General features: G+C 42.6%; 5 protein-coding genes across 9 annotated transcripts in view; 3 read left to right on the top strand and 2 right to left on the bottom strand.

Moving 5' to 3' along the window:
• Positions 1-7,680: 7,680 nt before the first annotated feature.
• Positions 7,681-10,394, top strand: sco2 (synthesis of cytochrome C oxidase 2). 2 transcript variants are annotated; one of them, XM_043713891.2, is made up of 2 exons: positions 7,681-7,820; positions 7,911-10,394. In XM_043713891.2, the coding sequence occupies exons 1-2, from the start codon at positions 7,693-7,695 to the stop codon at positions 9,118-9,120; spliced, it is 1,338 nt and encodes a 445-aa protein (XP_043569826.2). In that variant the 5' UTR covers positions 7,681-7,692; the 3' UTR covers positions 9,121-10,394. The 2 variants fall into 2 exon arrangements, with proteins under 2 accessions (XP_043569826.2, XP_087855602.1); XM_087999476.1 differs by having other exon boundaries at positions 7,699-7,840.
• A 10,207-nt stretch (positions 10,395-20,601) lies between these two features.
• Positions 20,602-54,937, bottom strand: ncaph2 (non-SMC condensin II complex, subunit H2). 2 transcript variants are annotated; one of them, XM_043713889.2, is made up of 21 exons: positions 54,694-54,937; positions 50,312-50,488; positions 48,901-49,002; positions 48,449-48,504; positions 46,902-46,980; positions 46,338-46,409; positions 45,205-45,284; positions 43,980-44,134; positions 40,012-40,098; positions 38,004-38,095; positions 37,821-37,892; positions 35,711-35,777; positions 34,498-34,602; positions 34,221-34,274; positions 33,020-33,090; positions 30,980-31,097; positions 27,377-27,445; positions 27,162-27,217; positions 25,944-26,045; positions 22,692-22,841; positions 20,602-21,706 (listed from the first exon to the last, which is right to left on the bottom strand). In XM_043713889.2, exons 2-21 carry the CDS (start codon positions 50,417-50,419, stop codon positions 21,566-21,568), a joined length of 1,836 nt encoding a protein of 611 aa, XP_043569824.2. In that variant the 5' UTR covers positions 50,420-50,488; positions 54,694-54,937; the 3' UTR covers positions 20,602-21,565. The 2 variants fall into 2 exon arrangements, with proteins under 2 accessions (XP_043569824.2, XP_043569822.2); XM_043713887.2 differs by having other exon boundaries at positions 54,659-54,937.
• A 316-nt stretch (positions 54,938-55,253) lies between these two features.
• Positions 55,254-87,463, top strand: lmf2a (lipase maturation factor 2a). The gene is made up of 14 exons (XM_043713886.2): positions 55,254-55,362; positions 65,002-65,255; positions 69,283-69,311; positions 69,489-69,685; positions 72,232-72,410; positions 73,190-73,328; positions 73,533-73,673; positions 75,796-75,901; positions 76,633-76,729; positions 79,069-79,251; positions 79,626-79,794; positions 80,070-80,181; positions 81,155-81,260; positions 84,706-87,463. Exons 1-14 carry the CDS (start codon positions 55,269-55,271, stop codon positions 85,033-85,035), a joined length of 2,136 nt encoding a protein of 711 aa, XP_043569821.2. The 5' UTR covers positions 55,254-55,268; the 3' UTR covers positions 85,036-87,463.
• Positions 87,464-87,864: 401 nt separating this feature from the next.
• On the bottom strand, positions 87,865-102,645 carry miox (myo-inositol oxygenase). Of its 2 annotated transcripts, none has more exons than XM_087999477.1 (10): positions 102,613-102,645; positions 100,686-100,778; positions 98,981-99,061; positions 96,705-96,867; positions 95,872-95,939; positions 94,988-95,097; positions 91,198-91,265; positions 89,053-89,102; positions 88,530-88,642; positions 87,865-88,003 (listed from the first exon to the last, which is right to left on the bottom strand). In XM_087999477.1, exons 1-10 carry the CDS (start codon positions 102,628-102,630, stop codon positions 87,895-87,897), a joined length of 873 nt encoding a protein of 290 aa, XP_087855603.1. In that variant the 5' UTR covers positions 102,631-102,645; the 3' UTR covers positions 87,865-87,894. The 2 variants fall into 2 exon arrangements, with proteins under 2 accessions (XP_087855603.1, XP_043569827.2); XM_043713892.2 differs by lacking the exon at positions 102,613-102,645 and adding an exon at positions 102,074-102,112.
• A 39,268-nt stretch (positions 102,646-141,913) lies between these two features.
• The window catches only part of sbf1 (SET binding factor 1), a 200,780-nt gene continuing 198,514 nt past the window's right edge, over positions 141,914-144,179 (top strand). For both annotated transcript variants that reach the window (XM_087999478.1, XM_087999479.1), the window contains exon 1: positions 141,914-142,033. In XM_087999478.1, coding sequence (XP_087855604.1) covers positions 141,979-142,033 — 55 coding nt within the window. In that variant the 5' untranslated portion in view covers positions 141,914-141,978. The remainder of the gene's footprint in view (positions 142,034-144,179) is intronic.

The following is a 144,179-nucleotide window of genomic DNA, read 5'->3' on the forward strand; positions in this document are numbered from 1 at the left end:
CACGCTCAAGACCCAATTGACTAAGCTGATGTTAGAAACTAAGTTACCCTGGCCAAAGTGCCTGCCCATTGCCCTATTGAGGATACGTACGGCACCTCGCCGAGATGTCGGGGTTTCCCCCTATGAAATGCTGTTCGGATTACCGTATTGGAGTAAGGTTGATGGATGTCCCACTCTACAAGGGGGGGATGTATTTATCCGAACCTATTTACTGGCCTTATCCCGTTCTTTTGCAGAACTCCGGAGGAAAGGTCTCCTGGCTCAGACTCCGCCGCTCGACTTCCTCCTGCATAAGGTGGAGCCCGGAGATTGGATACTTGTTAAGACCTGGAAGGCCGAAAAGCTCCAGCCGCGGTGGGAAGGACCGTTCCTGGTTCTGTTAACAACTGAAGCAGCTGTTCGGACGAAAGAAAAAGGGTGGGTCCACGCATCAAGGATAAAGGGGCCTGTTCCGCCTGAAGAAGAAAGCACCTGGACATGCGAGCAAGGGGACAAGCCGTTGTCGGTAAAACTGAAAAGACAGCAATAATGAACTCTACTTGGACTGTATTGGTGGGGATATTGATCAGTTTACTCCTGTATGTGGGGGAGGGTGAGGGGAGATGTGACAAATGTCGAACTACAGTAAGACTTGGGATTCGAATCTATTCGGGATCGTTTGTGTCCCATTCCTATGTGGACGATAGGTGTTACGATGTGAGTGCATGCCATGAATGTTGGGAGGATGGGAGACCCTATTATCAGGTATATAATAAAGGATACGGTGGCAAAATCCATGGATGCCCTATAAATGACCGCTGGGTGTGTATTAGCAAAACTGGGAGGTGGGACCTATCCTCCGTGTTGCTCAGGGAGCAGGTTGACAGAGTCAAGGAGACCAAGATACAGATCACTGATCGGGGGTTGGGGAAAGAGCAAGACCGTCAGGGAACGGTCGTGCTCCCTAAAGTGCCATCTGTATACTCAGAGGTAGAAGGAAAGATTGAACTCCCTGATGTTACACAAAACCTGTTTATTGATCTCACCTCTAGAATAGCCACTGTTTTAAATGTTAGCAATTGCTGGGTCTGTGGGGGGCCGCATATGTCGGAACAATGGCCGTGGACTGGTCAAAGCTTAGACATAGGGGAATTGCTGCAAACCACTTGGACTCATGACAACGACAGAAAAAGCCAGGGGTGGAGACTGACAAACAGCCCTGAGGGCCAGTTCTGTATTGAAGGCAAGGGGACCGTGAAGGTAGGGATTAGCCCCGTCAGAATATTTTGGATGCAACCGCGCGAGTATGGTGGCCTGAGAATATTGCGTGGTACATTGCAAACCGAGATCATCAAAATTGTATTCGGTTACGTTCTGATTCCTCCTCTTACGAGCTAAGTGCTGACCCTTCCGATGGCATGAAAAGAGTGTGGAGCGGTGGTTGTCAGGGGAATCAATGCTGGAATAATCCTGTCCAGACTCTGCCACGGGGCCAACAATCCGAATACTGGAATTGCAGTGGTCCTGGTCCTTATGAGGGCGTCCCTGGGGTAAAGGAGTTGTGGGATGACGTTGTGAGGCAGGGAGGGCCTGCTCCAGATGGCCTATTTTGGATATGCGGTAATCAGGCATACTCCAAACTGCCCATGGGATGGGCTGGGGTATGCTTCCTGGGTCTAATACGACCTGCGTTCTTCCTATTACCCCGGGAGGAAGGCGATGATTTGGGAGTTAAACTCTTTGACTCCCTGCGTAGGTCGCCAAGGGATATCCAAGTCGGTGATTGGGGGGATGAGTGGCCACCGGCCCGGATTATTGAATACTATGGGCCGGCTACGTGGGCACAGGACGGATCATGGGGATATCGTACTCCTATCTATATGTTAAATCGAATTATCAGGCTCCAAGCAGTCGTAGAGGTCATTACTAACCGGACTGCCCTGGCCCTAGAGTTGTTGGCTAAGCAGCAGGATCAGATGAGGGTTGCTATATATCAAAACCGACTTGCCTTGGATTATCTGTTGGCCTCGGAGGGGGGTGTGTGCGGGAAATTTAACCTGACAAACTGCTGTCTAGAAATTGACGATAATGGTAAAGCGGTTTTGAAAATTTCCGATGAAATTCGGAAATTGGCCCATGTGCCAGTACAATCTTGGCGTCCTCTTACTGGCATCGGATGGTGGGATGGTCTCCTAGGTGGTAGCTGGTGGCGCACGGCGTTGCTGGTGGTTGGGGGAGGCATGATTCTTCTTCTCGTAACACCCTGCCTAACTCCCTGTATTCAGTTTTTAATTCAGAAAAATATTTCCCGACTCCAGGCAGTGGTGGTTCCACAACATGGGACGCGGGAACTTAAAGTGATGTTGCTGCGAAAGACCAAGGATTTCCCGGGCCCTTGAGGGAGGGGGGGCTTATCTTGGTCAGGCACATCTTAAAGAAAGAAAAGGGTGGAATTGTGAGAGGTAATTTCGGTTTAAACTTTAAGATGTGCCTGGACCACAGACTGATCTATAATAAAAGACAAAACTTTTGCTTCTTTTCTAGAACATTTTATATACTCAAAAGTAGAATAGTTTAAATTGTGCAGAATGCTGACAATTTGTGAGCAGAGTAAAAAACAAACAGGCCCTTGATTGATGAAACCATTAACACAAGCAGGGAAGGATGAGTCCTTGACTGATAAGACTTTGTGATAAGGGTGCAAATTGGAGAATAATGACAGTTTAAGAATGTGAACCTCATGGCTCGTTAGAGCCAGGGAGGGGAGGGTCTGGAGACATTTGTTGCAGACTTTGTGATAAGGGTGCAAATCGAAGAATAATGATGTTTTTAAGAATGTGAACCTCATGGCTTGTTAGAGCCAAGGAGGGGAGGGACTTGTACTGTATATAATGGGAGACTTTGTAAGCCTCAGCGCGCCTTTTTTCAAGGGTGCCCAACTCTGCAGACTTGTTAATAAAACTTTGTTCTCCTGAATTTGTCTAGAGCGATTATTGAGAAGCGATTTTCGTTTCTAACAAAAAGTGTCCTCAATTTATCGATCACGTTGCAGCGAAATTACATTAACAAAATGTGTGTTATCGCAGACAGGCACAAAACAAAACTGGGTATTATGGGTGAAGGGAAATATTGGGAAAGCAATTCAATTGTTTCCTGTTATCTGAGGTGATCCTTTTGACTGGTCAGGATACGCTATTCCTCATCTTCCTTCTCCAAGTACTTCCACTTGCTTACAAGTGGAACAGGCTCATACATGTTAAGTTTGGTCATAAGCCACAACTTACAGCAACTTAAGGCAAAATAAATTGCCTTTCTTCGGGTTTGAGGTGTTTTTATTGCAGAAAGAAGCATAGCTCCATCCTTTCTGGAAGTTTCTATCCAAACTTTCATACCGACAAGATAGTCAGGTAACCTGGGAGTCTATCATACAGTTGTTGTCAGGCAGAAGTCCTACATCATTAATAATTGATCACCACTCCCCAGACCAATCAGCTACCTTGTCCATTTGAACACACCCCTTGGCTCTAGCTAGTCTAAAACTAGATCTTCCTCCATTGCTTGAATAAATAGCAATGTAAACAAGACTTACAATGAGTGCCAGGTAAGTTGCTTTCAAAAAGTGCAGAAATTTTAAAATAGCCCCTCCCCATTTCAATCATAAATATAAATACAGAAACATTTTTTAAAATGGTCTTCACTAGCAACAGCCTTTTTGGATTATTAAGCTGAAGTTTGTCACAGATCCAAGAAAGCAGTTGCACCCAGCTTGCCAGAAATCCTGCGAGTTGGAAAAAACACCATTAAAAGAATTGAATTGAATTTATTGTCACGTGTACCGAGGCACAGTGAAAAGTTTTGTCTTGTGAGCAATACAGACAGATCACATTGTTAAATAGCAGAGATAAATACATAATAAGTAAACAGTGTCAAAAACAAAAACACAGGTACAGGCGAATGTTAAGAGTTTGTGAGTCCATTCAGTATTCTAACAACAGTAGGGTAGAAACTGTTACGAAGCTGGCTGGTGGATGTGTTCAGGCTTCTGTACCTTCTCCCCGATGGTAGAGGTTGTAAAAAAACATTACCAGGATGGGATGGATCTTTGAGAATGCTAGCGGCATTTCCTTGACAGCGGGCCTGGTAGATGGGTTCTGTAGATGGAAGATTGGCCTTTGTAATTGTCCAGTCCGAGTTCACCACTCTCTGTAACCATCTCCAATCTTGAATGGTGCAGTTGCCATACCAGGTAGTGATATATCCAGGCAGAATGCTCTCAATGGCACACCTATAAAAGTTGGCAAGGATATTCGCCATCGTGCCAAATTTCCTCAGCTTCCTGAGGAAGAAATGTTGTTGGGCGTTTGTAACCAGTGCGTCCACATGAACAGTCCAAGATAGCTTGTTGTGGATGACCAATCCCAGGAGCTTGACACTCTCCACTTGTTCCACCTTTGTGCTGTTAATGTGTAGGGGGGCCTGAGTAACATCCTGCCAAACGTCAATAATGAGTTCCTTAGTTTTGCTGGCATTGAGAGCTAGGTTGTTCTCAGTGCACCATTTTTCCAGGTCTTCCACCTCCTGTCTGTAGTCTGTTTCTTTGCCATCTGAGATTCGACAGACTGTGGTGGTGTCATCAGCGAACTTGTAAATGGCACTTGTCTCGTATTTGGCGATGCAGTCATGGGTATACAGTGAGTACAGTAGGGGGTTGAGGATGCACCCCTGGGGGGGGGTCCAGTGTTAAGAACTTCTAACTTAAGTAAAGACCTAGGTTCAAGTGACTGGCTGCAGAATTAAGGATCTTCTATCAATTTGCAGTCGACAACAATGTAATATCATCTCACTAAGCCAAAGGAACTGTGAGAAAATCACCTCATTCCATTCTTGTAGTTTAGACACTTGATCCACAGAATTTGTTTCTTGTTACTCATTGATTTTTCCATCCATGATACTTCTTCAGAACTGTTTATCTTGTCCATCTTGTTTGTGATTGAATGTATATGTGTCTGGGTTTAAAGAGGATATTGTTTAAGTGTATGTTATAATAGTTAATAATTTGTATTGTCACTTGTTACAAGATAAAGTTGCTTAAAATACAAGGTTTTTTTGCTGATTGATGAAATCTGGAATTAATTTCCTTTTGTTCTAAATAGCAATCAAAGTCTTAGAGATTCAACATGTCATTTGTACATTCTTAACAGCTTGTGGAATAGTGGAGCCTGATACCAGTGTGCTCCTTCTATTAGGATCGTGAGACTAGGTTCATATGTATAAATTAGGGGGCATATGTGCATAAGAGCAAGCATGTGGAAAATGAAATGGACACAGGATCAAATAGATGTTCTGTTCCCAAGTGACATAGCGGATAGTAAGAATTTTTCCAAGCTAGAGTGACAGAATAGACAAGTCCTCCTCGATTTAATTTGGAATAATACAGAGCATCCCAGTTTAGCCAGGAAGACATGTTTGGCATTTTTATCCAACCAGAAGGTTGCCAAGACTTTACAGCTAATTGCCCCTTCTGGGGGAGTTATCACTGATATACCTGTAACAAATGAAATTTTAAGGAGGTCAAGTAAATCGAAGTGATAGTCCCGAGGTGATAATGCATTTCACTCCTTTTGGATCCAATTAATTGGAAAAACCCATTGGTGGACACAGTAGGTTAACTGTCCAAGGAAATTGCAGACTGCTCCACCACCTTCTGCCTGAATTGTTAATGGATTCTGGACTAGTGGTGCTGGAAGAGCACAGCATTTCAGGCAGCATCCGAGGAGCAGTAAAATCGACGTTTCGGGCAAAAGCCCTTCATCAGGAATACATATAAGAACAGTTCCAAGAAGAGGTCTTCTGTTCACTGGGTGGCCAAAGCTTAGGAGTGTGGAAATGAACTGTAGCCACAAATTGAACAGCAGCCCCTTCAAACAATAGAAGGGCTGCAAACTCTATATTGCTGTGTAACATGAGCCCTAAAGATTTTAACAATCCTGGGGTATAGGATCTTTGGTTCTTTAGATTTTGAGGACTGAGGCATCAGTGCTTAGGGGTTTAGAGATTAGGTTTTTTGAGGTTTATGCAGTCAAAGAGTTGAAATTTTAAGATTCAGATTCCTGGGGTTTCAAGGTTTTCAGTCTCTTGGGTTTGGGTGTTGGAAAAACTCAAGATGGGCACTCGATTGGAATGGTTAACTATATTTTCCCTCCACAGATAGAGCTGCTGAGTTCCTGCAGTACTTTCTGTGTTTGATTTGAATTTCAGCAGTTTCTCTGCATTTATGTTTTGAATTTCTGTGTTTACTGTAACATTACATTGGTGTACCCCTCTCCCTCTCCCTCTCTGTGGGGTTTCCCGATCTCACCTCTCCCCTTCATCCGGGTCCTCACCTCTGGCGCCACGCATGCGCGGGTAGTAAAGCCCGATGGGATCTGTAGTTCCTTGGAGCCGCGGAAGGAGAGGTACCCGGGAAAATGGCGGCGGGGATCGGGGAGGGATGAGGGAATATGGAGATAGGGGAATGTGGGTGGGGTGATATGGGGAATGGGGTAAAATGGGCTGGGAGAATATGGGGATGGGGTAATAAGGGGTGGGGAGTTACAGGGTAATGGGATTTGGAGATGGGGTCATGGGGGGTGGGGGTATGAAGATGGGGTCATAGGGGGTGAGGGGTATGGGGATGGGGTAATATGGGGGTGGGGGATATAGGGATGGGGTCGTAAGGGGTGGGGGATATAGGGATGGGGTTGTAGGGGGTATGGGGTCATAGGGGGTGGGGATATGGGGATGGGGCAATGTGGGGTGGGGGATATGGGGATGGGGCAATGTGGGGTGGGGGATATGGGGATGGGGCAATGTGGGGTGGGGGATATGGGGATGGGGCAATGTGGGGTGGGGGATATGGGGATGGAGTAATAGAGGGTGGGGGATATGGGGATGGGGCAATGTGGGGTGGGGGATATGGGGATGGGGCAATGTGGGGTGGGGGATATGGGGATGGAGTAATAGAGGGTGGGGGATTTGGAGATGGGGTAATAGGGAGTTGGGGATTTGGAGATGGGGTAATAAGGCGTGTGGGATATGGAGATGGGGTAATAGGAGTGGGGGATATGGAGATGGGGGTAATGAGGCGGTGGATATGGAGATGGAGATAATGGGGTGGGGGATATGGAGATGGAGTAATAGAGGGTGGGGGGTATGGGGATGGGGTCATAGAGAGTGGGGGGATATGGGTATGGGGCCATAGGGGGTGGGGGATATGGAGATGGGGTAATGGGGTGGGGGATATGGAGATGGGGTAATAGGGGTGGGGGATATGGAGATGGGGGTAATGAGGCAGTGGATATGGAGATGGGGTGGGGGATATGGAGATGGGGTAATAGGGGTGGGGGATATGGAGATGGGGGTAATGAGGCGGTGGATATGGAGATAATGGGATAGGGGATATGGAGATGGACTAATAGGGGGCAGCGAGATATGGGGGTGGGGGTTATGGAGAGGGGGGTAATGGGGAAGGTGAGGTTGTAGTAATGGGGGTAATGGGGAGGGGGTATATGGACATGAGGGGAAAGAAGAAGGGGAAGTTGGAGTGAGGGTTAGGGAGGAGGAGGAGACGAGAGGATGGAAGACAGGAGGAGGAAGTGGATATTAGAGGAGTAGGTTGCAGAGTGGATGGGGGTGTGAGTGAAGGGTACAGAATAGGGAACGGGGAGGGATGAGATGCGAAGGGGTGCAGAAAATGGAGGGGAGCGGGGAATTGAGATGGGAAAGAGTCTTGGTATCATGGAGCCCCTCAATCAGCTGCCTGGGCAGGGCAGGGGCTACCAGGAGGTGAACCAGCCTGGAATGTGGGTGTTTTTCTCTCAAGGTGGGATCAGTAGGGGGGAAAGGGGGAATGGTGTGTTTTGATTGGTCTGAGCTCTTTTCTTTCATTACAGGTTTGCTGCGATGATCGTGAGGGGCCACAATTCATGCTGGCAACGCCTGCGGGTCAGTGTCAGTTTCTTGAGGTCTGGGAGTCCAGATGTGGGCAGAAGTGGTGGATTGGCCCTGAGACATGCTAGGTGCCTGAGTAATGGACACTCAGGTATGAAAACTCTCAGGATCGCAGGAAGAAGGGGCTGGCATTTACAGTCTACATCTATAATCACTGATTGCAACCAAAAGATAAACCATTGGGGCTCTAACCAGTCGTATTGTTTCTACACCAATGAAATGGGATTGATTATTGAAACATTAGCTATTCCATCATCTCAGATCAGTGGAACTGATCCAAATTATCCATTGGCAAGTTTGCAAGTCAATCCACAATTAACAATCTGTAAAGCATCAAGTCAGCCCATGAGAAAGAAGCCACATTTCCAAACTCAGGGAAGGCTATTGATGGCTCACAATTTGCCTGGCCTTTCCTCTCTACCACTTGTGCACATTAGCCTTGGCTGCCCAACCTTCCTGCCCCACAGATTATTTTCACAGTCTGCCTCAGACAGAAGCTCAAGGAGCCCTCAGATCAGTCTGTGGTCCAAATTCATGATGACATGCTTCTTTGGGTCTGCAGTAATGGGATTCTGGTACTATGTCTACTTGGAAAAGAAGCAGCAGGAAAAGGTGAAACGACAGGAGCAGCTAAAGAAATTAGCTCTGGGTCAAGGTGACTTCAATTTGCTGGATCACACTGGAAAATCTAGAACCAAGAAGGACTTCTTTGGCAAGTGGGTTCTCCTTTACTTTGGGTTCACCCACTGCCCTGACATCTGCCCTGATGAGCTGGACAAGATGTCCAGTGTTGTGCAGATTTTAGACAAGGACAGAGCACTACCTCCAGTCCAACCCATCTTTATCACAGTGGATCCAGAGAGAGACGGAGTGGAGGAAATGGCAAAGTATATCAAGGATTTCCATTCTCGCATGATCGGGTTGACTGGGACCCCAGAGAAGATCAAGGATTTGGGAAAGGCATTCCGAGTATACTACAGTGCTGGCCCCAAGGATGAAGACAATGACTACATTGTCGATCATACCATCATAATTTACCTTCTAAATCCAGATGGGCTTTTAACAGATTACTACAATCGGAGCAAAAATGACCAGGAAATTGCTGAGAGTATCCACAGCCACATGAAAAACTATGTTGATCTCTTCAGTTGATGAATGGAGATTCTTAGAGAAAGTTTGTGCTGGCGTCAGTTGTAGGCATGGAATTTGTTAAAGTATGTTCACCAGCCTCACCGTGACAGACATATATTTAGCCCTTTGACGCTATCCATGCTCACAACTGTTCAAATCATGCTCACAAATCAATAGAATGGGACAGTTAGCAGCAACCTTTAAGTTTAATTCGGACGTGGAGGTGCCAGTGTTGGATAAGGTCAGAAGTCACACGATACCATATTATAGTCCAATAGGTTTATTTGAAATCACAGCTTTCAGAGCACTGCTCCTTAGTCAGGTGAAGTAAGGAAAAGCACACAGGCACAGAATTTATAAGCAGAGATCAAATGGTGTGCATGGAGTGATGACAGGCTGAATAAGTCTCTACAGCTGATTGAAAGTGTCAGACAGTGTGAGTAAAGTGTCAACTGAATAGCAAGTGAAGGGATGACCTAGAATCTGATTAACTGATGCAGAGATAATTACAAAAAATTAAAAATAAGCTGGTACTGGAGACAAACCAAACGACTGGAATAGCATAATAGGTATAAGTTGCATGTCAGAGATCTAAGCAAAGTAACAAGTATTCCAAAACTATTCAGTCTGTCAACTTGTGATTTCAAATACACCTGTTGGACTATAACCTGATGTCGTGTGACTTCTAAAGTTTAATTAGCTGGTGGGATTGTAAATCTTGTGCATGATGATGAATTATCCTTTATTTAATGCTTGTTGAAAATCTGGATGTCCACCTACAATTCAGTACAGGATCCATTCAGTAATCAGAGGTGTGAATTGCTGTTGCACACTTGCATAAGTGAGTGTCTGTATATGCATGTCCGGGGATGGTGATGGTGATTGTATACCCCTTTAATAAATTCCACTGTAACTGTTTGGAATGGCGCTGTGCTGAATCCTAATTTTAATATGCCAACATACTCATTAACTTCCAAAACAATTCAAGAAGAAAGATATTCATTTATATTGTACCTTTGATTGCCTCGGGTCAGCCCGAAGCAGGGGGTACATTTAAATGTTCCACGTCGAAAAGGCAGCAGCCAATTTATTCATATTAAGCTCCTACAAAGTGATTTGATTATGTCCAGATAATGCTTTTTAATCATATTGATGGAGTGATGAATATTGATCAGGGAGAGATTGCTTTTCAATGAAATTGTTCACATGAGGTGGCTTCTGCAAAAGATAGCACTTCTAACAGTGCACATTTCCTCAGTACTACATCAATAATAAATGGATCACAGCTCCTCTCATGAATGGACTTTTAAAAACAGAGTCTGTATTTTGTCAATATTTTCAACTGAATCAAACCTTCATTATAGATGTTATTGCCTGTGTTGCAGCTATTTACAACAGGATCAGCATGGACAGCAGCAAGGTGGGAGATCTCAATTCAGTCAGAACAGTCTAAACAACAGTTAAAGCAATTCTTCTGTTATTCTGACAAGTTATTTCAATGTAATTCTGAATGTATTAAATCCACCATTGACAATGTCGACTTGATCAGCTAGTATATGACGCATTTATGAAATGACCGTTTTCATCCTTAGAAAATTGAGAACAGATATGAAGTAAAATGATGAATTATGTAGCAGTTCGAGGAGTAAGGCAAAATATGGCATTAGCAATGCCAGACTGCAGCAGAGATTTATCCTCAGCAAGAAGGTAAAGAACAAAGGACAAGGCGTAATCGAAAGGTGCTGTGATCTAAAGTATTCCAATATATTCCTGTAATTTTACTCAATTGTAGGGCACCTTTTCATAACTTATTTTCATTTAGAATTTTCAGCTATCAAAATAAATTTCATTAAATTGGAAGTGAGAGGAGGACACCATCCAGTGTGTGTGAAATACAACCTGGCTTCTCTGTCTAAAATTTTCAAATAGTTGTTTGATTGAAGTATTATATTTAATTCTAGGCAGCCCATTTTAGATAATTTTTTAGATTTTAAAGGCAAGGGGTATGGGGAGAAAATGGCACTATGGCATTGAGATAGAGGATGAGTTGTAATCATTTTGAGAGTGGAATAGGCTCAAAAGACTGAATGGCCTACTGCTCCGAGTTTCTGTTTAGGAAAGATCTGAAGACCTTTGGGAGGGTTTGAAATATTTTACGAGAGTTGTACATAAGGAGGAGCTAGAGAAAATGGAATTGTTCTTGTTAGTGTGGAGACAGTTAACACTAAGGAACCAAGAGAAAATAAAAAGTACAGAGGAGTTCTTTAAAGTAATTCAGGCTGGAGGAATGAGAAGATTAACAAGTAATAAAAATTGGGAACACTAAGTGTATGAATAGTAGTCAAAGGAAGGGCAAGCAATTCAGCCGCAAAAAAGATGATCTGTGAAGGCAAAGGCTACTGCTGAGATATATTTCAATAGGCAGAATGACAAGTAGCAATATGACCAAAATGGGGGTTATAGAACAGAGACCTTGAGGGTGTATTCAACACAAATGTTTGAAGGCAGCAGGACTACTTGAGAGCATATGGAATTCTTAGCTTTATGTTTAGGACTGGAGTACAATGGCATGGAAGATATGATATATCCTCTTTGAAACATCAGTTAGTCCTCAGCTGGAGTTTGTGGTTAATGCAATTTGTAAAGGATATTTAAGGCTTTGAAGAAGGTTCAATAAGAATAGTATGAAGATGAAGAACCTCGGTTGTATGTTGAAAGAGTGGAGAAGCTAGCTTAAAGAGATTTATCAATATTATTCATTGTTGTAAATGGCTTTGATAGTGAATAAAATGAAACCATCTGATAGCAGAACTGTCAATAACTAGAAGCATGGTCTGAAGGTAGTTGACTAAACAATAAGAGGCCATGACTTTATTTTCAGAGATTCAGTTATAATCGGGAAAGCACTGCCTGAAAGAATTACATAAGCAAATTCAAGATTAAATATTGCCTAGATACAAGATCAGTCACTCACTGCTAGAATTCAGTTCTTTTATCCATAGTTGCACCACGGCTATAATGAGATCATCAGCCAAAGAATCCTGGCAGCATCTAAACTGAACAACAAAAAAATGTAATTGGTGACCTCCAGCAATGTTTTCACTGGGGTAGTAAAAATCAAGTCTTGCTGTTCCTGAAGTCATCTCCAACATTAAAGGTTTTATGGAAGTCTGCACAATTTTCCAATTTTATTGATTTTCAAACCTAAGTTTCTGTACTTAATTACTATTTATTACAAGTGAATAGACAACTTCCCTCTGAAATGGTCTAGTTCGACACTCATTAGTATCAAACTGAGAATAAATCTCAAAGGATTGACTCTGGAAAGATCAGCTGGCACCAATCTGCATACTGGAAACAACAGTAACAAACTCAACTCTGTTAAACCTGAGAAGTCCTCCTCCGAGTGCCAAAATTGGGAGAGCTATCTCATAGACCTTTCAAGCAATAGTCTGACACAGATATATACACAAAATTGTACCCCTTACGTTTCACACTATGCTACCATCACCTCAGTCCAACTGGCAGGAGAGACCCAGCTGAGATGGCAGCACAGTGATGAGGTTAGGGAAGAGTTGCCCTGGAAGCTTTCAACATTAACTCTAGACTCCCATGATGTTTCATGGCATCAGGTCAAATATGGAGAAGGAACATTTCAGCTGATTACCATCTACCATGCACCTTAGCTGATGAATTCATACTCGATATTGAATGCCACTTGGAGACAGCACTCTGGTAATGGGAACTTGAATGTCCATCACCAAGCTTGGAACCAGTAGTGCCACTACTGACCAGTCTGGTCAATTCCTAAATGACATAGCTGCTGGAGTGGGCATGGAGTAGATAGTAAGGGATCCAACAAGAGGAAAAAACATATGGCATCATCTCATTAACCTGCCCAATGCTGATGCTTCCAGGTGTAAGTGTTAACAGGAGCCTCAGTAAAACTGGAGTCAATAGGAATCAGGAGAAGAGTTCTGCTGGTGAGTATCATACTTGGTACTATGGAAAATAATTGTGGTTGCTTGAGTTCACTCATCTCAGCTGCAGGACATGTCTGCAGGAGTTCTTTAGGCAAGTGTCCTAGGCCCAAACATCTGCAACTGCTTCATCAATGACCCACTCTTTTTTAAAAAGGTCAGAAGAGAGAGGATGATTGCACAAAGCTGAATTGAATTGAATTTATTGTCATGCGTACTGAGGCACAGTGAAAGGCTTTGTCTTGCAAGCAGTACAGGCAGATCACATAGTTAAGTAGCATAGATAGTAAATAATAGGTAAACAGCAGCAAAAATAAAAGGTACAGGCGAATGTTAAGAGTTTGTGAGTCCATTCAGTATTCTAACAACAGTAGGGTAGAAGCTGTTGTGAAACCGGCTGGTGGATGTGTTCAGGCTTCTGTACCCTCTCCCCATTGGTAGAGGTTGTAGAAAAACATTGCCAGGGTGAGTTGGATCTTTAAGAATGCTGGTGGCTTTTCCTTGACAGCAGGCTTGGTAGATAGATTCTGTAGATGGAAGGTTGGCTTTTGTGATCGTCTGGGCAAAGTTCACCATTTTCTATAACCATCTCAGATCTTGAATGGTACAGTTGCCATACCAGGTAGTGATACATCCAGACAGAATGCTCTCAATGGCGCACCTATAAAAGTTGGCAAGGGTATTCACCGTCATGCCAAATTTCCTCAGCTGCCTGAGGAAGAAGAGATATTATTTGGCATTTGTAACCAGTGTGTCCACATGACGAGTCTAAGATAGCTTGTTGTGGATGACCACTCCCGGGAGCTTGACACTCTCCACTTGTTTCACCTTTGTGCTGTTAATGGGGGGGGGGGGGGGGGGCATGAGTAACATGCTGCCGAAAGTCAATAATGAGTTCCTTGGTTTTGCCGGCATTCAGAGCTAGGTTGTTCTCAGTGCACCATTTTTCCAGGTCTTCCACCTCCCGTCTGTAGTCTGTTTCATTGCCATCTAAGATTCGACCGACTATGGTGGTGTCATCAACGAACTTGTAAATGGTATTTGGTGACGCAGTCATGGGTATACTGTGAGTACAGTAGGGGGCTGAGTACACATCCCTGGGGGCTGCAGTGTGGAGTGTTAGGATGAAATATTGTCTCCAATCTTCACTGATTGTGGCCTGTGGGTCAGGAACCTGACCATCAAATTGCAGAGTGGGGCTTAGTTCGAGATCACTAAGTTTAGTAATCAGTCTCGAGGGGATAATAGTGTTGAAGGCTGAACTGTAGTCAATGAGTAAGATTCTTACATAGCTGTTCTTGGTGTCATGATGTTCTAGGGAAGAGTGAAGGGCAAGTGATATTGCATCTGACGTGGATCTGTTGGTCCAATAGGCAAATTGGAGTGGGTCAAGAGTAGTAGGGAGCCTGGAGTTGATTAATGCCATGACCACCAAAGGTAGGGCCACTGGGCAGTAGCCATTGAGACATGCTGCATGAGCCTTCTTTGGCACAGAGATGATGTTGGCCCTCTTGAAAAAGGGAGGGACAGTGGCCTGCTGCAGGGACAGGTTGAAGTTGTCTGAAAAGACCTCTGCCATTTGATCTGTGCAAACTCTCAGTGCCAGTGCACAGCTTGGTACACTGTCTGGTTCCATTGCTTTCCTTGGATTCACATGAAAGAAAACTGATCTGACCTCTGGTACAGTGACTGTTGGGATAGATTCGTAAGGACTTGTCAGAATAGGTGTTACCTCTCCGCCAAATTTCTGCTCAAAGCGAACATAGAGGCATTGAGATAATCTGAGAGGGATGTCATCATCTGCTATCTTGCACTGTCTCTTTTTAGAACCTGTGATGTCATTCAGTCCTTACTATAGTCACCAGGTGTGTCTGGGTCTCTAGTTTGGATCAGTATTGGTCCTTGGCTGTCTTAATGACTGCAAAAGTCATAGTTGGATTCCTTATATTTGAGAGGGTTTTCTGATCTGAAGGCCTCACGCTTGGTTTTTAGCAGGTTCTGTACATCCTAATTCATTCAGGGTTTCCTGTTGGGGAACTCCCGGATTGACTTCCCCAGTATGCAGTTCAGCAGTATTTGTGACTCCACAAACACTGAAACAGTCCATGTCCAAATGCAACCAGACCAGGATAAAATCCATGTTTGAGCTGACAACTGCCAAATTACATTCTCGGCAGACAAGCGCCTGGCAATGACCATCTTCAACAGATACTACCAGACCTGCTGCATTTCTTCACCATTTTCTGTTAGCACTTAAAACTTTCAACCTTCTTTTCAAACTACTTCATAGCACTGCCCATGGAAGTCTTGTAGCTCAGAAGGTAGAACATAGAACAATACAGCACAGAACAGGCCCTTCGGCCCACGATGTTGTGCCGAACATTTGTCCTAGCTTAAGCACCAATTCATGTACCTATCCAATTGCCGCTTAAAGGTCACCAAAGATTCTGATTCTACCACTCCCACAGGCAGCGCATTCCATGGCCCCACCACTCTCTGGGTAAAAAACCCACCCCTGACATCTCCCCTATACCTTCCACCCTTCACCTTAAATTTATGTCCCCTTGTAACACTCTGTTGCACCCGGGGAAAAAGTTTCTGACTGTCTACTCTATCTATTCCTCTGATCATCTTATAAACCTCTGTCAAGTCACCCCTCATCCTTCGCCGTTCCAACGAGAAAAGGCCTAGCACTCTCAACCTATCCTCGTACGACCTATTCTCCATTCCAGGCAACATCCTGGTAAATCTTCTCTGCACCCTCTCCAAAGCTTCCACATCTTTCCTAAAGTGAGGCGACCAGAACTGCACACAGTACTCCAAATGTGGCCTAACCAAAGTCCTATACAGTTGCAACATCACTTCACGACTCTTGAATTCAATCCCTCTGCTAATGAACGCTAATACACCGTAGGCCTTCTTACAAGCTCTATCCACCTGAGTGGCAACTTTCAAAGACCTATGAACATAGACCCCAAGATCCCTCTGTTCCTCCACCTCACTAAGAACCCTACCGTTAACCCTGTGTTCCGCATTCTTATTTGTCTTTCCAAAATGGACAACCTCACACTTGGCAGGGTTGAACTCCATCTGCCACTCCTCAGCCCAGCTCTGCATCATATCTAAGTCTCTTTGCAGCCGACAACAGCCCTCCTCACTATCTACAACTCCACCAATCTTCGTATCATCTGCAAATTTACTGACCCACCCTTCGACTCCCTCATCCAAGTCATTAATAAAAATTACAAACAGCAGAGGACCCAGAACTGATCCCTGCGGAACTCCACTTGTAACTGGACTCCAGGCTGAATATTTACCATCTACCACCACTCTCTGACTTCGATCGGTTAGCCAGTTTTCTATCCAATTGGCCAAATTTCCCCCTATCCCATGCCTCCTGACTTTCCGCATAAGCCTACCATAGGGAACCTTATCAAATGCCTTACTAAAATCCATGTATACTACATCCACTGCTCTACCCTCATCCACATGCTTGGTCACCTCCTCAAAGAATTCAATAAGACTTGTAAGGCAAGACCTACCCTTCACAAATCCGTGCTGGCTGTCCCTAATCAAGCAGTGTCTTTCCAGATACTCATAAATCCTATCCCTCAGTACCCTTTCCATTACTTTGCCTACCACCGAAGTAAGACTAACTGGCCTGTAATTCCCGGGGTTATCCCTATTCCCTTTTTTGAACAGGGGCACAACATTCGCCACTCTCCAGTCCCCTGGTACCACCCCCGTTGACAGTGAAGACGAAAAGATCATTGCCAACGGTACTGCAATTTCCTCTCTTGCTTCCCACATAATCCTAGGATATATCCCATCAGGCCCGGGGGACTTGTCTATCCTCAAGTTGTTCAAAATGTCCAACACATCTTCCTTCCTAACAAGTATCTCCTCTAGCTTACCAGTCCGTTTCACACTCTCCTCTTCAACAATACGGTCCCTCTCGTTCGTAAATACTGAAGAAAAGTACTCATTCAAGACCTCTCCTATCTCTTCCGACTCAATACACAGTCTCCCACTACTGTCCTTGATCGGATCTACCCTCGTTCTCGTCATTCTCATGTTTCTCACATACACATAAAATGCCTTTGGGTTATCCTTGATCCTATCCGCCAAAGATTTTTCATGCCCTCTCTTAGCTCTCCTAATCCCTTTCTTCAGGTCCCTTCTGGCTATCCTGTATCCCTCCACTGCTCTGCCTGAACCCGGTTTCCTCAACCTTATGTAAGCCTCCTTCTTCCTCTTTACAAGACATTCAACCTCCCTCGTCAACCAAGGTTCCCTCACACGACCATTTCTTTCCTGCCTGACAGGTACATACATATCAAGGACACGTCGTATCTGTTCCTTGAAAAAGTTCCACATTTCCACGACATCCTTCCCTGACAGCCTATGCTCCCAACTTATGCTCCTCAGGTCCTGTCTTACAGCATCGTAATTACCCTTCCCCCAATTGTAAAGCCTACCCTGTTGCACGCACCCATCTCTCTCCATAACCAAGGTGAAAGTCACAGAATTGTGGTCACCATCACCAAAATGTTCACCCACTAACAAGTCCATCACTTGTCCCGGTTCATTACCGAGTACCAAATCCAATATGGCCTCCCCTCTGGTGGGACAATCTACATACTGAGTTAGAAAAGCTTCCTGGACACACCGCCCCATCCAATCTACTTGATCTAAAGAGCTTCCAATCAATATTTGGGAAGTTGAAATCGCCCATGACTACTACCCTGTGGCTTCTGCACCTTTCCAAAATCTGTTTCCCAATCTGTTTCTCTACATCTCTGCTGCTATTGGGGGGCCTATAGTAAACACCCAACAAGGTGACTGCACCTTTCCTATTTCTGACTTCAGCCCATACTGCGTCCAAAGGCAGATCCCCCTCGAACTGCCTTTCTGCAGCCGTTATACCATTTCTAATTAGCAACGCCACCCCCCCTCCTTTTTTTACCACCCTCCCTAATCTTACTGAAACATCTGTAACCAGGAACCTCCAACAACCATTCCTGTCCCTCTACTATCCACGTTTCCGTGATGGCCACAACATCGTAGTCCCAGGTACTGATCCACGTCTTAAGTTCACCCACCTTATTTCTGATACTCCTTGCGTTGAAGTATACGCACTTGAACCCATCTCTGTGTCCGCAAGTATTCCCTGTCTGTGCTACCTTCTTCACAGCCTCCCTACATTCTTGGACATCCTGACAAACAACTAGCCTACTTGCTGGACTACAAGTCCGGATCCCATCCCCCTGCCAAATTAGTTTAAACCCCCCCCACCCCCCCGAAGAGTGCTAGCAAACCTACCCCCCAGGATATTGGTGCCCTTCTGGTTCAGGTGCAACCCGTCCTGCTTGTACAGGTCCCACCTTCCCCAGAATGCAGTCCAATTGTCCAAATACCTGAAGCCCTCCCTCCTACACCATCCTTGCAGCCATGTGTTCAACTGCACTCTCTCCCTATTCCTTGCCTCACTGTCACGTGGCACCGGCAACAACCCAGAGATGACGACTCTGTCTGTCCTAGCTTTTAGCTTCCAGCCTAACTCCCTGAGCTCTTGAATGACCTCCCCACCCCTCTTCCTACCTATGTTGGTGGTGCCAACGTGCTAGCCTGCTTCTGAGCCAGAAGCTCCAGAATCAAGTTACACTTCAGAACGTATGAACTATGGAATGATTGCTTCTGACACGATCCAACACTTATCCAAGGGGAAAATGTACATGAAGATACATATCAAACAACCAATAGCATTCCATATCTCTAAATCTCCTTCAACCCAATTACTCGCAATCTTTTGCTCTTGCTCTGCAGTGACGATTTCATTAGTAACATTAAGCAGTGAAATTGTATTTCATTTGAGTAGTGCAAGTTAGTGACACAATGTGAAAGGAAAGCATTAATTCAGTTTCCCTGGAAGTAAAGGCAGAGGGCTAAAGGTTCACTTGCGCTGCACTGGGTCAGAAGGGAAATTACACACCTTTGAGATTTTCTGCTGTGTATCCCAATTTATTATATAACATTTCCAGTTTTACCCTCACCACATTCTAAAAGGTAAAACTTCCAGCTGTTGTATTCTCGATTGCTAGGAATCGCAGGGCTCCCCCCTCAGAGGCCCAATACAAAACTAACAACTAATAGGATAATATTCTAGCTCCTTTATTTATAAAGGGTGGGAGACAAACAAAACAGGTAACTACATGGCTGTTAGCTCATTGTCTTTTTTTGGGAAAATATTAGAGTATTATAAAAGATGCAGCAGCAGATCATTTAGAAGTGTACAATATGGTCAAGCACAGTAAACATGGTTTTGTGAAGGGAAATCATACCTGACAAATTTACTAGAATTCTTGAGGTGGCAACAAGCAAGATAAAAGAAAAGCAGTGGATGTAATACATTTGGAATATTAGGTGTTAAGGTACCACACATTAGTCTACTTAATAAGGTGCTGAAAATAGTATATTAACATGGATAGAGGTTTAGCTAAATAAAAGAAGAAGTGTGTGTGTGTTGGGATATGGGTGACATTTTCAGTCTGGCAACATGTAATTAGTGGTGTGCCACAGGAATCAGTGATGAGGCCATGATTATTTACAAAATACATTAATTACTTGTATGAGGAAACTGAATGTGTAATAGCCAAGCTTGCAGATTGACACAAAAGGGGGAAGACAAGTGGTGAGGATGACAGTGTGCAGAAGGATATGAACAGATTAAGTGAATGGGCAAAAGCCTGGCAGATGGAATACAATGTGGAGCTATGTAAGTTTGTGCATTTTGACAGGAAGAATAGGTAAACTGAATTTTATTTAAATGGAAAAAGACTGCAGAAGGCCAAAGAACATAAGAATTTAGGAGTCCTTGACCATGAATCACAAATAGCCAGCATCCATAATCAGCAGGTAATACAAAAGTCAAATAGAATGTTGGCCTTAATTTCAAAGGGAATGGAATATAAAAATAGGGAAGTTTTGCTAAAACTGTACAAAGCAGTATAGTATTCCAGCTATGGAATGATTAAAGTTTTGGGCCCCTTATCTCAGGAAGGATATACTGGCATTGGAGACAGTCCAATGAAGATTCACTAGGCTGATATCAAGTATGGTGGGATTGTTTTATGAGAAGAGGTTGAGTAGGTTGGGCCTGTGCACATTGGGGTTTAGAAGAATGATAGTCTACCTTATTAATACATACAAGATTCCTGGGGAGCTTAACAGGGTAGATGCAAAAAAGGTTATTTCCACTGTGGGACAGTCTAGGACCAGAGAGCGTAATTGTAGAATAAGGGGTCATACATTTAAGAAAATGATGAGGAGAAATTTCTTCACTCAAAAGGCTCTGCTTCTGTGTAAATCTTTATCACAGAGGTGTGTTTTGAGGCTGAGTCATTAAGAATATTCAAGGCTGAGATAGATTCTTTATCCATAAGGGAATCAAAGTTATGGGGAAAAGGCAGGAGAATGGAGATGAAGGTTATCAGATCGGCCATGAAAGAATGACAGAGCAAACTCGAAGGGGCAAAAAGTCCACTTCTATGTTTAATGGTATGCAATATCAAATGGGCAAATCATTCCCATTTTCACAGATCTTCCAATCCCAAATCGATGAAAACGTTTTAAACAGTGTGACTGAGTTCCAAGTTTACTGCAGTACTTCTACAAAATTTAAATTTGTACATTTTTTTAAATTCCACTTAGTACAGATTTGTGATAACCTGCTCCTGATAGCACACACTATTATTCCTCAGAACACAGCATAATTTATTACCATCCAATTGAATTCCAATTCAGGCACATTTCTGGATTCTCACTTTCCCGTTCAGGAAGGTGGGACCAGGGAGGAGGAATGTTTTTTTAAAAATTGGATTTTTAAAAAATACAAAATCAAAGTTTTCTTTTTCTTAAAGCCATGTGAGCTGGTGTGAGGGAAATATTGCACAAGAACCTCACCCAAACATAAATGGACAAGCCCTAACTTTACAAATGTCACACCTGCCACCAGGTTTGATAGAGCACTTAATTGAAGAGATTTTCTACTTTGCAAATCTGGATAAGCCTTTCAACAAGCATTGAAAATGATAGCTAGCTCATTGTGAATATATTTCCTTCTATCAGAAAGTCATGAGTTTGTATAAAAATACTGCACAGGATGCAGCCAGTAAATTGCACCTCATGCTGTGACACAAGGCACATTATATAATCAAAACAGCCTAGGATAGTAGCTGTACAGAACACAGCAAATATAGAAGTATAAATAGAGAATGATCACAATCCAGGAATTGTTTTGGTCAGGGTTTAGGCAAGTGGTGCATTCCACTGAAACATGAAGAACATACGTCCAGTGTTCCAGATGCTTGCTGTCATACAGCAAGGAATGTGGATACAGTTCCTCCAAATGTGCCATAAACAATGGATGTAATGTCAAACTTGCAGCATGAGGACTATACAAGTTGAGTGAAGGTCTGTGAATTTTCTCATTTATTTGAAATAGATGGAGCCATGTATGTCCGGAAACGTTCGTGAGCTCTTAGTTTGGTCAAAAGGGTGAGTTCCATCGTGTCGACTGATTCAAACAGCCCTTCTTTCTGCCATATGTCCACCGTGTAGTCATTGGCCTGCAAAGGAGAGGTAACAGATCTCACTATGAGAAACTGAAGGACAGTAAATATTCACAGTACTGGAGCTAAGCTTGGCATTACTCTAACAGGCATTCAGAATCCACACTAAAGTAAATCTGGCCCAATGGAAGGACAGTGAAGAAACTGTGCTCAAAACAATAGGACAGAATAGTCCACTCTAGGTACAGTGGCAGAAGTTACCACAGGAGGGGGTAAGAACTTAGCAAGTCAAATTAGAGGAAACAAGTAAATCCAAAGGAACTAAAGAAAACAAAAATCTTAGCAGTGGCATACCCAGGGGCCTTATGTATACATCCCACAGTAGTAATGAGATAATTGTCTATTGTCTAAGAGTCAAGTAAAACCCATTTGAGATCTCAAGTTTAAAGTTCTCATCCTCCAACAATACAGTACTTCTTTAGCGGGATTCCTCCATGAGTGCAACACTCCAGTAATACCCCTCTAATAGTATAGCACCCATTTGGTGTTGCTTCTCTGACAGCACTCCCATAGTACCACCCCTCCAAAAGGTGCTGCAGCCTTTCAGTGTCAATGTAGCTGGTGTTTGACAGCTCTCAACTAGGTGCTTAAACCTTCAGTCTTCAAACTCAGAGGCAGGAATGTAATCATTGAGCCAAGCTGGCATTGAAACTAAGCCTTAAATGAAATCACTAAAAAAAAACCACAGCTTCTGTGGAGTAACAACATCGGATCATTCATTCGTACTACTCACCTGAAATATCACTCATGGAAAATTCTCCATTTCTAACCATTGTTAAGTCGCCACATATTTCTCAGTCTTTGTTCACCGAATAACCTTCAATCACATCTCTGAATCGTATTTGCCTAGTTTATAGCAAAGTTCTGTCCTCACTTTTCTTGCACTCAGCTTTCTTTCAATTACTACATGTTGCTTTGTTGGTGGGTGCTTGAATCTCCTGACTTTTATCTGCTCCCACTACCCCGTGAAGAACACACTCACCAGTTGCAGTGTGGCCAGCATATATCGACACACCTCAAAAGCCTCCTTCCCAGCCACAATGCTTGCAAATGAACGCCTCTGTCTGATACAGTCAAATGCATCCATAATTCTAACTCCATAATCGTGGATGTCAAAAACAGCTCGCTCATCCTGCAGGAGATAGAAACATTGCAAATAGTCAGAATGCGACAAGGAAGGAGTTACAGAATAGAACCATTTGAACTATCCTGTATGTCCCAATCTTTTGAAAAGATCTGTTCAGTTAGACCCATTCCTATGCAAATTATTCAATTTGTTTTTGAAAATTACTATTGAATTTGCTTGCACCACCATTTAGGCTCTGCATGCCTGGTTGCAATAATTTGCTGCGTGAAACCAATTTTCCTCACCTGCCATCCAGTGTTTTGACAATTATCTTGTCTGTGTTTTCTACTTATATAGAATATACAGCATAGAAACAAGGTATTCAAGCTAAAAAGTTGATACTGACATTTATGCTTTTATTGTAAGCCACTCCCATCCTTACCTAGCACATTTTGCACAGTCCTTTATTTCCCTCCCTCTCTAACACTTATCTAGCCCCCGATGTGTATCTATACTCTTCACCTTAATTACAACTTGCAGCAGGAAGTTCTGTATTTGTTTTAACCACTGTCTGATGAAAGAATGGTTTCTGAATTTGCTATTACATTTTTCTCAGTAACGATCTTATAGTGATCTGGTTTTGCTCTTGTGCAAAAGAAAGCATTCTCCTGTGTTTATCTGGTAAAACCTTTTACAATTTTAAAGGTTTCTGATAAGTTATCCCTCAGCCACCTAGTTTCAAGAGTAAAGAGACTCCAGTTGTTCAAACCATGAGAATGTTATTGTTGGTGAATCAGCTTTGTTGCAATGGTAACAATGTAGGAAATCCAGCACCAACTAGCATCCCACCAGGGAACTACGGTTGCTCCAAATTGGTGTGAATAGCTAAACTGTGAATGGAGGATTCAATGCGGTATTCCAGCAAAATTGGCCACTCATTATAGAATCACAGAATCCCTACAGTGTGGATGCAGGCCATTCAGCCTGTCAATTCCACACCAACCCTCCGAAAAGCATCCCACACAAACCCATTTGCCCACTAACCTTATTCTTTGCAATCCTGCATTTCCCACAACTAATCCACCGAACCTCCACATTTCTGAACACCATGGCAATTTAGCCTGCCAGTTCACTTAATCTGCACATCTTTGACTGAGAGATGAAACCCACCCAGACATGGGGAGAACATGCAAACTCCACACAGACAGTGGCCCAAGGGTGGAATCGAACCAGGGTCGCCCCTGGCACTGAGGTAGCAGTGCTAACCACTGATTCACCATGCCATTACTTTTTTAAAAATTATTTCAAGGAATTTGTGCAACCTCAGCAAATTCACTGTTTGTTGATCAGCTTAAATGCCTTTGTGAAGGTGGTAATAAGCCACATTCTTGAATTGTATAATGTCTATGTGTTGCTGGTTCACCTACAGTGCAATTAGGGAGGTATAACTAAAAATGATAAATGCTGACATTTTAATTTACTTTTTTGTTAATAGCCAAACAAAGTCTACATAAATTTGCTTGGGCCTAACAAAGTGGTGATAACACTGCAGGGGTAACAGAATGGGTCAAAACTTTAATCAACAAAGATTTTTGAATGGAAGAGCAAGCTCCAGGCACCAAATGGCCTCTTCTTGTATCTAATTCTATGATCCTGTGATTTTGGAGCGAGCATGCACTTTCCCTAACCTTGGGCTTAGGAAGGTGTCAATGAAATAATGATTACCTGCGCACAGAAAAATAATTTTCCTACTCCCAGCTATGAAATATTTTACAGCTCCACCTGGAACACTCCAATGGCTGGGTTAGGAAACCGACTCCGAAGAAATTGTTTAACTGCACAGTATGTGAAGATTGTTGCAACAACTCAGGAGCTACCAGACGAAAGGAATGGAAGTGAACTTGAGGTTTGCAAGTTGAAAAACAAGTTGGAATTAACAGCAATACAGAAATTGAAATTGGAACAATTGAGGGCTAGGGTGGAATAAAATGCAACAAGAATTATCCACCCTGTGGATATGATAAAAGACGTAACTAAAGAATCTTTTAAATCCATACTGATAATGTGGTACATTGTAGCTTACAGCATAATGGGCACAGACACAATAAATAGTTATAATTACTAAATTAAATTTAGACTAGCTATGTCTGTTTTTGTAAATTCTGTATTAATTGGATATAAACTCCAATCAAAACAAAATTGATTCAGTGTTGGCTCATGGTAATACCTTTCTCAACTATTATGGTCACTTCTGCCTAGATATTCCTGAACGTTTACTTACCTGCTCTGCTTTATACCATTTTAGTAGATGTAGTAGTGAATTCTGCTTTGTTGCCCGCTTGCATACTGGATTAGAAAAGGAGTCTGGAACTCATCGTAGGAACTCCATTCCGCTTTACCCATCTCTTCTTGCCATATCAATTCACGGTAATAGAACTTTTCCAATTTTTAAATTCATTTCCTAAATTTGTTTGCATGCTTCTTCCTTTGGTTTAATTTCACTTTTGGATGGCTTGTAGATTACTCAAGTGCGTTTGATGCTTTTATGTTTATTTCTGTGAATTCTATTCCTGTCTTACGAATAACTGCATGACCCTTTGTACTGCTGCAGTTATTTCTAACAAAGACAGCTATTCCACTCTCCTTTTCCTCTTTTTTACAAAATGTCATCTCTGCAAGTTTAATTCCCAGTAATTCCTATTAAATCTGGTTCCTCATTGTCTCCAGGTTTTCCCATTTTATTAAGGACACTGTGTATTGTATAGATAGTTAAATTCATTTTTAATAGCAGTTATTTTCCACCTTATATTTTATTTGTTCTATAACTCCTTATTCCCTTATCATTTATGCCCTTTTGATTCATATGCCTTATTACCTCCTTTACTGACTCTGTTACATTAAAGATGGTTTCATATCCTGGGCATACATACCCTTCTCTGGAAATGTTAGTTACTGACCATTCAGCCAGCCCTTCAAAGAATAGCTACTATGCAAGAGGACCAAGATTTCAATCAAAGAAAATCTAAAATAAAAGCTGTAAATGCTGGAAAGACACATTAGTAGGAGACCGAGGTAGGATCATGATTTGTCAAATGCAAAGTAATTTGCTATAATCACCACAGCCCCCAAGATTGCACTGAGCCTAATGTGGCGAGCACAATCACTTACCTGTTCTTCCAGTCTTGGGCCAATTTTCTCCTCCCAGTCCCTTACACGAAGAGAGAGAGCTGTTTCCTGGGCATACTTCTGGGAATTAGCGATAAACAGGTCCTAGAACACAGGAATGTGTAAATCTAGAACAGCCCACTCCAACAATGCACTAGGAATTGCCATGAATTCAGGATCAGAGATGAATGCAAGTCCCACATACAATTATCTTTCATGTGTAGAGCATGCATTTAAATTGGAACATTAAAAAAATCAGCCTGTACTCCAAATTACATAGTACTCCCCATAGCCAGGGTATAGTTTGGAGTATATTACCCCTTGATTTCCAATAACACGGTTCTTTCTTTACACATTAAAAATGAGCAGTATACACCTCAACAACACTATTCCTGTAAGGCTAAATAAGGGGGCTACTACCAATTACTTCACCACTTCGCAGTAAAACTTGTTATATTTAAATACCAGACTTGTCACTGATGCTCTCATCCCAAGAATGGATCATGGAAAGTTTGGGTATTGGCTCTATTATGAACCTACTCAATCACAGAATTGTTACGACACTGAAGGCCATTGGGCCCATCATGCCCGCACCTGTTCTATTAAAGAGTGTCCTGCCTTTCCCCATATGCCTGCACACTATTTATGTTGAAATAATCAACGTCTTCTTGAATGCCTCAACTGAACCTGCCTCTACCAAACTTCTAGACTGGTAATTCCATATCCTAACTAATTGCCGAGTTAAAAAAAACATTTTCTCACATCGCTCTTGCTTCATTTATACATCACTTTAAATCTAGGCTCTCATATTCTTATTTTCTTTTAGGAGTGGGAGCAGCTTCTCCCTATCTAATCTCTCCAGCCAGCTTGATTTTGAAAAGCTCTATCAAGTCTCCTCTCAGCTTTCTTCTCTCAAAAAGCAATAATCCCAACTTCTTCAATCTATCTTCATTAAAGTTTCTCATTCCTGGAACAGTTTGCTAACCATTGCTTGCTGAAAATTTTAGTACTTTGAGAAAATCAAGTCCCTTAGAAAAACTAATCAAGGCGCCCTGGTTTAGAACTGTTGGTTACATCAATACATAATCAAATAACACTGTTCTCTAAACTGATTTCAACTGCAGCAGAGATTTTAATTATAGCTGAATATTAAACTTTTTCCTGTACAGTGACTGAATAATGAATACTAAAATATATTTAGTTTGCAGAAATTTTACATACCACATTCCTTCTGACAAGCTCCTCATAACTCACAGATCCCGTTTCTCCAAAAGGTTCTGCAATTACAGACGATAACTTTAATTACTGACAGCAAAACAACCAGAAATGATTGGTGTGTCACAGGAGTATTTACCCAGAGTTACAGGGGAGAGCGGAGAGTTAAACCAATGTTACACGGAACAGGTTTTATCCAAAATGAGAGGAAGGGGTATTACCCAGATTTGGGGGGTTGTGGTTGTCCTGAGCTGCATCAGCTTCTTGATCCAAATTAATGTCATAATCATCTAAGATAAAAGAAACACAGATTGAAAGTTGCAGCTTTCCAACTGCTCACAGTAGTTTGCTTAGCAATGCTAAACTAATATGTCAAACAGCAGGCAAACTCAACTTTCATGCACAATTGGCTCATGACCCAAGCTGGATCTCACTGAGTCATTGCCAATCCCCGATTATCCTTGAGAAAGATAGAGTGAGCTATCTTTTTGAACCACTGCAGTCCATCTGGTGCAGGTACATTCACAATGCTATAAAGGAAGAGTTATGTGAGAAGGAGAAATGGATCAAATCACTTTTACCTATCCATCATTGCTCCTACGTTGCCAGGGCAAATAGTCTGTGACCAGAAACAGATGTATTGTTCTCTTTCTCCACTCTCCCTTGCCTAATCTGCCGCATTCCAAATAAGATGATAAATCATCATAATCCAGGAAGAATTTCTGGTGTATCAGTATCTGGATATTTCAGTGATAGAAATCACTTCTGAATTATTTAGATCTGGGCACTTCTACGATAGACTAGACTTGACCAGTGAGAGTAGCTTCGCCACTCCATATCTAAAAGGAATACTGTGAACAGTTTGGTCCCCTTATCAAAGGAAAAGATATACCGACAACAGAGAAATTGAAGGTTCATTAGATTGTTCCCATGTATGAACAGATTTTATAAGGAGAGGTTAAAGTAGGTTGGGCATGTACTCAGGAGTTTAGATGTACGAGAGCTGATCATTTTGAAAGGCGCAGGATTCTTTGGGAGTTTGACAGGGTAGGTGCGTAGAGGTTATCTCCAACATTCCCACTAAGTTGCACTGTTCATGCACACAGCCACTCCAGTGTTCCACACCTAGGTGATCAGTGTGCCAATGTAGCTTGCAGCACTTGCTTCCGATTCTGGTTGTCTCCCCTTGTGGGAATGTCCAGGACCAGTGGACATGATCTCCGAATAAGGGTTACCTATTTAAGACAAAGATGAGAAGGAATTTCTCTCAAAAGGTAGTGAATTTGTGAAATTCTTTTCCACAGAGAGCTCTTAAGGTGAGATCATTAAGTATATTCAAGGCTGAAAGAGAGTTTTACTCAGTAAGGAAATTAAGCATTATAGGGAAAGTCAGGAAAGCAGAGTTGAGGATTATCAGATCAGCCATGATCTGTCAATGGCAGCGCAGACTCAATGGGCTGAATGGCCTACTTCTGCTCTCGCATTTTATGGTCTTCTAGAAAATGTCTTGTCTGTTTCAAGTCTGGCGTGCTGATCACTTAGTTCTCAGAGATGCTGCAATAGAAGTTGTGGCCAATTATAGCATTAATTCATTAATGTTTAACATTTTTCACCTTTTTTGTACCATCCATAATTAAAAAAGAATACCATTAATTCTAAACCCGGGCATTACCTCCCACTAACCAACAGTAATTGGAGATTGTTTGTGATCTTTACTTTCTTCCCACACTGCAATTAAATTGTATTTGAAATTCTAGAAAGTCACAGATTTCCATCCAACTGCTGGCAGATTTGTTGAAGTTGCGGTTCTGCTGCCTTTTTGAGGCAGATTGTGGGAGGAAATTAATCCCACCTCCTACACAAATAAATTATGCAAATAAGACAAATGGTGAATACCTAAATATGAAACAATTGCTCCAAAACTACATGAGTGGGCTTCATGTCACTCTGCAGAATATTAAAATGTAATTCTGCAGTTAGAGGATTATCTGTACAGTAATGAGGCTGAATAGGTCCAGCAGATATTGTTCTGGGCACCATCCCACAGATCCCAGTCAGGCTTTCATTTCACACACACTACTGATTTTGATTTCGTTTTTTCTGTCTCATACACACCCATCACAGCAACATGCAAGTAATAAAGGAACAATGCTGGAGGGCTAGATGGCCAACTGTGGTCCTATTTCTTTTGGACTAAGTACAGAAATCAATTCATTGCCGAAATGTCCTCAGCGACAGCATTCTCTGATTATTTATGTTTGTGGCTGTAAAGGTAGCAGCTGTAGCACATTCAATATCTCCACATCACACCTAAAACATGCACATAGACCATTGTTTGTATAACCCCTTCAACCACAATAAGCACTGAGAGCAGAGTATATTGCCTCTTTATTCCAGATAACAGTCACCTCATGATCTGGAAGGGAGTATATTAATCCTTTTGGGATGAGTACTTGTGTAAACTAGATTGAGAGGTGACATGTTTGCTGCCAGGATTCTTAAGTATCACTAACTGGTTTGACCACAGTGATAGAGGATCTGGCCTGAGCTAGATTCCAAACTAATCTGTGTAAATAATATTTCAGGAATCAACTTGTTAATACATAGCACAAGCTGTCTTGAAAGATGATGGGAATCAGGTGACACTGATCATTCAAATTCAAAATTAGATTTTAGAAATAACATTGCATAGTACAGTATGAATGATTTCAGGTATACAAGTGATTGCTCAAACTTGGGAGTAACAGGAGACTTCTGATTCCCATAACTGTTCAGTGCTAGGTTTCTCATTCATGCCTGAGTCTGTCGTGGATGTGTGTTGATTAGTGCAATTAGTCAACAACTCCATTATTGTCAAATCTTGCAAATACTAGGTCATTAAACCAACCAGACAGACATTTTCATCTAGAAATTCTGATATTCACATTTACACACTGATCTTGTTACCCTGGAAATAAGGAGGTGACAACGGTCACTGGGGAAAGCGATACTGAAATTTGGTCATTTCAGCAAATTGAGATAATGTTTAAAAAAAAAACAAATGGCACAGCTAGACTCATGGGCCAGGCAAACACAGTTTTATAAAATGTCCGAAATGCATTTTGGAAACTCCAAAAAAAAAAATGCCTTAAATAATGAGATTTCAAAACTAGTAAAGTTATGGGCCTCAAAAAAGCAAGAAAATACTGTTAAATCTGTACACCTTGGTGAGGGCATAATTCAAATTCTGGCACTTCATTACCAAGAGAATGTAAAAGCAATGAGAATTGTGCAAACTAAATTATTTGCGGAATACAGCGATGAGACCAAGAAAATGACTACCACAGGTCAAAATATTAAAAGTGAAACTGGGTAAGCACAGGGTAATAGAGGATATGCTGATGGTGTTAGAAGGAGAAGGATGGGAGGAGGCATATTTAAGTCAAACACCTGTGTTGATATATTGTGCTAAAGTGCACATTTCTGTGCTGTACATACTAAGAAAAAGACTCAATGCTACTGAATTGAGAGTCAAGTTAGGGCTCTCCTCACTCGTGTTGAGAAAGTTAACAGAGGTCATTAAGACTGCAATGCAGGCCTATGGAAGACAATCATGCGAGGGAACAAATGAAAAACAAAAAAATAACACTATAAAACACAAATCCAAGAAAACAGAAATATAAGAAAAAGAATCCAACACCAGAATATACAAATGGTGTAAATAAAGGAAGGGAAGGTTGCCCATCCTACAGCAGTCCCTGCAGTTGGTTCAGTACAGAAATTATTTCTATCTTTGCAACATAATTAAGGTCCCAGAATGGGAGAAATCCCTTCTCTTTCATTACCTTCCACTCCGTCGTTATCCAGATGGTCTTCAGCTTGTTCTTGTAAGTCATTTAATTCTTCTTCCATGTTTCCTGCTTCTACATCTAACTCCTCTATTACCCTCCCACGCAGAGCAATCTGCAGAGGAAAGACTTGATTAGCATAATCATATACACAAACAGTAGGAGTTCTAACACAAACCAGAATACATCAACGAGCACAGCACCTGAATCACACTCCATTTTCATCAGCTTCCCGTCAGATCAGTGACTCAAGGGTGAGATTAATCTCTGCCACATATTACAGCATCTTCATACTGTATGCGCACCCTATGACAGTGACATGCACCTTCAACACACACTGCACAACGTACACCAACACATATGCATGCTCACCTACACATCAACAGCCCCAATCAATGCCCGAACACATGCACACAAAATTGGAACCTGTCACCTCTTCCACAATACGGCAAGAATTAATTACTCCAGTTACAAGTGGAGTTCCGCAGGGATCAGTTCTGGGTCCTCTGCTGTTCGTAATTTTTATTAATGACTTGGATGAGGGAGTCGAAGGGTGGGTCAGTAAATTTGCAGATGATACGAAGATTAGTGGAGTTGTGGATAGTGAGGAGGGCTCTTGTCGGCTGCAAAGGGACTTGGATATGATGCAGAGCTGGGCTGAGGAGTGGCAGATGGAGTTCAACCCTGCCAAGTGTGAGGTTGTCCATTTTGGAAAGACAAATAAGAATGCGGAATACAGGGTTAACGGTAGGGTTCTTAGTGAGGTGGAGGAACAGAGGGATCTTGGGGTCTATGTTCATAGGTCTTTGAAAGTTGCCACTCAGGTGGATAGAGCTTGTAAGAAGGCCTACGGTGTATTAACGTTCATTAGCAGAGGGATTGAATTCAAGAGTCGTGAAGTGATGTTGCAACTGTATAGGACTTTGGTTAGGCCACATTTGGAGTACTGTGTGCAGTTCTGGTCGCCTCACTTTAGGAAAGATGTGGAAGCTTTGGAGAGGGTGCAGAGAAGATTTACCAGGATGTTGCCTGGAATGGAGAATAGGTCGTACGAGGATAGGTTGAGAGTGCTAGGCCTTTTCTCGTTGGAACGGCGAAGGATGAGGGGTGACTTGACAGAGGTTTATAAGATGATCAGAGGAATAGATAGAGTAGACAGTCAGAAACTTTTTCCCCGGGTGCAACAGAGCGTTACAAGGGGACATAAATTTAAGGTGAAGGGTGGAAGGTATAGGGGGGATGTCAGGGGTAGGTTCTTTACCCAGAGAGTGGTGGGGGCATGGAATGCGCTGCCTGTGGGAGTGGTGGAGTCAGAATCTTTGGTGACCTTTAAGCGGCAATTGGATAGGTACATGGATGGGTGCTTAAGCTAGGACAAATGTTCAGCACAACATCGTGGGCTGAAGGGCCTGTTCTGTGCTGTATTGTTCTATGTTCTATTCTGCATGACCCACTTAAAACAGAATTAAAATATAGCTGCTCCAAGCTCTCCAATTGCAGTTTTCCACTTTTATCCCAAATCTCTCCCTTCTAATTCCATCCCAATTCCCCAATAAATAGAATATGTATGTATAATTACATCCAACATTGTCCTCAAACGGCCCTTTTGGCAAATCATTCAGCATGATAATCTTCGTGAAAACCTAACTTCCTCCTTCCTTCTCTTTGTAGCATCTTTAATTTGCGTCCCTAGTTACGGATTCACTGATCTGAGGACAATGATCTTTCACAAATGTACTATTACCAGAAGTGTTCATCAGGTATTGATCAGGAACAGGAAACCTTGGTTGATTTTTCACTTTCTCAAAGCAGTGTCAGACAGCAGTGCCCTGACTGCCACACAAGAACAAATAGTTCAGCACAGACCTGGCTGTGTTGCTCACTTCCTTACTGATCCAGTCAAAACTCTTGCTGTTAATATTCCTCAACTAGTTCAAATGAATTTTTTGCATAAAATGTACCGAAAGACTTTATGAGAGTTTCCCACCATCCACAGGTATTTTTCTCCCTAACTTATGTTTCTCGCCAAACACTTACCATCATTTGCTGATGTTTCCTTTGAGCTTGGAGTCTGTCTTTCATGTATTGCCAGTACAGAACCTCCAAATCTGCAAAGGAAAGAGATCATTTTACAAATTTAAAAAAAAGCTCAAAGCTCCACCCTCACAAGAAACAGTTTTTACTTGATGAGGTCTCTCCCCACTATCAGCCACCCCATTTACAGAGGCTTACTCTGCAGAGAGCCCACCAGTATTGAGCCTATGCACAAGAGGTGTGTATTCTGCCAGTGCCATTCAGCTTCTGACCTCATTAAAGCCTTGGTCCAAAGATGGAAAAGAAAAACTGAACTGTGGTGAGGTGAGGGTGACTGCCCTTTTCATTGAGGCTGCATCTGACAGCATGTGGCATCATTGAGCCCTAGTAAAACTGGAGTCAATGGGAATCAGTGGTAAAAAAAAAAGAACACATATACAACTATTCACTCTCTCCACCACCAATGATCAGTAGCAGCAGAGTGTGCTATTTACAAGATGCACTGCAGCAATTCATCAAGGATCCTTAAGCAACACCTCCTAAACATACGATCATCTAGAAGGACAACGGGCAATAAAGGCTGGCCCAGCCAGCGATACTCACAACCTATGATGAAAAATATATTTCAAAACCGTGCACATGCTTTCTTCCATTCTCAGCTATCCAGTCAAAGGCAGAGAGTCACATGCAATGGCTCATCAGCCCACTCTCAAAATTACATTCAAAATCTCCGAGGATCTATATTTGTCCCTCTTGTATTTACTATCTTATCCAATCCCCAGTGACACAATTTAAAAACACATTCTAAGGCTCCTCACGTAGCTGACAATAATCAATTGTACCATCTCTCTAAAACCCTCCATTGTCACTGATTTGGCATGCTGCTCATCCAATACCCAAGTCACAATCAGCAGAAATTTTCTCCATTATTATCTCTAGTTCTTCTTTGGTCAGTGTCTGATACATAACCAAATAGTTATCCCATGGAAGTACACATTACTGGTGGTTGCTGAAGGAATGGGTAACTGAAAAGACAATAGTTGCCTCAGTGAAAGAGCAGGGCTCCATCAAGATATGGGCGGTAAGCTCCATAAAACCAACTCACTCCAGGTCTTATATTCAGTAAGTTCAGAGGAAATGTTCTAAATTTACCCACTGATGTACGAATCGAAGCTGATCCCAGACACCCAGCTCTGCCGCTCACCTGCAAACGTTGGGCCTCTTTTCCGATTTTTTGTCTCACTCCATCCACCGTAATCTGGACAGAAGAGAAAAGCAAATGAGAGGTTAAAATAGACAGAAGTGTAGAGAAGATTGTAATGTACAATTACAGTAGCAATGAATCTCATAGTATATATCATATCAATAGTGAACTACACAGTACATTAATTCACCTGGGACTGGCAATGTTAGTGTTACCCACAGCACAAACTTCATAGATTCGGCCAACACAGGGATGAAAAAGGGCAATGGTTACTCACATATCTCAGAGAACCATTTCCCAAAATCTTTCTGTTTTACAAAGGTTTTCCGTTTTCGTTTGCCTCCAGTGATATCAACACGCGCTGGGATAATAAAATGTATTCCTGAAAAATACAAAATCACAGCATCAGGTCTAGGATGTGAATAGGTAACAACAGAAACAACACCCATTACATGTTGCAACCAGACATTCACTTATTCCATAGTTCAACAGCTTGTCAGCTGATCAGTGCGCCATTGTGTTGTGCAGGCAAGGACAGGAGGTCAGAAACCATGAGTCTGGTACGATCATTGGCTTTTACTCAAAATGGGTCAGCAGCAGGGGACAGGCATGAAATTTCAGTTAGGAACCAGAGGACATTCAGCTCTTTAGATTTGCTGCACCATTCAAATTGGACCACAGCTGATCTGCATGCCAAATTCATTCACCTACCTCTGCTCTTGACCCCAGTTTGACTAACATCTGTTAATCTAGGTTAGGAAGAACCAATCAGCTCCCAATACCAACAAAAGCTCCAGATTTCTACTAGTAATTATTTTAAAATCCCAACATCACTCTTGAAAGGTCGAGCTCTAAATTGCAGACTGTGATCAGCTTCCAATCACTGTCCTGCTGCAAGGTGCCTATGCTATGGCAGACTCAGCTGTACTATCCTTCATGGTTCAATAGAGGTCATCATTCTCAACCCAAGCTCAATGATGAAAACTGGCCAAGTGAGATAGCAGCACGTAACAGGGGGATGAAGTGAAATGTTCTTCATTCTCTCCCCCAATCTAATTATGCCCATCTTCCTCAAACTGTTCAACCTCTGGCACCAGCCGCTGCATTTGCACAACAGAGTTATATTTCAAAACTTAATTCCCAAAACATGCTGCCTTAAGATCATTCTGCTCACGTGAGCAGCAGTTGATGTTTACCACAAAAGGAGTTGAGGCGGGCTATCAAACACACTGCTAAAATTGTCATCATCATCATGATCGTTGTGTTCCTTAAAGTAGATGTCAGCAGGTGGTGTTTCGGAAACAGTGAAAGGTAGAAAATAAATAATGACTCAACTATCATTCAACAATACCATGCCCAACTTGCCCCTTGATAATCCCATTAATATTCCTTGTTGAATCTAAGAAATGTTGCTGGAGTTTAAATCTCTATGCGAGGTTCATTCCTCTTGGCAGAACTAGAGATAGAAGCTGATACATTCACCAGGGTACCTTTCTTGAATGGCTTGTCTTGAGCAGCTTCAAAAGGATCCAGGCTCCTCCAAGGGTTGAGCACTTCCTACAGTGCAAACAGCCAACATTCATTAAAAGAATTAACTTGCATTTATATAGTGACTTTCACAACTTAATGTATAGTTCATATGCAGCATTTAGTAGGGTTGGCAGCTATTTGCAGACAGCAAGATCTAGAAATAGCAATGAGATGTGTGACCAGATTAATTGGTTTTGATGTTGGTTGAAGAATATAGACATCATATCTGACAGCACAACATACCCTCAGCCAGTACAGCACTCCATGAACACTGGCTCTTTATCAATGTCACAGCCTTTCAGCAATACCCTGGAATGTCAGTCTGAATTATAAGTTAAGTTTATGTCCACCAAATTCTCCTTCCTCTATTCTCTGAAAATCTAATGCTCAGGCTAACCCCTTCTAAACTGTCTTAATCTGTCAATCTACGAAATGTCCAGGGCCCTACCATTAGATTTATCTTCACCATTTGTATCATACTTTCTTCCAGAATGTCTCATCACTCTGAATATAGACAGGGTCAATATGATGGGGCAGCAGCTGCTAAAGAAAGTAGTGATGAATTCTTAAAAACTTTACACCTTTGCTGCAAATAAGCTAACAATGAAATCAAGTTCTGACAGAGAATCTTGTCATTTCAGGACAGGTGAGTAACAAGATACGACTTCCTGCTTCCCCACTGTCTCCAAAACAGACACAGGAACATAAAGAGAAATCATGAATAGAGACATTTGGTGTGTTGTGCTCAAACTTTTAAAGATGGTAGGACAGATTAACAAAGCACTTATTAAAAGGTAACAGTAAAATTGCCATATTGACAGGACCATAGGGCTATTCTCTCATCACAGAGAGACCACTGGTGGTGGTTCAACATGACAGTCACTAAAGTCAGGTGAGGGGTGAGGTTAAGGTGGCAAGACTTTCATGGTGACCTCAATCATTGCAGAATTGAACTTGCACTGTTTGTGTCACTCTGCACCACAAACCAATGGTCCAGCCAACTGAGTTAACACACAAAAGTGAGGGAAGAGTGATCTAATTTCAAGTCAGGATGGTGCATTACTTAGAGAGGAACATGAAGTTGGCAGTTTTCACATTTCTGCTGCTTTTGTCCTTTTAGGTGGTAAAGGTCACAGATTTTTCAGGTGCTTTAAGTCGGTCTTGGCGAGTTGTTGCAGTACATCTTTTAGCTGATGCAAGCGAGGGGACAACTGTTGGCATAGGGATTGAATGTTAAACGTGTTGGATGGGGTGCTAGTCAAGCATCTGCCTTGTCCTGGACGGTGTCAAGTTTCTTCAATACTTTTGGACATTGATGTCGTGTCTACATTCTGTGCTATCCTCAGTGCTTCTTGCAGGTGCTATTCAACATGAAGGAGTACTGATTTGCCAATTATGACTCGTAGGGTCATGGATCTTTCTCCCAACCTTGTTACCAGTCATGGGCAAGCAAAAAAAAAAAATCAAGATATAGAATAGAATTCCATTATCTGAATGTTGGTAATTCTGCTGAACGACTCAGGTTCTCTTTAGCCATTTCTTTAGCCATGTTTGACCCAAAGCCATGAGATTCCAAGAAGGTGGAAGTCAATGAGCAGCCTTTGAGCCACTCCCTGCCAGTACGAAAGGTATCTAGGACATGTTGCTTAACTCTCAATTTTGGCAAAAGTTCCCAGATGTTATTGAGGAGGGTTTGCAGGTTTGACGGGACTGAGCATGGAGTCATGATGTTCTAATCCAACACTCAGGCTGATGTCAGATGATCTGCATGCTTTTATCCTTTCAGTTTTTTAAGTAGTGGTTTGACACAATGACATGGCTTGCTCGGCCATTCCAGAATACCTAAAGTTTTCATTTAAACAACAACAGATGAAATTAATGGAATTCAAATTCCATTCTCATCTCCAGATAAGACGTAGCCAGATGATTGGCATATTAATCCAATGATATAGACACTGTGTTACTGTACCCAATGAGAAGATATAAATTTTCTGCTGTGATTTCAGACTTTCTGTAATTTTGTTTGAAATGAAACAAAGGAAAACTGATTTTAGGATTTGTTGTCACTACCTTTGTGTGCATTTTGCCAGGCACTGCTGGATCCCTCTTACGCAGGACGTAACCCTGATTTCCAGCCTCAGCCTGCAGGAACATGAAGTGGCCAAATTACATTGACACAAAGAGCTGATAGAGTTTAGTATCACTACACACACACTTACCAATGTTCAGATTCCCATTGTAAACAGCACTCACCGTCTGTTTTGTAATGTGCTCCTGAACCAAATCACCCTCTGCGTAAAGTGGAACAAAACTGCCATCAGCATCACCAACGTCATCATCGATTCCTGTGGGACCCAAGACAAGATCACACGTTGAAGGCATTTAGTTCAGATTATTCTCTCCACCTCTCTATGTTAACAACTAAAACATAAAAAGATTTAGGACTGGGGGGCAGTCAGGGATTACCAATATATTGTATTCCACTTATTTATTAAAAATAACAGCAGTCTTTCCAAACTTAAGCACAGTCCTACCCACTGCCTTACCCATGTCTTGATACAACCCTTTGCCCCAGATACATCCCAATTGTCTTTACCCAACCACTAAACCTACTCCAAACCTTGGTTCACTTGCCAATAGTTTTCAACACTGATCAACCTGACAGCTCTGAGCAAATACAGTGAATCCATGGAACAATAAAGATCAGTAATTGGGAGGGTTTTATATTGCAAGTATCCTTGCTGAGGTTCTGCATTATGTGCCTGAGCACTGTTGCAAAATCCCAAATGTGATTCCTGGCCTGGCCAGGCTGAGCTGTCTGAGGTCAGGCTGCTACAACCAGTCTTAGTGATCTTAAGCTCAATAAGAAGAGCAATGATTGGCAATATGTTCAGCACTGTCCACTTCTGCACTGTCTGTGTATCAATACCTGTTGTACACAGTACAAAGTTCATTCCTGATATCAAGGCAAACAGTTTCTGATACTCAGTAAACAATTACTTGAAAATGTTGCCAGCTTTCAAAATCTGAATTAGAGATAGGCGTTCCAAAGAGGAAGGAAGACAATTGGATGTAACGGAAAAAAGCAGGTTATGCTTAGGCACCCTAGGGATTTGCGTGAATTCAGATAAGAATGCTTACATTCTGCTTATTTAATCAGCAACTTGGCTAGCAACTTTAAATGTAGCCGCACATTGGAAGAGTTAGTTTGCTTGTTTCTCTATATTAGGAGATAAAATCTATTTCCAGTTGTTGACTACAATGGGGAGGCAATGGCTTGGCATAGTTGTAGCATCACTGCTAGCAATCCAATGATAGCTGGTGTAATTTGAATTCAATTAGATCTGGAATACAAAGTTGGACTCAGCAGTATTGCTATGAAACTACCAACGACTGTCATAAAAATCCATCCAGTTCAGGGATCTTTTAGAAGGAGATCTGCCATCTTTACCTGCGACACAAGTTTCCAGATCCACAGCAATATGATTGACTATTAATTGCCCTCTGTAATAGCCTAGCAATTCACTAGATTCAAAGGCAATTAGAAATGTGCAACAAGTACTGGCCTTTCTAGTGACACAAAATGAATAAAACAGAAACAAAAAAAAAATTGGAAGTGGTGCTTTCAAGAACAATGTGCAAGTTGATTGAAGCAAGGAGTGATGGGGGCTTATTAGACAGTCAGCTGGTGAATCATGGTGAGATATCTCATCTACAAGACCCTGTTAGATTGAACAGCCTTCTGCAGCAGGTATTTCATTTTGGGTTAGCTGTGATTAAAAGTGAATAGTATTGATCTTACCCAAAACTGTACTGCTGAGAAAACAGGCAATGTGTTACTATGCCCATTCTGATGCCAGAAGAACTTTCAGTATCCCTTAGCTTGGACAATGTAGAATTATTCAAGTATCTTGCTTGTAAATCACTGAGCTCTGGAATGTTAAGCTGGGATAAAACAAATCTCAGCTGTCAGTCTTCCTTCCTCATGCAAGGGACCAGCAGGTGGCTGGCACCTACAGAACAGTAGGAGACACCACTTTTCAGGTCACACAACTGACAATCTGAATTAGTGTGAAAGAAACCACTGAGATTTCTGCAACACATACCTGATGAAATGCACCACTTGTTTATTTTGCATGAAGTAGTGCGAAATACCAGATTGGTCCGTAAATCCCATGTGGCGCTAAAATATACCGAGCAAAAGAGGCAAAGCAGCAACCCTCAAAAAGGAATGGTTTCCTCTCCAGAGTAGGAGACTTACCCCCTTCTTCCAAGAAGTTCAATACTGGAACTGGAGTTTGACTGTCACTGTTATCCATGCCTATGTCCTTTTGAACATTCTGCAAGTCTGTAAATGATGTGACACACAGTGTAATATCATATTTCTGCTGTGTAACCTGCCTGCGCCTACATCACATGCTTCACCCAGCCTTCTGTGCACACAGCAAGCACTAGCAGCAATCTTTGAAGTAAATAATTATAAGGAGGGCAGATTTCTTTGAAGAATAATATAGCACCAGTAACTATTCAGCCTATCATGTCTGTGCTGGCTCTTTGAAAGATATTTATACTTTAGTCCCACACCACTGTTTTTAACCTTGGCCCTGCAATTTCTTTTCCTCTTTAAATTATTAACTCAATCCCCATATGAAAACTATTGAATTTACTTCCATTACACTTGTAGGTGGTGAATTCTCAATCATAACATAATGTAATGAAAATCTTCTGATGTCTTCTTATTTTTACCAACTTGTGCTCTCTAGTTACTCACTCTGTTGCTAATGAAAACAATTGCTACTGCCACCATCTAAAGCTTTCATAATTTTGAATAACTCTGTTAAATCTCTTAACCTCTCTGCGCTGAGAACAACTAAAGTTGTCCAGTCTCACCACATCAATGATGCCCCTCAACCCTGGAACCATTCTAACAAATTTCTGCACTGTGTAATCCCACTCAATCCATATTCTGCCAAATAAAACTTCTATTTTTGTAACCCCTTTAAAATGGAAACCATCACATATTTCACAAGAAAATTACCAAAATTTGATACAGATTTTTAAGGGGTTAGGACAGATGAACTAAAGCTTGGTCAAATATGGAAACTTTAGTACAGGAAAGAGAAATAAAGAGGTTTAAAGGAGAAAATTCCAATATTTAGGACCTCGACAGTTAAAAGTACTGCCGCAATGATGAAGTGATTTAAATTTGAGACATGCCAGATACCAGAATTAAAGGTGCTGATATCTCAAGAGTTGGGTTGGAGGAAACTACAGAGATAGAGGGGCAAGATCATATAGGGTCTGAAAGCATGGAGAAGAATGTTAAGATTGAGGCTTTACCAGACAGCAAGCGAGTGTAGGTCAGTGAGCAAATGGCTGATTGGTGAAAAGGACCAGATGCAAGTCAAGATACAAAAATCAGAGTTGTGGATGACAAGATTAAAAAAATGTCAAAAATAACAGCTCATCCAGAAGTACACTGGAATACTAAATTTAGAAATAACATAGACCTGATGAGGGTTTCAGCAGTTAAGCCTAGACAGAGCCAGAATTGTGTGATGTAACAAAAGTATGCATACAGTTTATCTGAAACAAAATTACAAGCATATGATCTGGTTCAACATCAGACAGTTGTCCAACAGCAGAATGAAAGTGGTAGTCAAGAAAGAAGAGACAATGACTATTCCCCCCCCCCCCCTCCGCCCAATATTTCGCTGGAGAAAATATCTGCTCATCATGCAAAAAGGACTGTTTTAAAATAAATGATTTGAGCAAGGAATTGCTGCACTTTCAAAAAGCAAGTTAATGAAAGTTATTGCAGGTCATTTTTATATTGCTGTTTTGTTCAAGCAGTGGAAGAGGCTGAGTATAGACAGGATGGTGCCAGGGCTGTGCATAAATTGAGGTTCAGGTGGCAACAGCTTGCTGAGCAGTTTCCAAAGTTCTGGTTGACAAAAGCCACCAGCCTCTCAATAATCATCTGATTCACTCCTGGGCAGCTAAACTGTTTGTGAGTGTGCATGATACTGGCAGAAGCCTTTAGATTGCTCCAGGAGCAGATTGTTAGTCTGTCTCTCTTGTAAATTACCTAAAGCCTTTACCTCTCCAGCTGGTGTAAGCTGTAGCCTTTAATAAATAGGCAAGAGTTTTGCAGTTAATATAGCCACTGCCAGTGCCTCCTGCAATAAGTGAAAAGCTGGAGAAGAGAAATTGAATAACAGAAAATCAAAGTTAAAAATAATGCAACACTAGGTCATAGTCCAACAGGTTTACTTGGAAGCAGTAGCTTTTGGAGCACCGCTCCTTCATCAAGTGGTTGTGGGGGTTAAAATCATGCTCAGAGAATTTACAGCCAAAGGAATCCAGTGTCATGGAGATGTGATACTTTGATTTAACTACAAGTGTTTACTGTAAGCAAAATGATCTCAGTAAAGGTATATTGGGGCCATCAAACTGCTTCCCAGCTTTATTCCCCTCCATCCATAGCAACAATGTTATTTTGTCTGTGTGCATGTGTGTGCAGGGGATGTTTATAATAGGGTTAGAGTTTTATCTTGTAGTGGTGTATGTTGATAGTTGTTTACCTGTGGTTAGAATCTATGATCTATAATAAATAGTACTTCTTGTTAACAACCGAAAACTGGTACATGTTTTTCTGCTAGCCTGGATGCATGGGACAGGTAAATAGGGGATTTTGCATACTTTGAATTTTTTTTTAATTTTACAATGACTCTGGAAATGGCAGCACTTGATTTCCAGTGTGCTACCCAGTGAGGTATGACATGCATGATTGTATGTTGGAGAAGCAATCTGAAAAACCAGGACAGTGGAAAGAAAAAAGAGGTGATGGCGAGATGGAGCCAAGTATAATTGGCATACACATGAAACTTGACTGTGTTTTTGAATGATTTCACTGACGGCAGTTTTTTTCTCCTACTCTCTTGTGGCAGGTGGACATCGCTGGCTAGCCCACCCCTAATTGCCCTTGAGAAGTTGGTGATGAGCTGCTGTCTTGAACCACTGCAGTCCAATTGCTGTAGGTAGACTCAATGCATTTGTAATAGAATTCCATGATTTTGACCAAGCAACAGTGAAAAAATGTGATATATGTCCAAGTTAGGATGGTGTGTCATATGGAGGGGAACTTGCAGGTGGTGATGTTCCTATATATGTGCCATCCTTGTCCTTCTAGGTTTAAGTGGTCATGGGTTTGGAGGGAGTTGTCTCGATCTTAGGCTATGGACTAAATAAAGAAAGGGGTCAAGTACAGCAGTGAGAAGAAGGTGGAGTGTTGTGCCAAATTCTAAGTTTATGATCTCCCCCAACACTCCCAACTTGTTGAAGTTGATCCCACGCTTGATTATACCATCACTCTCTTACAGAGGGAGAAAGTCATAAACAGTTGTATTAATAATGCTAGACAAGTTCCATCTTAAATGGTGTTTGACTGAGGGTACCAACACACAGGTTGGATCTTCAGAGGGTTAGAACGGTCAAAGGGTGATCACAGGTCTCCAGAATTTTAAACTTAAGAAAATCAAGGTGATTTAGTTACAACAGTGGAGCTATTAAACGATCTAGTTGAAGTTTTTTTTTATTATCACAGAACCATTAATGCTTACCAGGACAGAAGGCCAAATGGCTCATTTTGCTTGTTGTGGATCTCTAGCGGATAAACTTTGAGCTAATGGCAGGGTCCTATTCACTTCCCCAAAGCCCTCGTTGCTTCTTAATATAATACTAATGCTACTTCTTGCAGTCACTTCATAATTCTGTATTAGCCCTTAAATAAACCCACAGCCTCACTCTTTCCTTGTGTTAATCCCAAACCAATCCCATTGCTCCACTCTTTCCAGAGCTGTGAAATTTCCTGTTTTAAGTATTATTCCACTTTTTTTTGAAAAGACAAAATGGTTTCCATTAAACAAATACCCATGGCAAATCTTTTTGTGCTCCAGTGTTCAGCATGGTGCAAAGTTCAAATTACAGGTGTCATGGTATATAATGGAGAGAATCATTGGGTCTAAGGACAATACATAACACTTAACACGTGAGTCAGCAACAAGCCTGACATAAAAGGAACGTAGGTCAGAGTGGTGGCATAAAAGGAACAACAGCTATCCAATCAGACAATCAAGCTGCAAGATATAGAACACATTCAAACCTCATTCTCAGCAAGAGTTGCAATGAAATAATGAGCAAACTATTCATTAGCACACACTTAATTACCATTCCTATTGTATTTCGTGTTGCCTTGCTGTTGCCTGTGCAGATAGCTCATCGGTGACACACTGGCCAACTCTAACATGAATGCACCTGTGGCATGAGGGGTACAAGTATTCATTCGGAAATCCTTGCGGCTGCCAAGGATCTCTCCTCTCCGGCTACAGTGAAATGAAAAACCAAATTAGGTTAGTAACTGAGGACAGAACACTTGCATTTTCTTCTAACTGGTGTCTCCTCCCTTGCCCAAGCCCCTGCCATGATCCAGTTTGCATGAAATAGAAGAAATAGACCATTCATCCTCTCAAACCTACTCTGCCATTCAATAAGATAATGGTTGATCTGTTTGCGTATTTTGAAATCCACATTCACATCCACCACCAATGTCTCTCTACTTCTGGAATGGAGAGAAAGGCAAGACAATATCAACACCAAAACCAAATAGGAAGATACCTAATCCAAAACCTCATCCTAGTCCAAGCATCACCCAACATCATTTGTATTTGTACAGTTCACCAGGTCGGTTTATTATGCTTACTGCTTTTCATTAACTTGAATAGACAACAAAGTTTATCATTGAAGGTAACCTGCAATCTTCCTACTCCACATTACTCAGTGTTGCACTAGTTAACTTATAACTAGTTAACATCTGCCTCCAAATTCTGGGATATAGCCTCAGACCTTCTTGATAATTATATGGTGTTGATAATTATAGCTCACCTGGCTATGAAACATTCAACATGAACACATCCCAAATCTGGGAAAGCTGCTGTTCTCAAAGAAGTGAAACATTTCAGTGTTGGAAAATGAAGCAAGATTCAAGCTGGGACTCAATGTCAGGATCAAATATCCCCTTGAGATAGAATGCAAAGAAAAGCTCTCTATGCAATCCTGCCAAACATTTCCTGGACAGTTTTAGCATGTGTCAGATATAAAACAAGTCTCAAGTAACTAACTCCAGACTCAGAAGCATATCTGTACTTTGAACTGTGACACCTCCATTTCTCCCGCCAAGTTAGTATTGAGTAACAGAGCATTACTCAATTTGAGTCCTTCACAGCAACCTGAATAAATTTGACTGAAGTTTTCAAAAACCAAGTTGCTGGCAGCTAACAGCCTTTCAAATTAGTTTGTTGGCGCACATTGACTGGGTCTTCCACTCTCTGTATTGCACCCACTGACGAGGTGCCTGCCTTTCTTTTCTGTGTGCGTGATACAGCAAATTCCATACCTCAAGAGAGGGTTGTTCTTTTTCTCAATTTCTTCTAGCGGTACCAGTGCCATCGGTGTTAATGGGATGATGTTCACAACCTGTAGCATAAAGGTAAATCCGCAAGGGCAGTCAGTCAGATTAGTTATAGAGTCATAGTTAGCTTCTAAAACTCATTCTTCCAATTTAGCTTCCTGCCACTTCAGTCCAATGCGACCTCAATGTATTCCCCCACTTTCAATACAGCTCCGCTCCTCTGAAATACCCAAATACCATCTCTGCCATCACCACTTCCCAGCCTCCATTACTCATTGCAGCTCTTTACTTGATCACTTTTTGAAGACTCCCTGCTACACTTTGCCGATTCCTAGCTATCCCATATTGCCTTGGCCTGGCCTCAAGTCTTTGGCTTATTGTCATCATCACTTTCTATCTCATGCAAATTATCCAGCAATCTATGGATCCAGATATCAACTTCCTTTTGAATTTTAATTCCAAATCTCTTTGGTCCAAACACAACACTATCAAAATCTTTAATTTCTGTGATGATGCCTGATGTTGAATTCCAGCCTTTACTCAGCGTTAAGATTGCAGTGAGCAGCACTGCGGACAGAATGATAACCGATTATGTTAACCGGAGTACCACATTGCATTGTTGAAAATCTAAGGAATCACAAATAAAGACACAAATACGAAACAGGAGCAGAAGTAGACCATTCTGCCATTGAGCCTGCTCCACCATTCAATAAGATCATGAATTATCTATATGTATTTTCAATTCCACATGCCTATCAATCCTCTATAACCCTTAAGTCCCCTTCCTCACAAGAATCTATCCAACTTGATGTTAAAAATATTCAATGACTCCATTTTCTGAGGTGGGGCGGGGGGTTGCTTCATCTGTAAGAACACTTCTTTTAAAACAGTGTCATCCAGCTCACAAGATAAAAACATTCTTTCCACATCCAACTTGTCAAGTCCAATCAGAATCTTATACACTTCAATCAGGTTACCCCAGTGGAACCATACCCAGCTTGTCCAACCTATTTCTCATAAAACAACATATATCAATCTCGTAAACTTCCTCTAAATTGTCTCCAACATATTTACATCCTTCCTCAAATAAGGAGATCAGAACTGCACACAATACGTACATTTGAACTGTGACCCTCCTGCAAATCAATGTTGGTTTTTGATGGACACTCAATATCATCAAGAGACAAAAACTGAAAAGCAAGAATTACAGCAGTTAGTGATATCTAACATGGAAATTAAGAAAATTCAAACATTGTTTATACAGCAAATAACATACACCAGAGCAATGACTGTTATCATGTTGGAATGGGAAAGTACATCAGGCATGAACATATATGTCACAGAGCTATATGATCCTTGAAACAGGGCTCAACATAACTCCCAGGGATATGTATATAGTATCGGACTTAAACAACTTCAGGAATTTACTATTTGCTTATTTTGACCATACAAAGTAATTAATTCCTTTCAGTTTCAGGTTCAATTTAACATCATTTATCCCTGGTCCCCCTGCACCAATGTTTTGATCTTATGGAACAGCTTGCCAACATAACAGTCACAGCATATGGATCTACTCAACAGTTGGCAATATGCAAATACAAAACTTATTATTTTGTTCAATCGTTCATATCTAAGAAATTTCAGTGTTAATGAATAATAAGTCCTGAGTCAATGTTCCTTACTTCCCAATCCTTGTCATTGGCCAAAGACACATCATTATCTGTACCATCCGCAGCAATGGATGTAGCTTTTTGATTCCGTCTATAACAACAAACATAAAAAGGACTTTTACAACCATTTTGACAAAAGTACCATAAAAGCAGTTTTACTTGGAGAAAGTTGACAAATCTACTCCTCTGTCTAATGATAACACAAATTGTTACTTGTTGTTACAGTCTTTTAGTAACACAGACTATTACTTAGTGCCATCGCCATAGATTCCTAATAATGTGGAAGCAGACCATTTGGCCCAGCCAGTCCACACTGAACCATCAAAGGGCATCCCACCCAAATCCATTCCCTACCCTATTCCTGCAATTCATTTGGCTAATCCACTTAGCCTGCACATCCCTGGACACTAAGAGCAATTTACCACAGCCAATTCACCTTACTTGCACATCTGTAGGAGGAAACCAGAGCACCCGGAGGAAACCTATGCCAACATGGGGAGACCACACAGACAGTTATCCAAGCCTACAATCAAACCTGGCTCTCTGGTGCTGTGAGGCAGCAGTACTAACCAGTGAGCCACCCCAAAGCACAGACTGTTACTGGTTGCTACAGTTCCACAGAGGTACTGATGTAATACACATTATAGCACACAATCTATTTAACGTGTGCAGTACTTCAGTTAGTGTGAAATGATTTTATTATGAATTTTAACATTTCTGTAATAATTTAGTACATCACTGGGTGCGATGCTCCTGCAGTAACTTACTGCTTAGCTGGATAATCCTGCAACAAAACGGAGGATGGCATCTGTATAATTAGCTTGTTTATTATCAAGCAATATTCCACTAGGTGTAATACTTTAGAATGATAGAATCCCTACAGTGTGGAAACAGACCATTTGGTCCATCAAGTCCACACAGATCCTCTGAAGAGTATCCCACCCAAACCCATTCCCCTATCCTAGTAATCTACATTTCCCCTAACTACTGCCCCTAATCTACACATCCCTGAACACTATGGGGAATTTAGCATGGCAAATTCACCTAACCTGCACATCTCTGGACTGTGGGAGGAAACCGCAGACACGGGGAGAATGTGCAAACTCTACACAGACAGTCGACCGAGGCTAGAATCGAATCCGGGTCCCTGATGTTGTGAGGCAGCAATGCTAACCACCAAGCTACCATGCTGCCCCACACGGGCAAGTAGCATAATCTTGTTGTATACATTATATAATAGACCATGCAATACTGAGTGTAGTAATCTTATATATACAGGGTACTTGGCATAAAGTTTCTAAAGGCATTCAGCACAGTCAGTGTTTGCTTAGTTATTACAAGGATTCTTTACAAAAACAGAAATTGCAGGCAAAATTCTACAGGTCTGGCAGCACCTATGAAGAAAAGCAGAGTTAACGTTTCAGGTTAGTGACCCTTCTTCAGAACCCAAAATCTTAACTCTGCTTTATTTCCACAGATGCTACCAAATCTACTGAGTTTTCCAGCCATTTCTGTTTTTGTTTCCGATTCACAGTTTGTTGTTTTGTTTTATTCTTTACTTCTTGTTGGAGATCAGGTCCAGCGCCTGGAACACCAGAGAATGCAGATATTCCACCTGTGTAGAAAGGAAAAATATCCTCAGACTATTCAATCTCATCAATTCCACAAGTCAGTTGGCAGCAGTCTGGAAAATTCCTGAGCTGTTATCAGACAAACATCCACATACAACCAGGTCTGATATCTTTCCAAACTCTGCAGTAACTACATACATTTTGAAAGATTTTCTTTTCCTCTTGAGCACATTTCATCATCTTAGTGGAATAATTAAGGATCAAAAACGAGCAGTGATCAGCTTCCAGGCTTTTCACCTCAAACCAAATTTCTACCAATCACCCTGTCCCAATTATCCCCCAGACCCATTTGCCCTTTTTCTCTACCAGGCCCAGCCACGTGTACACTCAGCCCACACCAGACCTTCATCCCATTCAGCAGAGGATGGCAAAAAACAGACCTTCCTGCTGTAAATACATGCCGAGCCTTGGATCAAAAGTGCAGCTTCTGCAAAGTTCATTGTTGTCTTCCCATCATCGAAGGAAATGCAGATCTGGTCCAACTGGAAAAGACAGACAGAGATATTTTCTAATCAACTTGGTCAAATATGCTGCGTGTGGCCGAAGCTTGGGTCTTCTGGACCAGGGGTATGGACCCTGCCGATATATTACAAGAGCCCCGCCGAGAGAAAGAGATTGTCGCAAAGGTTTCACAATGTAACTGCAGCCAAAAGGATAGAAAGTTGATTGACAAAAAGGGAACAGGAATCAGTTAACTGAACAAAACTCAAAAGTTGGAACTTTGTTTATCCCTAGAGCCTGCTCTATCAAACAAAAGTTGGAAGTGGGATACTCCAGGGGTCTATTCCAGATAAAGATGTTTAAATTATTAGAACGTAGATAAATGCAGCAAAAATTAACAGCTAAGAAGTTGGCTGATCACTAACTGAAATTGCCAGGAGTTCAAAACAAGATTTGCAACAAAATAAATAAAATAAAATCATTGTTTACATATTTCAAACATCTTTTAATTAAATAAATTGACTGTACACCTTTTGAGTAACATTTCTACAGACACCAATGACACTTTCCCTCCAGAGTTATTTGTTGAAGAATATGTCAAATAGTTTTACAGACATAAACTCTGGGAGGTAAAGTGTATTTTGAATCCACAAGTCTGTGATAAAAATGCCTCATCACTTAAGAGGTAAAATAATTAAGAATGGGAACATTTTGAAATGTTGGATTTGCGATTTTATATCTGTGATGAATAATGTTCATAAATCGCTATCATTCCTTAACACTCCACAGAATACAGGCTCAGTTTATTTAATCTCTTCTCAGTGGACAATCCCTCCAATTTAAGAATTAGTGGTGAAGCTTTGCTGCATTTCCTTTATGGCAAGTACATCCTTGTTTGGGTCCGGAGACCAAAACTGTACACAATACTCCAAGTGTGGTCTCACCAAGGTGCTACATAATTTCAATAAGACATGTACTTCTATACTTAGATTATTTTGAAGTAAAGGTCAACATACCATTTACCTTAATTGCTTATTGTACATGCATGCTAATTTGAACAAGAGTACATAACTTGAGGTCCAACACTTCCTAACCTCCCATTGTTCAAGAATTACTTTATTTTTATTCTTCCCAGAGACAATCTCAGATTTGCCCACATTGCATACCATCTGCCATACTTTTGCCCGGTCATTTCACTTTTTTCCAATTCCCTAATTAAGCATCTTTGCTTCCCCCTTACAACCACAGGTTTTTTGGGTCAAACCAGAAAGAATTAGTGAGAGGGAGATAAGCAAAGAGAAATTAATCATGTCACAAGAGACCAAATAATTTAGCATACAAAGTTGTCACCTCTTCTAGATATTCCCCCAGCTGAGATGCCACATCAATCTCCCAGTTCTTTGTCAACTCTCTAATGGGCTGAAGGAGATGTGTGAATCGTGACTCAACATCCTCCATCTTTGACCAAGCACAGAACCCTTGAGGCAAGGAGTTAAAACAGAAGTACTCAGCAGATCAGGCAGTCATCTGTGGGAGAGAAACAGTTAATATTTCAGGTCAATTATATTTCATCATCAGAACACTAGAAATATGGAGAATCTGCAATAGTGTCACAGGATTGGGGGATACAGCTATTTGAACGTAACAATTCATTTTACAGAAGAATCTCCATCTATATAAAATAGCAATTTCCTTTTCGTTTGTCACTTTCCTGACAAAATGAAAAAGATAAAACTTTCAGTGTATGAGAAAAGCAACTAACAGGACTGGTAATATCAAATATTAAAATGTAATGAAAAAGATTTGCTACAGGAGTATAGGTAGGTAGGTACCTGACTGGAAGGTGCTTAGAAAAGCACAAACTATAAACCATATAGAATTACAACACAAACAGGTCCATCTAATCCAGTTAATTCTATTGGCGTTTATCCTCTACACAAATAGTACTTTAATCCAAATCATGATTTCATAAGAAAACTCTGAAATCCAGGGATGCTTCATAAGCAATTCCTACTTCTTTCCTAGGTGAATCATGAAGGTGGAACTTCCAGATAGTTGGTGGTAGTCGGTCAGTATCCAAGTTCAGGTTGCCAGTACGTGTAGAGTCAAAACTCTGCCACGGTTTAGAGTCAGGGCACTTGGTCCCAATTTCCATTATTGACTCCTGGAGGTTTGCTATAAGCTGAATGTGACATCCTTTCCCAAACATCACTGGGTAAGTGTGTCTCAGCAAGTATCAAGGATGGATGTTACTGGACTCACCTTCAGGATCTTCAGGGCACAGGTTCAGAGATAAGATCACAAACTACAAGCAAAATGACAAGTCACAATCTCTCATTTTCTAGACTTCAGCATCGTTGCCTATTCCTGCTCATTTTTTATCATGTTCTTATGGATGAACTGATATTATTCATTCAGACTTTTGAATGGACCTTTCATATATTAAAGGTGATCTTTCTCTACAGCTTTTCTGTTAGCCACCAGGATACACGAACACCAGCTAGCCACAAAAAGACACGATCCTCTCTCTCTCTCTCTCTCTCTCTCGTAGCCCTACACACAGATGAAAAAAGCCACCATTTCGACTGGGACAACACATCTATCCTGGGACAGGCTAAGCAAAGGCATGCCAGAGAATTCCTAGAGGCCTGGCACTCCAACCACAACGCCATAAATAAACACATAGATCTAGATGCCATCTATCAACCCCACAGAAAACGAACAAGAAATGACATCACCACAAACCCCAGACATCCAGGAGAAAGATATAAATAGAAAGCAGGAGACAACAGCTTCGCTTCACTTGGAGGTCGCCACTGATGATGTTACCTAACCAGGTAATGAAATGTCTGGATATCAAACCTACATCTCAGCGAGCAAACCTACACCTTAAAGCTTTTCTGTAGCTGTAACACTATATTATGCATTCTGTTCTATTACCTTGAGGTACTTATATAAGGTACGATTTGCCTGTGTAGTACATAAAACAATATTTTTCACTGTATCCAAGTACATGACTATAATAAATCAAATCAAACCCCAGGACATCAGCAATAGACAGTAAACAATCTGCTTGCAAAAACCTTCAAATGAACTTTTCAAAACATCTCCTATTTGAGGTAAGATGTTTGTTTAAAAACAATACATAATCAAAGCATAATGGAACAAGCCAAGAAACTACTAATCATCAAACCTAGAAATCGTTACTGCAGCAAGAGAAGTGAACAAATGTGCCAGGAGAGAAGAGACATCATTGAGAAAGAAAGGTTAAAAATAAGGTTATTTCAAACATTTAAAACAGATCTCACACTGTTTCATCTAGCCAATACTACCCCAGGTAGAGATCCTAACAGAAGAAATGCAAAGAATACATAGGGAATATGCAATTCAGTTCCTTCCCCTTTCATGGAGTACATTAATCAGTAATTTGTTGCCACTGCCAATGCATTTATGGTTTATATAGCATACAAAAAGACTATTGGGAAGCTTTTAAACACTTAAATTCTCATTATTGAAGTTAAAGTCTGTCATCCAAGTACATTATTCAGACACCAATAATACAATAACAATGAAGGTTATACGATAGAATTAAATAACCTGGTTTCTGGCAAGATTTCAGTCCTCCTGACTGTTCTGAATTCTGACCTTGAAGAGCTGTTCCACAGACATTCAAATTAAGAGCAGTGGGCCATTCAACACCCCTTGCAGCTGCTCCTATCTACACTTACACCGTTTGACTAATGGAGTCATACTGTTCTGAAACAGACTCTTCGGTCCAACTTGTCCATGCCATCTTGACATCCTAATCTGACCAAGTCCCATTTGACAACACTTGGCCCATATCCCTCTAAACTGTTCCTAGTCATGCACCCACCCAGATGCCTTTTAAATGTTGTAATTGAACCCATCTCCACCACTTTCTCTGGCAGCTCATCCCATACACGCTCGTTGCAAAATGGTCACCCCTCAGGTCCTTTTTTAAATCTTTCCCCTCTCACCTTAAACTGATGCCCTCTAGTTTTGGACTGCCCCATCCTAGGGAAAAGACTTTAGTTATTTACCTAACCACACCCCTCTTGATTTATAAACCTGAAAGAGACCACACCTCAGCATCCAACACTCCAACCTATTCAGAATCTCACTACAAGGCCCAAAAGCCCAACAACGTCTCTTCTTCCTCAGACGGCTGAGGAAATTTGGCATGACAGCAAATACCCTAGCCAACTTTTATAAGTCCGCCATCGAGAGCATTCTGTCTGGATGTACACTATCTGGTATGGCAACTGTATCATTCAAGATCGGAGACGGTTACAGAGAGTGGTGAACTCAGCCCAGACAATCACAAAGACCAATGTCCCATCTATAGAATCCATCTACCAGGCCCGCCATCAAGGAAATGCTACCAGCAGTGTCAAAGATCGATTCCTGGCAATGCTTTTCTACAACCTCTACCATCGGGGAGAAGGTACAGAAGCCTGAACATACGCACCAGAGCCGGTTTCGTAACAGTTTCTACCCTACTGTTGTTAGAATACTGAATGGACTCACAAACTCTTAACATTCACCTGTACCTGTGTTTTTGTTTTGCCACTGTTACCTAGTTAAGTAGCATAGATAAGTAAATATGTGATCTGCCTGTATTGCTAGCAAGGCAAAGCTTTTCACTGTGCCTCGGTATACGTGACAATAAATTTAATTCAATGTCATCACACAAATTCTCAAGTTCAACAAGTTACTTGTAAAACTTTACTTTTTTGGGCAGTCAAGAATATATTTAACACAGCCTTAAAAATCTCCAATAACCATACCTCCACTGCTTTCACAAATTAATGACCTGCTCAGGAAAAATATTTCCTCAATTTTCATTTTAAATGAGAAATCTTTTACTTTTGTTTCCACACTGTAAGTAATCTAATCTAAGTTGTGTTCCCTAGTCAGAGTCTCTCTCATCCTTTCATCATTCAGAATTTTACAAATTTTAACAAAGATCCCCTCTCATTCTTCTAAACTCCAAAGTACATAAGCCCCACCCCATACTTTCCTCATTTCAGGAATTAATTGAGTGAACCTTCGCTACTCTTTCATTATTTCTTCAGGTGACCAAACTGTACACAACACTTGGTCTCACCAAGGGCTATACAACTTTAATGAAATTTCCCGATATGTACGTACCACGCACTTTGCAATAAATGACAGTAGAAAAAAGTGAGGACGGCAGATGCTGGAGATCAGAGCTGAAAAATGTGTTGCTGGAAAAGCGCAGCAGGTCAGTCAGCATCCAAGGAGCAGGAGAATCGACGTTTCGGGCATAAGCCCTTCTTCAGGAATTCCTGAAATGTCGATTCTCCTGCTCCTTGGATGCTGCCTGACCTGCTGCGCTTTTCCAGCAACACATTTTTCAATAAATGACTGTATTCTATTCTGACATATCGCACACTTTTTATTTTTCCTCTTATATTGCATTATTAAAGACAAATTGGCTCTGACTGTTGCCACCATAAAGTAAACCAGTAACTGCAGTAAACACGAATAGTTCAATCAGACACTGTAGGGAATAAAGTAGTAAGTGACTGAACCAGAACAAAAGAGACTAAAAGGAACATCAATACAATCACAGAAATCTGAAGAAATTAAATTATAATTAACAGAAAAAAATGCGGAGGAGATTCGAACTGACACTGACAAGCTCAGACTCACCTCCCACCGAAGAACGTTCCACTCTCCTAAAATACCAGTATTGTGAATCCTGTTGTCTGAATATTCCTCTCTTTGATAATCTTATTTTTCTTTTTTTGAGGCTCGCGCCATTTTTTATTTTACCCGCGCAGGTTCAAACCCATGGTGGCGCATGCGCGGCACGAACCCAACTACCCGTCTATGGGTGAGGAAAGAAAAACAAAGTATGAAAGAATTTCCTTCGAAATAAAACCTGACAGATAAACCTTTAATATGGGATTAAATATTTGTTTAAACTGACACTTTGTTTTGGTAGATTATTTTTTAAAATGGTAACGGATGATCTCCCCTCCCGATTTGATGGTACAAGCTGCAAATGCAGAAGGACGGCGACGATTTAGAGCAATCCATTGCGAGAACAGGGAAGATAAAGTTTTTAAAAGTTCTTAAAGTCAAAAAAGCTGAAGACCGTGGCTAGTCTGGTTATTTGTTTAAAATAGTTGTCACTATATTAACTCGTGGCCCAGCCTGGGCTATATTGCGCGTTATTATAATGGAAGGGATATGGATTGAACCTAATGATTCCCCCCGCAGTGTTGACTGTGGTTGTGTCCAGGCCTGCAGCTTCAGGATGGGGGAGATCGGGTTGGCGCGGGGAGCCTTCCTCTGGGGCATGGTGGCTATTTACTTGTGTGCATTCACCTCACTTTATGTACAAATCCCAGGTAACAGTGGTGACCCGTCATTCTGTGGGTTTTAAAAGGTCTGTCTCGGTGAAGGGTGTACTTTGTTGGCGGGTGGATGGGTGGGTGGGTGAAGGAGCCTCGTGGAGAAGGCAGAGGTGTGGTTAGTGGAAGGAAACCGAGTGAAGTGCAATAAATGGTTTAGCTCCGAAACAACATCAAGAATGTGGCGATGTTGGCTGTGAGATTGGAAAGCGTTGGTGCCGTCAAGTTGACCGGGTAGTCCCCTGTGTTTATGAGCTGGTACAGTTTAGACTTTGGTCTGGTGGTTCATAGCAAACACTGCAGATACTGAACATCTAAAACAAACACAGAATGCTGGAGAAACTCGGGTCTGGTAGCATATGTGAGGAGAGGAATAGAGATAACGTTTCGAGTCCGGTGTGACTATTCTTCAGGCTCTTATGGCTACGTTGGTGCGAACCTCCAAATGTGCAGTATGTACACAGGGAATAATGTTTTGGAAATGACAGTTGCAGTGAATTCAACTGAAGCCATTCCATTATGTGCACTATTCGTTACAGAGGTCCAAAAAGGACCATCTTCTCCAGGGCAACCAGGAATGGGCAATAAAGGCTAGTAAAACCAGCATCCCATGAATGTTTGTCTTAAGTAAGAAGCCCACTGCCCATTTTCTTCCCATGTCCATGAACCTCATGAGTGCACTCTCCACCACCTTCCCCCTTATTCTTCCATTCCATCTCTTTTCAAGAGAAGCCCAAGCTTTCAAAATAAAAACAAACTGCTCAAGAAGTGTTGAAAGGGTTCAGAAAAGATTTACAAGGATGTTGCCAGGGTTTGAGCAAGAGGGAGAGGCTGGGTCTACTTTCCCTGGAGTGTCAGAGGCTGAGGGTTGACCTTATAGAGGTTTATAAAATCATGAGGGGCATGGATAGAATGCATACCCAAGGTATTTTCCCCAGACTGGATAAGTTCAAAATTATTTAGCACAGGTTTAAGGTGAGGGGGGAAAGATTTAAAAGGGTCCAAAAGGACAACTTTTTCTTGCAGAGGGTGGTGAGTATATGAAATGAGCTGCCAGAGGAAGTGCTGGAAACTGGTACAATTACAACATTTAAAAGGTATCTAGTACATGGACAAGAAGGGTTTAGAGGGATACAGGCCAAATGCTGGCAAATGGCACTCAATTAATTTAGGCTATCTGGTCAGCATAGATGAGTTGGACTGAAGTGTCTGTTTCCATGCTGTACATCTCTATGACTCGAAGAAAACCAGATCTGGCAGTATCCATAGAGAGAGAAGAGTGTACTGTCTACAAATGATGTCAGACATGCTGATTTTCTTCAGCACTTTCAACTTCTATTTCCAATCTCTGACAGCTGTAAGATTTTTGTGTGTGAAACCTTACCCCAACATCATTTCTATCTCTAATTTTTAACTGGTGTGCTTAAGAATTTGAAGTTTTCATTTGATTGCGTAGTTTTCCTGAATCAGCTGCCAGTGGGAACAATGGATCAGCAGTCAGAATGTTGTACTTCTCATCAGTTGCAAGGTTAAGATTCTGAATCATAGCATCCTTTGGACTCCATTCTGATCAGACAGTAGCTGTAATTGGGAGAGATCAGTATGGGTCTGTGATTAGGCTGTCAGCTAGGGCTTTGTCCCGCTCCTATCGACAAGATATCCCAAAGCACTTTCAAAATATAACCATTGTAGTAAAGGAAACACGTCAGCCAATTAACAAGCAGCCAGATCTGAAAAGCAGTGATTTTCTGTACTCATGTTGTCCTTTGCCTTTTCTTGGAATTTTTTTTTGTCACTGGCCAATTGTAGGGATGATAAAGGCTATTAATAGGGACGTAGAATGCAAGAGCGCAAAGATTATATTGAAACAAGTCAGAATGTGAAATCCATATCTGTGGAGAGAGAAACATTTGGAGTCCAATATGATTCATGGATTAGAAAGTATTAACTCTGTTTCTTCAGCCCTTTTGTTTTTGTTTCAGATTTCCAGCATCAATATTTTACTCTTACTTGAGATTATATTGAACTTGCATAAGGCACTAGTTTGGCCTCAGTTGGATTACTGTGACAATTTTCTGGTGTCGCGGTTTAGGAAGAATGGGTTGGTTTGCTTAGTTGGCTGGATGGCTGGCTTACAATGCAGTGTGACCCCACCAGTGTGGATTCATTTGCGTACAAGCAAGGTTACTGTGAAGGTACCAGCTTCTCAACCTCTCCCTTTGCCTGAGACATGTTGATCTTCAGGTTAAATTCACGACCAGTCATGTCTCTCTCATGAGAGAACAGTCGTATGGTCCTCTAAGACAATGGTGATTTTACTTTTGAGGGAGGATGTGAAGGCATTGGAGACACTGAGCCTTAGGAGGTTGATTCCACTGCAATTATGTTTAGTTATGAAGACAGCTTGAAGAAGTTAGGACTGCTTCCTTTGGAGAAGGGAAGGATAAGAGGAGATCTGATAAAGGTATTCAAAATCGCGAGGTATCTGAACAGAATTGATAGGAAGAAACTGTTTCTCCTTTTGAAATGATAAAGAAAAAGAGGGCACGGATTGAAGTAATTGTTAAACAAGAAAAATATGGGGAACAGCATTTGCAAACAGCAAGTTGTAAGGGTCTGCAAAGGACTGCCAGGAGAGTGGTGGAGACTGTTTCAATCAAGATATTCAAGAATTAAGTTTTATTATTTTGGAAGGGAATGATGTACAGGGTTACACAGAGTACACTGGAAAATGTCACGAGGTGAAATGCTTGTTGGAAATACATGCACATACACTGACATTCTTCTGTGATCTTATCCTAAGGCCAATTTTATTAAAGTTATTAGCTTCACTGAATTTTTTGAGGCAGTATTACAATTTATTAATTTTGGGGAAGCTTTTGACAAGTTTCTAATGCAAAGTGGCCATAAAAGTAAAAGCCATAAGATGCGATTTGGCAAAAGACTGGAAACAACTATTCAAGGATAAATCAGTCTTAGAACAGTGAGAAATATACATGGAGGATTTGGCACAAATACACTCCGGTAGAGATTACATTAGATTAGATTACTTAGAGTGTGGAAACCGACCCCCCGAAGAGCAACCCCACCAGACCCATTCCCCTACATTTACCCCTTCACCTAACACTACGAGCAATTTAGCACGGCCAATTCACCTAACCTGCACATCATGCTGTAAGGTTGAGTGAAATAGGGGTTGATGGGAAGGGTGAGAGCAGTAACAAATTAAAAATACTATGCATGAATGCACGAAGCATTAGATATAAGATGGATGAGCTTGAGGCTCTTTTGGAAATTGGCAGATACGATATTGTGGGGATAACTGAGACGTGGCTTCAAGTGGACAGGGCCTGGGAAATGAATATTCAAGGCTACACGTGCTATCGTAAGGGCAGACTGACGGGCAGAGGGGGTGGGGTGGCCTTGTTGGTAAGGGAGGATATTCAGTCCCTTGCGCGGGGGGACCTAGAGTCAGGGGATGTAGAGTCAGTGTGGATAGAGCTGCGAAATACTATGGTAAAAAGAGCCTCTTGGGAGTCATCTACAGGCCCCCAAACAATAGTCTGGATGTCGGATGTAAGTTGAATCAGGAGCTGAAATTGGCCTGTCGCAAAGATGTTACTACAGTTATGGGGGATTTTAACATGCAGGTAGACTGGGAGAATCAGGATGGTATTGGACCTCAAGAAAGAGACTTTGTGGAGTGCCTCAGAGATGGATTCTTAGAGCAACTGGTGCTGGAGCTGACCAGGGAGAAGGCAATTCTGGATCTGGTATTGTGTAACGAACCAGAATTGGTCAGAGACCTCGAAGTGAAGGAGCCATTGGGAAGTAGTGACCGTAATACATTAAGCTTCAATCTGCAATTTGAGAGGGAGAGGGTACAGTCGGAAGTAACAGTACTTCTGTTCAATAAAGGGAACTATGGAGCTATGAGGGAGGAGCTGGCCAAAGTTCAATGGTGCAATACCTTAGCAGGGATGACCATGGAGGAACAATGTTGGATATTTCTGAGTATAATGCAGAAGTTGCAGGATCAGTTCATTCCTAAAAGGAAGAAAGATCCCAGGAGGAGGCATGGGCGGCCGTGGCTGACGAGGGAAGTTAAGAAACATATAAAGTTAAAAGAGAAAAAGTATAACATAGCAAAGATAAGTGGGAAAATGGAGGACTGGGAAGCTTTTAAAGAGCAACAGAGGATTACAAAGAAGGAAATACGCAGAGGAAAAATGAGGTACGAAGGTAAACTGGCCAATAATATAAAGGAGGATAGTAAAAGCTTTTTTAGGTATGTGCAAGGCAAAAAAATGGTTAGGACTAAAATTGGGCCCTTGAAGACAGAAACAGGGGAATATATTACGGGGAACAAAGAAATGGCAGAAGAATTAAATGGGTACTTCAGATCTGTGTTCACTGGAGAAGACTCAAGCAATCTCCCTGAGGTAGCAGTGGCTGCAGGACCTGAACTTAAGGGAATTTATATTTGCCAGGATTTGGTGTTGGAGAGACTGTTAGGTCTGAAGGTTGATAAGTCTCCGGGGCCTGATGGTCTACATCCCAGGGTACTGAAGGAGGTGGCTCGGGAAATCGTGGATGCGTTGGTGATTATTTTCCAGAGTTCGATAGATTCAGGGTCGGTTCCTGAGGATTGGAGGGTGGCTAATGTTATACCACTTTTCAAGAAAGGTGGGAGAGAGAAAGCAGGAAATTATAGACCAGTTAGTCTGACCTCAGTGGTGGGAAAGATGCTGGAGTCTATTATAAAGGATGAAATTACAGCATATCTGGATAGTAGTAACAGGATAGGACAGAGTCAGCATGGATTTATGAAGGGGAAATCATGCTTGACTAATCTTGAAGTTTTTGAGGATGTAACTCTGAAGATGGACGAGGGAGATCCAGTAGATGTAGTGTACCTGGACTTTCAGAAAGCTTTTGATAAAGTCCCACACAGGAGGTTAGTGAGTAAAATTAGGGCGCATGGTACTAGATTGGATTGAAAATTGGTTGGCTGATAGGAAACAAAGGGTAGTGATAAACGGCTCCATTTCGGAATGGTAGGCAGTGACCAGTGGGGTACCGTAGGGATCCGTGCTGGGACCACAGCTTTTTACAATATATGTTAATGATATAGAAGATGGTATTATTAATAACATTAGCAAATTTGCTGATGATACAAAGCTGGGTGGCAGGGTGAAATGTGATGAGGATGTTAGGAGATTACAGGGTGACCTGGACAAGTTAGGTGAGTGGGCAGATGCATGGCAGATGCAGTTTAATGTGGATAAATGTATGGTTATCCACTTTGGTGGCAAGAACAGGAAGGCAGATTACTACCTCAAGGGAATCAATTTAGGTAAAGGGGCAATACAGAGAGATCTGGGTGTTCTTGTACACCAGTCAATGAAGGCAAGCATGCAGGTACAGCAGGAAGTGAAGAAGGCTAATAGCATGCTGGCCTTCATAACAAGAGGGATTGAGTATAGAAGCAAAGAGGTTCTTCTGCAGCTGTACAGGGCCCTGGTGAGACCACACCTGGAGTACTGTGTGCAGTTCTGGTCTCCAAATTTGAGGAAAGACATTCTGGCTATTGAGAGAGTGCAGTGTAGGTTCACGAGGTCAATTCCTGGAATGGCGGGATTACCTTACACTGAAAGACTGAAGCGACTGGGCTTGTATACCTTTGAGTTTAGAAGACTGAGAGGGGATCTGATTGAGACATATAAGATTATTAAAGGATTGGACACTGTGGCAGCAGGAAACATGTTTCCACTGATGGGTGAGTGCCGAACCCGAGGACACAGCTTAAAAATACGGGGTAGACCATTTAGGACAGAGATGAGGAGAAACGTCTTCATCCAGAGAGTGGTGGCTGTGTGGAATGCTCTGCCCCAGAGGGCAGTGGAGGCCCAGTCTCTGGATTCATTTAAGAAAGAGTTGGATAGAGCTCTCAAAGATAGTGGAATCAAGGGTTATGGAGATAAGGCAGGAAGAGGAATTAGGAATGATCAGCCATGTGGGCGGCACGGTGGCCCAGTGGTTAGCACTGCTGCCTCACAGCGCCTGTAGACCCGGGTTCAATTCCCGACTCAGGCGACTGACTGTGTGGAGTTTGCACATTCTCCCCGTGTCTGCGTGGGTTTCCTCCGGGTGCTCCGGTTTCCTCCCACAGTCCAAAGATGTGCGGGTTAGGTGAATTGGCCATGCTAAATTGCCCGTAGTGTTAGGTTAAAGGGGTGGATGTAGGGGTGTGGGTGGGTTGCGCTTCGGCGGGTCGGTGTGGACTTGTTGGGCCGAAGGGCCTGTTTCCACACTGTAAGTAATCTAATCTAATCTAATCATATTGAATGGCGGTGCAGGCTAGAAGGGCTGAATGGCCTACTCCTGCACCTATTGTCTATTATCTTTGGACTGTGGGAGGGAAACCGGAGCACCCGGAGGAAACCCACGCAGACACTGGGAGAATGTGCAAACTCCACACAGACAATTGCCCGGGGCTGGAATTGAATCCGGGTCTCTGGCGCTGTGAGGCAGCAGTGCTAACCACTGTGCCACCGTGCCAATCAGAGGTAGAATTCACAAGTACAGGCTGTCCTAAATGACAAACAGCATGCAAGGCAGAAATCGTGCAGAAAAGAAAGCTTATGTTAAACGGAGAGCCCAAGAACACAGTAACTGGGAGAATTGTTGCAAGGTCAGAGGCAAACCTAGACAGGACATTTGAAAAGCAAACAGAAGGAACTTTAACGGCTAGTTTGTCAATATATAAAGTATTGCTGAAAAAAAACAATTTTTGGTCAGAAAGATAGCCAAAAGAGTAGGGCCGTTTAGAGACTAAAAAGGTGTAAAATGTGTAGAGGCTGAAGTCAAGGGCATGGTTCTTAATTAATAATTTGCATTCGCCTCCACAAAAAGGGAAGTGATTGAGTAGTTACAGAATATAAAATATTGAATAGAATAAACATAGAGAGGAAATATCAAGAGGTGTGTAATCTTTGAAAGTCAGTAAATCACTGAGCCTAAATTAGGTACATTTAGGCTGTTCAGAGAAGCAATTGAAAAAGTTATGGTGGATCTCGCCATAATAATTCTAATCTCTGGTTATAAACATAGGAGTGCCAAGGTTCCACCATTGTTTAAAAAGGGAGAAAAGAATTGATCAAGTCCTTATAGGCAGGTCATCCTAAACTCAGTGCTGGGTAATTTATTAGGGAAATCTCTGAGGCACAATATAAATTGTCATTTAAAAGACACATTTATTTAAGTCAGTCAGCAGAGATGTGTTGAGGAAATGATAAATCTATCTAACTTTACTGAATTTTCTTTTGAGGAAGTGGCACAACTGATTAATTTTGGGAAGGTTTTTGACAATGCAAAGTGGCCACAAAAGTGAAAACCATGAGATTCAAATAAAAAGTTGGATCCAAAATTAACTTAGGGCAGAAAACAAAGGATGATTATCCATGTTGTTTTTGTAACTGGAAGTCCTTTTCCAACTGTGTCCGACAGGGTTTATTGTTGTTACTTGTCTTTTGTGTTAAAAATCACTGATTTAGAGTAAAAAATTTACATTGATACAAAGACTGATCATGTTGTTAGTAGTCAAGTCGAAAGCTGTGGATTGCAGAAACATATTGATGAACTGATCAGGTGGGTAGAAAAGTGGAAAGTGGAATTCGTGTGGACAGGTGAGAGGTAAGCATTTGGAGAAGCCTAACAAGGCAAGGAAATACAAGTAAATGGCCAGAAATGTTGAGGAATGGAAGAGAAGAGGCAGAACTGGACAAGCTGAAATTGGAAGCAAAATTGATAAATGTTTCCAATTCCAGACAAAAGAGGGAAGCAGCACCACGAATACATTTGTGACTCCTTTGTTCCCTCCTTGATATCGCAGTTTCCATCTTCAAGATAGGTTGGCCATCAATATCCATTACAAACCCACCGAACCCCACATTTTTCTTGACTATATATCCTCACCCCTGTTTCCTGTAAGGACTTCATTCCATTCTCCAAGTTGTCCATCACATTTGTTCTGTGATGCCACCTTTCACAGGGTGGACCTCAAATGTTCACCTTTTTCCTTAACTAAATATTCACTACTACTATTCCTTAGTCATGTCCAACCCATTTCCAACACTTCTGCCGTCACCCCATCTCTTCCCTCCCACAGCTACAATAGTGTCCCTCTGGTCCTTAGATTCCACTCCACCAGCTCCACATCAGAAGGATCATAAGCCACCATTTCCACCTCCACCAGGCACATCGTCTCCATCACTCTCATCAGCATTCCACAGGAACCATTCCCTCAAGGGCAACCTGGTTCAATTCCTCCCACTCCCCACACCCTCTCCCCATACAATCACAGAAGGTGCAACACTTTTCTGTTTACCTCGCTATCCAAGACCCCAGACACCGGCCAATATGAGCAATGATTTACCTGCACTGCACTCAATCTAATCTACTGTATTTGCCGCTTGCATAGCAGTCTCGTCTATATTAGGGAGAGGAGAAACAGACCAGATGACCACTTTGCAAAACATCTGTATCTGTCTGTAAAAATCATCCTGAACTTTTCAGTTTCTTGCCACTACAACATACCACAATGTTCCCTGGCCAATATTTCTGTCTCAGGCCTGCTGTAGTGCTCCAGTATTGCTCAATGCAATTTGTAGGAGCAACATTTTCCATTTGTGGACGTAACAGCCATCAGGACTCAATATCAAGTTTAATAATTTCAGAGCATGAACAACATGGGCGGCAAGGTGGCACAGTGGTTAGCACTGCTGCCTCACAGCACCAGAGACCTGGGTTCAATTCCCGCCTCAGGTGACACACTGTGTGGAGTTTGCACATTCTCCCCGTGTCTGCGTGAGTTTCCTCCGGGTGTTCCAGTTTCCAAAGATGTGCAGGTCAGGTGAATTGGCCGCGCTAAATTGCCCGTAATCTTAGTGAAGGGGTAAATGTAGGGGAATGGGTCTGGGTGGGTTGCGTTTCGGCGGGTCTGTGTAGACTTGTTGGACCGAAGGGCCTGTTTCCACACTGTAAGTAATCTAATCTAGCATCTTACTTGTCTATTACCTACACCCAACCCAGATTCTGTCATGAAATTAGTTGCTTCCAGCACAGCCAATCCATTTTTTACTACTTACAGCCCCCATTACCATGTATCTAGCTTGCCTTCCTCAGCTTACTTTATCTGCCTATCTTTTTTTTGTTTCATCTCTCTGGACTCTGTCTCCACTTATCTGCTCACCACCTCCACCATTAGCCATGCTTTCATCAGCATAAATACCAACTTTTTCAGAGCTGCTAGCAGTTGTGAAGAAGAGTCACTGGACTCAAAATGTTAACTCTTGTTTTCTCTCCACAGATGCTACCAGACCTGCTGAGTTTCTCAGAGAATGACTGTTTTAGTTTCTTTTTCAGGTCTCCAGCATTCACAGCTCTTTATTTTACTTTCATAAGTTAAAGTGGCTTGAAACAAAAAAATGCTGAGGGGCGATTTAATTGAGAATTGAGATTAGACCAGATAATACTCTGGCTCACACAATTGTGATGGACTGAATGGGCTCCTATGGTGCAAGCCATGCTTGTTTCTATTATTAATAATATTGTGACCTTTTGTTTTTCTGACAGGACTCTATGGAAAGGAAGGAATTCTACCAGTCCGCAGGATGCTGCCCTTCACTGGAAAGCCACTGGTCGAGCAGCTGACAGATTCTCCAACATTACTGTGGTTGTGCCCCTGGCTTGGGCTTGACACTGAACAAGGCATGGAGTTCATTTGCTTACTGGGGGTCAGCCTGTCCGTCATCGCTCTGGTGGCAAAACCTTTCCGAGACTGCTTCGTCTTTGCATGCCTCTGGATCCTCTACTTATCTGTTTACCAGGTGGGTGTCCATATCGAAACATAGAAGATAGGCATAACGTGGAGGTGCCTGTGTTGGACTGGGATGGACGAGGTCCGAAATCAGATGACAGCAGGTTATAATCCAATAGATTTATTTGAGATCACCAGCTTTCAGAGCATTGACACTTTGTCAGGTGAAGTCACTTCTGGCATAGAAAATAAGAACAGGAGTAGGCCACTTAGCCGTTTTGAACTAGCCTTACATTCAATATGATCATGGCTAATCATCCTACTCAGTGGTCTTTTTATGTTTTTGTCCCATACAATTTGATCCCATTAGCCCTAAGAACAATATCTATCTCCTTGAAAACATTCAGTGTTTGGCCTTAACTGCTTTCTGTGGCAGAGTTCCAAATAGTCACCACTCTGAATGAAGAACTTTCTCCTCACCTCAGTCCTAATGGCCTATTCCATATCCTTAGACTGTAACCCCTGGTTCTGGAATCACTAATCATTGGGAATATCCTTCCTGTGTTTACCCTGTGTAGTCCTGATAGAATTTTATTGGTTTCTGAGTTCTTCCTCATTCTTTTTAATGTCAGTGACTATAGTCCTAACTGATCAGGGCTATCTTCATACGTTAGTCCTACCATCCCAGGAATCAATCTGGTAAACCTTTGTTGCACTCCCTCCTTAGCTAGAACATCCTGAAGGATAAGGAGACCAAAACAGCACACAATATCTCAGGTGTGGTCCCACCAATGCACTGTATAATTGTAGCACAACATTCATGCTCCGGTACTCTAATCCCTTGGCTATGAAAGCCAACAAACCATTTTACACGACCTACTGCACCTCCATGCTTACTTTCAGTGACTGGTACACAAGGGCTCCCAGGTTTTACTGCAACTTAACTTTTCACAGTCTATCAGCTAATCGCCCTCTAATTTTTGCTAATAAGGTGGATAACTGCATTGTATACTTCATCTACCATACCCCACTCACTCAAACTGTCCAAAGCACACCAAAGCATTTCTACATTCTCCTTACATTTCACCCACCAAATTTTGTCATCTCCAAACTTGGAGATATTACATTTATACAATGAATAGATAGGGTCCAAACATTGATCCCTGCAGTACCCGATTAGTCACTCACTGGCCGTCACTCATAGAAAATGACCCTTTTATTCCTCCTGTTTCCTGTCTGCCAGCCAGTCCTCTATTGAGTCAGCACTCTAGCCCCATTCCTAAGTGTTTTGATTTTACATGCTTAAGTAGGACCTTATTAAATACCTTCTGAAACTCCAGTCGACCGCATCCACTGGTTTCCCTTATCAACTCTCAAAGAATTCATCACAAAAGAATTCTAGTAGATTTGTCAAATTGAATTTTCCTTGCTTATATCCATTTCAACTCTGTCCAATCCTGTCATTTTGTTTCCAAATGTTCTGCAATTAAATCTTTTTAAATGGACTGTAGCATTTTCCCTACTACTGATGCCAGACTGACTGTTCTATAATTCCCTGTCTTCTCTCTACCTGCTTTTTTTAAATCGTGGGATTACATTAGATACTCTCCAATCTATAGGAACTGTTCCAGAGTCTAGCATCTTGAAAGGTGACCATCAATGCATCCACTATTTGTAGGGCCAAATCCTTAAGTACGCTAGAGTGAAGGTTGTCAGGCTCTGGGGCTTTATTGACCTTTAATCCCATCAATGACCCCCATACATTCCTTCAGTTCCTTTCTCTCATTAGACCATGTGTTCCCAATATTTTTGAAACATTATTTGTATCCTCCTTTGTGAAGATGGAACTAAAATATGTACTTAATTGGTTTGTTATCTCTTTGTTTTCCATTATAATTTCCCCTGTTTCTGATTGTAAAGGACTTAACATTTGCCTTTGTTAATCTTTTTCTCTTTACTAACCTATAGAAGCTTTTACAATTAGTTTGTAAATTCCCTGCAAATTTACTCCCATACTCCACTTTTCCTCCTTTGCTGAAATCTAAACTGCTCCTGATCTTCAGGTCTGTTGCTCTTTTTGGCCAATTTCTAAGCCCCTTCTTTGGATCGAATGCTCTTCTTGATTTCCCTTCTTAGCCATGACAGCGCCATTTTTCTTGTTTTGTTTTTGTGCCAGATAAGAAAGTGGAATTGTTGCAGTTCCTTCATGTATTTTTTAAATGTTTGCCCTTGCCTATGCATTGCCATCCCTTTAAGTAATGCTCCTCAATTTATCATAGCTGGCTTGCGCCTTGTACCAAGGTAGTTGTCTCTATTTAGATTCAGGGCCCGAGGCTCAGAATCAAATATGTCACTCTCCATCTTAATGAAGAATTCCATCATATTATGAGCACTCTTTTCCAAAGGAGTGCCTATTATTCCTTTTTTCATGACAAAATACCCAGTCTAGCATGGTCTGGCTTCCAGTTAGTTCCTCAATGTATATATCCAGAAAACCATCTTGTGCAGACTCCAGGAAGTCCTCTTCTCTGATATAGTTACTTATTTGACTTGCCCAATCTACATGCAGATTAAAGTTGCTCATAATTACAGCAGTATCTTTATTGCTTGTGTCTCTAATTTCATGTTTAATGCTTTCCCCCAACGTTACTGCAAAAGTATTGGGATCTATATACAAACCACTATTGTTTCTGTCTCATAATACTTCTAAGCTCCACCCATACAGATCCCACTGCACCAGAGGTAATATCCTTCCTATTGCATTAATATACTCTGTAACTAGTCATGCTACCCCACCACCTTTCCTCCTTCCTCTAAAAATGGAATGCCCCTGGATATTCAGTTCCCATCCCTGGTCACCCTGCAGCCAAGTCTCCCTAAATCCACAATAACGTATCCATTTATATCTGTTTGCTTAACTAATCCATCCACTTGAGCTTGAATGCTCTACGCATTAAGACACAAGTCCTTAAATCTTGTTTTCTTAACATGTTTATTCCTGTTTACATTATTTAGCATAGTGGCTTGAATCCTCAACCTATCACTTTTCCTGTTTCTGATTCTGTCGTTTGCTTTTACACTTGTTTCCCTCTCTTCAGTTAGCCTGTATAGGTTCCCATTTGAGTTTAAACCCTCCCCAACCAAGTTAACAAATATACCCCAAGGTCATCAGTTCCAGTCCTGCCAGGTGCAACTCATCCAGCTTGTTCTGGTCCCATGTTTGACAGAACCAGTTCCAATACTATAGGAATCTGAACCCCTTCCACTTGCACCATCATTCCAGTCATATATTCATCTCATATATCCTGCTATTGCTACTCCGAGTTATACATTGCTGTGGTAGCTTTCCTAAGATCACTAATTTTGAGGTTCAACTTTTTAACTTCCCATTCCTTATATTCTACTTTTAGGACCTCATCCCCTTTCTTAGATAAGTTGTTTGTACTGATGTATACCGTTACCACTGGTTACTCATCTTCTCACTGCAGAATGGCCTGTAGCCACTCCAAGAAAACCTTGTTCTTAGCACTCAGTGGGGCAACATGCTGTTCTGGAATCTTGTTTGCGACCACAAAGACATTTATCCCTTTGCAACTGAATTCCCTATTACAATAGCCTTCTCGCACTTATTCCTCCTCTCCCCGCAGTAGAGTCAACTGTGGCACAACAGATTTGGTGGGAGCATGTATGTGTCATGTATATTGGCATTATGTATTTTTCCCATCCACATCTGTATGCTTGTCCCATGCTAGTTAACATGTGTTTTGTCAACTCCAGGGATGGACATGGAACAGGTTAGGTTTGCATCATATTAGAAGTTAGGGTATATCAAGTAGCTTGGATCAGGAACCAATGGTTTTTGAGACTTTAAGACTAAATTCCAAAGTGAGGTGACAGCAAAACCTAGAGCAACAAATTCTGGTAAGAGAGATTTCAGAAACTGTGTGCAGCAAAAGCTGATCCTAAGGGATAAGGTTTGGAAGGTTGAATTGTGGGGATGGGTTCCAGGCCTGAGCTTTTAACAGGGGAGGGGGAAGAGGTTCAGTGAGGGTGCAATCGCTGGGTAAGTGTTAATGATTCATCTCTTATTTCTCCAGGTTGGACAAGTTTTCCTCTACTTTCAGTGGTGAGTCCATCTCCTCTAATACCTTCTCCCAAAATGTGTGCAAGTGTATTGATGAGAGGCAATATGTCAGGAGGGAGCAGTGTGTAAAGGTGTGAACAGTATGCAAGGGCTAAGCAGTGGACAGTGTGTAAAGAGGTAAATTGTATATAGTAACTAGTACCTCGTTGATTTTTGTAGGGATAGTTTGCTACTGGAGTCTGGATTCCTGGCAATCATGGTGGCACCACTACACTTAAAGAAATGGCGTGCAGCCCCTATGCGGCACCATGATGGTGTCATGTTCTGGCTGGTGCGGTGGCTTTTTTTCAGGCTCATGTTTGCATCAGGCGTGGTGAAACTGACCAGTCGATGCCCCACATGGTGGGGTCTAACAGGTGAGTAAATGTTACTGCAGTTAGATGTCCACCAGTACCACCCCAACTAAATGTACCACTGGGTGACTGCCACTCCCAACCTTAATTCAATATTATTTGTTACAAAAAAAAGGTTATCCTGTTCACGTTTACACACATATTCGGAATAGTGTTTCCTTTGCCTCCCATCAGCTGGAGACAATCAAGGTTCAGGAGAACATTGACATGTTTTACACGTGATTATATTTGAATGATATAATTATGGAATCAATCTTAAGGGGCAGATACACAAAGCACATAACCAAGAGGGCAGCATTTGGGTTTTGTTGGTTCTCATGCCTTCTTGAATTATAACTGGGACAGGGGTCAGAGGTGAACTGTTGGTATTGCTATTCAGTTATAAAGCAACACAGTGTCTGAAGTGAAGCGGCAAAATAATTACCTATTCTGTGGACTTTTCTGTGAGGTGAGGTTGCCCAGCTAATGGACAAGGTAAAAACAATGACTGCAGATGCTGGAAACCAGATTCTGGATTAGTGGTGCTGGAAGAGCACAGCAGTTCAGGCAGCATCCAAGGAGCTTCGAAATCGAAGTTTCGGGCAAAAGCCCTTCATCAGGAATAAAAGCAGAGAGCCTGAAGCATGGAGAGATAAGCTAGAGGAGGGTGGGGGTGGGGAGAAGGTAGCATAGAGTACAATAGGTGAGTGGGGGAGGGGATGAAGGTGATAGGTCAGGGAGGAGAGGGTGGAGTGGATAGGTGGAAAAGGAGATAGGCAGGTAGGACAAGTCCGGACAAGTCATGGGGACAGTGCTGAGCTGGAAGTTTGGAACTAGGGTGAGTGGGGGAAGGAGAAATGAGGAAGCTGTTGAAGTCCACATTGATGCCCTGGGGTTGAAGTGTTCTGAGGCGGAGATGAGGCGTTCTTCCTCCAGGCATCTGGTGGTGAGGGAGCGGCAGTGAAGGAGGCCCAGGACCTCCGTGTCCTCGGCAGAGTGGGAGGGGTAGTTGAAATGTTGGGCCACGGGGCAGTGTGGTTGATTGGTGCGGGTGTCCCGGAGATGTTCCCTAAAGCGCTCTGCTAGGAGGCACGCAGTCTCCCCAATGTAGAGGAGACCGCATCGGGAGTAACGGATACAATAAATGATATTAGTGGATGTGCAGGTAAAACTTTGATGGATGTGGAAGGCTCCTTTAGGGCCTTGGTTAGAGGTGAGGGAGGAGGTGTGGGCGCAGGTTTTACAGTTCCTGCGGTGGCAGGGGAAGGTGCCAGGATCGGAGGGTGGGTTGTAGGGGGGCGTGGACCTGACCAGGTAGTCACGGAGGGAACGGTCTTTGCGGAATGCAGAAAGGGATGGGGAGGGAAATATATCCCTGGTGGTGGGCTCTTTTTGGAGGTGGCGGAAATTTCGGCAGATGATTTGGTTTATGCGAAGGTTGGTAGAGTGGAAGATGAGCACCAGGGGCGTTCTGTCCTTGTTACGGTTGGAGGGGTGGGGTCTGAGGGCGGAGGTGCGGGATGTGGGCGAGATGCGTTGGAGGGCATCTTTAACCACATGGGAAGGGAAATTGCGGTCTCTAAAGAAGGAGGCCATCTGGTGTGTTCTGTGGTGGAACTGGTCCTCCTGGGAGCAGATACGGCGGAGGCGGAGGAATTGGGAATACGGGATGGTATTTTTGCAAGAGGTAGGGTGGGAAGAGGTGTAATCCAGGTAGCTGTGGGAATCGGTGGGTTTGTAAAAAATGTCAGTGTCAAGTCAGTCGTCATTAATTGAGATGGAGAGGTCCAGGAAGGGGAGGGAGGTGTCAGAGATGGTCCAGGTAAATTTTAGGTCAGGGTGGAATGTGTTGGTGAAGTTGATGAGTTGCTCAACCTCCTCGCGGGAGCACGAGGTGGCGCCAATGCAGTCATCAATGTAGCGGAGGAAGAGGTGGGGAGTGGTGCAGGTGTAGTTACGGAAGATCAACTGTTCTACGTAGCCAACAAAGAGACAGGCATAGCTGGGGCCCATACGTGTGCCCATGGCTACCCCTTTGGTCTGGAGGAAGAAGGAGAAATTGTTAAGTTAGCTTATAAAAGTACAGATATTCTTGGGCAATGTTTTTGCCATTTGTAATATTTAGCATTTTGAGAAGCTGTAGAGATTGGATAAGTATTTTTTCGAAACCTGGGTGTTCTTCAGTCCTGTATTTTGTGCAAAATAAAATGTTTCTTGGTTTTCATACAACCTTTCTCATAGCAATCTGCAGTTGATCCTCAAGGAGATTGGAGATATGCCTGTACAATCCATTCATGGGGATTTCATTCTTTTATCATGGCACTAATACTAGGCACAAACTATGAGCTCCTGATTTTGGGTATGGTACCCACACCTGGATGCTGATAGTGAACCAGGACAATGTCAATTGCAAACACTACAAAGTATACAACTGTGCGCTGAAATTAATAAACCACGCTGGAAATCTTTGGCAGGTCTTGAAGCATCTGTGAAGAGAGGAAGACAGTAAGTGTTTCAGGTGTGATGTTTAATCAGAATTCATTCAATTTATGTTCCTGATCTCCTTGCAGCTCTGACATACCACTATGAGACTCAGTGCATCCCCACCTCTCTTGCCTGGTTTGCACATCAACTGCCATCTTGGTTTCACAAGCTCAGCGTGGTCATTGTGTTTGTGCTGGAGATTGTGGTTCCTGTGTTGTTCTTTGCTCCAATCCGTCACCTCAGGATATTTGCATTCTACACCCAGGTAAGCCCAGATTCTGCAGATATCAAAAGGACTGATCAGTCAGACCAAAAATGGAAGCCCCGGCGCTGAAATACTGCTTGCCCTTTACAGAAAGACTGGAATGTTTATTTTTTCAATTTTATTTCTTATTTTTCTAATTGATACTATGAATGATGGTAAGATATTGCAACTTATTTTTCTTTATTTCTCTATCTTGTATTGAAAGTTTGTACTGAGGTACTTTGTACTTAAGATGGCGCCATGTGGGGCGATAGTGTAAATCCTTCACTGTGCTCCAGTACTTGAGTACGTGTGATAATAAACCAAATTCTGATACATGACTGAAGTATCAGACAGTCAAAAGATGGTGTGGCCAAAATTGGGAAATGTCACAAAGAGTTGTTCAAATCTGAGAGTCCTGGTTATGCTCGCACTTGGGACAGGACAAGAGTGTACAGTTCATGGCTTTAGATTTTTCCAGTGGCTGTTTGAGGTCCAAGTTCTGTCCAAACTTGAATAGCGGAAGGATGTTCTTGGAATTAAACAGAACACCTAATGCTTTTGTTATCCGGGCTGTGGGGAGCATGCTATTCACTGACTTCTCAACTGAAAAAGTGGTGAAGATTGCAAAAGAAGTTTAGAGGGTAGGGATGGGTTTGGAATAAGCTGGAAGGTGACATTTTCTGGTCTGAATCATACTTGCAGTCTCCCATGTCACTGTGCAAAAGATGTTGGTGTCCTGCTTGTGCTCCCAGCCTCCATTTGCGTTTCTCACTGATGGATTTTTTTTGTATCTGCAGATTTTGCTCCAGGTATTAATTATCGTCACCGGTAACTATAATTTCTTCAATCTACTTTCCATTGTTTTGGCGCTGTCACTACTGGACGATCAGCATATACACTATTGGATCAGGAGAGGCAAGAAACAAAACCCTCAGAGTGAGTATCAGGCAGGAGAGAGGAAGGCCAATGGGAGGTACACTGTGGTAGATGACGTATCCACACTGGGTATTTATGACTGATGTCATACCCATGGTGAGTCCCTGCGGCATGCCTGGGCTCACCATCCCGTGATATGTGTCCAGGGAGAAAGTAATTGGATTCTGACATTTGAACTGTGATTGTTGCTTCTTTTCCCTATAGGATTGGGTTGGTTACGGACACTACAGTATTTAGTCATTGGCCTCACTGAGCTGGCGGTTTACGTAACATTGATTTATGGAACGATTCACTACTTTGGACTAAGTCTCCACTGGGAGAAAAGGATAATAGAATCCAAAACAGGTATAAGCAACACAAACTTCAGGTTCTTTGCCCATCTCAGTGTCAACCCGCATCATAACCAACCAGCAGATGTTGTTGCACTTCAGACATCATTCTCCATGATTCTCGTTACTTAAGATTCCTTACATTTACAAATTTTAATTGTGTTCGTCTCTTCTACAGATATATTTGTGCACCCTTCATATGAGTACTGGAAAATGGTACAGTGAAATAAAATAATAAATAGAAATAGTTAAAAGATAGCGAAAGGAAGGGTGAGCGTTGAACCAGCCAAGAGAGGAAATTCTCTTGTAGGGTTGGAGGGCATAACTGAGAAACAAAATGTTTTCATCCATCTTCATGAAAGAGGACCTCACTGCCAATGTCACAGTAAAGAGGAGACAGTAGCCTAACTGTAGTTGGGAAACTTTCAAAAATGACAATCCAGGTCAAAGTTACTTGGCATCTCAATGTATGGGGCTAATAAATGTAGGATCTCACCAAGGCTCCATTGACAGCACCTTACAATTCTGCAACTTGTACCACGTAGAATGACAAGGGCAGCAGATGTGTGGGAATACCACCACCTGTAAGTTTCCCTCCAAGACGCACCATCTTAATTTGGAAATATTAATAGTTCTTTCCGTGTTGCTGGGTCAAAATCCTGAACATCCCTTCCAAACAGTAGGTTGAGCATTCTCACACCCAAAGGATTGTAGTGGTTCAAGAAACCATTACATCATCATCTTCTGAAGGACAATTAGGCATGGGCAGTAAGTGCTGCCATGGCCAATGGCATTCACATCACCTGAAATAATGTTTTTCAAAAAATGAAAGCTAGTATAGATTTGTCGCACAAAAATAGTATTTGTTGAACTTGATTGAGTTCTTTAAGGCAACAAAGAGGGTTGATAAGTACAGCTGATGTGAATATAGGTGTCAAAGTGCCATGTAAATGACTCATTAACAAAATCAAAGCCTTTGAAATTGTAGGGACATAAAGGAGCGTTGGATGCAAGTCAACAGCGAATAATATTGTGTTGTTTCTGAGACTGGAGGAAAGTATACATTGTCCCCAGAAGTTAGTGTTATCTTTTTTATTATATAATGTAATCACTCTAGTGTGGAAATCTATTCTTTGGAAACACCAGTAGTCTGAAAACCTTTTGACCAAACCCAAGCATCCTCGGTGTTGCTTTCATACGTTACTTTGGGGGAGTGGAAATCTGGAAATATTTTGATAAATAAAACAATTTTTATTACTACTTTATAAATTTTCATCACTGATTTATGCTTCAGATAAATATTTGTATACACCACATTTTCCAGTTCATATGTTTGTTAGACATTCTATAATTCAGAAAATTTTAAAATCCAGAAGTGTCTTTGTCCCAAGCATTCCAGACTAAAGAGGTGATAGTGTATGTTAACAATGGTTTTCAAAATTGCAGTTAAGAAACTGGAAATGTAATAAGCATTGAAGAGGAAAATAACATGCTTCAGAAGGGCATGGATTGATAAAACAAACAGACTCATGACAAAATAATTTTAATGTAGAAAAGAGTTGTCATATATTTTGGGAGGAACAATGAAGAGAGGCAATACAAAATAAGATTTGCATCATCAGTCTAGTGATGTATGTGCACAAATCTTGGGAGGTAAAGTCATGAAGGCTATTTCAAAAGCACGTGATCTTTAACTTTATTAACACATCGGTAAAGCGTCTGGAATATATTATGTCAGAGGGTGATAGAAGAAGATACAGTAATACTACTCAGCAGAGAATAGGATGCTTGCTTGAAGGGGGAGTTGCTTGACAAGAGAATGGTGAATTGGATAGCTTTTCTAAAATATTAGTACAGGCTAATTCTAGAATGACTAATCTTTTGTTTGAAAAAATGATTTTATGAATGAAACTAATTATAGTTTGAAGAATCTAGTTGTTGGTATTAAATACGTCCAAGGACAGGCACAGCACAGGATCAAGGTAAACCTCACTCTGCTATATCAACAAGCATTCCAGTCCATACACAGCATAGGTTCGGTAAAGATTAGAGATTCCTCTACATTATGCAGGCAAACACTCCCAGAGCAGATACAGCATGGCTATTCTCAAATCTCTATCCCTCATCTTGGTTCCCAGGCTTCACTTTCCATGAGTTTACACGATGGCTGAAGACTGTGACTCCCCTTACCATCTGGATTGGTGTTATGTCCCTCACCTGGGAGATACTCTCATCACTGCTCAGGTGTGTCTCTGAGGAATTAGAATCATTTTTCCTTCCTTACTTCATGAGTGCTTTGCTTGAAGGCATGTCCTTGACCTATTGCGTGCTGATGCTGTTTTTGTTGGTTGAATGCCACTGCTATCCACAAAGCAAGGAGACTGACACCAAGACTGACTTAGCTGAACCCTTGCTATTCACGTTAAATTGCTAACTAAGCAATTTAACCAACCATACATCATACAGGATGTCCTTGAAGTTTATGGAAATACTTTGATCAATTTGCAAACAGTGAGCTCCCACATACAGGACTGAAGTAAACAATCAAATAATCTGTTTTTTGGTGAAGTGGATTAAGGGATAAATATGAGCCAGAATATCCTGCTCTTCCTAATCAATGTCCCCATTAAGTTGAGTGGGTCCACACAAGTAGAAAATTGCAGAAAACATTCATCATATTCTTTTCCCACTCCTCACTGGGCTTACTTTTCATATTCATGGTTTATTATGTTCTGAGCCTGTAGATATGGGGTTTCTTGCTGCATCCCCCTTCTTCCAGTTTGCACAGTTTGCTTTGCACCCTTTCACTCCTGTTTTACTTGTTATGTGCTCAGTTTATGGGCTCCCGTTGCCCAAATCCCCCATCCCACAGTTTCTCGATTCTCCACAACCACAACCCCTAGGTTTATGAACCCCTCAAGTTGCACTGACTATCTACCCCTGGTTTTAACATTAAATCGATTTCTCTTTCCTAGTTCCCTCATGGTGAGAGGATTTATCGCCAAGCTCTGGGCTACCTCTCAATGGGCTGTGTTTACTGTTGCTGCTGCTGCAATGTTTGCCGTGAGCCTGGTGAGTGAGGAGCACACGGTGGAGCTGGGACTCTCCCTCCAGAATTTGAGTCCTAGTTCAAGTAACAGACTGTATTCATATGGTGTTTTAACAACCGTAAGGTATTCATAAGTGTTCTACAACCAATTAAGAACGTTTTAATATAATAACTTGTAATTTTGAAGATATAGTAGCCAATATCCTACAAACAATAGTAAGATTTTTTTAAAAATTTAGATAACTTGTTTTTGTAATGATGAATGAGGGCTAAATATTAGACAGGTCAAAATCCCAGACTTCTCTTTAAAATCGTATCATGAAATCTTTAATGTGCACCTGAGAGAACAGAGAGGACCATGGTTTAAAATCTCACTTATAAGATAGCATTTCCTCCAGTACAGCACTCTCTCACACAAGAGTTTTGAACTTATGTCTCTGGAGTGAAACTTGAGCACCCATTCTTTTGATAGAGGTCTGCTACAAAAAGAGCCACAGTTAATATTTTAATAACAGTTCAAATTAATGAAGTCAAATCAGATTCATTCCCCCGAATATGACCTTATTTCAGCCTGGGCCATGTTTGTTCCCAGATTATTCAGATACTGAAGAACTAAGGTTGTTACTTGGAGAGTGCGAAATTAGGTTGAAATTGTCATTTGGTTATTAGGGACTCCGGTGAGAAGTCAGGAAAGTTGGTTAATCCAGTTGATCTAAGAGAATGAATAAACTTTGATAATATATTCTTGGTTAGAATAAATTCCTGAAGTACATGGTTAGACTCTCCTTCAAGGAGGATAGTGACTATGGAATAGCTGACTCAAGGAGGAGAGTGGAAATATTTAAAGAGAAATAGGTGAATACTCAAGATTGATTTGTGTGCCAAGGCCACCTCTGAATCACAGTTTAGTGGTGATTACAGATATGTGAGAGATTAAAGTCAATGTAACACAGAGCTTTGTTATTCCACAGCTAGTCTACAGTGTACAGTTCTGATCCATGATAATAACGACAATATTCATTTTAAATAAGAGGGAAGATTAGATAGACTAGAATTGTCTTCTTTGAATCATTAGAAGCTGATGAGTAATTTAATTCAGTTGTATAAAATTGAGAGATCTATATGGAATGGGTAGTATCTAATTCCAGTAGCAGGGAGGTCAGTAATTAAGGGACCTAGATATTAGCTACCACACAGACTTTCTTTTTAGATATGACTCCAAGGTTTTCCACTAGCCAGTGCATTGAATGATTGGTACAAGCTTTAGAGGAAAGTCGAGAATTTCTGTTTACCTGGAATGTGATTCAGGGCCTAACCGGATTAAAACAAAATTATGTGTGCACTTTTGTAACCAGTAGAGCAACAAATCAAGTGCTAGAAAGTGAGATGAGGTGAATTGCTCTTTTAGTTGGCTGTCTCAGATAAATTGGGATAAATAGCCACCTCCTGTGCCATTAATTTTCTCTCTTAGGGTCACATGATTTGCATAGGAGGTATGGTCAGTAAGTTTGCAGATGACACCAAAATTGGAGGCATAGTGAACAGCGAAGTAGGTAACCTCCTAGTACAATGGGATCTTGATTAGATGGGCCAGTGGGCCGAGGAGTTTTACATAAATGTGAGGTGCTGCATTTTGGAAAGGCAAATCAGAGCAGGACTTAGACCCTTAATGGTGTGGTCCTGGGGAGTGTTACTGAACAAAGAGACCTTGAAGTGCAGGTTCATAGTTCCTTGAAAGTGGAGTTGTAGATAGGTAGGATATGAAGAAGGTTTTTGGTATGCGTGGTATGGTGGTGTGTGTATGGAATGAGCTGCCAGAGGAAGTGGCGGAGGCTGGTACAGTTATAGCATTTAAAAGGGATCTGAATGGGTGTATGAATAGGAAGGGTTTAGAGGATATTGGCCAAATGCTGGCATAGGATCTAGATTTATTTAGAATATCTGGTCGGCATGGGCAAGTTGGACCGAAGGGTCTGTTTCCGTGCTGTATATCCCTATGACTCTATTTTGCCAATCGAGCTGCAATTCTGCTAAACCTGCAGCTGAAGCCAACCATTCAATCCATATCATTCATGTTCTTCATTTCAAATTGTTTATCTCATTCCTTCTTAAATGCTGATCTATGGAGGAATTTTGATTACCAAAGACGTGGAGTCGAATTAGCTGGATAGATAAATTACTAATGTCCACATGCAATCTCTTCCAGCATCCCCTTTCTTTACATCTTTTCCCATACTCTTACTATTTAAGCCACCAACAATTCTTACCTAGCCTCACCTGTCATGAATATTATGTAGTGCATTAGTGATTGATGGGAGAGAGTTCAGGGCACTGATAGTTTGATGTCCTACCTTCACCCCAGGTACCATATACCTTCATTGAGTATGAAACTAACTCCAACCTGAGGCCTGAGGTTCGCCAGCTGTATGATGTGGTCGACCGTTACCAGCTAGTCAACTCCTATGGACTATTCCGTCGAATGACAGGGGTTGGTGGTCGTCCAGAGGTTGTGGTGGAAGGAAGCTACGATGGCCAGAAATGGAAGGTAGGATTCGTGAACCGTGAAGATGGTGAGAATGCAAGCTATGAGAGGGGGCAGCTTGCAGTTTTCCTGGAGAGTCATATTCTGACTCAGCACCCCAGCATTCTTTCCTGAGAATGGGATATAGCCCTCCTCATTCCTTGTGAGAAATGACAGTTTTATTTTGGTCATGGCCCCATCAGTAGAGTACAGTCACCCTCAGTCTTCATTCTTGTGTGTGGAATACAGGGCTCCCTTGATCATCGCCTTTTTTGAGCAAGATAGCCACCATTGATTCTTGTCCTAAGAATGAGGACATTAACTCTCCCACCTTGGTCCTTTATTCTGCTGCTTCTATTGTTTCTGATCCCGTATTCCGAGTGTTTTTTCTTTCTTAGGAAATTGAATTCATGTATAAGCCAGGGAACCTGAGCGTAGCCCCTCCTATGGTGGCCCCACACCAGCCCAGGCTCGATTGGCAGATGTGGTTTGCTGCCCTGGGTGACCACAGGCACAGTCCCTGGTTCACCAGCTTCATCCATCGTCTTCTCCAGGGAAAGAGAAATGGTGAGTGCAGAGGATCTTGTGCCCATTGCACGGAGCTGGCTGTAGTTTCTCTCACTATCACTCTGCACTGGTTGTGGTATATCTCATTGTTGCACTGAATTGCTTATAGTAACTCACTGTTACGTTATGCTGGTTGTGCTATCTTACGCTGTCATCTTGCACTAATCGTAGTATTTCTCACTGTTACATGGTGCTTCTGCAGTAAAAGAGTGTTAAAGTTACACTTATCCAGCTTGTCATCACTTCTTTATTTTCTCATTTGTTTTTGCTTTTAGTCATTCGCTTGGTGCAAGTGGATGAGACAAAATATGCCTTCAGCACCAAGCCCCCCACTTACATACGAGCCCAGCTGTACAAGTATTGGTTTACAGTGTACGGGACTCACAGGTAAGTAGGAGTTTTAGAGTAAAATACATTCCCCGAGAGGGAGAATGTGGCTCAGGAGTAGGGAATGAAGTGTGTGTGTGTGTGTGTGTGTGTTCGCTGCTGAGCAAGATGAAAACACAGCCTAAGTGGTTCTCTGGGTGGAAGGGGATCATGTTGAGAGAGAACCCAGACACAGTTGCAAGCATAGGAAAGAAAGAAAACGTTCACATTGTACTGGTAGGAGCAAATTACTGCAGACGCTGGAACCTGTACTGAAAACATCAAATGCTGAAGCTCTGATGACGAGTCATCTAGACTCGAAACGTTGGCTTGCTGTCTCTTGTAGATGCCGTCAGACCTGTTGTGATCTCCAGCATTTGTTATTTTCAGTTTCACATGGTACTGGATAGGACCGGGTGAAGCCTGCACACTCACTGAAGTGAAGTGGGAGCAGAAAGAGAAAATCACACACGGTCTTAAAGTTGTGGTTGGTGTGTGTGTGGGGTTGGGGCAAAGGAGGAATGACGCAGTGGGTGAGAAAAGGGGTTCAAGCAACTGAGCAGTGTTGGACTTGTGGGGAAAGTATATGTGGAGCTGAGCTGAGAGATATTGCAGTGCTGCACTTGGGGAGGGTGAGACCAGATGCATTATTGAGGGATGAGTTAGAAAGAGAAATTGTGCCACATAGAAAGCATTATGTTAGGGGAATTGAGAGAGAAAATGTGCTGTTGGAGGGCAAGTAAACTGCTGTCATTTGAGATTGAATTGAACAAGGGGATGAAGAGGTCTAGGACTAGTGCCCAGTGTGTTTGGGACTGATTGATCAGATGGTGGGTAAAAACCAGTAAGGATGTTTGAAACAAATGGCTTGATACCATGCCGTATATCCTTTTTCTAATACGTGTCTTCTCCACTCCCACTATCCCCTTGTTCTGCCCTCACTCTTCCTTCCCCTCCATGGTCTCCCGTTTATGTCCACCCCTCCCGCCCACAGGTCATTCAATAATTGGTGGGCTCGGGAACACATTGGAGAATTCTTCCCTTCGGTATCATTAGGAGACCCCAATTTGGAATCACTGTTACGTGAACATGGTTTCAAGGTGAGGACTGCACATCTGTGTAGCTGACAGTATCCAGTCAAACACTGCTATGGAGGCACAAATTAGATTTAAAATGTACCAGGAAATAGATAGGGGATGTCAGAAAGGCAAGGTCACAGTGATCACGGGGGACTTCAGTATGAAAATGGACTGGGTGAATAATGTTGCCGGTGGATCCAAAGAAAGGGAATTCATGGAATGCTTATGGATGGCTTTTGGAACAGCTTGTGATGGCACCCACAAGGGAGCAGGCTATTCTGGACTTAGTGCTATGTAATTAGTCAGACTTTATAATGTATCTTAAAATAAGGGGACACTTAGGAGGCAGTGATCATTATATGGTAGAGTTCAGTCTGTAATTTGAAAGAGAAAAGGCAAAATAAGATGTAATGGTGTTACAGCTAAATAAAGGTAATTACAAGGGTACTAGAGAAAATCGATTTGAAGCAGAGGCTAGTGGTGAAGACAGTAGAACAACAATGGCAGGAGTTTCTGGGTGTAATTGAGGATATAGTACGGAGGTTCATCCTAAAGAAAAGAAAGATTAGCCGGGGGGGTGGGGGATGGTGGTGATTAGACAGCCAAGAAACAAACGAAAGGCAGAAGTAGAGATTGGGCCACTCCAAATTGATGCAGGAAATCTAGTGATGGGAGATAAGGAAAAAGCTGAAGAACTTACCTTGTGTCCATCTTGTGGAAGACATGAGTAATACCCCAATAATTAACTAGAGTTCAAGGGGCAGAGTTGGGTATGGTAGCCATTACAAAAGAAAGTGCTAAAAAGTCTAAAAAATTGATAAATCTCCTGGCCCCAATGGGCTATATCCTCGAGTTCTGAAGGAGGTGGCTGAGGAAATAGCGGAGGTGTTGTAATCTTTCAAAAATCACTGGAGTCAGGGAAAGTCCCAGATGATTGGAAAATCGCTGTTGTAACCCCCTTGTTCAAGAAAGGATCAAGACAAAAGATGAAAAATTATAGGCCAATTAGCCTAACGTTGGTTGTAGGTAAAATTCTAGAATCCATCGTTAAGGATGAGAGTTCTAAATTTTGGAAGTGTAGGGTCAGATTAGAACAAGCCAGCATGCATTTAGTAAGGGCAGGTCCTGCCTGACAACCTGTTAGAATTCTTTTGAAGAGGTAACAAGTAGGTTAGACCAGGGAAACCCAGTGGATGTTATCTACCTAGACTTCCAAAAGGCCTTTGATAAGGTGCCTCACTGGAGGCTGCTGAATAAGATGAGGGCCCATGCTATTCAAGGTGAGCTACTGGCATGGATTGAGGATTGGCTGTCTGACAGAAGGCAGAGAGTTAGGATAAAAGGTTCTTCTTCAGAATGGCAACTAGTGACAAGTGGTGTCCTGCAGGGTTCAGTGTTGGGGCTGCAGCTGTTCACTTTATATATTAATGATTTGAATGAAGGGACTGGGGCATTCTGGCGAAGTTTGCCAATGATACGAAGTTAGGTGGACAGGCAGGTAGTTCTGAGGAGGTGGGGAGGCTGCAGAATGTTTTAGACAGTTTAGGAGAGTGGTCCAGGAAATGGCTGATGAAATTCAATGTGAGCAAATGCGAGGTCTTGCACTTTGGAAAAAAGAATACAGGCATGGAGTATTTTCTGAACAATGAGAAAATTCATAAAGCCAAAGTACAAAGGAATCTGGGAGTGCTGGTCCAGGGTTCTCTAAAGGTTGTCTTGCAGGTTGAATCCATGATTAAGAAAGCATTTATCTCAAGAGGGTTGAATGTAAAAGCATTGATGTGCTACTGAGACTTTATAAAGCTCTGGTTAGGCCAAATTTAGAATAGTGTCCAATTTTGGGCCCACACCTCAGGAAGGACATGCTGACACTGGAGCGTGTCCAACGGAGATTCACATGGATGATCCCTGGAATGGTAGGCCTAACGTATGATGAACAGCTGAGGATCCCAGGATGGTATTCATTAGAATTTAGAAGATTGAGGGGAGATCTAATAGAGACTTAGAAGATAATGCATGGCTTAGAAAGGATGGACACTGGGAATTTGTTTCTGTCAGGTGGGGAAACTAGGACCCGTGGGCACAGTCTTAGAATTAGAGGGGGTCAATTTAGAATAGAATGAGGAGACATTTCTTCAGCCAGAGAGTGGTGAGCCTGTGGAAATCATTGCCACAGAGCGCAGTGGAGGACGAGACATTAAATGTCTTCAAGGTAGAGATTGATAAATTCTTGATCTAGCAAGAAATTAAGGGCAACGGGGAGAGTGCGGGTAAGTGGCGTTGAAATGCCCATCAGCCATGATTGACTGGCGGAGTGGATTCAATGGGCTGAATGGTCTGTCTTCCACTCGTATGTCTTATGGTCTTAAGATTTAAGTTCCCTTTACACTTTGCTATAAAACATGTTCAGAGTATGTATAATATCGGTTGGATGTAGAGTAAAGCTCACACCATGATGTTCATGGAAGGCACCAGATTCCTGTTGTGGCTCTGGAAGAATAGGAGGAGATGAGAACAGAAGTTCAGGGAGTAGGGCAGGTAAGGTCAAGAGGCTGTCAACCACAATAAAGCAGAGTCCTCATTTAAAGAAAAGGGTTATTATCATCAGAATAGATGCAATTAGGTTGGAGAAGCTGATGGAATTGAATTGAGTCATTACCTGAAAACCTGGTGAAAAGAAATCTGATCAAGATAATTTCAGGAATCTGTGGCTTGTGGTGAATATTGATTGGTGATCATTCACCAGCAATGTAGATTGAGAAAGCGAAGAGGAAAGAGTTAAAGATGGGCCATATGAAGGTTAAGGGAGGGAAGGTTGGAATTTTGAAACAAAATCAGACATTTTTCATTTTGGATAGACAGCCAAGAGTGACACCAGTGCAGTCCTCAGAGTATGAGAATGCAGGAAGAGAACGGAGCAGTACAGGAATGAATGTTCACACTCACCGTGAAAAACACAGATCTGGTTAGGTTCCCATAACAACAACTCTTATTTACTAGAAAGGAGTGGGGTCAAATGTAAATCTGGTCAGCATAAGAACACATTCAGCTGGTGGTGCAAGGTGCAGACTGTTTGTACCTCACTTCATGGAAGAAGTGTGAGCATCTCAGCCAGTCCTCTAGTTGCTAGGAGTGATGGTATTTGAGGGCAGGGCATGCTGATGGAGGAGATAGAAGAACTGGATACCCATGTTGGAATGGAGGCAAGTTAGCATCTGGAATATATTCAATTGATGAATGTCACCAGAAGTAACCAGACAATAGGGGAAATAAGATGGAGTTGAGACTGAAAAGAATTAGTTTTTATGGTCAAAGAACAGACTGAAATGATGAGTCTGACACAGCACAGATCTTGGGCATGATGTAAAGCTCCCTCCATCCGTGCCAACTCATGCAATAGTCATGTGCTGCACATATCTGTCTGCTTCAGCCACCTCCATTTTTGTAACTATTGTTCTTCTCACAGGACAAAGTGCAGCCCAAACGGGCTGTGAAGGATGTTTTGCCAACCATCCTGAAACTAACCCGTGAACAGGTGGAGCCCTACTCTGGGGAGCAGGTGATTTGGGGACTGTATCTTGCTGTGTTGTTCATCTCCTTGCTCAAGGCACTGACAAATCGCAAAGACGAAGGGAGCCCATTGAAGCCAGGTTCAAGGAGACGCGAGGGAAAGAATGTGAGTGGTGGTGAGGAGGTGGATGCTGATGGGAGGTGGAAGGAATTTCGACGATCAGAGGGTAAAATGCGGCCACCTGCTGAGGAACAGCCACTAGAGAATGTTCGCAGAAGAAAGTAATCACAAGAGTCTTTTTTTTAAAACTGATTTATATTTTTCTATTATATCTAACTCTCTCCCTTACATTTCTGCTGTGGCTCATTTGGGAATGAGAGAGGCTCTTTGCCAGACTGCATGTTACACCTGCCAAATGATGGACATGATCCCATCTGATCCTAGGGTGCCACTTGCTTAGGATCTAAATGTCTGAGGTAGAAGCAGACTGGTTATTTAAAAGGAAAACTTTACTGAATCTCCTCTGAGCCTTCTGTGCTCCATTAGGAACAGTGCCAGTTTCAAGTATCTCCTCAAAGCTTTAGTTCACATTCTTGAAATCATGAAGAATATACACTGTTTGCTCTGTGGCTTTAATGTATTTTCTGTAATGGACAACCAGACTGCACATAGTTTTCAACTGTGGGCTAACAAGTGCTGTGTCTAACTTTATTATCTATTTACACTAAGTTGTGTATTTAATTGAAGTATTTAACTTGGTGACCACTAGAATTCACTAGCACAATCTACAGATTATTGTACAGATATGCCTTGAGTTATTGGATCCAAAGTGCCCAAGTTTCACTGATCTGGTAGTGTGTGTAATGGTGTTCAGTATTTCATGCTTGAGAACTCCTTCTGTACTTTGATTGGTAAACTGGCTGCTTTTTGTATATTGAGGAGATTTTAAGAGTCTCTTCCCATCTTGACAATGTCTTCTCTTGTCCATGGTTGCAAGCCTTCCACTGACAAGGATTGTGTTAATATATTCCAAAGTTATGCTTTAGTCCTTCTATCAGGCCACTATTAAACCTTTGTGAATTGATAATTCACCAATGTCTGCTTCAAAGTGACATCACATTCTGTATCCAAATGTCCAGCAGTCTGGCTCAGGAAAGGTTGCTGTGATGCAGTTCTGCCTCTAGTTGTCAGTAACTCACCACAAAACCCATCTGATTCCATGGTGTTCGAATCATGGATTCTCACTCACATCTGACTGGACTTGCAAGTTTCTCACTCCTCATTCCAACCACGTGTCACCCTGCACCCACTATGAGTCAGCATGTTACAGTTTTTAACTGCTGATTCCTGGTGAAATGGTAGCTTAACTTTTGTGGTATTTAATGGGCTCTTGCTGTTGCCTTGGTCCCAATTTAATTTGTAATTTGTCCATGATGCTGTGTTAAGAGGAATTGTCAAAATTCTCACTTCTGCAATAAAATTTCCCTGCTCAAAATATTCCAGTGATGTTGGAACTCCATGGATTCTTGTTTTGTACAATATTATATGTAAATTTTCTTTAAACACAGAGTTTGAGTGCAAGTTCCTAGAATAGATATTGGGTGTTTGGAATCCTAACATGCATCAAACTGAGGAGCTCAAACTGAATGAAATAATGTGTAAGACAGAATCTTCAATGTCATGTACAGTATGACATTGCATCAGTACTTCAATGATGAATTTCTCGTTCCCTTATACTCTGCGACACAACATCTATGATATGAAGGAATGATACAACATTCTATTTGTCGAGAAGCTTTGTGTAACAATCAAAACTTTGGTGAAGATACTAAAATTAATAACTGCAAGTGGCCCTAATTTCAGTACTATTGTGTTTATTGATTAACAATAGTTGTTACAATACCCATAGACACAACAGGATAGTTGTTACTATACCCATAGACACAACAGGATAGTTGTTACAATACCCATAGACACAACAGGATAGTTGTTACAATACCCATAGACACAACAGGATAGTTGTTACAATACCCATAGACACAACAGGATAGTTGTTACTATACCCATAGACACAACAGGATAGTTGTTACTATACCCATAGACACAACAGGATAGTTGTTACTATACCCATAGACACAACAGGATAGTTGTTACTATACCCATAGACACAACAGGATAGTTGTTACAATACCCATAGACACAACAGGATAGTTGTTACAATACCCATAGACACAACAGGATAGTTGTTACTATACCCATAGACACAACAGGATAGTTGTTACTATACCCATAGACACAACAGGATAGTTGAAGTTTGTTCTGTCAAACTGGAACTGCTGTTTAGCAAACTGCCTCTAACCCTCTGCTCTGGATTGGCCTATTCTCCACCTGCTGTTAATTATTCTAAAGCTTGTTCCCTAGCTGTTTGCATTTTACCCTTGCTAATTCCTCTACACTGAAGGAGACCAGGAAACATCCTTGTAGTCTTCACTCAAGTGTTTATTTCTGTCTTGAGTCTGTGTTTCCCTGGGCTGTAGCAGTCACAGACTAAGGCTGTTGACCCATTGCCTGAACAACTGTTGTAGTGTTAACAGGTGTAACTTGCTCACCTAAACTATTTAAAACAGGGGTATTTGTCTGAGACAAAGTGGTGTACCCCCAGTTTATCCAACTCCTCCACTGTAACCCACTAAATTCAGATTTTTTTTTTAAATCACTATTACTAATATGAAATATATTTAACTTCAAGGCCTCAAACACATCCAAAAGCTTGTGTAAGATTTGATAGTGAGTCCAGCAGTGATGTTGTGAAAAACAGAATAACTGGATGTGATTCATTCTCTATTACAACAGCATTGGAACACTCCACAGGATGGATTACAGGTGCACAGAACAGTTATTTAAAATTAGAACGTATAGATCAATGGGATGTGTGTCTGATCCATAGAATTCATACTCAGATTAAATCGATAGATCCTGTCCTGAAGTTGGAATCCAGCTTTACATAGTAAAGTGTTTGATTCAGGTTCAACAGCTATTTTGAGTGAAAGTCATCATTTTAGCCAATTTGCAAAACTTATTCTGGTTCTGAAGCCGTTGATCCAAGACTACGGCACTGATTTGACGTTGAATACATTCTGCTGGTTACCAGCGCAGTTTCCCTGGACAATACTTATCAATTAGTTTCTGATAGTAGGGCTGCAATGTCTTCACATCAGGCAAGTCATCACACTTGGTGTACAGATCAAATTTGCTGCAAACACAGAAAGGTGTGGTTAGGCTGGCAGCAAGCATAACAACATGGAAAATCCACCCCTTCCAATAACAGTCTCTCCTACTACAACCCTCCCATTTGAATTGTTCCAGTTAGTTTTTGTTCTGGGAGACTACTCCATATCTCATTTTCTTTGATTTTCCACTTTAAACATCAGTTGAAAATCACCAAACCATCTTCATAAGTTGTTCCCAATGCTGTCACTTCCATAGTGACACAACCTCGAACACTCAGCTCAGGAACAGTCATGAGCACTAAAACCAGTTACATATTCCAGTAGCTACAACATCGACAAAAGTGTTATTCCCTAATGGTTTCCACAGTTTTCCCATTGACTCTTTGTTGTATTGACACAGCCTAGTTTACTGATTTTTAACCTGCTTCAGACATTTATGTTCCCCATGCTTTTGATTGTGTGACACAGAATTAAAAGCTTTACTGAAACTTCAAAGAAAGTTTAACAGAGTTTTGATTAGAATAGCTTGAGAATTTTTAATGAACTTACTTAAATTCTTTAACCCATTGAAGCATTTGCAGGTCTTTGCTGTTACAAAGATGCATGTAATCTCCCTCTGTGTGCCAGGGGTAGAATGAATGGAAGCGGACCATATACAGTCCCTGCACCAAACATACAAACATGGACAGATAGACACACGCACAGACAGCATCAAATGTTTATTGATACCAATATAATCTTTAGATTTTACCCTTGACTTCTTCCCTATAATTTCACCTTCCCATCAACTGGTGCTTTCTCCAGCATTGCCCCTCTGAAAGTTGCTCAGGCAGTGCTGCCCTTTGTAACATATGCTCCTACAACACTACTATTCCAGCAGAGGGGCACTCCCGTTGTACAGTCACCCAGGAGTTCATCCTGGATTTTGTGTTCAAGTCACTGCAATAAGACTTAAACCCATGACATAACTGTTGTACCCCTGAGCTATGACTGCCTGGAAGATCATGCAGTTGTGGTGAGCAGTGATCCAGATCTAAGCTCAGAGAAGAAATACAAAGGCTTTTAGACTTACCTCTTCAGGAAGTTTGCACCCATTAGTTTTCAGCACATTGTACAGATATTCTACAAGAGAAAGGTCCAAGTTAAATCTCAGGAAGTAGCCCTGGAACTCAGATCATCACATTTAACAAGGTTTTAAAAAGGTTTTTTTTGTTTCATTTGTTTTTTTCTCACTTTCTTGCCCTCCTACAAACACATAATATATTAAGGTGTGATGGTGAGTGCAACACAGTCCACCTGTTTTGAGTCTTTGCCAAACCCACTTTCAGGAAACTCATTTTCTTTCAGCTATTACAGCCTTAAAACAAAATTTTGTCCCAGGTTTTCCTCTTTGGATTCTTAGACCAGTAACTGAAGGTAAGGTCCACTCGAGTGAACTCATAGCAGCCTCAAAGATTGTGGCTATTTTCTAATCAATCTGTTCAAAAATGTTATTAAAAACCTCCAGGTTGAACACAGGACCTCCTAGCTCAGAGGAAGTAGAGACACTACCAATGTGGCATAAGAGCCCCTCCTTAAAGGTTGTAAATTCTCTGACTCATTGTGCTTATGGTGATGATCCTAGCCCCCTCTGCTGGAACTACCTACCAATCTCATTTTCCTGTTCTGCAGCATATCTGTTCATATCCTTCTTTCTGAAATCCTTATCCAATTAAATCATGTAAACTGTTTTAAATGTTGTTAGTCTTTCAGTAAGTCATTCCAGCTGATACTCCTCTGTTTTGAAAACCTAACTAATCCTTTCCCCCCAATGATAATCTTCAAACTGTGACCCTGTTAGAGTTCTGTTTTTCTCTAACTATTAAGGGTTTCAGTGACTGATGATAATTGTCAATGTGTCTCCCTTGTTAACTAATTCACTGACCATTTCATTGTTTCCCACTGCAAAATATTTTATAGTTATTGCACAATGAAAAACACTTCTTTCGTTTAGCTTCTATGTTAGCTACCCATAGGGGTAAATTAATTTTTTTTTAGATTAGCAAGCTGCAACTAGTAAAATGCAAGAGGAATTAGTACTGCATCCTGAACTATTTTGCAAAGATTTGCCTAATGGAACTGAATGTATGGATTTGAAATTTACTGATGACACCTGAGAATTGGGAAAGTAAGTTGTCAAGAGGAAGTGGAGAATGTACAAAGGGATATAGACCTGGCAAAAATTTGGAGAGAGATAATGTAGATAAATGTGAACTTTGCAATTTTAGCAGAAATATCTGAAAAACAATGTCCAATGTAAATGGAGAAAAATTGCAGACCTATGCTGTTGGGGGATCTGCATGTCTTGGTGCATGAAGTAAGTATACAGTTACAGCAAGTGATAGAGAAAACAAGGGGAATGTCTGTATTTATTACAAGAGAAATGGAACACAAAGGGGAAGTTTTACTGCAGCTGTACATGGTCTTGATGGGACCATATCTGGAATTCAGTGTACAGTTTTTAATCTAATTTAGAAAAAGATAATTATTAAAAATAGTTTGGGTAGGTTTCACTCAACACATTTCGTGGATGAAGGCCTTATCTTGTGAAGACAGTTTGAATAGTTTAAGCCAGTACCCATTAGAGTTTAGAAGAATGAAAAGTGATATTATTGATGCATTTAAGGTCGAGAGGGAGCTGGATAGATTGGATATCCAGAGGATAGTTCCTCTTATGCAGGAGACTAATACTATGGAAAAGAGATTACAAGCAAAAGATCTTTCTTTAAATAGATAAGAGAATTTTTTTCTTTGTGTCATTACAGTATAGTATTCTCTTCCCCACAAGGTAGTAAGACACTGGATATTTCTGTTTATTTAAGGTTACGTCAGATGGATTTTGACAAATCCAGGTTATGGCATGCAGACAGGAAAGTGGAGCTGAGACCATAACTAGGTCACCTATGGTTTTAGAGCCTGTTCCACAATTCACTTTCAGCCAAATGGCCTGCTCCTAAGACCTACGTTCCCACGTACAACAATCTGCTTAGTCCCCTAGATCAATGTGCATCACCTCTATAAATTCTGATGCTTTGACACTTATCCATCTGTATTCTTACAGAGTTAGCATGAACATTGCCCCTTCTACATTCAGTTTTCAAGTGGTAAAACAGGCACGCAGTTTCCTTAAAAATCTCCCATCTTCAGTCACAACATTGGACTCCCAATCGCTGCTTACCATCATGTCCCCATGACATCAGTACTTTGTCCAACCCACAGTTAGGTTCGTACATCCCATAAAGCGAGCTGAAAAATACATAACTAAATCATTTGGGGAACTTGTAACAAAGCAGATAGCATCGTCTAAGACATATCAATCCTTGTCCATTTCCACCTGGACAGGGTGACATGCTTAATATGTTGCCAAAATACAGGAATATCATGAAGATGCCATATGGTATGTTTCCTGTCATTGTTCCATAGCAACTGTTGGATCTTGGAGTTAAGTGTATTTCTTATAAAAGTCTTATTATTGTGTACAGAGAACAATAGGTGATGTTAATACCATAACTCTCCAAACATGTGTCTTCAATCAGTACCCCTCTTTGGCTTCATTTTTATTAATTTAATCTTTAGCTGCTTGAGAGCTACATTAGAAGAGATTAGGACACAAATGAAACGTGGTCGTAGAGTTATATGTTAAGGAATAAGAGAGGGTGAAAGTTTTGGTTTTAGTATTTCGTGGGATGTGGGCATTGCTGACAAGGCTAGCATCTGTCACCAATACCTAATTGCCTTTGGGAAGATGGTAATGAGCTGCTTCCTCTTAACAACCACAGTTGATCTGGTTTTGACTTCTCTGTAGTGGTTTTGGTACAGCTGAGGGGCTGGTCATTTCAGAGGCCAGTCAAAAGACAATCACTTTGCTGTGCATTGATTTTCTTGCAGGCTATAATGGATCAGAGGGTGAAATGGTTCTGAGTCAGATCAGATGCTTGTCTGGTTTCCTCAGTGGTGCTTAACGGTGGCGAGATTTAACTCATAAGATCATACAGCATGGAAACGAACACTTCAGTCCAATTTGTCCACGCCGACCAGACATCCTAATCTGATTTAGTCCCATTTGGCCCATATCCCTCTAAACTCTTCCTATTCATATACCTGTCCAGATCCTTTTAAATGTTGGAATTGTACCTGCTTCCACCACTTACTGTGCAGCATACATGCACCACCCTCTGCATAAAAAAGTTACCTGTTAGGGAAAATAAAACCTTGGCAGCACAGTGGCTCAGTGGTTAGCACTGCTGCCTCACAGCGCCAATGACTCAGGTTTGATTCCAGCCATGGGCAACTGCCTGTGTGGAGTTTGCATATTCTCCCGATGTCAGGGTGGGTTTCCTCCAGGTGCTCCAGTTTCCTCCCACAATCCAACAATGTGCAGTTTAGGTGAATTGGCCATGCTAAATTGCCCATAGTGTTAGGTGCATTGGTCAGGGGTAAATATGAGGAATGGGTCTGGGGAGGTTACTCTTCGGAGGGTCGGTGTGGATTTGTTGGCCGAAGGTCCTGTTTCCATACTGTAGGAAATCTAATCTTGTGCCAAATTGTTTCAAACAAAAGTCAGGAGAACTGCCAAGCCACCAACAAGTACAGACTGCCTGCAGAACAGCTCTCTGAAAGGTACCTGGCTATAAGGAGTCTGTGCAGCAGAACATCGAAAAAACAACAGAGGAAAATCTGCAGAGGAAGATACAAAGAGAAGATTCGACAGTTGACTGGTTTTGAAAGTTGAATTTGTTTTTGTAAATCTCAATCGGGATTTTTTATCGGACTAGTATTATAGAGTGGGAGATAAAAGATAAGTTTAAGAGAAAGAAGTTGTAAATAGTTGTTGGTTTTAATATTCTTTGTTGGACTTAAAGAATAAAGTTGTTAATTTTTACTTTAAATATGGACCTCTGGGATAAGCCTTTGCCTCTCAAATTTTAACAGATTACAGCATTGGGTGAATCTTTTCTGTGTGGCTGGTTTAAATTAGCAGAGGGGTTTAACCCCATGTCATAACAGTTTGGGGCCTTTCATCTGCAATTTGAATCGTTTGGACAGATCCAGTCTGAGATTTGGCCAGGTTTAGTAGATTTGGGGTATGAAAAAGCCTAGTAGATTTAAACATGGGCGGGCTTTAAAGCTAGGTAGGACCTATAAAGCTCTTAAGATTATTCTGCTGGAGGAGTTTAAAACTCATTTCCAGAGATGATAAGAATTCATGTGGAGGAACAGAAAGTAAGAAGGGCAGCAGAATTAGCAGATGAATACATGTTGGTGCATAAGACTAGTTTCCAGCCAGAGTTCCCTCTTGTGAGGGTTAGAAGTTGCGAGAAGGGACGATCCAGCACTAGGAAACAAAGAGTGTGAGGTGCTGCATTTTGGGAAAGCAAATCTTAGCAGGACTTAATGGTAAGGTCCTAGGGAGAGTTGCTGAACAAAGAGACCTTGGAGTTCAGGTTCATAGCTCCTTGAAAGTGGAATCGCAGGTAGATAGGATAGTGAAGAAGGCATTTGGTATGCTTTCTTTTATTGGTCAGAGTATTGAGTACAGGAGTTGGGAGGTCATGTTGTGGCTGTAAAGGACATTAGTTAGGCCACTGTTGGAATATTGTGTACAATTCTGGTCTCCTTCCTATCGGAAAGATGTGAAACTTGAAAGGGTTCACAAAAGATTTACAAGGATGTTGCCAGGGTTGGAGGATTTGAGCTACAGGGAGAAATTGAACAGACTGGGGCTGTTTTCCCTGGAGCGTCGGAGGCTGAGGGGTGACTTTATAGAGGTTTATAAAATCAGGAGGGGCATGGATAGGGTAACTAGGCAAAGTCTTTTCCCTGGGGTGGGGGAGTCCTGAACTAGAGGGCATAGGTTTAGGGTGAGAGGGGAAAGATATAAAAGAGACCTAAGGGGCAATGTTTTCACTCAGAGGGTGGTACGTGTATGGAATGAGCTGCCAGAGGAAGTGATGGAGCTAGTACAATTGCAACATTTAAAGGACATCTGGATGGGTATATGAATAGGAAGGGTTTGGAGGGATATGGGCCAGGTGCTGGCAGGTGGGACTAGATTGGGTTGGGATAGCTGGTCGGCATGGACGAGTTGGACCAAAGAGCCTGTTTCTGTGCTGTACATCTCTATGACTCTAAGAGACTTTGAGCAATTAATTCGCTTTTATTAAATGGCCATGGGGAATTATAAGTTCGTTCAGAACAAAGTCCGATGCAATTTCAACGAAATACAGAATGTTACAAGTTATAGAGTAAAATACAAGCTACTGCCCATTAATTATGCAACCTAGGGGCAGTCGTCAGGTTCCCGTGCATTGTCCGGACCTACATTTTTTTTTAGATTAGAATAGATTAGATTACAGTGTGGAAACAGGCCCTTCGGCCCAACAAGTCCACACCGACCCGCCGAAGCGAAACCCACCCATACCCCTACATTTACCCCTTACCTAACACTACGGGCAATTTAGTATGGCCAATTCACCTAACCTGCACATCTTTGGACTGTGGGAGGAAACCGGAGCACCCGGAGGAAACCCACGCAGACACGGGGAGAACGTGCAAACTCCACACAGTCAGTCGCCTGAGTCGGGAATTGAACCCGGGTCTCTGGTGCTGCGAGGCAGCAGTGCTAACCACTGTGCCACAAAACTGAATGTTACCGTGTACTGCAGGTTTCAGCTAGACTAGAATAACCAATAAAGGACAGAGAGCACAACCCTCTGCGTGAGAAAGTTACCCCTCAGATCCTTTGTAAATCTTTCCCCTCTAGTTTTGGACTCCTCCACCCTGGGACAAAAGACCTTGTCTATTCACCCCTATCCAAGCCCCTCATAATTTTATAAGCCCCTTATAAGGTCACCGAACAGCCTCCAACATTCCAGGGGGATTAGCCCCAGCCTATTCAGCCTCTCCCGAAAACTCAAACCCTCCAGGGACTTCAATGAGTAAAAAATATAATGGACAGTGTCACTTACTTGTATCTAGGGTCCTTAAGATCTGGATTGTCTGAAAATGTTGAGTCCCTGTAAACAATAGAATCCCGAAACTTGCATCCAACTGGGTAGGTGTCTCCAACCACACACCACTGAGAACAGAAAGCAATCACAATTTGTTAAAGCATGAAAACGACATCTATAGTCCAAAAAGCAGGCTTGACTCAGCACAGAGTTCTCACTCACTGTTGCATTGCCATCGCATAATAGCTGGACATCTGGGACTCAGGTTTCAAGTGTGTGCAGGAGACTGGAGGAGTAGGGTGTAATCGGTTTTGAAATGTGTGCATTACAGTTGGTATCTGTGGAGGAGCAAACTTGAGTCAGGGGAAGAAGGGTGATTTGGGAAGAGGACTTGGTATGAGGATGCAGGCAATGGTGTTTCAGAGAGACTTGTGTAAAGAAAGTTTTGAGGTAATCTAATTTGAGTATTTGAAATGATTAAAATAATTGATAAGGTAGACAAATACTATTCCTGCTGGCAGGGGAACTTACAACAAGGGGGTATAACCTTAAAATTAGAACTCGATGATTCAACGTGATGTAAACATTTCTTCAAAGTGTAGTGTAAATCTGGAACTTGATCACCAAGAGGCCCGTGGCTGCTGGAGATCAATTGAAATTTTCAGAACGTCAATTGATAACTTTTTATTAGTTTAGATGTTGAAGTAACCAATAGGGTAAGATAACGATCTGCCTTGATCTAGTTGAAAGGTGGAACATCCCCATAACAATGGCTAGAATGGCCTCATGTTCCTATGGTTGTGCCCCTTTGTGTAACAGATACAATCTGTTGGAGATAAATGCAACAATCATCATTGAGATCTCCTAAAGAGTCTTGCCACGCTCAGGATTGCTCTCCTTACCTGCGGCTCCCCCCAGACAGTGAGGATTTTCCCAATATCATGCAGCAACCCAACCAGCTGGAGCCAGTCTACAAAATAGAAATAAACATACACACATTAATTGCAGCATCTCATAATTCCCTAAACTTCATCAATCCACACCACCATTGTGCTGCATTGTCAGGTAGTATTGAGGGAGCGTTGCACTTTGTGAGACAATACCAGAGAAGGTACTTTGATTTGATGTGGGCAGTGATGAGGGAGCACTGCAGGAGGAGTTTAATGGAAGGAGTGATACATTTTTCGAGAGACTACTAAGGGCATACTAAGCCAACAGCACCTGCTGAGAACTGCACCATCATAGGACAGCACTGTAAAAGCGCTGAAGGAGTGCCAATTCAAACATTATGTCATGTGATGCTCCAAACTTTACAGAACCACACTTTCACACCTACATGTGTTTACTTCTGTCTGTGTCCTTGTTTCTAACGTTAAAAATCACACAACACCAGGTTATAGTCCAACAGGTTTAATTGGAAGCACACTAGCTTTCGGAGCAAAATTAGCTAGCGTGCTTCCAATTAAACCTGTTGGACTATAACCTGGTGTTGTGTGATTTTTAACTTTGTACACCCCAGTCCAACACTGGCATCTCCGAATCTTGTTTCTAACTGTCTGTATGTATCTTCCTGAGTTTGTCTACTTATGTTTCAATGTGTGTTTGACTATGAGTCCTTTTTTTGTGCTTACCTCTCTCTACATATTTGTGTATGCGATGTGCCTGTGTATGTTATGTGTCTGTACTCTCCATTCATTCCCAGCAGCCTCTCTTTCAGAAGAGTTAAATAGTTTACCCAGGTCAGGATAGACCTTCCGAATTTCTTCTGCTGTTTGGTAGGCATGGAAAGAATTTGGAAAATCAACATCAGGATCAGATTCATCCACTATCTGATCAAGTGCTTGAAGAGCTTCCATCACTGTCATCTGAGCCTGTGAACATGAGCCCCATCGTGCAATCTAAAATATGAGACGCAACAAAAAACAACTCAACACACCAGCTCAATTGATTATTCAAACATCATTATTCAGTCACTCAAACCCCCATATAGATCCGATACACCACCCACAATCCCATCTGGCTGGTTCTTCAAGAGCTCAAATGCCATTGAGTTAAGCACCCCTTCCAACCATTGTTCACCTGTCTATCAGGGTTTATCAAGAATCAAAATAAGAATGAAGACAAAAAGTTTCAAATAATAAAGAATTTGGCTGAGGTGCGTTAGAATCAAAGCTGGTAAAAATTGCAAAGGGGAAGACTTCAAAAAGGTGGAAGTTTGAACACATTCACATGAAGCAGAAAAGAAAGGCATCCAATGCTAGATCTCACTGGATTACTATGGGTGGAGAGATCGAAATTAAATAATAAATTATAATAATTGTTGCCTATATGTATAATAATTCAGTAGAGAAGCGAAATATAGTGGGCAATTGAAAACTGAAATGAGAGACAAAGTGAGGAAAACATTAGTGAGTTACATTGAAGGGAATTCCAAAGTCTTACAAACGTAGTGAAAGGGTATTCTAAGGAAGGATAAATGTGGGGATTGACTCGGGATTGAAAAGGAAATCTTTTTGTGGAGGAAAATGCAGTAAATAATTATTTTAGATCAATCTTCACCTAAGAGAATATTGACAGTGCAGCAGCAAAGAGGAAGGAAATAGCAATATTGGATTCATGGTATGAAAAAGTGTAAAAAGTTGGCTGTACTCAAAGTGCCAAAGTCATCTAATCTGAATTGATTACTGAAGAGACCAAGGTTACAAATTCCAGAGGCTCTGAATACACTTTCTTCATTAAGGCCTTGGTGCCAAAGGGCTGGAGAATTGAAAACACTACGCCTTTGTTCAAAAAAGGGCTGTGAGATAAAACCCAGTAAATGCACACCATCTACATAACATTAATATTTTGGGGAAACATTTAGAGACAATAATCTGGGACAAAATTAATTGGCACTTGGAAGAGTATGGGCTAAAAAGTGAAAGCCAGCATTGATTTGAAAAAGGCGAAGTGTATTTATTAACTTGGTCAAAATTTTATGATGACAGGAGGGAGGGTTGACATATGCAGTTAAAATCATCACAAAATAGACTTGTTAGCAAAATTAAAGCCCACGTAATTCAAGGGTCAGTGGCTGTGGGTGCAAAATTGTCTAAAGGACAGAAAGCAGAGAGATTGGAGTGAAGTGTACAGTGGTAAATATTAGGACTAATGGTCTTTTTGATCTATATTAATGACCTGTCCTTGAACATGCAAAGCACAACTTAAGTTTGCAAATGGCATGGAATTCAAATGTGGCAAACACCAAAGAAGAGAATACCAGAGGTACCAGTCATAAACTGATTAAATTAACTGATGAAATCACACATAGTCATTAATCTTAATTCAGAGAATTATTAGGTGATACATTTTGGTTGAAAACTATTTATGAATTTTTTCAGGTTCATCACTCAGCATTACTGCAAGGATGATGGAAATTGTGTGCTTGTCTCATTGGTTCTCCTACCAGAAAGAAGATTGCCAAGAGAACTTAAAGAGGCATTCAAGGACATGAAGAATTTTGGTAGTTTGTGAGGATAAATTATTTCCAATAACAAATGGGTCAGTAGCCAGAGGAAATGATTGGTGAAAGTACCAGAGGCTACATAACCAATGTTCGCTATAAGCCGTAGGTCTGCGCAGCTGCTTGGAGGGTCAATGTATGTCAGTAAGAATGTGGGCCCATTGACTTCCAGTTCAGAAAGTCACAGCCATGCACAGAGCTGGAGATCCACACAGCAAAAATTAAAGGAAGGGCAATTTAGCAGGAAGTATATTTTAGGCATAAAGTTGAATGCGCAACTTGAAAAAGTGGTGGAAGCAATTTAATTGTAATTTTCAAAAGCGAATTGAATAAAAACAATTACAGGAATGGGGAAAGAGCATGGAGCGGGACTAATTGAATAGCTCTATTAAAGAGTTGGCACATGCATGTGTTAAATGATTTCTTTCAGAGCTGTCTAATTCTAAGGTGTATTTGAAATGACATTGACTGAGATCCCAGGATCTCGATGGTCTTGATGAACCACTCACCTTCTTGGTAACAAATTCCACTGTCTGGTTAGTGTGCATCAGCCGATACGTGTTCAGTACCCGTTCCTGGAGCAATCCAGACTGAACAAAGGCAAAGAGGAAACACTTGCCATTTAATCCTCTCCACATGAAGATACGTCCTGCAGAAGGGAAGCTGGGATCTGACCCCATCTCACCACCACTGCAACGTCTAATCACTCCTCCACGCTCCAGCTCGTGCTGCCTCCCCCCTCCCCATTACTGCCTCCCCCCTCCCCATTAATGCCCCCTCCCATTCCTGACCCTTCCCCCTCCCATTCTGACCCTCCCCTCCCATTCCTGACCCTCCCCTCCGATTACTGACCCTTCCCCCTCCCATTACTGCCCCCTCCCCCTCCCATTACTGCCCCCCTCCCATTCCTGACCCTCCCCTCCCATTACTGACCACTCTGACTCCTATTACTGACCCTCCCCTCCCATTACTGACCTCTCCCCCTCTCATTCTGACCGTCCCCTCCCATTCCTGACCCTCCCCTCCCATTACTGACCCCTCCCCCTCCCATTACTGCCCCTCCCCCTCCCATTTCTGACCCTCCCCTCCCATTCCTGATCCTCCCCTCCCATTTCTGATCCTCCTCTCCCATTCCTGACCCTCTCCTCCCATTCCTGACCCTCCCCTCCCATTCCTGACCCTCCCCCTCCCATTACTGACCACTCTGACTCCCATTCCTGACCCTCCCCCTCCAATTACTGACCCCTCTCCCTGCCATTTCCTGACCCTCCCCTCCCATTACTGACCCTCCCCTCCTGTTACTGCCCCTCCCCCTCCCATTATTGCCATCTCCCCCTTCCCATTAATGCTCTTTTCCCATAGGTATTGTTCCAATCCCTCCAGCCTCTTTATCAATCCCAGGTATTTGTCTCTCCTCCTTCCCCTCCTCTCTCCTATACCTCTACCCAATATTCCTACACTCTTGATCCCCCCCATCCAGTATTCAAACAGCCCCCTACCCAGTATTTCTACACTCTCCCCGGTAACAATCTATTGCCCTAGATATTGATCTGGATTAGAGAGGTGCTGGAAAAGCACAACAGTTTAGGCAGCATCCAAGGAGCAGTAAAATCGCCTCATCTTCCGCCTCGGAACACTTCAACCCCTGGGCATCAATGTGGACTTCAACAGTTTCCTCATTTCCCCTTTCCCCACCTCACCCCAGTTCCAAACTTCCAGCTCAGCACTGTCCCCATGACTTGTCCTACCTGCCTATCTTCTTTTCCACCTATCCACTCCACCTTCCCCTCGCCCCCAACCTATCACCTTCATCCCCTCCTCCACTCACCTATTGTACTCTATGCTACTTTCTCTCCACCTTTCAGGCGCTCTGCCTGTATTCCTGATGAAGGGCTTTTGCTCGAAACGTCAATTTTACTGCTCCTTGATGCTGCCGGAACTGCTGTGCTTTTCCAGCACCACTAATCCAGAATCTGGTTTCCAGCATCTACAGCCATTGTTTTTACCCAGATACTGACCTGCAAAACCTGATTTCTGGTACTATGTCCACCACCCCATTTCTCCAAACCCTGATACCATTGACTCCCTGGTCTCTCAGTACCATTCCCACACAGAAGCAAACAGCCCCCAACTCTCACCCCCTCCTCCCCTTCCCTGTCACTCACTAGTTCTGTTCTCTGTCCTGGTGCCATCTGCCATGATGTTGGGACTCACCTTGAAGTTCCTGTAAGTGGCCAGATTCTTAGTGTTGGTCCAAGCTGTGGTGAGGCCATGGATCGGCCCTGAGGGCTCAGTCAGTTTTAAATTCTGCAATGAACAACTGGTTAGTGAATACAAATAAAAGATTCATTTATCTCACACCAGATCATATCTCTCAGAAAACAGCTAACATTCAAAGAATTTCACTTGTTAATGTGGCAACAGGATCTGGCAAACAGTAGCCAGACAAGTGACCCAGATAATATTTTAAGTGTTTTGTTTTTGGTGGAAAATTAATGGCTTGGACCATGGGGAGAACTCATTTCATTAGTGGCTGCAGATTCTTACATCAATTTGAGATACAGGTTGGAGCCCCTCTTTAAATACGCTGGTCTTTCTGACAGTCTGAGCCCTGTAACATGGGGGAGTTCATTATCTCCCACAGTCTGGAACAACATGGAGCGAGCCATTATTTGAAGGGTAAACCCATATCTGAGGATCAAGTAGCACAGAGGTTGAAAATAATTAAATAAAAGAAACAGACCAAGAAATACCCAAAAGGGGAATCAATTATTAAATTGTTTTAGGAACAGTTTTTGTCAAAACTTGTGCCATGTTCCCTAGTCATATAATAATAACTGAGGGATGTCAGGGAGTTAATCCTCTGCCTGATTCTTGTCTAGTTCACAGCTCCACTGGATTTCTGCCCAATTATTGCTTATTCCTTAGTTAATCTAACCTGATTCCAGGCTAAACTAATTCCTACCCAATCTTCACTTGTTCCAGGTCTTACTTGATTCCGACCTCACACAATTCTTGGCAGGAGGCTGAAGTTGCTTAAATGGGCAGAAAAATTAGAAATGGCAAAGAAAAGAGCTTTGAAATTAACAAAAGGGAAAGGATATGAGAAATGGAGTGGCAGTGATTGAGAGATACAGGAAGCATACGAACAACAGTGAGAGAGTGACAGAACAAGAGGTGGAGAATGAGATACAGAACGAAAGCAACAGAAAACGAGAGGCATAGTGAGAGAGAGAGAAATATAAAGAGAGCTATCGAGATGAAGGAGAGAACAAGAGATGATAGACAAGGAGAACAGCGATGGAGAAAGAGAACTGAGAGACAAATAAATTTAGAATGATAGCAGAGCAAGAGAGAGAGGAGACTGATGGACCCAAGGCTCTGCCTGTATTGCATACAGATCTAGGGCTTTCTCAATTACTATTTCTTCTTGTCTGATTATTTCTCTCTTCCTATCTCTCTCCCTTGCCCTACTCCCTCTATCTGTCACATTTTCTTTTTATCTTACCCTGTCTCTAACTTGTCCTCTCTGTTTTTCTGTCTCTCCCAACCACAGCATTTGTACTATAAGTTTCAAAACCCAGTTTTCTCCAGAGACTCACCATCTGTGGTTCTCTAATCGTCATAGTGCTGCAGATTATGTGTGTGTCCAAGCTTCAACTCATGCAGTTAAATAGCTCTCTGTCGGATGAGTAAGGGTCAATGTTCAGGGTCAACAATGTGACCTTTTTACTCTTCATTAGATTGTAGCGATATTGTGTGTTAATGATTGTGAGGGCAGTTTATCAATTATCTCCATATCACTTTCATCTCACAGTTGATTTACCTTATTAATAACCTCACTTCCAACTGCATACTAAAAAGTACAGACAGCCGTTCACCATCTTGAGCTCTGTGTGTGTATCGGCCTATTTTGTGTCTATCAGCGTGTTTTTGTGCGGTCAGGCTGAGTATGTCTGTCTCTTCTTATGCATGGTTTCATAACGATTTCAAGTATGAATATTCCATTAAATTGGGAGGCTAAAGTTGATATAAGTATAATGTTTATTGCAAGTTTTGTGAAGGTTTGGAGCTTAGGTTGAGGTTTAGGGTGTAGGTTTGCTGGCTGAACTGTAGGTTTGATATTCAGACGTTTCATTACCTGGCTAGGTAACATCATCAGTGGCGACCTCCAAGTGAAGCGAAGCTGTTGTCTCCTGCTTTCTATTTATATCTTTCTCCTGGGTGGGTTCCTGGGGTTCGTGGTGATGTCATTTCCTGTTTGTTTTCTGAGGGGTTGATAGATGGCATCTAGATCTATGTGTTTGTTAATGGCGTTGTGGTTGGAGTGCCAGGCCTCTCGGATTTCTCTGGCATTTCTTTGCTTAGCCTGTCCCAGGATAGATGTGTTGTCCCAGTCGAAATGGTGTTTTTTTTTGTGTTTATTGTTGTTCATCACTTTAAGCCAATGACCAAATGATTTACTTCTAACAGAGTAGACAGTTTGCAGTTTGAAAACGTAACTGTACACATCACAATGAAAAGAACACACAAAGAAAGGCTCAGCTGGAGGCAATAATCTACAGTAAGGATGTATAAGTGCAGGGAAAACTGAACCATGGTTTAATAAAAAATAGGACTGGTGGTTAAATATTGCAGGCTTTCACACATTTAGAAAGAGAGACAAGGAAGAAAATGCTGTAGCCAGCTGAACTAATTAGAGATATGATTCGGAGATGCCAGTGTTGGACTGGGGTGTACAAAGTTAAAAATCACACAACACCAGGTTATAGTCCAACAGGTTTAATTGGAAGCACACTAGCTTTCGGAGCGACGCTCCTTCATCAGGTGATCACAATCACCTGAGGAAGGAGCGTCGGTCCGAAAGCTAGTGTGCTTCCAATTAAACCTGTTGGACTATAACCTGGTGTTGTGTGATTTTTAATTAGAGATAATGTGGCATGAGAAAAAAAACATAATTAATATTAACATAGAAACAGAATTCATATGAAATGGGACAAAGCACATGAATGTCTCAATCACTCTGCAAGGGCAGAGTGCGAAGGAACGATTTGCAGAAGGGGGAGAAGGGGTCAGAGAAAACTATGTAAACGAATTTGAGAAGTGAGCCAAAGGTTAGTCTGGATGGATTTCATTAGCAGAGATTAAAATAAGTTGTGGAAGACATAAGACACATTATTACCTGAACATAAATTTTCACTAGGAAAGGGAATTAGTGCAAAAAGCGGCTATTGTTTATCTGACAGATTAGAAAAAAGATAAAATTGATTAGATTCTTGGCAGTGATTGAAAGATAATGGAATCCTTTATCAAAGATTTAACAGAGGAATATTACGAAATTAGAAACATAATAAAATTAGTACACTGTTCAAAAGGAAGGGTATTGCTCGATAAGCATAATGGAATTATTCAAAGAAGTAACACATAAAATAGGATGAGGGTAATATAATAGAGGTGACTTATTTGTATTTTCCAAAGGCCTTCAGTAAGATACCATAAAGGAGATTCATGTTAGAACATGGGAGCCAGGAAGTGTAATGGATCACAAGCTGGTTATAAAACAGAAAACAAAGCAGAGATTAAAAGTACTTATTCAGATGAAAAAGTAGGAACTGGTGCTGAGAAGAAATGGTGCTGCAAACACTGTTGTTCATGATGTACATTAATAATTTGGATGTGAATTCAAAATACAATTACATCAAGTTGGGGGATTCGGTCAATACTGAGTTGAATATAATACAACAAAAATTAATATGTGTGCAGAATGGGGCACAATTGGCAAATGCATTTCAGTATAACTATCTGCTTTTTTTTATTCGTTAATTGGGTTTGGGATTCTAGGCTGAACCAGGCCAGCATTTCAGGGGAGGAAGTAGCAGATGGCAATGACATTGCACTGATCATGCAGAATCCCAGGCTAATGCTCTGGGTTCTAATCTCACCATGGTAGCTGATGAAATTAGAATTCAATATAACAATGGGTTACGAAACAAGCCTAATGACAAACATGTAGCCACTTTTAAATTTGCTAAAAATCAAACTGATTTTTTAAACAGCCTTGAAGGAGGGAAATCTATCCCATCTGCCATCCTATCTGCTCTGACCTACATGTCGCTCCCAACCCACAGCAATGTGGTTTATGCTTAACTACCCTCTGGGGAATTAAGAATGGGGAATAAATGCTAACCCAACCAATGATGCCCAGATCGTAGAGTCATACTGTCTACAGTACAGAAAAAGACTCTCAGCCCAACAAGTCTGCACAGTCAAATCATGATGTTCTAATCCTATTTCCCATCGTTTAGCCTATTGCTTGTATGTCTTGATATCGCAAATGCACATCTAAATATTCCTTAAATGTTACAAGAGTTTATGCCAGTTTAACAGGCGGTTAGTTCCAGATTCTCATCACCGTCTAGGTGAAAACAATCTTTCCCCCATGTCCTTTCTAAATCTTCTACCCTCTTAAATCCATGCCCTTTGGTCATTGATTCCTCCAGCAACAGAAAAGTCTCTTCCTGTCAACCCTGTCTATGACCCTCATAACTTTATACATCTCAATCATGTTCCACCTCAGTCTCCTCTCTTCCCAGGAAAACAACCTCAACCTATCCAATCTCTCTTCATAACCAACTCTCCAGCTCAGGTGACATCCCAGTAAATCTCCTTTACGCCCTCCAGTGCAGTCACATCTCTCCTATAATGTAGATTCCAAAACTGATTGCAATACCCTATCTGTGATCTAACCAAAGTTTTGTACAATTCCATTATAAGCTCCTTGCTCTTAAACTCTATGCCTCGCTAACAAAGGCAAATATGCCATATGTCTTCTTAAGAATTTTATCCATTTTATCCTGTCCTGTTATGTTTAGGGACTGTTGGAAATGCACACCAAGTCCCTCTGATCTTCCAGTATCTTACCATTTATCACATATTCTCTTGTCTTTGTTTGTCCTGGCCCAGGACATCACCTCATAATTATCTGGATTCAATTCATTTGTCAGTAATCAGCCCAAGTGATCAGCCCATCTGTATCCTCTTGTAATCTCAGGGTATCTTCCTCAGAATTTATCTCCCCATCAATTTTTATATCATCTGCAAACTTAATGATCAACCTTCCGACATTCAAGTCTAACTCATTAATGCATTCCAAAAACATTGTGGGCCCCAACACTGATTCCCACAGGACCCCACTCAACATGGGCTTCCAATCATGAAAACACTCCCCCCCCCCCCCCCCATTCCTGACCATCACTCCCTGCTTCCTGCCACCCACCCAATTTTGGATCCAATTTGTCAACTTTCCTTTGATCCCATCGGCTTTTACTTTTGCTATCAGTCTTCCATGCAGGACCTTATCAAAGGCCTTGCTGAAGTCCAAGAAGACATACATGAATTGGCCTCTCTACACATCTGGTTTCCTCTCCAAAAAATTCAATCAAGTTGGTCAGACATAACCTTCCCCTTTTCACACTATGCTGACTGTTTTTGAATAGTCTTACCTTCTCCAAGTACAAATTAATTCTGCTCCTCAGAATTGCTTCCAATAGTTTCCCCACCACTGAGGTTAAACTGACAGGCCTGTAGTTTCTTGGTTTATCATTTGTTCCCTTCTTGAATAACAGTACGGCATTGACTGTCTTCCAGTCCTCTGGCACGGCTCCTATTGGCTAGAGAGAATTTGAAAACTATTGCCCTACTCCTGCTATTCTCTCCTTTGATTCCTTAAAAGCTCCTGTGATACATTTAATTTGGCCCTCGATATTTATCTACTTTTAAGCCTGCCAGACCACTCAGAACCCCTGCTTTGTCTATGCTAATTTCTTTAATTATATCACAAACTTTTTGTTTGATTTCTATACTCATATCAGCCCTCTCACTCGTAAACACTGACACAAAGTATTCATTTAGAACCCTATCTATGTCTTCCAGCGCCTCACACAAATTAACCCTGTGATACTGAATGGACCCAACTCTTTCCTTAGTTATCCTTTTAGCCTCAATGTATTTTAAAAATAACTTTCGTGCCCCCTTTTTGCTCTCCTAAATTCCTTTTTAAATTCCCTCATGAACATTCTATGCTCCTCTGGGCTTCTGGGGTTTTGAGTCCTTGGTATTTGCCAGTAGCCTTCTTCTTTGTCTTTACCCAATCCTGTACATCCCTTGATATTCAGGGTTTGCTGGTTTTGTTGATCCTATCCTTTTTCTTATTGGAACATTTCCTTCTTGAATTCTTCCCATTGCTCTAAAACAGATTTACTTAACTCAATTTATTAAAATCAGCCTTTCCCCAGAGTAGAACTTTGATTTCAAGCCATCCCTGCCCTTTTCCAGAACAATCTTGTGTCTAACGATTGTTACTGTCCACAAATTGCTCCCCTACTGATATTTCAACCACTTAACCAGCTTTATTACCTAAAATTAAGTCCAGGACCACCTCTCTCATTTATAACCTCATACATACCTTTCACACTATGACTACCTTCAGTTAATCTGGGACAGTTGAAATCCCCCACTGTCACTACCCATTTTACACTTCTCTGAAATTTGCCGACACACCTGCTCTGGTGAAGTGCTGGTGGTATGTCCCGCCTCTCTTATTTATAGGTCTTAGTTTCTTAAAGGAATAATCATGTTGCTGGGAATATGCTACAGGCCTCTCTGGCTGTCTGGAGGCCTGTAGCATATTCCCAGCAACATGATTATTCCTTTAAGAAACTAAGACCTATAAATAAGAGAGGCGGGACATACCACCAACACTTCACCAGAGACTCTCACTGATGATGTTACCTAGTCACGGTGATGAAACATCTGAAAACAAATCTGCCAGCTCAGTGAGCGAACTTATACACGTGATTACTCCTTTTTGGTTTTTCCTATGAATAAATATTAAACAAATAGTTGTTACCCATCCATCGTTGCCTTTGTGAATGTGATAGTGATCTGCCTCTTACTGCTGCAGTCCGCCTGATATCGCTTAGCAATTCCCAATCTTTTCAGTATCAAAACACATTCCAGTGAGACAAATAATTCCATGGTGCATCCATTGTTTCCAGCTGAATTGATTTGAATCTCCATGTGTGCACTGTATTGGAAGTCCACAAACGGAGGGCTCCAGAGGCTTGTAGGAGAAAGTGAGGAGATCAGAGCTGAAAGATGTGTTGCTGGAAAAGCACAGCAGGCCAGGCAGCATCCAAGGATCAGGAGAATCGACGTTTCAGGCATAAGCCCTTCTTCAGGAATGAGGAAGGTGTGCCAAGCCCTCAAACTCTTCATAGCCAACTGCCGCCGCAACATTGACCGACTCAACCTGTCCACCCCTCTCACCCACTCCAACCTCGCAACATGCAGCCCTCCACTCCCTTCGCTCCAACCCCAATCTCACCATCAAACCGGCAGACAAGGGAGGCGCAGTGGTAGTTTGGCGCACCGATCTTTACATTGCTGAGGCTAAACGCCAGCTCGCAGACACTTCCTCCTACTGCCCCCTTGACCATGACCCCAGCTCCCACCACCAAACCATCATCTCCTAGACCATCCATAACCTCATCACCTCAGGGGATCTCCCATCCACCGCCTCCAACCTCATGGTCCCACAACCCCACACCGCCCGTTTCTACCTCCTGCCCAAAATTCACAAACCTGACTGCCCCAGCTGACCCATTGTCTCAGCCTGCTCCTGCCCCACCGAACTCATCTCTGCATACCTCGACACGGTCCTGTCCCCCTTAGTCCAAGAACTCCCCACCTAAGTTCGGGACACCACCCTCGCCCTTCACCTCCTCCATGATTTTCATTTCCCCGACCCCCAATGCCTTATTTTCACCATGGACATCCAGTCCCTATACACCTCCATCCCCCATCACGAAGGCCTTAAAGCCCTCCGTTTCTTCCATTCCCGCTGACCCAACCAGTACCCTTCCACTGACACCCTCTTTTGACTGACTGAACTGGTCCTCACTCTGAACAACTTCTCTTTCCAATCCTCCCACTTCCTCCAAACGAAAGGAGTAGCCATGGGCACCCACATGGGCCCCAGCTATGCCTCCCTCTTCGTCGGATATGTGGAACAGTCCATCTTCCACAGCTACACTGGCACCACCACCCACCTTTTCCTCTGCTACATCGATGACTGTATCGGCGCTGCCTCGTGCTCCCACGAGGAGGTTGAACAGATCATCCACTTTACTAACACCTTCCACCCCGACCTCAAATTTACCTGGACCATCTCAGACTCCTCCCTCCCCTTCCTAGACCTCTCCATTTCTATCTTGGGTGATTGACTCAACACGGACATTTACTATAAACCGACTAACTCCCACAGCTACCTAGATTACACCTCCTCCCACCCTGCCTCCTGTAAAAACGCCATCCCATATTCCCAATTCCTTCGCCTCTGCTGCATCTGCTCCCAGGAGGACCAATTCCAATACCGAACAACCCAGATGGCCTCCTTCTTCAAAGACCGCAATTTCCCCTCAGACGTGGTTTACGATGCTCTTCACCACATCTCCTTCACTTCCCGCTCCTCCGCCCTTGAACCCTGCCCCTCCAATCACCACCAGGACAGAACCCCACTGGTCCTCACCTCCCACCCCACCAACCTCCAGATACATTGTATCATCCTTCGTCATTTCCGCCACCTCCAGACAGACCCCACCACCAAGGATATATTTCCCTCCCCTCCCCTCCCCTATCAGCATTCCGGAAAGACCACTTCCTCTGTGACTCCCTCGTCAGGTCCACACCCCCCACCAACCCAATCTCCACTCCCGGCATCTTCCCCTGCAACCACAAGAAATGCAAAACTTGCGCCCACACCTCCCCCCTCACTTCCCTCCAAGGCCCCAAGGGATCCTTCCATATCCGTCACAAATTCACCTGCACCTCCACACATATCATTTACTGCATCCGCTGAACCCGATGTGGCCTCCTCTACATTAGGGAGACAGGCCGCCTACTTGCGGAACATTTCAGAGAACACCTCTGGGACACCCGCACCAGCCAACCCAACCGCCCCATGGCAGAACACTTTAACTCCCCCTCCCACTCCGCCAAGGACATGCAGGTCCTTGGCCTCCTCCATCGCCAGACCATGGCAACACGAAGCCTGGAGGAAGAGCGCCTCATCTTCCGCCTAGGAACCCTCCAACCACAAGGGATGAATACAGATTTCTCCATCTTCCTCATTTCCCCTCCCCTCACCTTATCTCAGTCCCAACCCTCGGACTCAGCACCGCCTTCTTGATCTGCAGTCTTCTCCCCGACCTCTCCGCCCCCACCCCCTCTCCGGCCTATCACCCTCACCTTAACCTCCTTCTACCTATCGCATTCCCAACGCCCCTCCCCGAAGTCCCTCCTCTCTGCCTTTTATCTCAGCCTGCTTGGCACACCCTCCTCATTCCTGAAGAAGGACTTTTGCCTAAACGTCGATTCTCCTGCTCCTTGGATGCTGCCTGACCTGCTGCGCTTTTCAAGCAACACATTTTTCAGCTCCAGAGGCTTGTGCAGAGACAGTCAATAGGAGTGCCTAGTGTCAGCAGATACTGCCTTCAATAATAAATACCAAAGTTCTGGAGACAAACAAAAGGACAGCCTTGACATCCCCAGTAAAGCAGTGCCTTTCCTGAAAATGTCACAGCACTCTTCTCAGCTTGTCATGGCACTCTGGGTGTGAACCACTTGTTAGGTACACCCACTAGCGGGGAGCGAGTTCTAGGATTTGACTCAGCTACAGTACAAAAGCAGCAACTTAATTCTGAGTCAGGATGATGAGTGGCTTGGTTGGCAGGTAGCTGTGTTCCCGTGGACATATTGGCCTTGTTCTTCTAGGTTTGGAGAAACTGCTATCTAAGGAGCCTTGCCGCACTGCATCAGGTAGTTGGTACACAATGCTGCCACTGTGTGTTGGCGTGGAAGGGATGCCAATCAAGTGGATTTTGTTGAGCTTCTTGAGTGCTATTGGAGCTATACATATCCAGGCAATTGGAGAATATTGCATCTTGCTTCTGCCCTGTGCCTTCTGGTGGATCACCTTTAAGGAGCAGGAGGTGAGTAACCTGTTGCAGAATTCCCAGCCTTTTCCCCTACTTTTGTAACCACATATAATTATATGACTTGTCCGGTTCAGTTTCTAGTTAATAGTAACCGCAGAATGTTGACAGTGGGAGGTTCAGTGATGAAAACTGCCTGCTTGCCTGACTCTGCATGAATCTACTACGTGATATCTCATTTGGAGGTCTTTGGAGGTCTTATCTTCACCACATTGCCTTTGATGTGTGAGATGGTGCATTTTGATAGGAAAATAAGGATGTCACCAATGGCTTGGTATAAGAGTCTTAACTGGAGTACTGGAGGAAAGGAATCTGGTAAGCAGATATAATAGACTAAATGTTCAGGGACTGAGATAATTTATCTTCAACAACCAACCCGCCTTCCTTTGTGCTAGGTATGCCTCTAACCAGTGGAGAAATTTGCTCCAGATTCCCATTGATTTCAGTTTTACTAGGGTTCCTTGATGCCACATTCTATTTTGTCTATGCTTAATTGAAGACCATAATGAGATCATGATCCAAATCCCTGGTACAACCCAAATTGAGCACAAATTAACAGGTTATTGCTGTGTAACCGCTGTTTGATTGTATTGCGATGATCCCTACCAAATCTTTGCTATTGATTGAGAGTAGACTAATAATGAGAAATGAGCCAGACGAGATTGTTCTTTCTTTTTGTCAACAGGACCTACCTGAGCAATTTTCCACATTTCCATTCAGGGGCCAATGTTGTAGCTGGGCTGAAACAGCTTGACTAGGTGCATGGCTAGTTCTGGAGCATACATCTTCACTACTACTGCCAGAATGGTGGGTATTACACAGAGGCTTCCCAGTATCCCATGCCTTCATCAACTGTTTTATCAAATTGTTTGAAGACCAGTATCTGCGATGTTCTGACCTCAGGAAACAGTTAGTGTGGATTATCCACTCAGCACCTCTGGCTAAAGATGGCTGCAAACGCTTCAGTCACATCTGAGTTCTCGAGTCATTGAGTCCTGGTGTCCATGCTGATAAAATGGAAGGAAAGGCACTGGAGAAGTTGCAGGAAAGAAACACAAGGACGGTCCCAGAAATGGGAGGTTATAACAAACAAGAAAGACTGTACAAAGTGGGATGTATTCTCTAGAAAGATGAAGACTGATGGGTGACCTAAAAAGGGCTTTGTAAAACTTGATAGTGCATATAATGAAGATGTTTCCTCGTGTGGGCAACTCTAAACTTAGTGGCCATTAATATAGGATGATTGTTAATAAATCTAAATGGACAATCATGAGAAATGATACTAACCTGAGTATCATTAGATTGTGAAAATCACTACTGCAGTGAATAATCTGAGTCAGCCAGCAAAGATGAGTTTAAAGGAATGCTAAGTAAAAGCACGAGAGTGAAACGAATTGAAGGAGATGTTAATGGAGTTAGATTAAATATGTTGAGAGGAGGTTAATGTGAAGCCCTAATTAGGATTAGGCACTAACTAGTTGAACCAAATAGCTTGTTTTTGTGCTGTAAATTTGATGTAACTATGGAACTCTACACTATCTCATCAAACGCTCCCAGGGAATTTGCAACACAGATTAGATTCAGAATAAAGTTCCTTCTCCATGATTTTACCAAACACTCTCAGACTGCTGCAGCACATGTTAGACACAAAAATCTCCCTCTGTACTGTCAGAAACGTAAAGGAAATGAGCAAGACAGACTGATAAATCGAGAGATGGAAAGTCCTTAAAGTTTCTATTTAGAACATAGAGTTTTTGTGTTTAAAGTTTGTGGGGTCAAATTCCTGTTTTAACTTACGATTTTGTGGAAGTTGGTTAAAAGCTGCTGCATGACTGTAAGGCACTCAAGGTTCAGTAAATTTTAGAAATGTCAATAGTTGAATGTTTCCCAAATCCCTTACTCTATTAACTGGGATTAAAACTAGTAACAGCTATATGGAGATGGAGATTTTACCAGCTGGAGCCTGTTACAGCAGCTCTGAAAGGAAGGGACTTGGATCAGTCTAACATCAAGTTACCTGTGTCAGCAACTTGTTACCCAATACAAATTGGAAAATATTTTGCTTCTGATAGTCTGTCTTCTTCTCAAACAACAATTAACTAATAGCCTGAGACAGTCAATGACCCACGCAATGAGTCCAACAATGATCACACATGCCCTAACTCTCTATCACATGCCCCAGGAACAAACCAACTCATGAATGCTCTAACCTTCCAAACATTGCATTAATATTGAAGTGAATTAACTCAAGGAAATTTGGCTGCTATCTTCAGTTTAAAAGAATCTGGTTACATTTGCACCAAATCTTAACCATTAAAAGCAGAGCTGCAATAGCACATAGAAACCAGCTTGTACCAACAATCACAAAAACCTGCTCTGATGTTGTATTATTAACACAGGACCCTATCTCCAGGTTCCTCACAGCTGAATTGGGAAATCATTGAGTCACATGAAATAGTGGGAAAGATGACCAAATGTTTGGTCAAAGAGGCAAATTTTAAAGACTGTCTTTCAGGAGGAGAGAAAGGCACAGAGATTTAGAAAGGGATCTCCAAAGCTTAAGGTCTCGGGAGCTGAAAGCACAACTGTCAATTCTGGAGCAATTAAAACAGGATGAGCAAGTGGCCAGAACTGAAGGAGTGCAGAGCTCTTGTTAAGTTGTTGTGATATAAGAGGTTACCAACATAGGAAGCTATATAGCCATGGAGTGATTTGAAAACAAGAATAAGAATATTAAAGTCAGGTATTGCAAAACTATGACCCAATGTAGGTCAGCAAAATCGGAGTGAATATTGTTTGATATGATCTAGATTATGGGAAACAAAGATTTAAATAAGCTCAAGCTTGTGGAAGGTGAAAAATGAGAATGGAATGCCGAGGGGTGAGTGGAGATAAGCAATCCTAGAAGATATCAGTAGCGGATGAACTAAGTTTGGGCAGAGAAAAAATAAGTTTTGGATAAGAAAATACCAAAAGCTTAGGGTCAAATACAACAGCAATGGAGCAAATGGTTTAGTTCAGCTAGACATTTTCTTGCAGAGCAGTGGAATCAGTGACTATGAAATTGAGCTTGTGATAGGGACCAAAGGCAATGCCTTTGGGTTATTTCAATAATTTGTCGACATAAATTTCTGCACATCAATGCTGGATGTCAGGCAAACACACAGTCTTATCATTTCAAGACATTGGAGAGGCAGCAGGTAAATGATTAAGAGGAGAGGTGCAAGGTTAAATCGCGACAGAATTCCAGAATGAAACCATTGGGGAGACAGGCCGCCTACTTGCGGAACGTTTCAGAGAACACCTCTGGGACACCCGGACCAACCAACCCAACCGCCCCGTGGCTGAACACTTTAACTCCCTCTCCCACTCCGCCAAGGACATGCTGGTCCTTGGCCTCCTCCATCGCCAGACCATGGCAACACGACGCCTGGAGGAAGAGCGACTCATCTTCTGCCTAGGAACCCTCCAGCCACAGCAGATGAATGTGGATTTCTCCAGCTTCCTCATTTCCCCTCCCCCCCCACCTATTCTCAGTCCCAGCCCTCAGACTCAGCACCGCCTTCTTGACCTGCAATCTTCTTCCCGACCTCTCCGCCCCCACCCCCTCTCCGGCCTATCACCCTCACCTTAACCTCCTTCCATCTATCGCATTCCCAACGCCCCTCCCCCAAGTCCCTCCTCCCTACCTTTTATCTTAGCCTGCTTGGCACACCCTCCTCATTCCTGAAGAAGGGCTTATGCCCAAAACGTCGATTCTCCTTCTCCTTTGACGCTGCCTGACCTGCTGTGCTTTTCCAGCAACACATTTTTAAGCTCTGATCTCCAGCATCTGCCGTCCTCACTTTCTCCTGGAACCATGTGAATACAGGGCCGCACAGCTGGATGACAGAGGATCAGGAGGATGTGGCCAACCAGATAAAATGCTGTAATAGGTCAGGAGCAATGTGAGAGGTTAGTTAACCACTAGATATACTTTGAGACGTTTTACATGTACAAAAGCATGCGTACATATGCTCCCACACAGTTATACGTACTAGCTTAGACATGCATAGGAATGCTCATACAAATGTTTAAAAATACTTATGTGCAAGATGTACTGTTCTAGACTTCACCTGGAATTGTTAGAACTTCCCAGTTTCAGATTCCATTCTCTGGGCCTGACCATGACATGTTCTAGAATACCAATGCCCAAAGTATCCCAGCAGAAGCCTTCCAGGGAAAGTTTTTCTATTAAACCTAAAAATATAGACCTTACTATCACGAAACCCTTCACAAAATTCCCTGTCATAGACACCGCTTGTCACAACAGATTTCTCTAGACTTGCACTGTCCCAGTAAACTATGAGAGTTTCAGCTCAATTACAATAGACTCCATCACAGAACCGAAGCCAGACATTGCTATGTCCAGAAGAAGGGTCACTGGACCTGAAACATTCATCCTGCTTTCTCTCCACAGATGCTACCACACCTTTGAATTTTTCCAGCCATTTCTGGTTTTGTTTCTGATTTCCAGCATCCTTGGTTCTTTGTTTCTTTTTGTTCCATCACAGAACCACCCCGTCACAGAGCCCTGTCATAGACACCCCTGTCATAACAGATTCCAGCATAGATCCCTCAGCCCTGAATCCAGTTTGTAGCCCCACCATCACCCCACTCTCAGTTCCATGCATGAACCCCTTTGTCTTAGAGCGCAGACATGAGTCATTCACTAAGGGTCTGGGGGTGGGCATATTTTTGACATGTCTGAATCAATCACTACCACGGCAGACATGGAAGGTGGTTCTACCTATGTAATCGCTACGAATCTCCAGATACTACTCAATATCATTCCACTTGGTCTTTAGAAAAAATGTAAGCGTGTGGACACCAGTGCTCCCTCTGATTATCTTACTGGCTGTGTGGGCCTCTGAGACTTATGTGACAATGACTTCTGATGATCGCTATGTTGTCTTATGAGGAAAGATTGGATATGCTGATCCTGTATCCATTGGAGTTAGAAGAATGGAAAGTATTCTTTCTAATTCTCTGTCCCAGTATATTTAACTCTAAGATCAAAAGATTTATACATATTAACAACATCAAGTGATATGGGGTAGTGCAAGAAAATGAGGTTGGGGTAGCAGATCACCAATGATCGCATTGAATGGAGGAGCAGGCCGAAGATACTAAGTTATCTATTCCTGCTTCTAATTTGTATTCCTCTCTATTTTTACGTTCTTGGCTTCTTGAAATATATAAACTTAGGGACTTGATAGGGTGGACACTAAAAAAAAACTTTTTGCCCTTGTGGGACTATCTAGAACTGGGGGATGCCATTTAATAAAAAAGGAGTCTTCCATTTAAGGTGAAATTAAGTGAAGTTTATTTTCTATGGGTAGTGAGTCTTTGGAATTCCTTTCGCCAGAGAATGGTGGAGGTAGGGTGGAATATTGTGGGTAGGTGGGATTGTGGGTAGGTGGGAGGGTGGGTAGGTGGGATGGTGGGGTTGAGACCATAATCAGATCAGCCATGATCTTACTGAATGGCAGATTATTTACAGACTCATAGAGTCATAGAGGTGTACAGAAATAGATCCTTCAGTCCAACTGTCCATGCCGACCAGTTATCGCAGCCTAATCTAGTCCCACCTGCTAGCACCCGGCCCATATCCCTCTAAACCCTTCCTATTCATATACCCATCCAGGTGCCTTTTAAATATTGCAATTATATTAGCCTCCACCACTTCCCCTGGCAGCTCATTCCATACATGTACTACCTTCTGCGTGAAAAAGTTGCCCCTTAGGTCTCTTTTATATCTTTCCCCTCTCACCCTAAACCTATGCCCTCTAGTTCTGGACTCCCCCACCCCAGGAAAGAGACCTTGTATATTTATCCTATCCATGCCCCTCATGATTTTATAAACCTCTATAAGGTCACCCCTCAGCCCCAGCCTATTCAAGCTCTCCCAATATCTCAAATCCTCCAACCGCGGCAACATCTTTTCTGAACCCATTTGACCTCATCTTTACCAATCTGCTGGCTGCAGATGCATCTGGCCATGACTGTATCAGTAAGAGTGACCACTGCACAGTCCTTGTGGAGACAAAGTCCTGTCTTCACACTGGGATCACCATCTGCCATGTTGTATGGCACTATCACTAAAACGAGACAGACTTCAAACAGATCTAGCAACTCAAGATTGGTCATCCGCAGCAGCAGAATTGTACTCCAACACAATCCACAAACTCCAGCTTATCTCCCACTTGAACATTACCATCAAGCCAGGTTATAAACTCTGGTTCAATGGAGTATGCAGGAGGGCATACCTAAAACTGAGGTGTCACCTTGTTTTAAGCTATAAAGCAGGACTACTTATGTGTCAAACAGTATAACCAGCAATAGATAGACATAATGAGGTGATCCCATAACCAATGGATCAGACCTCAAATCTGCACGACTGCCACATCCAGGCATGAACATTGGTGGACACTGGAGGAGGAGGCTCCACAAATATCCCATCCTCGATGATGGAAGATCTCAGAACATCAATGCAAAAGATAAGACTGAAGCACTCACAAATCTTTAGTCAAAAATGCCAAGTAGATAATCCATTTCAGCCTCCTCCAGTGGTCTCCAGCATCACAGAGACTAGTCTTCAGCCAATTCAATTCAATATACATGAAATCAAGAAACAGTTGGAGGCACTGAATACTGCAATGTGGAAAATTGCCTTGGATGTCCTGTCCACAAAAAGCAAGACAAATCTAACCCAGCCAATTACCTCCCTGTCAATCTATTATCAGTTGTCAGTAAAGTGTTGGAAGATGTCATTAATTATATTATCAAGCAGCACCTGCTCAGCAATAACCTGCTCAGTGATGCCCAGTTTGGGTTCTGCCAGGGCCATTCAGCTCCTGACCTCAGTACAGCCTTGGTTCAAACATGGTCAAAAGAGGTGAATCCTAGATGCGGTGTGAGAGTGACTGCCCTTGACATCAAAGCCACATTTGACTGAGTAGGTTTCAAGAGGCCTAAGGAACAACTGGATTCAATGGAAATCGAGGCAAACTCTTCCATTGTTGGAGTCATACCGAGCAGATAGGAAGATGGTTGTGATTATTTGAGGTCGGTAAGCTCAGCTTCAGGACACATCTGCAGTAGTTCCTTAGGCTAGTGTCCTAGGCACGACAACCTTCAGCTGCTTCACCAATGACCTTCCGTCCATCATTAGTGGGGGATGTTTGCCAGTGATTGCACAATGTTGAGCACTATCTGCATGACTCATTAAACTGGAGCAGTCCATGGTCAATTGCAGAAAGGCTGCAAGCAAATATCCAGACTTGGGCTGAGAAGTGGAAAGTAACATTCACGACACACAAATGTCAGCCATCTACAGTACCACCTCCAATAAGAGACAATCTAATCTTTGATCTTTGAAATTTAATGATGTCACTATCACTGAAGCCCCCACCATCAACATCCTGGAGGTTATCATTGACCAGCAACTCAACTTGGCTCTTCTCATAGAGTGGCTACGGGAGCAGGTCAGAGACTAGGAATACTGCAGTGAGTAACTGTCCTCCTGACTCCCTAAAGCCTGTCTATCATCTACAAGGTACAAGCCAGGAGTTTAATGGAATACTCCCCATTTGGCTGAATGGGTGCAGCTCCAATAACAGTCGAAGAGTATGGTGCTGGAAAAGCACAGCTGGTCAGGCAGCATCATCGGGTGTTGCCTGACCAGCTGTGCTTTTCCTGCCCCACGCTTTTTGACTCTGATCTCCAACATCTGCAGTCCTCACATTCTCCTAGCAGATCCAATAACGCTCAAGAAACTTGACACCAACAAGAACAAAGCAGCCTGCTTTATTGGCACCACATCCATAACATCCACCCCCTCCAACACTGACATTCATTGGCAGTCGTGTGCACCATTTTCAAGATCCACTGCAGAAATTCAACATGATATATTTGAATAGTGGAAAAGGCACAAGGGACAGATTGGCCACTTTATATTCTGCTGTTCCTCGACATGAACGACAGAATTGTTATAGTGCAGGAGGAGGCCATTTGACCCATCACATCTGCACTAGCTCTCTGAGCATTTTAACCTCATGCCAATTTCCTGCCTTCTCCCTGAAACCCTGCACAATGTAATTTTTAAATAATCATCAAATGCCCTCTTGAATGCTTTCATTGAATTGCTTCCACTACCCTTCTAGGCACTGCATTCCAAATCCTAAATACCTATTGGGTGAAAAATGGAATATTTGCCTAAATTACCCCTGTATCTTCAGGGTGTCGGTGTGAACCATGTGGAGATTACATCACAATCTGTCTGAATCAGAGAGAGAACAGCAAATTCATTTGCTAATGCAGTAGTGGAGATTTTAAATTCGAGTCGAAGGTGGGTAGGAACCCTAGTATGGAGAAAAGGATGACGGAAACAAAAATGGAGATCAAAGGTCGAAAAATAGAAAGCCAAAGTGGAAGGCAGAGGAAACTGGGTTTAGCAGCAAAGAAAGGGCTGAAGTACAAAAAAGATGTAAAATGTAAAGTTATCATCATCTTACTAGATTATAGGGCTGCTCCCTCATTAGAGATGACCAGTGATGATTTAACCTGAGGGTCACCTATTCTCAGGCAAGGACAAAAGTTGAGAAGGAGAGTCCCTCATAGTAACAGCAGCTGAAGGTCGTTTGGAGCATGCAGAGATCTGGGTCTAGGAGAAAGTGAGGACTGCAGATGCTGGAGGTCAGAGTCGAGAGTGTGGTGCTGGAAAAGAACAGCAGGTCAGGCAGCATCCGAGGAGCAGGAGAATCGACATTTCGGGCCAACGCCCTTCATCAGGAAGGAATCAGAGATCTGAGTCTGCCAAGCAGCCACTCTGGTTTCCCTGTAAATTATTCCTGATGTCTAACTTGATTAGTGATTTTGGTAGGTTGAGAAACTGAATATTGGTGTTACAGGTTGTGTTGTTAAAAAGGTGTTAAACAAGCATTGTCCGTTGGCGAAAAGCTCATGAAAAGCATAAAAGGTGGCACGAGTAGTTCCTGATGTTGAGATGGACCTTGCCATATTCCTCACATGATTCTGCCACAGGTCTCACCATAGCACACATCACTCAGGCCTCTATTAGATTCTGCCCATTGTTTCAAACAGGGAAGTTAAAGACATGAGAGCACCAGCACCTGAGGCTTTCAGACAGTAGGTGGCAGTGTTGCAACAGGAGACTGCAGTAGTTTCTCTCAAACAGCTGGGACAAAGCTTTTTTGGCTTTGGAATGACAAGAACTCCTGGCAATCGCTGACCTCAACCTCAAACCCACATCTGGACAATGACAAGTAGAGAGTCAGAGCTAGGAGCTGGTATCCAGTGGCTAGGAATACATACCCACCACTGTTACAACTTTCTCTATCACACTGCCTCCCTCTCCATCTCTCTCATCCATGTCCCGCCCTGATTTAATTGGATGTTGTGCACGCTGTACTTAGCCAAATTCCATTCTCTAGCATTCCCCAAACAGTTTCCGCTGCAGCATTATTTTCAGCTACATCTGGGAGCTGCTTGTGTCAAACAGTGGGGTCAGCCTCTGAATAACCAGGACAATCCTGTCAAGCATTTTTTTTATTTTTTAAATTTTTTTAACATACAAAAACAAACAACAAAGAATAAAACCAGAAGTCAAAATGTCTCTTCACTCAGAGAACTGTCCTCTTCTTCTTTTCCCTCCTCACAGTACACTAGCTATGGCCAGCCAGCTCAGAATCAGTCCCCTGCCTGACACAAATGGAGAGTCCTTGACAACTGATTCAACTCCCTCAGAGTGAGCTCTCAGAGTGAACAAGATGTCTGACACTTATGTTTTTTGTGAATGTCTAACATTCCTGTTTCTTTTCCGCCAAATTACCATAGTGCTGATGACAAATTTGCAACACACTACAGTCCTTGGCTCTACCAGCTGAGCTATCAAAGGAGAGCCCATAGGACTGCTCCCTCATTAGAGATGACCAATGATGATATAACCTGAGGGTCACCATATCTCAGGCAAGGACAAAGGTTGAGAAGGAGAGTCCCTCATGGGAACTGCAGCTGGTATGGGAATTGAACCTACTCTGTTGGTATCATACCCCAGCTGTCCAGCCAACTGAACTAATCTGGCTCTCCTACACATCCCCAAAAGCAGTGGTAAAGGTGTCAAAAGAACATGTCTGAAATGGAGGTTGTGCTAATGTTCTTTCTATTGCATGCACTTCCAAGGTCTGTGTGTGGAAGCAACTCTGGAACTGGATATCAAGTCTGCTATCGCTGGCTAAGGGGGTCAAAGTACAAAAGAAAAGGCAATGCAAGGAAGAGATGTTGAGAGCATACATGGAGACTCAGAATGGGTGAGTGCTATGACAATGAGCAAAATACCCAGAGCTGCAGCCTGGTGCAGTTAATGAGCCTGGGCCGTGTGTCCCTGAAAGTCGTTGGAGCATGCAGCAATCTGGGTCTAGGAGACAGTGAGGACTGCAGATGCTGGAGGTCAGAGTCGAGAGTGTGGTGCTGGAAAAGCACAGCAGGTCAGGCAGCATCCGAGGAGCAGGAGAATTGATGTTTCAGGCATAAGCCCTTCATCAGGAAGGAATCAGAGATCTGAGTCTGCCAAGAAGCCACTCTGGTTTCCCTGTAAAGTATTCCCGATGTCTAGCTTGTTTAGTGATTTTGGTAGGTTGAGAGACTGAATATTGGTGTTACAAGTGGTGTTGTTCAAAAGGTGTTAAACAAGCATTAATCACTGTCAATTGGCGAAAATCTCATGAAAAGCGTAAAAGATGGCACGAGTAGTTCCTGATGTTGAGATGGACCTTGCCATATTCCTCACATGATTCTGCCACAGGTCTCACCATAGCACACATCACTCAGGCCTCCATTAGATTCTGCCCATTGTTTCAAACAGGGAAGTTAACGACATGAGAGCACCAGCACCTGAGGCTTTCAGACAGTAGGTGGCAGTGTTGCAACAGGAGACTGCAGTAGTTTCTCTCAAACAGCTGGGACAAAGCTTTTTTGGCTTTGGAATGACAAGAACTCCTGGCAATCGCTGACCTCAACCTCAAACCCACATCTGGACAATGACAAGTAGAGAGTCAGAGCTAGGAGCTGGTATCCAGTGGCTAGGAATACATACCCACCACTGTTACAACTTCCTCTATCACACTGCCTCCCCTCCATCTCTCTCATCCATGTCCTGCCCTGATCTAATTGGATGTTGTGCACACTGTACTTAGCCAAATTCCATTCTCTAGCATTCCCCAAACAGTTTCCGCTGCAGCATTATTTTCAGCTACATCTGGGAGTTTCTTGTGTCTTTGAGGAGAAAGTGAGGTCTGCAGGTGCTGGAGATCAGAGCTGAAAATGTGTTGCTGGAAAAGCGCAGCAGGTCAGGCAGCATCCATGGAACAGGAGAATCGACGTTTCGGGCATAAGCCCTTCTTCAGGAATGAGGAAAGTTTGTCCAGCAGGGTAAGATAAAAGGTAGAGAGGAGGGACCTGGGGAAGGGGCGTCGGAAATGTGATAGGTGGAAAGAGGTCAAAGTGAGGGTGATAGGTCAGACTGGGGTGGGGGCGGAGAGGTCAGGAAGAAGATTGCAGGTTAGAAAGGCGGTGCTGAATTCGATGGATTTGACTGAGACAAGGTGGGGGGAGGGGAAATGAGGAAACTGGTGAAATCCGGGTTCATCCCTTGTGGTTGGAGGGTTCCTAGGTGGAAGATGAGGCTCTCTTCCTCCAACCATCGTGTTGTTGTGGTCTGGCGATGGAGGAGTCCAAAGACCTGCATATCCTTGGTGGAGTGGGAGGGGGAGTTGAAGTGTTGAGCCACAGGGTGGTTGGGTTGGTTGGTCCGGGTGTCCCAGAGGTGTTCTCTGAAACGCTCCGCAAGTAGTCGGCCTGTCTCCCCAATATAGAGGAGGCCACATCGGGTGCAGAGGATGCAATAGATGATGTGTGTGGAGGTGCAGGTGAATCTGTGGCGGATATGGAAGTTTCCTTTGGGGCCTTGGAGGGAGGTGAGGGGGGAGGTATGGGCGCAAGTCTTGCACCTCCTGCGATTGCAGGGGAAGGTGCCGGGAGTGGAGGTTGGGTTGGTGGGGAGGTGTGGATCTGACGAGGGAGTCACGGAGGGAGTGGTCTTTACGGAATGCTGATAGGGGAGGGGAGGGAAATATATCCTTGGTGGTGGGGTCCGTTTGGAGGTGGTGGAAATGACGGCAGATGATGCGCTGTACATGGAGATTGGTGGGGTGGTAGGTGAGGACCAGTGGGGTTCTGTCCTGGTGGCGGTTGGAGGGGCGGGGCTCAAGGGCGGAGGAGCGGGAAGTGGAAGAGATGCGGTGGAGGGCATCGTCGAGGGGGAAATTGCGGTCCTTGCGATTCTTGTGTCTGCCAATCAAACAGTTGGGTCAGCCTCTGAATTACCAGGACAATCCTGTGAAGCGTTATTAGTCTCAATGATTAGACTGTCAATCGATGAACTGCAAGTTGCCAACAGCTGGAATTGATCACCAGGTGCTTAAAAAGCACCAAGACATTGCTTGGCTGGTGGTGAGAAAGTCACTACTTTTGAGATCCTTCTTGTACACCCTGTGTGTCTGTGCCACTGCACACTGCCCTTAAAGTGACTGCAGGGGATGAGACTGTCACACATCTCCTTCTGGAATGTGCTTTTGTAAATTAAGTCTGGAGAAAGATGTAGTGGGTTTTGCTGAGGTTCATTTCGCGAAACTCTGTGACATGGGACTCTGTGCTCAATGACCCATTCCCTGGGATGCACACCGAGATAAACATCACCTGGAGGACCTTCAATTCAGTGCAAAATACTCTTTGATCATCCGATGTAAGGAATTGACTCCAACCGAGTGTTGCAGACTGGCACATTCCAAGGTCCGAGACTACGTGCTGAGGCAGCTGCACCAAAGCTTGGGGCAGCTGCCGCCAAAGTGGAGTGGGGAAAGACCATTGTCAGAGCTCTTTCTGCCAAAGTTAAATGAGGGTCCATTCAGTTATCGGACCCTCATCAGTGCCTCAAATATAAGTAAATATGATCCTGCATAAGTAAGACATGCCTTGGGTTTGTTTGTTGGATAAAGTCAACCTCCAAAGTTTGTTTTGTTCCTTCATATGCTACTGTACAGAACTGAACAGCTTTAGTGACAACGTATGTATATAAAGATATTTTTATGAATAAAGTATATTTTTGAAATAAAAATGACATAAACTAGAACCCATCCTTTTCCAGCTCTTCCCTAACCTGCTGCCTTGTGTCTCCTCGCTCTGTGATCCCTGTTTACATGTTGCTGCCTGCCAAAATTCTGGCATCGCAACCTATCTACTGTTTCTACACCCACACCCATCTGCCAAACAATGACCCCATCCTCCACACACTGACACCTTCTCCCATATTCTGACTCCATTTCCCACAACCTGACACCATCTCCTGCACCCCGACCCCATCCTCACCTCACAAACGCTGACCCTATCCCCACACCCTCACCCTATCCCCACACCCTCACCCTATCTCCCACGCCCTCACCCTATCTCCCACACCCTCACCCTACCTCCCACACCCTCACCCTATCTCCACACCCTCACCCTATCCTCACACCCTCACCCTATCTCCACACCCTCACCCTATCCCCACACCCTCACCCTATCTCCCACACCCTCACCCTACCTCCTACACCCTCACCCTATCCTCACACCCTCACCCTATCTCCACACCCTCACCCTATCCCCACACCCTCACCCTATCTCCCACACCCTCATCCCAACTTCCTCATCCTGACCCCTTCTCTCAAACCTATATCTCATGTGCCGTGCCCTAATACCATCTCCCACCATCCGGACCCTGACCAACACCTCTAACATATTGTTCTCAATGCTGAGTCCTAGACTTTAGGAAAATATCAATACCTTGGAGAGTGTGTAGTGATTTACTGGAATGGTGTCAATTGTGAGGGATCTAAGTGATGTGAAGTTACTAGCATTATTCTCCTTAGAACAGAGAAATGTTAGAAATCAATTGATTTTGTCTCAGAGAAATCTGTTAACTAATGTAAAGGCCTTTAATTGATTGATATATCCATCTTCCTTCTCTGAAATGGGGGCATTTGCAATCTTCTAGTCCTCTAGTACCACCCATATATCCAAAGAGTTTATAATATTGTGGCCAGAGTCTCTATGATTTATATTTTTACTTATTTTAAAAAACTAAGTGTGTCCCATCTGGACAGGATGACTTTTCACTTGAAGGATTTACAATTGTTTAATTATATCATCTCTATCACTTATAATGCCCAGAGTGCAGGAACAGGGAGATTCTAAAATGATTTTCTTCAATGAAGACTATATTATCTCATTTATATTTTATTTTAAATAAATTAAAATATTGTTTTAAATTTTTAAAATTAAATTTTTAAAAAACTAACTCTTTTTAATTTTTAAAATGGTTGCTGAACACCGAATGGGCAATTTGCCTACTCCGAGAAATTTCCAGCAATTACCAGAACAAAAGCAAACGCATCACCTGTTGGAATGTGACACTCCTTGCATTTCATGAGCATTCCAGCCAAGTCAATACAAAGGAATAAGAGACAAACAGCACCACACTCAAGGATTTTCAAGCAACATCAATTAAAAATCAGAGGAAATGAGGGGTCACGTTATCGAGCAATGTCCAAGATGACCAGAAATCATTGAAATCCAACATCACATAAATGTGCCATTAGGGGATTCAAAATGGCGGCACTCTGATAGGGTCTGCCTTGCTGTGCTATGCACCATAATCCAAGCAAAGTAGTGCTTTCACCCTCCCCTCACTAGCCATTCATTTTAAAAAAAATTTAAAGGCCCCCAGAACCTTTAAATACTAATTTTAACATTTAGGGAAGAAAAAGAAGATGACAAAAGGAAAGGGATTGTGAAGACTGCAACATGCAGGGCACTCCCCTACAGCAACGTACGCGCCCCTTGGCTGCAGCGCCAACTCCCACGGTGCCGTCTTTGAACTTAGTCTCAGAGTTGGTCTGAGAGAAGATTAATGAGTCCCGTACTAGACTAGAACAAATCTCTGCCGTGCTACAAAAGCATGAGCAGGAGGTCCAATGTCTTGATCAACGTGTGGAGGAGTTCAAACAGACAGCCATGTCGTCAGAGAGCGTGGCGTAGATCCTGGCTGGGCGGATCCAGGGGCTGGAAAATCAGATGCGGGCCTTACTTGATCAGGTCGACAATCTCGAGAATCGAGGTCGAAGAAAGAACATACATATAGTCGGGCTTCCAGAACGAGAAGATGGTGAGCAACTGGTCAGCTTCCTGGAGCAACTGCTCCCACAGCTCCTGGGACTGGGAGTTGAGTCAGGCCGGGAGCAAGTGGAGCAGGCCCACCTAATCGCAATGCACGGGTTGGATCAGCACCCATGCCTGGTCCGAGCGTGACTCCAATGCTATAAAGAGAAACAGATGGTTATGGAACCCTCCAGAGCACTGGGGAAAGACTCACAGGCCCTAATTTACAAGAATTCTAAATCATGTTTTTTCAAGACTTTTCTGAGGCTGTGATCAGAAAGAGGAAATTCTATGATGAAGTAAGGAAGAGGCTGAGAGACTTGAATATCCAATATCCAGCATTGCGCTTCAACTGTGGAGGGTATGTTTATAACTTTGACTCAGCAAAGAAGGCAAAGGATTTCCTAGATACTTTAAAATAGACTGGCTGGGTCAAATATTATGGACAATAGTGTGTCCTTTACTCTCTTGGCTGTTTATTTTACATACTTGGCTTTGTTCTGATAATATGTGGGTTGGGACTATTTTTCTTTCTTTCCCTTTCTTGTGATTTTTGGTAGTTCCTGTCATTCCCTTTGTTCTTTCTTGGCTTGGGGTGGTCATTTCTTTTATGGATAACAAGCAGGGTTAACATATGAGGGGATGGGTTGGGTGCCCACTTTTAATTTCCATGTGTATAAGGTATATGTTTTCTTTGTTTTTGAATTGCTTGGGTTTGGGGCGCACCTCTAGCCGGGAGGAGTCATGGTAGTATTAGTGAGTAGGTTGAGTGCCCCCTATGGGCAAGGGGGGATGTCTCCAGCTATTTGTCTGTTGTTTAGTTTAAGAGATGTGATTAGAAATTTTATTTTGGTGGTGTCTGTAGTGGTAGTTTCTAGATTTTAGGAATCCTGTTTTGTCTCCACTTGATGCATTACGAATAGACTTCTTTCTCCAGGGGGGGGGGGGGGGGGGGGGGGGGGGAGGGGGGGGGCATGGGCCACCTTAGACAGTTATGGCCAGTTGCTCATTTAAATAGTGCACCTGGAACATAAAGGGAGTCACTCATTGGTCAAAAGAAAGAAAGTGCTCTCAAATCTCAGAAAGGAGAGGGTCGACACTGCTTTGCTACAAGAAACACACTTAATGATAAGGAGCATTTAAAATTGCAGCAGGGAGAGTTTGGCAGGGTGTTCTTTTCATCTTTTATTTCTAAAAGTAGAGGAGTGGCTATATTAATACAGGGGAATCTTCCATTCCAAATTAAGGACAAACATGGGCGGTTTGTTATCCTCAAAGCCTTAATACATGGGGAGGAGCATGGCATCTTGAACATCTACTGCTCCCCGGCACACTCTCATAAACATTTAATTGATGCACTCTCCAGATTGATGGCTCTTTGGGTGCGCCGCATGATTATCGGGAGGAGACTTTATGGATCCCGAGGTGGAAAGGATGCCAAGAGGTCTCTCGGGTATCTCCCCACAATCCAAACAGTTGGTAGACTTGTGTGGGGAGTTGGAGTTGGTGGATGTGTGGAGGTGTCTCCACCCTAAGGGAAGGGATTTTACTTTTTACTCCAACTCGCACAAGTGCCACACAAGGATCGATATGTTCTTTATCCCATCAATCTGTCTGGATTCAATACTATCCTGTAGGATTGGGAACATAGCCATTTTGTACCATGCGGCAGTGTACTTGGAGGTCAAGATCAGGGATAATAGATCAGATACGTGGCATGGGCGCATGGATCCATTTGTTTTGAAAGGCAGCTAGTTTATAGTGTAGTTTACTCAGGAATTTAAGACTTTTTGGGACATTAACTTGGGTACGGCCTGTAATCCCTCAGTGGTCTGGGAGACTACCAAGGCTTATTTAAGTGGTTTAATTATTTCATACTCAGGGACTAGGAAGAGTCAGAGGGGAGAGCAGTAGCGTATCCTGGAGGCCTGGCTGAAGGCAGCTGAGTCCACACACTATGATAGACTGTCTGTGACTAAGTTATAGCAGGTTACGGCTCTCCAGCCTGCTCTGAACTCTGTGCTCACCCAGGCAGCGAAGACAGGTCTCCTTTACAAAGCAAAGACCATTTGAGTATGGTGTTAAACCAGGTAGATACTTGACATATCTGGCCAGGAAGAAGAGCACCCCGCAATCTATTATGTCCATTAGGGACTGATATTCTCACCTGCGAGTCTAAAATGATCAACGCAATCTTTTGGAAATTCTATGCAGAGTTATACCAGTTGAAAAGTTGTGTATGGGTTGGCACGAATGGAATTCTTTTTTGAGAACTTGGATCTCCCAGGTACAACTGCAGAGCAAGCTTCCCTTCTGAATGCCCCTCTAACAATGCAAGAGAGACAAGAGGCAGTAAGGCAACTCCAAAGTGGCAAAGAATCTGGCCCGGACGGATTCCCAAGAGAATTCTATAAAGTGTTTATAAATATGTTGGCTGAGACAATGTTGGGTATGGATAAACATTTGCACAGTCAGGACTGCCTTCCACCCTCTCTCAGGGATGCTAATATCTCTCTTATTCTTAAGAGAGGGAAAGATCCTGAGAACTGTGCCTCATACAGACTTATTTCGCTGCTGAATGTAGACTTTAAAATCTTTTCTAAAATGTTAGTGTCGAGATTGGAGAAAGTACTGCCCTTTATCATAAAGGAGGACCAGACAAGCTTCATTAAGAGTTGCAGTTCTTCTAACAATATCAGGAGAGTGTTGGATACAGTGCAGGTGTGCCAGCAGAGGTCAATCCTGGGCTTGGTGGTTTCCTTAGATGCAGAAAAGGTATTTGCCAAGGTGGAGTGGCCATATCTCTTTAATGTCTTGGAACATTTTGGTCTTGGTGGTGTCTTCGCCAGGTGGGTGGCAGTGCTGTATTGCAATCCCATGGTAGTGGACCTTACCAACGGAATAAAATCAGATAACTTTAGTATTGGGAGAGGCAGCCGAAAAGAGTGCCCTCTTTAGCTGCTGCTATTCACTTTAATGATTGAACAGTTTGCAGAGGCTATTGAGAAGGACTCTAAAATAGCTGCCCCAGAAGTGGGAATAGGAGAGCATAATATCACCCTCTTTGCTGACGAGGTTCTTCCCTTTTTGGCTAACCCGACAAAGTCTGAGTCACGGCTAATACAAAAGATTTATTCGGTGCTTTTTTGGGGTATAAAATTAATTTTACGAAATCAGAAGCCATGCCCATTGGGGGCCTTGTGACAGTACCTAACCTGGAATATGGAACACGATTTCCTTTTAAGTGGTCACAAAAAGGTTTCCTGTATTTGAGGATTTTCATTACCCCTGGTTTTCACCAATTGTACAGAGCTAATATTGTACAAATGTTTGAGCAGGTAAGATCTTCAGCGTTGGGAGGAGTTACCAATATCATGGTTCGGTTGAATAGCTCTGATTAAAATGAATGTTCTTCCTCGCTGACTATACCCCATAAGAATGCTCCCATTGTTGCTGCTTAGACACGTGCTGAGGAGGCTTAACAGCTGGCTCAGATCCTTTATTTGGCATGGCAGGTGTCCTCTTATTAAAGTTACTAAGGGAGGGGTTGATCTCCCTGACTTTAAACAATACCAAATAAGCTCCATATTGTCTTATTTGAGTGATTGAGCATTCAAGGATTCAAGGTCAATATGGCTTGACATTGAGGCCTCCCAGGCAAAATGTCCCCTCCTTAATTTGTTATTTATGGATAGGATGAAAACTATTGCTGAGCATTGTAAAAGTCTGATCATTATAAACACGGCCAAAGCATGGAGAATGATGTGGCAGAATTAGGGTAATCTACATAAGACCTCCCCAGACATCCCCTTAGTGGGAACACCAGGATTCAGGCCGGGATCAATGGATTCCAGCTTTAAGGTATGGGAGGCCAAGGGAGTCTCCTGTTTGGGAGATCTATTTGAGGGAGAGGTCTTGATGTCTTTTGACCAGTTGAGTCATAAATATTGGTTATCCAGTAGGGACCTCTACCATTATTTTCAGATCGGGGACTATATACGGAAAAGGACCACGCTCTTGGCTCAGCCCTATCAGTCCGATATGGAAAGAAGAATGCTTCAGTGTGCGGGCACTCTTTTGGTCAGTACCCTATATCACCAACAGAGATGGGGTGCCTTGGAAGATGTGGAAAGGCTTTACAGAGTCTGGAATCATTAATTAGGAGCAGAAATCTTGTTGGAAGCATGGGAGGATATCTAGGAGAATGTGAAAAAGATTTTGATTTTCAATAAAGTGCAGCTGAAGATTCTCCACAGGGCCCATTTGGCCCCAGAGCAGCCAGCACAATTTCTCCAAGGTGCCCGAAATGCAAAACAGACATCAGAGCTCTCACACATTGCTTGTGATATGCTATTAGATCCGTAGGTACTGGGGTGCCATGGCGAATGCATTGGAGGGAATCTTGGGAACTGAAGTTAAGGCAGATCCGATATCCCTTCTTCTGGGATTGCCAAATCTGCCTTCGATAGATGAACACAGGAGAAGACTATTCAACGTTCTCACGTATTGAGCAAGAAAGAGCATTCTAATGAGCTAGATATTGGAAACTCCCACCCCCCGGTTCTTATGGGATGGCATAGGTTAGTGATGGAGCATGTCTCCCTAGACTTTCTTACAAACATGGTGCACCAGAAAATGGAGTTTTTTTATAAGACGTGTCGGCCCTTTTTGAATCACATAGACATGGACTTCTCAACCATATTGATTAGGGCCTTGGTATAGCCATGAAGACTGAATTTGGCGGTTCAGGGACTCTGAGGGGAGGAAACTTGAATAAATACGAGTATATTAACTGATGTCCCTGTTGATGGGAGTTTCAGTGGGAGAATGTCGAGTGGTTAATGTAATTTAAGTTAATTTAATTTGTTATATTTAGTTATTTATTGAATTGTAATGTGAGAACATTGTTCTGTGTCTTGCAATAGTTCTGCTTTGTTCTGTAAAGTAGAGTAGTAGGTAGTTAATTATTATTGTTGTTGTACCATAAGATTGCTACATTATCTTTTGTACGGTTATAGTTTTGTAAAAAAAACCTTTTCCAATAAAAAAAAGTGCCATGAAATCCTTAGTCCCACCAATAACAAACACCAAGACTAGTTTGAAAGAGAGTGACATAAGCAAACAGAGATGGTGGTGACTGGAGCAAAATCTACACAAATAAAGCTTGGCAATTGGAGAGCCAATGCTATCGTTCACAATTTAAAGAACAAACAGTGGACAAAAAGGCTGAGGAAATTCAACTCCATACTGATGTGCATTACACCTTCACTTTTCTCTTAAGGCAAAGAGATCAAAATAGGAATGCAGATTATTATCTGAATGGTGATGGATTGCAGAGGGCACGGAATGGGGTTTAAAGATCTGGGTATCCTTGTTCAGCAGATGCTGACAGTAAGTGTGCAGGTGCAGCAAGGAGGGAAAGTGATATGTTAGTCTTCACCTCGCAAGGGTTCCAGTTGTTGAAGTATGGGGGTCTTGCTGCAATTGTACAGGGCCTTGTTGAGACCATACCTGGAGTACTGTGTGCAGTCTTGGTCTCCAAATCCATAAGGATGTTCCAGCTGTGAAGGGAGTGCAACAAAGGTTTACCAAACTGATTCCTAGAGTGGCAGACTGATGTATGAAAGACATGAGATTGGTTAGGACAAAATAGAATACAATCATAGAATCCCTACAATGTGGAAGCAGGCCATTTAACCCGTCAAGTCCACATTGACCCTCTGAAGCACAAGCCACTCAAACCCACACCATCTCTGTAACCCTGGATTTCCCACCTAGCTAACCCATCTAATCTGCCCACTATGGACAATTTAGCCTGGCCAATCCACCTGACCTGCACATCTTTGGACTGTGGGAGGAAACCAAAGCACCTGAAGGAAACCCACGCAGACATGGGGAGAATGTGAAAACTCCACACAGACAGTCAACTGAGAGTGGAATTGAACCTGGGTCCCTGGCACTACAAGGCAGCACTACTAACTACAGTGCCACCATGCTGCTCCACTGGAGCTCAGAATGATGAGGGGGAAGTATCATAGAAACCTATAAAACTTTAATGTGATTAGACAGGGCAAAAACAAGAAGAATGTTCTCAATGACCAAGGAGCCTAGAACCAGGAATCACAGTTTAAGGACACAGTGTAGACCATCAAGGATGAGATGAAGGGAAATTTCTTCACCCACAGAGTAGCAAGCCTGTGGAATTCTCTGCCACAGAAAACGGTTGAAGCTAAAACATTGAATGTTTTCAAGAAAGAGTTAGATAGTTTCAGAGCTAAAGAGATCAAAGGGTTTATGTAGAAAGCAGGAACATGATCCTGAGTTAGAGGATAGCCATGATCATATTCAATAGCTGAGCAAACTTTATGGGACATCAGTTTCAGTGCAACATCTTCCAAAGGAAGGTCCAATTTTAGAAGTTGATATGTTTAGTGAGATTGAAGAAAGCCATGTACAAAGCGATGTTTAGTTCAGTTCCACTTTTCCTGAGTTGGTGTGCTTTGATACTGGGACTCTGGAAGAATGTCCTCTGCAATTCAACTAGTATTTTTCTAACATCAATGCTATTCACTTATGCTTGCTGTTTTATTCTATTTCAAACTTTATACAGTCATTCCTCTGTATGCATGAGTATTCATTTTCTGAGAATTGCCATGAATAATGAAATTTGCGACTATGGTGTCTGCTAAAAATAGGTTAAAAAATCACAGATACATGAGTTTGCTTGCACATGTTGAATTTTTTTGCTATTTTTTGTCATGGGTAGGTGCTTTCACAAGTTGGAAACTCCCTACGCAGACGATTTACTGCATTTTAAGTTCATCGGTTTAGGAGTAACTGCAAATTTGAATATGTACACTAGGTTGTTTTCAGATTAAAGTTAAATAGGAGAAATATTTAATGACTAAAATTCTAAAGACTGGTAGGAAGTGTAAAAACAAATTAAAACTAATTAAACAAAATAGAGAAGCAGGGCCAGGCAATGCGTTGTGCCTGCATAATATGGGAGCTGGTGGATCCCATTGTGGTTCATCGTGACCAAATCTATAACAAGTGTTGATTGCTTCAGGAACTGCAGCTTAGAGCTGATGACCAGGAGTCTAAGTTTCAAACACTACAACATATTAAGAAGGGGTTAGGTTTACCTGGACATCTCTTAGACTAATCACTTTGTATTTGGCCAGTAGTCAGGGACAGGGGGATCCAGGAGGTAGTGTTGAAGGAGCCTCAGCCCTTGAGCTTGTCAAATAGGTTTGAGATTCTTGCTCCCTGTGTGGATAAGAGTGGGCCTGTAGGAAGGATGAGCAAACTGACTATAGCACTATGTTACAGGGAACCATTCAAGAGGGGGGAGAAAAAAGAAATGTGTGTGTGTGTCTGAGACAATAACTTGGGAACTATGCCTGGTCATAACTGTAGGCATCACTCAAGACCCTCCATTCAACCTGCACTTCTGAGGAGGATGTCAGAGAATGTATCAATGAGGCTTTCTACTTGCATGCTCCACCAGCTCAGAGACTATCACCTGGGTGTGTACTCTTTCTGAGTTAAACCTGTGCACAATCAGGTGAGCATAGTTGGGGATAATATAGTTAGGGGAATAGACACTGTTATTTATGGTGAGCACTGAGAATCCCAAAGACTGTGTTGCTTGCTGGTGCCTGGATTCAAGACATCTCATCAGGGCTACAAAGGAACTTGGAGTGAGTGGAGAAAGATCCAATTGTTGTAGTTCACATAGGTACTAATGGTATAGCTAGAAAAAGGATAGAGGTTCTGCTGAGGGAATAGGAGCAGCTAGGAGCTAAATTAACTAAAAGGGTAATTATCGCCTTGTGATAGATTCATGTGAAAATTGGCACAGGTTCAGTAGCATTAAACAGCTAAATGTGTAATGTGGACAAAATGGGTTCAAATTCTTGGGACATTGGCACCAGTAATGGGAAAGTAGGGAACTGTTCCAATTGGAAGGGCTCCACCTGAATCATGCTGGGACTAGAATCCTGGTGAATCATAGAACTAGGGCCGTAGATAGGGCTTAAACTAGATAATGGAAGGGGACAGTTCAATTGCATGGAAAATTGCAAAATCAAAGTTAAGGAGAGGGTAGAAGTGCAGTTAGTAATGGGGCTGATTGTTACCAGAAAATAAAGGGAAAGGACAGAATGTGTGTAAGTCAAGGTATCGGACAAAAACAGGGAAACATACAAATAGAACAAACTTAAAGGCTTTTAAGTGAATGCACGAAACATTCAGGATAAAATTAACAGCACAAATAGAAACTAATGGGTATGTTTTGATGGCGATTACTGAGACGTGGTTGCAGGGAGACCAGGCTTGGGAATTGAATATCAAGGGGTACTTTTTAAAGGGATGGATAAAGAATGGAAGGAGAAAGAGGTGGTGTTGCTTTGTTAATAAATAAAGGATCATTGCTATTGTGAGAAATAATATAGGCATTCGAGTTCAAAATGTAGAATCGGTTTGGGTAGAACTAAGAAAGAGAAAGGGAAAGAAGTCTTTAGTGGAAGTAAACTATGTGTCCCCAAAAGGTATTTTCACAGGGGGGGGGGCACAGTGTGTAAACCAAGAAATATTGCAGGCTTGTAAGAAAGATACAGCAGTAATCATGAATGATTTTAATGTACAAATAGACTGGATAAATCACATTTATTAGGGCAGTCTTGTCAGGGAGTTCATTGAAAGTATTAGGAATTGTTTCCTGGAGCAATATGTTGGAGAATCAACCAGGGAGCAGGCTAATCTGAATTTGATATTGTGTATTGAGGTGGGATTAATTAATGATCTCATAACATGACAGAATTTCAAATTCAGTTTATTAATTGATTGATTTATTGTCATGTATTTTGTTACAAAAACAGTGAAAGGTGTTATACAGTGTGGCCATTCTCCAGCGCCATCCTACAAAAGCCAAAAAATAAAGAAATCAAGAAGTGTTCAACTTTACAGTCTTTCTTGTTAAATGCTCCACCATGACCACAGGTCATGGGCCTGATGGTCAGCAGGAGCCCCCTTCGCCACACTGTCACCACTGGAATGAAGGTTGGCACTCTTCTGCAAGATCTTGCCTCCACAGATGTCCTCGCCACTACACTGCACCTTGCCAATGCAGATACCGCCAGATACCACACCAGCCCAAATCCGACTCCGCCACTGCCATGAGTCCGCTTTGGGCTCACCTCACCAATGCAGTCAGGTCTCGTACTGGGCCCAAAGTAACTTCTGCTGCCGCCTCCATGAATCTGCACTGGCTGCAGATGCTGCCGGGAACCCAAACTCATTTAGAGTCATAGAGTCAGAGAGAAGTACAGCACAGAAACAGACCCTTCAGTCCAACTCGTCCATGCCAACCAGATATCCTAACTTAATCTAGTCCCATTTGCCAGCACCCGGCCCATATCCCTCCAAACCCTTCCTATTCATATACCCATCCAGATGCCTTTTAGACATTGCAATTGTACCAGCCTCCACCACTTCCTCGAGCAGCTCATTCCATACACGCACCATCCTCTGTGTGAAAAGGTTGCCCTTTAGGTCCCTTTTATATCTTTCTCCTCTCACACTAAACCTATGCCCTCTAGTTCTGGACTGTCCCACACCAGCGAAAAAACTTTGTCTATTTCTCCTATCCATGCCCTTCATGATTTTTTGAACCTCTATAAGGTCACCCCTCAGCCTCTAATGCTCCAGGGAAAACAGCCCCAGCCTATTCAACCTCTCCCTATAGCTCAAATCCTCCAACCCTGGCAACATCCTTGTAAATCTTTCCAGAACCCTTTCAAATTTCACAACATCCTTCCAATAGGAAGGAGACCAAAACTACATGCAATATTCCAAAAGTGGCCTAACCAACATCCTGTACAGCTGCAACATGACTTCCCGACTCCTGTGCTCCATGCTCTGACCAATAAAGGAAAACATACCAAACACCTTCTTCACTATCTTATCTACCTGCGACTCCACTTTCAAGGAGCTATGAACTTGAACTCCAAGGTCTCTTTGTTCAGCAAAATTCCCTAGGACTTTACCATTATGTGTATAAGCCCTGCTAAGATTTGCTTTCCCAAAATGCAGCACCTCGCATTTATCTAAATTAAACTCCATCTGCCACTCCTGAGCCCATTGGCCCATCTGATCAAGATCCCATTGTACTCTGAGGTTATCTTCTTAGCTGTCCACTACACCTTCAATTTTGGTGTCAGCTGCAAACTTACTAACTATACCTCCTTTGTTCACATCCAAATCATTTATATATGTTTATATTTTAAGTCATCGGTATTGTGTTACGTTCCATGGGTTAGTGTGTAATATACATTTAAGGCAGTGGTGGTTATTCATAAGAATCCAGATTCGCAGTGGTAGACACTTGGAAATCTCATTGAACATTCACTAGTCAATAGCCTTGAACTTCAAAGAATTCAAAAAACTAACAATTTATTTTAAAAGTATTAAAAATCAAACATCCAGAAGACAGAGTTACTTCCTTTGTATGAAACATAATGAAAACATTAACCTTCAACAGAAATCAAAGCTAAACATTTATTAATGGACTGATCAGCCAATGATACCTTTCGTGAATTACAACTTCAAACAACATATGTAGGTTTACTTTACAGATCAAGTGATAAATTATTCCAAGAAGAGATCTGTGTAAATTGTGCTTGTAATCGGCAAAGATGGTCTTTCCTTGGATGACTGTATTGTTCCACAGGAGACCTGGAAGATCTCAAAGACCAACTAAACCTTCAGGCTTAACAGACTCCATCACGTCATATACATGGAAACCCCAAGAGTCTATTGTCACAGGATGCTGCAGCAAAGGGCATATAATTTCTCCCAGAACTCCCAGACAGGCTCATTGAATTAGTAATCACCTCTGCACCAATTAAAGCCTTTAGAAAAATGTTCTTGGACAAGAAGAAAGTTGATGTTTTGATGCCTTAAAAGAAAATAGTCTTAGCATGCAGCCATAGTGGCAGGCCAACATTATTATTATGGTCAGCAATATGCACCATACCGATAAGATCTGTAACAGCAGCATTTTGTTGCATCTACCAAAAGCTGTTCAATTTTTCTTCATTTCACCAAGTTTGTGACATGAAAAACATTGCCCATGCACGAAATATTGTTTCAAAGGCTAAGACAAATCCCAGTAAACAGGTGACCAACACACAAATGCCAGGCATAAGAGCTATAAGAGACAACCTAACCACCGTCCCTTGACATTTAATGATGCTACCAACACTGAGTCCTCCACTATCAGCATCCTGGGGAATCATCATTGATCAGAAACTCAACTATACTCACCACATAAACACAATGGCTACAGGAACAGGTCAGAGGCTAGGAACACTGCAGAGAGTAACTCACCTCCTGACTTCCCAAAACTTGTCCATCATCTACAAGACACAAGTCAGGAGTATGATGAAATATTCCCCACTTGCCTGGATGGGTGCAGTTCCAACAACACTCATGAAGCTTGATACCATCCAAGACAAAGCAGCCCACTTAGTGGGCACCACATCCACGAACATCCACTCCCTCCACCACCGATGCTCCATAGCAGCAGTGTGTACTATCTACAAGACGCACTGCAGAAAATCTCGAAATCCTTTGACAGTATCTTCCAAATACACAACCACTTCCATCTTGAAGGCCAAGGATAGCAAATACATGAGAACACCACCACCTGCAAGTTTCCCTCCAAGCCACTCACCATCCTTATTTGGAAATATATTGCCATTCCTTCACTGTCACTGGGTCAAAATCCTGGAACTCCTTCCCTATTGTGGGCCAAACTACAGCATGTGAACTGCAGTGGTTCCAGAAGGCAGCTCACAAACACTTTCTCAAGGGCAAGTAGGGACGGCCAATAAAGGCTGGCCAGCATGTGACAGCTACAACCCACAAGTGAATAAAAAAAACACAAGGTGATAGAACACCACAACATGTCAGCAAGAAAAGTGTTGAGAAAGTGCACAAATGCAAATAAAATGATGAAGTACACAGTCAGCCATGAAAAAGAAAAATGTTGGAAGGTGACCAATCTTTTCATGTTGTTAACCTTATAGGTTGGTGTACAATATTAGATAACATAGAAAGATAGAAACGTACAAAAGAGACACAGGAATGGGCTATTTGGCCTTCCAGTCTGCACCACCATTTACTATAATCATGGCTGATCATGCAAACTCAGTATCCCATTCTTGCTTTCTCTCCATACCACTTGATCCCTTTGGCTGCAAGGTCCACAACCAGCTCCCTCTTGAATATACCTAATAAACCAACTGCTTCCTGTGAGAGGGAATTCCACAGGTTTACAACTCTCTGAGTAAAGAAAGTCTTCCTCATCTCAGTCCTGAATGGCAACCATTCCCACTGTGGTAGAACTTACCATACATGATGCAATCATATTTGCCAAAGTTGAAAAAAGTTGATCTGTTGTACATTCATTAAAGCTACTGAGAACAGTTGCAATTCTCAACTGCTGAAGATGAGCAACTACAGAGTTGCAGAAGGGATTCAGGGATGGTCTGGCAGTATTAAGGGATTATTCAGGGATGATCTGGCAGTATTAAATGTGAGAATATTTGTCCGTTTTGGCTGTATGGAAATGAACTGGTATTGCATGGCAAGGCATTTTCAAGGGCAAACATGTCATAAAGTCATAGTCATACAGTATGGAAACAGACCCTTCAGTCTAATCAGGTAGGTAAAAACAATGATTTCAGATGCTGGAAACCAGATTCTGGATTAGTGGTGTTGGAAGAGCACAGCAGTTCAGGCAGCATCTGAGGAGCAGTAAAATCGACGTTTCGGGCAAAAGCCCTTCATCAGGAATAAAATCTAATCAGCCCATGCCGACTATTATCCCAAACTAAACTAATCCCACCTGTCTGCACTTGGCCCTTATCCTTTCAGACATTTCTTATTCAAGTACATATCCAAATGTCCTTTAAATTTTGAACAACACCTGCATCCACCACACATAAACTACTCTTTGTGTAGAAGAACTTGCTCCTCAAGTCTTTTTCTAAATCTTTCCCCTCTCAACTTAAAAATGTGCCCCAGTCTCGAAGTCCTCCATCCTAGGGAAAAAAAAATTACCATTCACCTTATCTATACCCTTCATGATTTTACAAACCTGCATAAGGTCACTACTCAATCTCCTCCGCTTCATTGAGAAAAGTCTGAGCCTATCCAGCTTCTCCTTATAAATCAAACCCACCATTCCCGGCAACATCCTGGTAAATCTTTTCTGACCCTCTCCAGCTTAATGATATATTTCCTATAACAGAGCAACCAGAACCAGACACAGCAGTCAAGAAGAGGCCTGACCAATGTCCTGTCATGAGCAAGTGATACCAAGGACCATGGGTATTGAACACACAAGATGGTTAGCAAGTGAATCTGTGTGCCGGCCATGATTGAATCAGGATATTCAAAGATTCATGAATGTGTGTGAGGTCTGTCAAATGTACCAGTCCCAATACAACATTCTATCCACCCCTTGGATGAAAATAGTAACAGACTTATTCGCAGTACATGGAGATGATTATATTCTTGTGACAGATTATTTCTCATAATTTCCCATTGTTCAACAACATGTTTATGATAGAATCATTTAATCCTTAGAATGTGATCCCAGGGTATGAAAGCCCATCTTAATTGGAACTACTTGAAACACAACCTTTATGGCAGTGTACTATCGTCGATAGCCAAATAGTTTAGTATTAGCACAGAAGGTGCAGTGAATGTGACTATGAGTACATAGAAGGAGCATTATTTAAAAGCTTTCGAATTTTTCGGTAGAGTATTACCCACATTCAGGTCTTGTGTGACTGAATCCATAAATATCGCTATATCAGGCACAAATATATTGCGAGAGTGTTGCGAAGTTGGGCAGAGTAATTGTAAATTGGGAGGCATGGAAAGCATTGAGTGGTCCCTTTGAATGATAGTGCTTTTTCTGTGCTTAGAGATTGAAAATGGATGTCTGTGAGTAGCAGCTTGACATTTTGCAAGTACACAGAGAGCCCGAACTGAAAGATTTGCATTGAAAGACTGTACAGTTAGCAGGCTAAGCAGCAGTTTTTACCAAGACAACACGCTTTGAATTTTGCCAATCAATTTGAACCAGGCACTTAGATACCAAAAACCCACTAAAGTTAAATCTGATGGCTTTGACAACATATGACCAATCCTATACTAAGAAATATTGATATGTCATCAAGGGTATAAAAGAAGGGGGCCGTTGTACAACAACCCCAGAGCTAGCTGCCATCTGCCAGAGCTAAATGTCCCTCAGCTCTCAAGAGAGAATTTCTGGCTCTCACAGCCTCATCTATGTCTTAGAGAAAGTACCATCTAAATAACAATGGTACCAATGGTGGAGAAGGCATTCCTGACAGAAGAAATGATGGAGAAGGCATTCCTGACAGAAGAAATGATGGAGAAGGCATTCCTGATCGGAGAATTGACGGAAAAAGTGTTCCTGACAAACAAAATGATGGAGAAGACACAGAACATTCTGGAAGACATGTAATCTGGCTGTAATTTTGAGAGATTAATTTTTTTAATGAGTGGGACTTCTATTAGTTGGAACAGCATACCAATCTTGCTTTATTCAGGAATAGTTTGCTGTTAGAAGAGATTTATTCAGTTTGTCAATACCTCAGTTAAGTTGTTCACTAATAGAGTTAAGAACATAAATTATTACTTGTTGATTTTGAAGTGTAAGGGATTTATTTTATTTAACCACAAGAAGTTGCTGAAAAGCAGGTTACATCACTTTTCACTCTCTTTTTAAGGATTTAAAGGGCAAGGTACTCCTCTTTGGGTATTTTGGTTTTAGTTTTCAGAGGAGGTCGAACAAGAAGACCACACCATGGTGGGAGATCAATTGATACCAACTGACACACTATTATGGTGTACAGGTCAGTTACTTCCAGAAAATGCAACGGTGCAATAATATGGAGTACACTGTTTGTTATGATAGATGGCTATGATGGAATTTGAGATAAACATTGAAAGAACTGTGGATGCTGTAAATCATAAACAAAAACAGAAATTGCTGGAAAAGGTTCAGCAGGTCTGGCAGCATCTGTGCAGAGAAACCACAGTCTGGTGACCTTTCCTCAGATGGAACATGGGATGCTTTTCTTTCTAGGATAAAGCACAAGTATAAAAGCATGGGGATCGTGTGAGAACTCCATACATCTCGGTCAGGGCTGGATTGCTAAACATATTTTTGATCACTGCATAACAAAGGGTCATCTTATATAACATACAGACAAGGCTTTCAAGGAAGAAACCATAAGGAGGAAGTGAAAATGAGCTATGAGGAAATATTGGCAAGCCTGATGTCAATTTTAGAGACGGGGATAGCTCAGGGGAAGACTTAATTCAGGTGTATAAAGTTATGGAGAAAGTGAGGACTGCAGGTGCTGGAGATCAGAGTCGAAAAGTGTGTCGCTGGAAAAGCACAGCAGGTCAGGCAGCATCCGAGGAAGCAGGAGAATCGGGGTTTTGGGTATAAGGCCTGAATCGATGCTGTCTACCAATTCTCCTGCTCCTCGGATGCTGCCTGACGTGCTGGGGTTTTCTAGCACCACTCTAATCCTGACTATACAGTTATGGGGAGAAAGTGAGGACGGCAGATGCTGGAGATCAGAGCTGAAAATGTGTTGCTGGAAAAGCGCAGCAGGTCAGGCAGCATCCAAGGAACAGGAGAATCGACGTTTCGGGCATGAGCCCTTCTTCAGGAATGGGGACCTGTTGGCATATACATATACAGTTATGGGGCCTAGGTACAGGATGGGGACCTGTTGTCGTGAGTAATAATCGATGGATATTGATTTAGAGTAAGATGGCAAGTGGGTTTAGATTAGAGAGCAATGTCGGGTTAGTACGTGCACGATGGGCCGAATGTTGAACTGTGCTAGTTTCTCAGGGCTGGTTGTGAAGGCGGTTTCCATGGCAGCGGAGGCCGTGACTATTATGGGATGTGTGGCCCCCTCCCCGGCCCGTTGCGCAGGCGCGGTGCGGACGGGATGGCGGCGGGACGATGCTGACGGTTGGGAGCACAGGCGGCGCCGAGCAGCAGCAGCAGCGACACGGTCATGGCCAGGCTGGCCGACTACTTCGTGCTGGTGGGCTACGACCACGACATGCGCGGTGAGTGGGCCCAGGACGGGCTGACCACGATCCGAGGCCCCGGGCCAGAGCTCCGGGAGATGGCCGGCTCCACATTGCGGCCCCGGGAGGGATCTGAGGCCCACGGAGAGATTTGGGGGTGGGGCAAAGGAGAGACAGGGACACACACACACACACACACACACGGACAGACAGAGAGAGAGAGAGAGAGACACACACACACACAGGGACACACACACACACGGACAGAGAGAGGGACACACACAGGGACACACACACAGGGACAGGGACACACACACAGGGACAGGGACAGACATACACACACACACAGGGACAGAGACACACAGAGGGATAGAGACACACAGAGGGATAGACACATACATACACAGAGACAGAGACACACAGGGACAGACACATACACAGGGACAGAGACACACACACAAAGGGACAGAGAGAGAGACACAGAGAGAGAGAGAGACACAGAGAGAGAGAGAGAGAGAGACACAGAGAGAGAGAGAGAGAGAGAGAGAGAGACAGAGAGAGAGAGAGAGAGACAGAGAGAGAGAGAGAGACAGAGAGAGACAGAGAGAGACAGAGAGAGAGAGAGAGACAGAGAGAGAGAGAGAGAGACAGAGAGAGAGACAGAGAGAGAGAGAGAGACAGAGAGAGAGAGAGAGAGACAGAGAGAGAGAGAGAGACACGCAGGGACAGAGACACGCAGGGACAGAGAGAGAGACACGCAGGGACAGAGAGAGAGACACGCAGGGACACAGACAGAGAGAGACACAGAGAGAGAGACACACACAGGGAAACAGAGAGAGACACAGGGACAGAGAGAGAGACACACACACAGGGACAGAGAGACACAAACACACGGGGACAGAGAGAGAGACACACACAAACACACGGGAACAGAGAGAGAGACACACACAAACACACGGGGACAGAGAGAGAGAGACACACAAACACACGGGGACAGAGAGAGAGAGACACACAAACACACAGGGACAGAGAGAGAGAGACACACAAACACACAGGGACAGAGAGAGAGAGACACACAAACACACAGGGACAGAGAGAGAGAGACACACAAACACACAGGGACAGAGAGAGAGAGACACACAAACACACAGGGACAGAGAGAGAGACACACACAAACACACAGGGACAGAGAGTGACACACACACAAACACACAGGGACAGAGACACACAGCGACACACAGACAGATACAGAGAGCGACACACAGACTGGGACAGAGAGAGAGCGACACAGACTGGGACAGAGAGAGAGACACACGGACAGAGGGACAAAGACGCACACACACTGACAGAGAGAGAGAAACATGGACACACACAGGGACAGACAGACACACAGGGGCAGCGACACACAGACAGATACAGAGAGCGACACACAGACTGGGAGAGAGAGAGAGCGACACAGACTGGGACAGAGAGAGAGACACACGGACAGAGGGACAAGGACGCACACACACGGACAGAGAGAGAGAGAGACATGGACACACACAGGGACAGACAGACACACACACGGACAGAGAGAGAGAGAGAGACATGGACACACATGGACAGAGACACACACATGGACAGAGACACACACACACACGGATAGAGAGACACACACACGGATAGAGAGACACACACACAACACGGACAGAGAGACACACACACGGACAGAGACACGCACACACACACGGACAGAGACACGCATGGACAGGGACACACACGCACGGACAGAGACGCACACGCACGGACAGAGACACGCGCGCACACGCACGGACAGAGACGCGCGCACACGCACGGACAGAGACACGCGCGCACACGCACGGACAGAGACACGCGCGCACACGCACGGACAGAGACACGCGCGCACACGCACGGACAGAGACACGCGCGCACACGCACGGACAGACACGCGCGCACACGCACGGACAGTGGCACGCGCGCACACGCACGGACAGTGACACGCGCGCACACGCACGGACAGAGACACGCGCGCACACGCACGGACAGAGACACGCGCGCACACGCACGGACAGAGACACGCGCGCACACGCACGGACAGAGACACGCGCGCACACGCACGGACAGAGACACGCGCGCACACGCACGGACAGAGACACGCGCGCACACGCACGGACAGAGACACGCG

Source organism: Chiloscyllium plagiosum, unplaced genomic scaffold, assembly GCF_037043375.1.
Source record: "Chiloscyllium plagiosum isolate Xiang-an unplaced genomic scaffold, Cpla_swu_hap1 HiC_scaffold_23, whole genome shotgun sequence".
NCBI lineage: Eukaryota > Metazoa > Chordata > Chondrichthyes > Orectolobiformes > Hemiscylliidae > Chiloscyllium > Chiloscyllium plagiosum.

Coding starts and splice junctions, on each gene's coding strand:
- sco2 (XM_043713891.2), top strand. CDS start 7,693: ATGCGAAGGGGTGCAGAAAATGGAGGGGAGCGGGGAATTGAGATGGGA. Junction 7,821..7,910: donor GAGGTGAACCAGCCTGGAAT/GTGGGTGTTTTT, acceptor CTTTCATTACAG/GTTTGCTGCGATGATCGTGA.
- ncaph2 (XM_043713889.2), bottom strand. CDS start 50,419: ATGGAGGATGTTGAGTCACGATTCACACATCTCCTTCAGCCCATTAGA. Junction 27,446..30,979: donor GGATAACGACGGAGTGGAAG/GTAATGAAAGAG, acceptor CTTTTATCTTAG/ATGATTATGACATTAATTTG. Junction 26,046..27,161: donor AGCTTGTCAGAAGGAATGTG/GTATGTAAAATT, acceptor CCTGTGTTCTAG/GACCTGTTTATCGCTAATTC.
- lmf2a (XM_043713886.2), top strand. CDS start 55,269: ATGGGGGAGATCGGGTTGGCGCGGGGAGCCTTCCTCTGGGGCATGGTG. Junction 73,329..73,532: donor CAAGAAACAAAACCCTCAGA/GTGAGTATCAGG, acceptor TTTTCCCTATAG/GATTGGGTTGGTTACGGACA. Junction 79,252..79,625: donor ACGATGGCCAGAAATGGAAG/GTAGGATTCGTG, acceptor TTTCTTTCTTAG/GAAATTGAATTCATGTATAA.
- miox (XM_043713892.2), bottom strand. CDS start 102,097: ATGACGATTAGAGAACCACAGATG. Junction 91,266..94,987: donor CTTAAGGACCCTAGATACAA/GTAAGTGACACT, acceptor TGTATTTTTCAG/CTCGCTTTATGGGATGTACG. Junction 89,103..91,197: donor GATGTCATGGGGACATGATG/GTAAGCAGCGAT, acceptor TTTCTCTTGTAG/AATATCTGTACAATGTGCTG.